The sequence below is a fragment of the Ictalurus furcatus genome, chromosome 14 (assembly GCF_023375685.1).
Source record: "Ictalurus furcatus strain D&B chromosome 14, Billie_1.0, whole genome shotgun sequence".
NCBI classification, from domain to species: Eukaryota; Metazoa; Chordata; class Actinopteri; order Siluriformes; family Ictaluridae; genus Ictalurus; species Ictalurus furcatus.
Window position 1 is genome coordinate 11,596,082 of NC_071268.1, and position 144,179 is coordinate 11,740,260.

General features: G+C 38.7%; 5 protein-coding genes across 11 annotated transcripts in view; 3 read left to right on the top strand and 2 right to left on the bottom strand.

Annotated features, from left to right (window-relative positions):
* The first annotated feature begins 18,248 nt into the window (after positions 1 to 18,248).
* On the top strand, positions 18,249 to 26,226 carry LOC128618622 (T-cell leukemia homeobox protein 3-like). Its single transcript, XM_053642328.1, has 3 exons — positions 18,249 to 18,984; positions 23,764 to 23,998; positions 25,223 to 26,226. The coding sequence occupies exons 1-3, from the start codon at positions 18,606 to 18,608 to the stop codon at positions 25,434 to 25,436; spliced, it is 828 nt and encodes a 275-aa protein (XP_053498303.1). The 5' UTR covers positions 18,249 to 18,605; the 3' UTR covers positions 25,437 to 26,226.
* LOC128618623 (claudin-23-like) lies at positions 21,438 to 22,648 on the bottom strand. Its single transcript, XM_053642329.1, has one exon. It carries the CDS (start codon positions 22,559 to 22,561, stop codon positions 21,845 to 21,847), a length of 717 nt encoding a protein of 238 aa, XP_053498304.1. The 5' UTR covers positions 22,562 to 22,648; the 3' UTR covers positions 21,438 to 21,844.
* Positions 26,227 to 29,932: 3,706 nt separating the features above from the next.
* LOC128618179 (Kv channel-interacting protein 1-like) lies at positions 29,933 to 92,176 on the bottom strand. Of its 2 annotated transcripts, none has more exons than XM_053641671.1 (8): positions 91,434 to 92,176; positions 37,294 to 37,418; positions 36,184 to 36,253; positions 36,010 to 36,080; positions 33,952 to 34,059; positions 33,723 to 33,827; positions 33,475 to 33,537; positions 29,933 to 32,220 (listed from the first exon to the last, which is right to left on the bottom strand). In XM_053641671.1, the coding sequence occupies exons 1-8, from the start codon at positions 91,519 to 91,521 to the stop codon at positions 32,173 to 32,175; spliced, it is 678 nt and encodes a 225-aa protein (XP_053497646.1). In that variant the 5' UTR covers positions 91,522 to 92,176; the 3' UTR covers positions 29,933 to 32,172. The 2 variants fall into 2 exon arrangements, with proteins under 2 accessions (XP_053497646.1, XP_053497647.1); XM_053641672.1 differs by lacking the exon at positions 91,434 to 92,176 and adding an exon at positions 46,095 to 46,932.
* Positions 92,177 to 110,178: 18,002 nt separating this feature from the next.
* On the top strand, positions 110,179 to 133,702 carry pmt (phosphoethanolamine methyltransferase). Of its 3 annotated transcripts, none has more exons than XM_053641767.1 (12): positions 110,179 to 110,339; positions 118,525 to 118,696; positions 121,364 to 121,519; positions 122,115 to 122,251; positions 124,598 to 124,755; positions 126,241 to 126,435; positions 128,170 to 128,259; positions 129,271 to 129,360; positions 129,491 to 129,613; positions 131,805 to 131,936; positions 133,042 to 133,158; positions 133,371 to 133,702. In XM_053641767.1, the coding sequence occupies exons 2-12, from the start codon at positions 118,536 to 118,538 to the stop codon at positions 133,479 to 133,481; spliced, it is 1,470 nt and encodes a 489-aa protein (XP_053497742.1). In that variant the 5' UTR covers positions 110,179 to 110,339; positions 118,525 to 118,535; the 3' UTR covers positions 133,482 to 133,702. The 3 variants fall into 3 exon arrangements, with proteins under 3 accessions (XP_053497742.1, XP_053497743.1, XP_053497741.1); XM_053641768.1 differs by lacking the exon at positions 110,179 to 110,339 and adding an exon at positions 110,380 to 110,450; XM_053641766.1 differs by lacking the exon at positions 110,179 to 110,339 and adding an exon at positions 113,623 to 113,811.
* A 3,597-nt stretch (positions 133,703 to 137,299) lies between these two features.
* The window catches only part of zgc:152774 (uncharacterized protein LOC553526 homolog), a 26,320-nt gene continuing 19,440 nt past the window's right edge, over positions 137,300 to 144,179 (top strand). Inside the window, exons 1-3 of one of the 4 annotated variants that reach the window (XM_053641074.1) lie at positions 137,302 to 137,587; positions 137,683 to 137,755; positions 141,204 to 141,336. In XM_053641074.1, coding sequence (XP_053497049.1) covers positions 137,549 to 137,587; positions 137,683 to 137,755; positions 141,204 to 141,336 — 245 coding nt within the window. In that variant the 5' untranslated portion in view covers positions 137,302 to 137,548. Of the gene's footprint in view, positions 137,756 to 141,203; positions 141,337 to 144,179 lie in introns of all 4 variants that reach the window. The other 3 variants (XM_053641076.1, XM_053641075.1, XM_053641073.1) reach the window with 3 other exon arrangements.

The following is a 144,179-nucleotide window of genomic DNA, read 5'->3' on the forward strand; positions in this document are numbered from 1 at the left end:
TTTAACAAACACAGTCCCCTAACCCTCACACTCTTGAGTTTCCTCTGTGAAGGACAATCTGCTCTACATTTGTCCCTGCCATCTTGCACCTCTCTGCATGAGTGTCAGTAGCCTGTGTGTGTGTATATTCTATATGTGTTACTCGACTACATTTCAGTTCACCCTAACAACATGAATGTATATGGGAATGTGTATGTGTAAAGTTAGACCTTCAGGTGTAGTCTGTGGTCCTGAGTAAATGTGTAAAGAAAATTAAATATCAAAATTTTTCTTTATCCATTTTTCATGTTGAGAGAGTGAGAGATGGGCAGCTGTTGAGTCCTCTCCCGGCCCATAGGGGGCCTCACACCAATCAGCAGAGCGCAGTGGGAATCAATTATCACCAGAGGAAGGGGGCAGGAAACACCCCCAAAAACATATGACACATTGTCTAATAGAATAACAATCACACCTTAACACACACACACGCAGTGATCACCTAATGGCCTTGCACCTTTTGTTGAATTGAATTTTCATTAGTTTAAGATAAAAACACTGCTGTTCAACCCTGAACACACACCAGAGCGCACTTGTCTAGTGACACTGTAAAAAAAAATAACTTTAACACTAATGTTAACCATTTAAGGGAAATTTGGTGAGGAAAACAATGTAAATAATACCATTATATCCATTATATTAATATATACCAGCAGTGTTGAATGCTTGATTCTGATTGGCCTGAAGATATTGATTAACTTTCTATAACATCAACCCTGATAATATTGCTGGCTATAATTCAAATCATGGGTTTATAGCTTATTAATAAGCTTGTACTAATACATTATTGTTTTTAAAGTAACAATTTATACAGGTAACCCTGTCTAACTGTTGATATGTTGAAGTTGTCTGTGAGGAGACATTTGTTTCACACTTTTCTAAGGAGTCTCCAGTGTCAGTGTTTTGTAACAGCCAGAGGTAAAGCTGTTGGTAAAGTCTTCAGGAAAGAGGGATTTCTCAGTAACACAACAAACTGCATTTTATTTTTGTCTCATTAACTTCAAGAGATGAAAATAATGTATATGATAACAAGAACTATCTTGTTTCAAAGGCATTTCACAACATATAACTATAAACTGAAAAAATGTACGAAATGTCATTTTTTAATAAACAAGAGTGTATTTTTCTTTAAATACAAATTTCTGTGATGTAGGATGGCTAAAACATTTACTTTTGACATGCTTTTCTGGAAAATAATCAACTTTTGGTGTGGTAACGGTACATTCCCTTCACATCAGGCCATATCTCACCACCCTGTCGTTGATTATTTTCCTATAACAGTATGCCCGGTTGTCTATTATTCCTTATTATTTACTGTATGTTTACATTTAGTGATTTAGCAGATGCTGATCCAGAGAGATTTACAGGAGTGACTTACAAATACAAAAACACAGGGATACAGAAGAGTTGGAGATTCTATAAGGATTAATAACCTGAAATATTAAAAATGTGTGCTGGTTTGTACAAGTGTTAGACTGAATTAGAATTATTCTAGATATTGTTTAAAGACTATTGTGAAAGAAGCAGAGATGCCAGGGGAAATATATTGAGAACCAGAAAAAAAGGGCCACAGTGGTCTTGTTGTTTTTTCTGATTTTTTTTCTTCTCGCACTTATTGGTCTTCACAAATGAATCAATCGCTGTGTCTAAAATTATGTCTATTCACTATTCACTACAAAGTGTATTATTTTCAGGGTCTAACATTTTGTAGTGGGAAACGTCCGAAAACATAGTGCAGAATATCTGGTGCACCATAGTCTATCCCACAGTGCACTGTAATGCCCTGGAAGCTATGGAATACCCCGCACTATGGCCATGCACCTTTAATAAGGAAGACCGCAAGCTGTGTTGGAAATACCCTTCAGACTTCTCCTCAGATTTCTACAACTATGAGGAGCAGATTGTTTTATGAAGTCCTTTCTAATTGATACTTAAATCTGAGTTATAGTCAGCTTGGTTACTTTATTGTCTTTGGGGCAAATAATTATGTATATAGCGAGCTAGCTACCATTGAGCATGTTAATGTGAAAGAATGTGACTAGTGTTGCAGAATGATTAGAAAACACATCTAATGTAGTGTTTAAAATATAAATACTTCAGTCACATATTGTATTGCTGTTGTAGGGTTTGTCAAGCTCCCAATTTTCCAAAGAAGAGAATAATGACTAGGGGACCATTTTGAATGCACTGAGCACGTCAACACACACACAAACAATAACAATCTACATATTCCATATTTTTCGATGTTTGCTCAGACATATAACACACACACACACACACACACACACACACACACACACACACACACACACACACACATACATGCGAAAAATATTAATCTGAGAGAAGGTGGATGTTGTCTTATGCTTCTTTCATTTTCCTCAGTCTTTTTCTCTGTCTTGATTCATAAGCTTTACTTTACAATCCATGACAGGTTTAGAAAAACAACTGATTCAACACATGTGACAAATCTAGATTGCACTTCCAACTCACAAAAACAAACGAATGCTGTTTCAGCAGTCTACACTGGAGCAAAGAGGAAAATGAAAGTGCTTCTCATACTTACATACTTTGGTAGTATTTTAAAATCCAGTTCCATAATACATACTTATTAGCCTAGCAGGCAGTACTTAAAAGTTTGCATATTAGTGCTTAATGAATTATTCAGCATTATAATAAGCTATTATATTGAAAATAATAAAATGGTTTAGTAACAAATCTTAAACAACTGACATAAGCAAATGTTTGCTTGATAGCTCCTTAATTAATATTAACTTATACTGTAAGCAATCAAGAGTTATTCAATTCAATACAATTCAGTTTTATTTGTATAACGCTTTTTACAATTGGCATTGTCATAAAGCAGCTTTACAGAAATATATACATTTCCAATCTAAATTGATACATTGATACATTTGTCCCTGATGAGCAACCCAGAGGTAAGGACGACAGTGGTAAGGAAAAACCCATTGAGATGATATGAGGAAGAAACCTTGAGAGGAACCAAACTCAAAAGGGAACCCATCCTCATCTGGGTAACAATGGATAGTGTAATTATGAATGAATCCCTTCTATAACTGTGTGCTACATGATAAAACAAAAGTGCAGCTGTGTAATCAGGAGATTCACCAGAGTCTCAATATGAAGTCTATTCTGCTGAACTCATGCACTGTCCACTGATGGAGACCCGGGCGCAAAAAGACACTGCACCAAAACTGCCTGCATCAGTTGCAGTCCAATACCCTCTCCATGGCATCCAAGTGTCCCTAGGCTGTCCATATTGGGCCATCCACAGCAACAGTGACTGGCCTCCAAGTGGTGAGAACTCCAGAAGCAGGGAAAGAGGACGGTTCAGGCCCAATGTTATCCCAGGAGCAACACTTGTAGAGTGTTGGTATCATCCAAAGTCTTCACAGGCGTTGGCGTCATCTGGAATCTTCGTAAAGGCTGGCTCTGAGCTGCAGCTGGCACATTCACTGATTACCTCGGGATGTGTATCCCGATGTAGGAACAGGAAACAAATGGAGAAGGATTAGCGTGGCTGCTGTTCATTGAATTTCAGGCAGAGATAACCATGCGCAATTGTTATCGTTTTATCAGAGATGACTGCATAACAAGGTTATGAGATGCGTTATATGAATGTTAGGTTAAAGAAATGTTTTTAATCTGGATTTAAACTGAGAGAGTGTGTCTGAACCCCAAACATTATCAGGAAGGCTATTCTAGAGTTTTGGAGCTAAATGTGAAAAAGCTCTACCTCCTTTGGTGAACTTTGATATCCTCAGTATTATCAAAAGTCCAGAGTTTTGAGACCTTAAAGAGCGTGAAGGATTGTAAAGTGATAGAAGACTGGTTAAATATAAAGGAGCTTGGCCATTTAGGGCTTTATAGGTGAGTAGCCATATTTTATAATCGAAACGGAACTGAACAGGTAACCAGTGTAGAGATGATATAATTGGGGTAATTTGTTCATATTTCTGTGATGTGGTAAGAACTCTAGCAGCTGCATTTTGGACTAACTGTAGCTTATTTATTAAGGATTACAATAATCTAGTCTTGAGGTCATGAACGTATTAACTAGCTTTTCTGCATCAGAAACATATAAGATGTTATGTAGCTTGGCAATGTTTCTATGGTGGAAGAAAGCTGTTTTTGTTACCAGGGAAATATGATTTTCAAATGACAGGCTGCTGTCTAATATAACACCCAGGTCTTTAACTGTAGTAGATGAAGTGACCATACATACTTCTAAATATAGCTTGTATTCTAAGAGCTTTTGTGTACAGATTTTTGGTCCAATTAGCAATATCTCTGTTTTAGCAGAATTTAGCAAAAGAACAGTATCGGCCATCTAGTTTTTAATATCTTTAACACATTCTCTTAACGTGGAAAATTGACTAATTTCATCTGGTCTTGTACAAATATAGAGAGGAGTATCATCAGCATAAAATTGGAAATTAATCCCATGTTTTCTCATAATATTTCCAAGGGGCAGCATGTATAAAGAAAACAGCAGGGGGCCTAACACCGATCCTTACGGCACACCACACTTTACTGCTGTTACTTTAGAAAGTTCATCATTTAAACAAACAAATTGATAGCAGTCAGACAGGTAGTATCATTTTAATGCCTGTTTCTGAATACCAATGTAGTTTTGAAATCTATCTAAGAGTATGCCTATCTATCTATCTATGGTGTCGAACGCAGCACTAAGATCAAGTAGAACAAGCAGTGAAATGCAGCCTTGGTCAGACGCTAGAAGTAAGTCATTTGTAATTTTGACAAGTGCAGTCTCTGTGCTGTGATGGTGCCTGAAACCTAATTGAAATTCATAGTAATATAATAAATGTTTGTCATTCTTAGTGCTCTCAAAAGAAAAGTGAAAAAACAAAGACAACTCCACTATTTCATATTACATATTACATATTACTGTAATATTAGCTTGAACATGTATGGATGTTGTATAGTTTTAGATATTTATTTATTTTAATAAAGTTGTAGTACACTTGAAGTCAGATCTTAGACTTTTGCTCCATGCAGAACATTTCCTGCTCTGTTATATATATATACGTAGACATGCATGTGGACTTGCTTCTTCAGTTCTGCCCGAAGCTTTCCAACCGAGATCAAATATAGAGACTGAGATGATCATTGAAAAACCTTGATTTTGTGTTCCTGCAACCATCTGTGATGATTTGGATGATTTGTTTTAATACAATCCTCCCACCCCCACCCCATTTTATTTCGAAGGGTGCCAATATTTCTGGAGTTGACAATCTTTTGTATTTATTACTTTTTTTTAAGGAACGTCATGGTACAAATCGCTTCTCGATGCTCTTCAGCACATACACAATGCTATATAAGAAATGTAGTGAAGGCATTCAGACATACAGTACGCATGCTTTAGCTCTATTTATTTAAATGCTGAAACATATTTATTTAATCTTCTTTAGACCTGGTGTTATATAGTTCACATAGAATAGAGATGATATAATAATCTGTATTTGTATATGTATGTGGGTGAGTGGGTGGGGTTGTGGAGATGCGTATGAGCGTGTGTGACAGGTGGATCTTCAGCAGGAGGGGTAAGCCTGGGTCACCCCCATCTGGGGACCACAAACTCAAAGTTCCACATACACACAAACACACACACACACACACACACACACACACACACACACACACACACACATGCACAGGAGAACTGTGAGAGCAGCTGCCCTGGTCCACCCCCACAATCCACAGACAGAGAGACAGAGAATAAAGAGATGAAAATGAGAGATGGGGAGTACGACACATAAGGCGAGGGACTGAGAGAAAGAGGGAAAGAACGAGAGATGAGAGTGAAAGTGTGTGTGCGTCTGTGCTTGTGTGTGTATGTGTGTGTATGTAATTAATGTTTCAGGGTGATGGTCAAATTGAGTTGTGTGAAGAGAGCAGGCCGCAGGGCTTTCACAATTATACAGCCAAAGCACTGAACATGACAAATGACCGTCATTCATATGGAGCACAGAGCACACACACACACAGACCTAAATACACACACACACACGCACACACACACAAATACACATGTCTCAAAGGTAATAGACACAGCATCAGGGAAATATTGCACTAAAATAAGTGGAAAATTTGACAAGAAAGTGTTGGTGTGTGAATGTTTGAGGTATAAGAATCCACTGTCATTTTCACCAATCCAATAATCCTTCCTTTCTTCATTTAATCCTGTTTTTTTCCAACTTCAACTTTTTTCCCTTCCCATTTCTTTGTTGTTTGGGTTCTTTCTTTCTCTTATCTGTGTATTTTCCCTGTCTTTCTCATCACTCCATCTGAATTCTTCTCTCTCTCTCTCCATGATGAGTCCTATGGGATGTGCTCTACTAATAGGGAATCAATGGAGAACCTGCTCACCTTATACACTACAGACTAATCCTATTTCCACACACACACACACACACACACACACACACACACACACACACACACCCTGCAGCCTGCCCTCTTATCCGGTTTGCCTAATAAATGTTCTGATGAGTGTGTGTGTGTGTGTGTGTGTTCTAGCCTGAGGGAAGACAGGTGGAGTTTGGTTGCTTGGGTTGTTAGGATGCGCAGACAGCCCCAGGTCTGGGGCCCAGCAGGCCGGATGAAGCGGGGTCTTACACTGAGCGAGTGGATGCCAGGGCCAGACACAGTGAGTCTGGTGCCAGCTGGTGCCATCTCCCCCTCCTCTGACCCCCACCCCGCTGTCAGCCTACAGGAGGGGTGAGGAGGTTAACAGCTAACGGAGACACAAACTGGATAATCGCCTTTTATTAAGTGACCTATGGTCCACGGAGAGAGGGAGAGACACACAAGTGAGTGAGTGAGCGACACACACTGTATCATCATCACACACACACATACAAGCACACAGGGGTAACAGAGCTGATTAGAGCACAGTAGAACCCTCCCTCTTGTAGTGGTGAAAGTAGAAATCTACATACTATAGGCCAGTTGCTATCTAGTTCTGTCTATGTGCTATCTAGTTCTCACATGCGCACACACACACACACACACACACACACACACACACACACATATATATATATATATATATATATATATATATATATATATACAGCTACACACATCCTTCCTATCCTCCTGGTCTTCATTTTCCATTGCGTTCTCCTCTGTAGGATTTCAGTCATTTGCATTCATTCTCTTACATCCGTCTCGTTTTGTCCATTCATGGCTCGGCAGTTTCTGACCAGCCCTCTTTGTTCACAAGCATGTGAACCAGCCGTGCATTCAACCATCAAACAACAGATCCTCACTCTACCTCTCTCTCTCACTCTCCCCCTCTCTCTCTCCCCCTCTCTCTCTCCCCCTCTCTCTCTCCCTCTCTCTCAATTCGCAATTCAATCAATCCACTGCCCTCAAGGTGTTTGGAAAAACAGTGCAAAGCCAATTACACTGTTAAATTGCAAAAAATCAGGTTCTATGGTAAATTCTTTTTTCCTCTAAGGACTCATATCACCTTATACTGCTCAATTTCTTCATTGTTCGAACACTTTCCTAGAAAATGTTTTTTAAGAAACACAAGGAAATGTATTTGTGTGTACTCTGCTGTGAGAAATAAACCTACTGTACAGGTACATTTTTGTTCCTCAAGGTACAATATACCCTTTAAGGTGCAACCCAGATGTAGAAGTCTGAATATGTATCTTAATAATCTTACTCTATTATTATTTTCATCTACCTACTAAACATAACCCTCATCCTGTAAACACCTACTTAGTACTAATTTTGTCTATAGCATCAGTGGTATCTCAATAATAGTAAATACAAATATTACTTTTATTAAGTCTAGTCTTTATTTAGCATGGTTATTATGGTACAATTTCACAAAACAACTCGTCTCATTCTCTTCATTTCATTGTACAGGTTTTTCACAAGGGTCTTTAGCTCAACTGTCTTTCATTCTTTCTTTTCTTTATTAGTGTTATTGAATTCTCAATTAGACTGGCAAATAACAGGTTTATATTAATGTGTGTGTTCTTAAGCTGTGTTGTTTCTATAGTAACAGCTTATTAATAGGGACAGGGCATATGCTCCAGATAATCTAAGAAAGATAATGAAAAGATTAATAAAATGGGCTGTTATTTAACAAAGAAAAATATGCAGATATTGATATGGTGAAATTATCTTTAAAGTGACTTTTATATGACATTTTCTGGAAGGAGGTTCCAGTCGCAATGCTTTTGTAACCATAAAGGTAAAAACTGTTGCCACATTGCATATTGCAGTTTCTTGGCAACACGCTGTATCTTTGTCTTATTAACTTCAAAAGAAAGTGAGTGAGCAACTATTTATAGCTGCTATAGCATACAGTCATTTAATAAAACAAGTACACCCCATGAAAATTGTTGGCTTTTTTGACCTATTTGGACAAGCAAACATTTGATCATCTTTGAAACAGTGCGTATTAATAAAGTTGATATACTTGAATTCATAGTTGAATCAATAAATGCAAGCTGCCCAGTCCCTGAGGCAGTGAAGTAACCCCAAACTGTAACATTTCCACCACTGTGCTTCACAGTTGGTATGAGGTGCTTCTCCTGAAAAGCTGTCTTTGGTCTGCGCTAAACATGTCTGCTGTTACTGTAGCCAAACAACTCTATCTTTGATTCATCTGTCCAGAGCACATTATTCCAAAAGGCCTGGTCTTTGCCTATATGCTCACTGCAAAGTAAAGGCTTTTTCCTGGCACGTCTCCCATGCAGGTAAAATATGTGCAATCTCTTTCTGATTGTAGAAGCATGCACTTTGACAACAACAGTTGCAAGACTTACTAGCAGATCCTGTGATCAAATGTTGAGGTTCTTGGAGACTTCTTTTTGCATCAGACAGTCTGCTCTCTGCTGAATTTACTGGGATCGCCAGTCCTGGACAAATTGGCAGTCATTTGAAATCTGTGCCATTTGTAGATCATTTTTCTTACAGTGGAATGATGTATTTCAAATAATTTGGAGATCTTTTTAAATCCCTTGCCAGACTCATAGGCATCCACAACCTTTTTTCTGAAGGCCTTACAGAACTCTTTAGATCTTGGCATGGTGACACCACACGCCTCAATAGCAAAGGGAACACCAGACACTAGATATGAGAGGGGTATAAATAAGACAGGTTCCACCTGCACGCCCTAAGCAGGTTCTAATCATCTGTCACCCAATCTTAAACACCTGATTTTAATTTTAAGGATTTTGAAGTGGTGATAAATGTAGGCAAGCATACGGATCTGAGCGACTTTGATAAGGGCCAAATTGTGATGGCTAGACAATTGGGCCAGAGCATCTCCAAAACAGCAGGTGTTGTGGGATGTTCCATGTATGCAGTGGTTAGTACTACCAAAAGTGGTCCAAGGAAGGACAGTCGGTGAAGTGATGACAGGGTCATGGGCAGCAAAGGCTCACTGATGGGAAGTGAAGGCTAGCCAGTCGGATCCAATCCCACAGAAGAGCCCCTGCAACACTGCAAAAATTGTTGAGGAATGGTTTGAAGAACATGGCAACGAGTTCAAGGTGTTGAGTTGGCCTCCAAATTCCCCAGATCTCAGTCTGATTGAACATGTGTGGGATGCCCTGGACAAACAAGTCTGATGGAGGCCCCACATCACATCTTAAAAGACTTAAAGGATCTGCTGCTAACGTCTTGGTGCCAGATATCACATCACACCTTCAGAGGTCTTGAGGAGTCCATGCGTGAACAGGTCAGAGCTGTGTTGGTGGTACAAGGGGGGACTACACAATATTAGGCAGGAGGTTTTAATGTTATGACTGATTATCAGGAGTCTAGTCACAAACGTCGCAAATCAAATGGTAATTTTTTTTTTATAATATTGCTGCTGCTTATTAACAGCTTTGAGTTATTAACAGCTTTGTCTGCTATTATTTCACTGTTTTGAAAAGGTAATTATGTCAGATCACAAAAAGCTAGCTTTACTTCGGAAGCCTACAGTGATAATTTGATCACTTGGCTTTCACTTGGCTTTTTGGTGTCGCTTAACAAAGCTTTACTTGAACGGATCTAATAGAACATCTCTTAAGATTGTGGTCAGGATTCCCCCAAGGGAAAATGGCAGTTGGAAGTCAATAGGCAATGAAACCCCGTACTGGTAAACCACATATGCTTACATTTGAGGTTTGATGATAGTAACCCAGTCGAATAAGTCATTGGAAAAAGGCTAATATATTATTATATCGTTTTGGAGTTGTGATCATGCCATGAACCACTAAACAGACAGTATATAATTATTGGTTGAATTTTGTGTCTCAATATCCAGTGAAGTTTAGCTCTTTCTCAGGCCTGCTCACTTTTTGTATCTTCTTAATTATTGCCATTTTAGTGGCGTTAAAATTCTTCTTAGCACAAAGTACAATGTTTTTCAAGGCAACAGTTATGCTCAATAAGGCAATGTGTTGGGTAAGTTTCTCAAAAAGGTAATCCACTACAGATTACTAATTACTACTTTAAAATTGTAATTTGATTAAGTTACTGATTACTGCATGTAAAAATCTCTACAAAGTGAAACTCATAGTGCTTTCAGTAATTTTAGCACGTCAATGTACAACATCATCAGAAAAAGTTGGATTTGTCATAAAACTTGCCTCGGGTGCCTCACTGTTTGTAGAACTACCAGACGGATAAAATATAAAACTTTTCTAACTAGGCTAGTTTAGTGTCGCTAGCCAAGGAGAGGCAGAACTAAGCTCTCATTGTATAGGTTTAACTGCTACAGTGCTATGCAAAGTACATTACGCTTCCTTATGCTCTGCTCATATCATTTTAAATTGGAACTCATATAGACATTTACACACCTTGTTTTCCTGCTCAGCATCAGAGGATGTTACTGTTTCAGTTTCAACCCCTTTACTGATTTTTTAAAAATCGGCTTATATCCATTTTTCTTCACATGGACTGTGAGCTAGTGTTTGGCAGAACTGAGACTCAGTCAATAAGACACAAGTGTTTCCACATATTTTCCTGTAAACCCTGTCTGATTGGCCTTGCCTCCATTCACTGAAGATATTCAATTACAGGCGGTCTTCTTTTACTGACGTCCAGTTACGTAGTGACAAACCGCTCCAAGTGGAGAATTGTTCGGGGCTAATGAAAAAAGCAAAAAAGCAAAACGAGATTTATTTTAAAAATGCATTTTACTTAATATTGTTTTCTTAACAATACATTTGTAATGCAAGTGACGTAATTATATTGACATCAGTAACTGTAATCAAATTAAATAAATTTAAAATGTAATGCATTACAGTAACGCATAATCAGAAATAGTTATTAGAATACAGCAACGAGTTACTTTGTTACTTTGTAATGCGTTACACCCAACTCTGGCTATGACTTACACAACTGTGCAATTGTTACATTAAATCTTACTTTACATTACATTTACTTAGTTTACTTTATTTTGGCAAGCAGGTCCATTTTACTAGTTAGAAAGAATACAATCAAATAATACATTAAAATCCACAGGTAAGCAGGGTTAAGGCCCAGTAGACCTCTTTTTTTATTTATACAAGCAAACTGATGGCATCAGTGAAAATCTGGAGGCAAAAAGCTTACTGATCTGCTATGGCCTGCAACAGACAAAGGAAGGGAAATAACCTATTCAAAGATTTTGTACCCACCACTGTCAGAGTATGCTTTGCAACTGCAGATGAAGGATTGTGCTGACCACTTAAAAAGAAAAAATTATGTTAAGTAATGGGTATAAAATATCCAGTCGTTCAAATTAGCCAGTGATCAGAGATTACATACTTGACTAGGTATGTATACAGCAGAAAATTACAGATTTTTAAAATGCATATAACTATGTTGTGTTTTCAATTTATTTCATTTGCCCAGTTAGAGCCTTTCATGGCCTCAAAGAAAATTTGTGAGTCTCATTTTCGGGATGGTGTTTGATGAAAACTAAGGTGTCATTGCTCAGATTTTGATGACAATATCAAGCCCACAGTCTAAATAAATGCTGCTGGTTAGATTGATGATGGTGTCTGTTTTATGGGAAATTTCTAAAATGCCATAGAGATGTGGTCTCACCTGTTCATTTAAATTTACCTCCAAAATGTTTTGCCTTCAGGTGTGTGTGCAGACACATCATGTGACCCTGGGAAGTGGTGTTTTTTGGACATCCAGGAATTAAGAATTATAGGATCACAGGCACTACATTAACCCATGAGATAACACAACCACAGTTAATATTTGCACATCTTTAAGGCCTGTTTATGAACAGTAATGGCGCAATATGGGAAAAATATGGCACAAAGCAGTGAGGTAAAAAAGAAAAAAGGATCAGTTTTGTAAACCATAAAGAATGTATTTCTTCCTAACCACTAGTGGCAGTATTGTACCAAAACCTTTCAAATACAATATCCAATCAGTGAAAATAGCCAGTGATCAGAGATTACATACTTGACTATATGTGTACAGATATGTATACAGCAGAAAATTACAGATTTTAAAATGCATATAAGTATGTTGGGTTTTCAATTAGGAAAATATATATGTGTATCTGATATCACATTTCATTTCATTTGATTTTGAGACTTACTCAGCTTCATATACTGTAGCCCATAGATTTTACAGTATATTATGTCTGGCTATAGCTGTAGACATTAAACCAGTGTTTACGCAGAAAACACGAGTATACACAAATGTCTTTTATCCCAATGGAATCAGACCACTATATGAATCTCAGTCTATCAGATGAAACTGTAATATCATTTGCTTTTGTAAATTTTCCAAATTGTAAAGGTCTCTATTGATTCGTTTGTTACCAGCTCAAAATAATAAAAACAAAAGAATGCTCTATGCAGACAGAACTGAATCATCTGGGCGAAATTAAAAATGAAAGAGACCTTAAAAAACAGAAAGAGTAATGCTGAGGTATACACATCACAAGAAAATCTGTTGTATTCAAGTTTAATCAGAACTCACAGGCTTTTACAAAATTCAGCAATATGATGCAGGTGCAGTGTAAATGCATGCTCTGTGTTGTGGCTATTGCTCGCTCTGTCTCTCTCTCTCTCTCACACACACACACACACACACACACAGACTCCCTAAGTGAGAATAACTATGACACTCAATTACTGGTCTCTTCTCTAGTTCTTGTTCTCTCTCTCTCTCTCTCTCTCTCTCTCTCTGTCTCTCTCTCTCTCTCTCTCTCACACACACACACACACACACCCACACACACACACACACACCCACACACACACACACACACACACACAAGAAAATGTGTATAACAATATACACACTCCACAATAATGTAAGCTTCACTGAAATCTTTTGAGGTCCCTTAAATGCACAGGTAGAGGAAATATCAAACAATTTTATTAGACTTTTTTTTCCCCCAACTCTTGAATTTTTATCTATGGAGGATTTCAATGAGTCCCCCAGAGAAAGCATGTTATTAATATCAAAGAGCATCTGAATATCATAACATAGGCTATAAGTTTATTAGACTATATCAGTATAGACTTAATTGAGTTCCTTAGTTCACTGATGGAATCAGTTATGAAAATATTCATTTTAAAACACCCCCTTTGGCTTTTTTTCCTCCATATTCCTAGTTTTGAGTGTAATCTCAAATTTAAGAAATTGAGCAGCATGATGTGACTGTTACTATCACTGCTCACAGACAATGTACTGTAGATTTCAGTTAATCAGGTTTACCAAAGAAAGCTTTTTAGCACTCTATTCATAGTTTATATGTGTGATCCACTTATATGGCTTGTGATGGAGCAGGAATAGCTACTGTTAATGATTTGCAAAGGATTTGACAAGTTAGAGCCCACCATGAGCCATTGTTTGTGTTCGATACGTAATTTGATGCTAAATGTGTCCAAAAGAAAAAAAAATTGTGTTGTTTAAAAAATAATAATAAATAAATAAATAAATAAAAACTCGGTTTATCATATTCTCAAGCACTTAGGTTTTACAGACATAAGACCGTGGCAGGAAATACCTTGGAGAGCACAGATTGAGGTGTCACGTGATTATTATTATTATTCGACTCTATAGTTTTTTGTTCTATAAAATAAACCGCATTGAGAAAAGAATTTGCGTCTAATAGTTTGCCTTCTGTATTGTCTTTGTTTTCTCGCGGTTTCCTCAGCCAGAGCTTCTCAGTCATCTAGGCTTCATTAAACTCTACATCTTCATAATAAACAGGTGGTTATATGCGCTTTTACTTACCATGTTTAATTCATAGTCTGCCTTCAGTGTTGTTTAGAAGGTAGGCGTCTAAAACCTTATATGATAAGAGCCTTAATATTTAATTCTGCATCTCCCCCGTCTCTCAGTGTAGCCTATATCTCTTTCTTTTCCTCTCTGGATGTTAGTGTGTTCTTTGAATTTCACGCAGCTCTTTAGTAAACTTGGAGAAATTGATAACACGCAATAAAAACGGCGCCCGCGGCCCACCACCCGCAAACCCCCATTATGTAAATCCGGGGGGTCATTTCCGAGACAAATCGTTCACTTTTATTCCTTTATTTTTTTTTTCTTCCCTTTTATACGTCTCCTTTTCTCCGGAGAATAGAGCATTTAATGTGTCTGCGCAGTGATTGATATAATCTTGAATAATTTGCCGACGCTTAAGACTCTTAGGACACCAGGCGCGGATTTTTCCCCCGATTAACTTCTCTTTACGCAAATTGTGAAAAATATCGCTAATACAAAAAAATAAGGCTTTAGCGCAAAGCCGTTATTAATAGGGGTCTAGCACAGATATTAAAACAGCCATTATGGTGCAGCTTGCATGTCTGAAAATAAAGCAGTGCCCTTCGGGTGAGATTTAGCCTATGAAAGCATCTCGTTTCACCTACTTACAAATATCACACAAACACATTGTGGTCATTTAGAAGTGTGTGTGTGTGTGTGTGTGTGTGTGTGTGTAGGTACATTTCCTGTCATGATGTGACCAATAGACAGGCGTAGCCTATTTAGAACCTAAACAATACTTTATGAATAGCCTATAATAAATATGATATAATAAATACATACATAAATAAATGAAGTAAAACAAAACATTTTCGTTTTATGCCGTGCATCAAATATAGTACAGTGCATCTATAGTACATCTATAGTACAGTAAAAAATAATAATAATAATAATAACTCATCAGACAAAAAATATATATAATAACAGAAAACACCAGTTCACACAAATCTCAACAACCCTCGCGTTTCTCACTAGGAGGGAAAGGCATATGGCAGAGAAATCAGCCAAGAGAGCTTGTCGGGGAGTCGGGCCGCCCTGCCAGAGAGTCTGCTGGATCACCGCTCATGTGCTGCTCTCCAAAAATCATCCACGGCTCAGACCCGCTCAATACCAAGCCACAGAAATACATGTGAGAGGTCAGACACACAGTGACACTGACCCATGAAACGGATACGCGTTACACGGCAAGGGATTTTCATTTTATCATACAGTTTGTAAAATATATACAATATTTTGTCATATTATAGGCTAGGACTAAAACGAATGACTTATGATTGACTTCGTTATTTATTTACTACATTTATTCAAATTGTCAATACTTATTTTTCGTTTAATTTTTCAAAAGAATTCATTTCATTTATTTAATTTCTAAGAAAAAAAAAAAAGGTCTATAACAAATTTGTACAACTGTACTGGCTGTCACGAGCTTAGGAGCTCATTGTGTAGCAAAATTAGGACAAAATTATAATACCCGCAAGTAAAATATTAGCTATTTACAATCTAAACTACAATAACACATATGTGTGTTTTTTATTTTGTAAATTTTTTGGTACATTTGGCTCAATATTAAATCCTTCGCTGTCTTAATTGTCTTACATTTACATTAACATGCATTGCATTTTGCAGAGCCTCTGATCCAGAGACACTAACAGAAGTGCTTAGTAGTTTCTATTAATAAACACATCCTCATGCTAGTTCAGTAGGTCAGGGACTAAGAGTATAGTATGAAAAATAAAAACCTATAACTTGGTCAGGTGGTATTTGGGAATGAGTTTTAACCCTTAACCATGGCCACTCAAACATTTGGACCAAGTACCAGCTGAAACCCCAGCTTGGGCATGAAACTGAAATAGTAACTACCATACATTTTCTGTAATATCATGTATTTTATTAACTAAGTATCATTACCTTAATTGTAGCCACTTCCCAAACAAACGCTCATCTAACTACCTAACTTTCATAAACCAAAACACTGATTTCTATTCTTATTTTAAAGACTAGTAAAACATTCATATCTGATTAGCATGGTTCATGCCAAAGCTGATGTAGCCCCAGCATTGTTCTGCAACTGTTCCTGGGCTGTTCTATGTACACAGTAAAATCCCCAATGTTGAATTAACACATAGAATGTTTATTTAACTCTGTCAGTGTTCATTTGTGTCCATTTGGACATATATAGGCTAAGCACTGAAGATGTTAATTCAACACTGGGGATTTTGCTGTGAAGAACGCTACCACAGAGCCACAGGTCTCCACAAAGAACCACTTTATAAAGTGAAGCACCATTAACCATCAAAAGTAATGGAGTAAACATTTTTTTAAAATTTTTTTTACAAGAATGTAGGGTTTGTTCTATGCTTTTGCAATAGAAAAAAACTTGTAGCATGCTATGTGGTTGTATTCCCTGAAAAACTGTTAACAGTAATATTATTATCTGTTAACTGTTAATTGTTCTGCATCCATAATCAAAGCAAATTAGCCTATAAATTGCCAACCACATTTTTAATTAACAGTGCTTTAACAGTATTTTTAATTAACTAGTGCTACAATTCCAAGGATATCTATTGCTGAGTCAAAAATCGTGTCATTGTTTATTGATTGGGTGTGGATAAGGGACAGAAAGGGACTTAACTCTAAGTTCCAATTGGCCAATAGACAATTCAGGTGTGTATTCTTTTATATTTACATTTATTAATTTAGCAGACACTTTTATCCAAAGCCACTTACGAATGAGGAAATACAAGCAAAGTATTCTAAGATCCACCCACCTTGAAAATGTATGTGTCCTCACAATATGCTAAAATAAACTGAAAGGGAAATAAGTAAAAATATTGACAGTGGAGTAAGCTAAAGGACAGTATTTGGGGTATATTAATTTCATTATTATTATTTGTATTTGCAACAACTATCTTATTTATAATGTTTGATCATTCATATTTTGCTTGTGGATCTTGTAATGTTATTTAATGCTTTTGTCACAAATGTTATTAAATACTTGAAAGTTTGTTTGACTCACCTCTCACATAAAACTCTATTAAGGATTCTCTTAACTCTTAAGGATTCTCCTAAGGATTCTTCTGTTGTCCCTCTGGGCGAACCTTCTACACAGAACCCAGAAAAGTACATATAAATTACTTAAAGGCTCTGTGAAGAGTGTTTCCCTATGGGTGCCAAGCCACCTAGGGAGAACTCTTGTTGGAAATTAAGATCCCATGAAAAAAATTGTAAGAGTGTACTAAATGGAAGATTTAATGCAGACTGTCTAAATGAGTGTCCATATATGGTGCATGTCCTCCTCCTTCTCCTTTTCTGGGGAAAATGGGCCTACGACCAAACCTGCAAAACATTATAATAAAATGTTGCTTGCATTTTAAGGGGTTCTAACATATCTTCCTATTGAACAACGCTGGCCCACACATGCAGCCTTCCCTGGTGATGATGTGCTGAAATGGACTGTTTCAATGTGCGAACAGAATAAGCAAGTATCTGTCAAAGAAACACTAGGATATTTGTCAAATGTGATATGAAACGATTGTTTGAGTACATTAAGCTACATTTATAGATAACTAACATAAAGATCAGGGCTAATAGTTTCTACATGAGAATCAATCAATGCGTAATGGGTCATTTACCAAAAGGAGAGAAGTGATTCATTTAAACTGGCAGTTAAGTGCGCTCTATAGGACCATGTATTCGGCACAATATTACAGAGACCTGAGATCTAAGGTCGGAAAAACAGATGGGAAAGTCTGGAAAATGAAAAGTTAATTAATTATGTGTTTTGGTGAGAAAATTCCAATAGACAGATATGTCAGATTAATTCGCTTTAAGTACGACAAATGTGCAAAAATGTGCCGCAAATGTACAAAATATGACAGTAAATTATATGATATTGTACATTTATATAGGAGAGCATTAATGTTCTATATAGGACACTGTTTGACACCTTCGCGCTCAGCTCTACTGGGACATACATCTATTTTTGTCAGCTGATGTTAACCAATAGAGGGCCGAGGGTTTGACGTATTCGACCAATGAAAACACTACTTTGTGACTTTGGCATAATGCGAGAGGAAAATGCGACAGTTTGACAGGAATAAGCCCAGCCGAGGAGGGTTCAGGATAGATGTGACGGAATATGTCGGAATTTCAGAAACAGAACCGAAAGAAAAGCACAAGGGAGAAGAAAATGGACAGACAGACTCTGAAATTGATCTCAATTATGTTGCGTTTTGCGTGATTTGGTTTTATTTCCTCAACCCACGCTCGGGTTGTAAACGTGGAATATGGAAAGCGCCCAAAGTCCGAGACCGGAGCAATCATCTAAACCAAGCCATGAGCCCATCCGTTTCGGTATAGACCGGATCCTCGGTTCCTCTGACCGACAGCATGGCTCTGAGAGCAGTACGGACAGCCAGACCGGGACCACCACTACATTCACTGCACTGCTCGCCCCACTCTCTGCTTTTCCTGGCTCTTTGGAGGACCCGAGCGAGTTCGTGCCGAACAGGACTCTGGGACACCGCGGGGTGATCCGGGTCCCGGCGCACAGACCGCTTGGAGCCGCCATAGCTCCGTCTGTGGTGAGCGCAGCTCCGGGTTTCGGGCCGCTTTGCTTCCCCTGGGTGGATAATCACCGCAGATTCACCAAAGACAGACTGCCAGGTAAAGTGAAACCAATAGGCAGGTGTTCGATGAAATAGCAGCCCTGTCTTTAAAGCGCAAAGGTGTACATCATTCAGGGCAAAAGGTTTTTGTTTTATTAGCCTACTTTTAATATTCAAGAATGGAATAGAATTTAAATAAAGTATTTAAATAGTAATTTAAATTAAATTTAAACAAAAATTAAATAGCTAAATTGTAAATGAATAAAAAAAAAACTAACAAAGGATGTTAAAGGCAATTAACAAAATCTCCGTGGAAATAATCGTAAAACAGCCTAAAATATGTATGAAACATGAGAGGATGTTTATCTTTTTGAAAGGTTAGACTACTGATTCCCGCAGCCAGATAAAGTTAAAATATGTATCTTTTTTTTTTTTTTTAAGAAAAATCACACAATGATCACCACAATCACAATTCTTCTTCTTCTTCTTTTTCTTCTAATAATAATAATAATAAAATAATAATAATAATTTTTATTGCATTATTATTATTATTATTATTATTATTATTATTATTATTATTATTATATAATTAGTAGTAGTAATAGTTCTTTTTTATTTTTATTATTATTATTATTATTATTATTATTATAATTTGGGGATTTTTCCATGATAGTCGGAAGCAACAGTGAAAATGGAGGCTAAAAAATATTTACTCTCCGTTTCCAAACGCTGTAGGCCTATGAGTGATTAATCTTAATTTTGTATTGTTTACAATCTCCTTTTAAATAGAGCGTTAAATGTCACTTTGCTTGCTTATATTCATTTAATTTTACTATTTTCAGTCTGGTTGAGCGGACTGAAAAATCCATTTGCTGCTTTTGTTTTGTTGTTGTTGTTTGTTTGTTTTTTAATTATAAAAAGCAGTAGTCTGGTAATGCCGTTATGCTAAAATGATTCTGCTTTCTATTAAATCAGTTAGCCAGATTAAAAATGTTCGAGGGAAGTCCTTTTTTTCTGTTGCCATATATTAAAATACATCAAAAAGGCTATCAACTTAGATTTGTTATGAGCTGGATAAACTCACCTAGGAAATAAAACTCTGTCCCATACACTCTTAGAAAATCCTTAAGGTTCTTCTGTTCTTCCTCTGGGGGAACCCTTAAAGTTTCTATGTTGAACCCTCCAACAGTATGTCTCTATATATACTGTTGTGTATAACAGTATCACCAAGTACCTAGATAGTTTAGCTAAATTTAAAATGCCTGACAGGTTGTAGGTATTATATATATATATATATATATATATATATATATATATATATATATATATATATATATAATTTTGTACCACACACGTACATACCCACACTCAGTTAATCCTTACGCTATTAAAAAGGGTTCTTCAAGGGATGTTTAAATTTCCAACAAAAGGTTCTACTTGGAGCCCTTTCTGATAGAAGATTTTATTTTAGGGTTCTACCTAAACGTGCCCCCAAAGGGACAGACAAAGAACCCTTAAATTTTTTACTTTTTAAGCGTGTATAGGAGCATGTTCATACCACAATTTGTGCATGAGGAAGGTGACAACGTTTATAAGACTCGCTTTATTGATTCGATTCTTTTGAACAACGTGTTTAAATGACTCGAACAATGTGGATTTGATTCGTGTGATTTACCACAAACGGTGCTATTGAATCGTTTAAGAGCAATTCGCTCATGAATCGTCCATCAAGAGTACAAAGGGCAACGAGCCTTTTGAGTAGGTCCAGTTAAACCACTGTGGAGTTATGAATACGGCTTCCTGTACATTCTGATACCTCACATTTAACTCAAAGTTACACCCAGTGTATAAAAACCTGAAAGCTGGCTTGTGGACTAGAATAGAGGAAGAGTGTGAATGTGATTTTTAATTATGTACCATTACAATAATTTACCATTATATACTTGTTCATCACAAAAATAAAAGCAGGCTTGTGTCAGGTTAAAGAAAATTATTTGAGCTTTTGAGAGTAGCAGTGTTTAATCTTTCTTTCTCAAAATCGCAGAAATATGGTCATAAGAACTGATATGAACACTACTCTGTTTGTATATACAGTAAATCCTTATGTGATTGGTGAGCCTAGAAGGAGTTGTCCGTCTGCACTGTCAGATATAAAAGTCCTTTATTATGTATCTTTTACCTGAGAAGGTACATATGGTGGCATTCAGAGAAGTCCTTATGGTCAAATTATGTACCTTCAATTATAATTTTTATTATTCAGATTTCCTAATGAAAGATACATAGCCTACTAAAGGTACTAGTAACATATTGGAATGGTGCCTTTAATTCTGAGAGTGTGAGATGCGTGTGATGCCAAATCTGAAAGTAAAAGATAACATTCATATTCCCCAAAATTGTTCATGATAAGAAAATGTGACTGATGCATTTCAACACAACGAAGACATAGTATTGTCAAAATTATGAGGATAAAAAAAGTTTCTTGTTAATTAAACCTGATCACAGATATAGCCCTCAACATTCCTGTCATTTCTAAGAATATGCCTACTTGTATTATTCTGTTGGCTTAGAGAAGTAGGACAAAGTAGGAGTAATAATAATAAGAAAGAAAGAAAGAAAGAAAGAAAGAAAGAAAAGGCCACGCTTTAAGTTACAGTCTATTACAAAAGCTATAGAACATCACATGGATTTACCAGACTGAAGGGCCCAAGTGGCCTTTCTTATTTTCCCCTCCCTGGCGACAAGTGACACAGCGTTGTCTGTCTTAATGGTAGACACTTCACTCATCTAAGGATGCTTTCAGAAATTCTTGTACTAAATAACTAACTTACTCAGTAACTAAATTAGTAAATAACTAAACGACTAAACAACCCTCGTATTTTATGTCAAAAACCAAAAACCAGCTGAGTTGAAGACTACTTCTACAGGGTCAGTGATATATTGTTTGGTCTGTTGTCTCGCCGGAAGTTGATGTCTTGTTTCTCAATGTGCGATGGGACGCTGCTCGCGCGGCTCCGGGTCACACTGGTGCTCGGCGCGGTGGTCATGTCCTTCGGTTCAATATTTAACTCGGGTCTCTCTCCCAGATTTCTTCCTCCAGAACATCGGTATAACAAAATAAATATCACAAATCCGTCGAGAAACTCCGTTAGTCCTCCTATGTAGCCCAGTATGATGCAGTATCCAGTACTGATGTCGGTCGATGGAGAGTTGATGTCCTTCAGGATGTGGTTGTACCATGCGATAGGGATGATTGCCAGAACCCCGGAACATAAGATGAGAAAACCACCGAGACCAGCCAGCTTTATTCTCGGTTTGTCGGTCCAGCAGGTGGTTCCGACTGTCATCAAGCCAAGACCGATTAGAGTCACGATCAGAGATGCCACCATCATCCTGCGCGCGACCTCGATGATCTGATTATTAAAGTATTCGCTGTCCTCGTGGTTGCACAGGACGTCCCTGGATCCTGTAAAGGACCTGCAGATATCCCAGATGCCCTGGTGTAACATTAAATCCGAGGGCTGTCCAGTGATGTTGTGGACGGTTCGCCAGTTTGGTGCCACTGTACTCGTCAGGGTCAGGATCCAGCCGCAAGGCGCGGAAACTAAACCGAATATTATAATGCTCAGGGCTCGCATGGTCTTATACAGTACAGTATGTACACACTGTAGGCTATACAGTAATATATAGTCTAACCACTCACTCGTAAAAAACAAAGATCGAGTCTTTATGGACCATCACCTGATCCTGGACAGGGGTGTACCCTGCAAACTCCCACACGTCTGAATTTATCACGTGGTCAGCTATTCAGTGGGAATCAAAAGCCCTCAGGTTTCTATGGCGTTATATTACAGTCTACGATAAATGAATAGTGGCTACAAAAACGAAGCATTAAATGTCGTACAGCGTCTAAATGTCAGCCCATGTGAACTTGCTGGCTGAGGTTTGTTTGTTTTTTTTCTTTCATAAGTATGAACTCTATCAATAACCCTGTAAATTTCTTTCGTAAGAGTTACTCTGAGTCTTTTTCCTGAAAACTCCTGGACCTGGCAGCTTGTCATTCATGTAGCTGCGTGGTTTCATTTCATTCCCTGTGTGTGGAATGGGTACACTTTGTTCACTTCCTGGAGGACAGATTATTCACATCCACATCCTTAAGCGAGGCCTCTGAGGGCATCTTTAATGCCACTGAAATGGGCTTCATAGTAGACTGTACAGTTTTATGAATAGGCGTCTGAAGTAGTTTATTATATATATATATATATATATATATATATATATATATATATATATATATATATATATATATATATATATATATATAAAGATTCATGTGGCTGGAAGGCTGATCAATGTTAATATAATTTGGTTAGTGGATCTTAAATAGTTCTACCAGTTTAATTTAACTATATCCCAATGCTGAACTAACAAGAGGTGGAATAGAATTAACTTTTAGTATTGATTTTTTACTATTTAGCCTAATAGGCCTTCTATTTATGAGACAACTGCATCTTGTGGACAGTACTCTTGTCCATATTATGCAGCTACAAAGTCCTGCTGTTTCCATGTGTTTATATTGCACAGGCTTTGCACATTTATTTGTTCTGTTTCATAGCTTTATACCCAACTCTTGCACAGGAATGCTACCCAATACATCCTCACGATGCTCCTCTGTATAATTGTCTTGAAAATGTTGTTATTTTCTGTTCATTCATATTTGTCATTCGTTTTAATTATTATTATTTATTATTATTATTATTATTCCAGCACTCTTCTTTCACTATCACCCACTATCACGTGTATCGAATTTCCCTTGACTTTCACTCTCTTTTTTTTCCAGCTCTACTAGCGTTGCCCATAACTCGACGCATTGGTCACCCCTACCAGAACCGCACCCCCCCCAAGCGGAAGAAGCCGCGCACGTCATTTTCCCGCGTGCAGATCTGCGAGCTCGAGAAGCGCTTTCACCGGCAGAAGTATTTGGCCAGTGCTGAGCGCGCGGCCCTCGCCAAGACTCTTAAAATGACGGACGCTCAGGTCAAAACGTGGTTCCAGAACCGAAGAACCAAATGGAGGTAAGTCCGCCTTTTAGAAACGGATGTCATTGAACATATTTAATATAGCTTCCTGAGGCATATCTAATGATGCACTTTATGATATGCATATATTGATGCGTATCATAATGAATAGGCCGCACTAATCTTCAGCAGGAAATACTGACGCGTACATTAAGAGATTATTAATAGCCATTAATAATGGTAACAGTTCATTATTCAATATTAACCTCTTGTTAACTCATTCTGTTAATTAATACCATGACTTCCGATATGAATCCTTCATTTAGGCTATTACCAGTCTTTCTGTGCACTATGTAGGTTAACCAAAACTGTGTAACTTGGGACAATTCTCAACTCGAAGCCAGCAACACTAATTTTGAGTTGTTTTGAGACACAATGATATAAATCAACCCACTTTATCAGTGTGATATTTACTTTAAAATACAAAGGGCACGTATAATGATGATTATTCAAACACAGTAAGGACTGTGGCATTTGCTAATAAAAATAGAGATCTGTACACTTTAAAGAATTTCTGTAATTTCTACAATAAAATACTGTTCAAACCAGTATGATACTTTAAATGCATTTTACACATTTACAGCCCTGGTATTCTTGGAAATGATTTACAGTACTTCAGATTATACTGTATTAAAAGACTTTACTATATAGCTACTGTACCTTTGCTGTGATTATATTGTAAATGTTTAATTTTCCATTTTTTTTCATGTGTTTGTGAACCTAACTAAAATGATGGCTTTCCCTTACAGAAAAAATCATATACACTTCCCATGTGATCACATTTTTTCACATGTGATTATGTGGGTAATATGTGCACATACATGATTATATACACGTGCAGTCTGCGTGACTTTTCAGTAAAGGTTAATAAACGCATTTTATCAAAATGTTTAGTTAGGATTTTAACCCTTTTTAAAGCTATAATATATTAATATATATATATATATATATATATATATATATATATATATATATATATATACACAATATACAATATACTATATCCTTTAATGTACAATTATACAGTATATTTTTTAATAAAGATAATTGTATTGTGTATAGTCTATTTTAAATATATCAAAATGTGCCATTCCTGTAAAGAAACATTACAGTAGATGTAAATATTGATTACAGTAACTGCCTGGCAACTTTGCTGCCAGTAAGATACCTGTAAATGTACAAGGCAGTGTTTACATTGTATAACCCTTAATACTTCTCTAGGCGACAGACGGCCGAGGAGAGGGAGGCCGAGCGCCAGCAGGCGAATCGGATGCTACTGCAGCTGCAGGCTGATGCCCTCCAGAAGTCCATCAGTGAGTCAGTGCCTGTAGATCCTCTGTGCGTGCACAACTCTTCACTGTATGCCCTGCAGAACCTGCAGCCATGGGCTCAAGACAAAGCAGGCAAAATGGCCACCACTACTTCACTGGCCTAAATGAATACTGGTGAAATACTAAGCGCATGAGGCGTGACTGTGATTGTGCAAAATTAGACAACTGGGAATGTGTTACAGTAAGATAGGCTTTATGCAGTGATCTACATATCATATTGTACGTACATGACCTTGGAAAGAAATAATTTGATGAACAGCAAATATAAGAAAATCTGTAGATTTTTTGAGGACATATTCATACACAACATCAACATCCTGGGAGGAAAACACTACTGATCAATATCATACCAAATATGCATCAGTAGAATTTCCTACACTCCCAATGCTATATTAAATATAGAGGCTCATCCACGGTCTTTGAGTTCATTCTTCAAAACTCAATACTCACATATGTGCAATCTGAAAGGTTGCTTATTTGTGTGAACAAAAGGTATACTCCCCAGTAACCTCCCAGGCGTCAGACAAGAAATAACACAGCAGTGGGAATTGTGAATGTAAAATAACACAGTCAAGGTTTATGATTATGAGAAGTTTTTACTTCTTTTACAACATGTTTTCTTTTCGTGATGGACAGAAAGGAAAATCTGTGGCTGCAAATCCAAACGTTATTCGAAACAAACAAAAGGTAATATCTAAATACAGAGGCACAAACACATTATTTTTGTCCATCATAATTTTTTTCTCCTTTTTCTAAGTCCTGTCCCAGCTGATGTTCCAGTGTTGTTGGCACAAATATAGACTGTGAATATCTGATTATATGTTTGACTTTTTATATAATTGAGTATAGTGTACATTTCTACTCATCGCCAGTGACTGTGTTGTTGAAAATGAAGTTTACTATTCTTCTGAATTTCCTATGTTTACTTGCTTATAGTACTGAACTGTGTCTTGGGCTTCTACATAGTGTTTTGGGCCAAACTACAGCCTATATCTTGGCCCTGTTTCATTGCCACTACAAGACAGAAAGTTGCCATGTTGTAATCCTGGATTTAAAGCCCAGTAATTAACATGGTCCTTGTAAATCAAAAATACTTCGCATAGGAATATGCTTGAGACAAAGGAAACACTCCAGTGTTTTCACTCTCTATGTGCTGCATCTGTAGCATATGTGTGACTACCACTGACAAGAATTTGGGCACGTTTCCCTGTACTGTGAAAATAACAAAAACTTTTAAAACTCTAAGTCTAAGTGTTTTTATTAGGGCAACAATAAACATTAGTATTTATATTCATTTTTATGAATGAATGTGGAAATTATTAATGAGTTGCTTTAAATGAAATAATTTACAATGAATCATACATAATTATGCATGTATACCAAAACCGAAAATACCTTTTAATGTATTGCTTCAGTGTAGTTTTGAATTTGCATTACTGTAAAAGTTTACTGACTGAAATGAACAACTGACTTACATTATAACTGAGGTTTAGTTCACCATTAACTTTAGTTCTTTATTAACTGCAGAGTAACACATCCAAATCATTTTCTGTGGTAATCACATATACACTACAAATCCAGTGGATAGAGATTAGGTTGATAAGCGTGTCTTACTTTATATTAAATGTCTTTAATATCTGTGAAGCTATATATAAACTCCACAGGCAACTATATAACTAGTAAGAACGTCTGCACTGTTACAAATAGCTTACAGATCCATCCATCCATCCATTTTCTATACCGCTTATCCTTCAGGGTCATGGGGAAGCCTATCCCAGGAAGCATTGGGCACAAGGCGGGGTACACAAGGTGCCAGTCCATCATAGGGCACAATCACATACACATTCACACACCCATTCATACACTACGGACACTTTGGACATGCCAATCAGCCTACCATGCATGTCTTTGGACTAGAGGAGGAAACATGCAAACTCCACACACACAGGGAGGTGGCAGGAATCGAAATGATATAAAAGTTCAAGTTGAACTTTTGTCAAGATGCATATTTACATAAGATTTACTTCTGTAATCCATCAGTAACAGCACATACATTCAAGTAGTTACATTATAGTTGTCTGTATTATTATTAGACACATTAATATAGGCACTTAATATAAAGTGGGAGCAAATATGCTGGAACATTCCTTTATATACAAACACTTTGTATTTGTTTTCTTAATGAAGGGCAAAAGCCTTTATGTTGGTACATTTCCTGTCATAGACTAAGCCTGGTCTTAGACTAAATATCAGTGTTATGTAAAACCTTTTTAGCCCTAGATTAGGATTACTCTATATCTGAAACACTAGGGCTATATTCTAATTCTTTCTAAACATGAGTGGAAAATGTCTATAATAAAATATACAAAACTTTGTTATGTAAATAATATTGATCATTATAAACTATGAAGATGTTTTGACACGTTTGTCCTTCTTAAAATGTTTATAATTTAAGGTAAATGGGTGTATAAATATATATAAAACAATCAATATTATTGTTTGAAAATTTTTTATTGTTAAATATCATTTTATACAGCAACAAGAAAGTGTTTCCTGTGACTGTCTGCCTGCTTCTCTGTCTGTCTGTCTGTACATCTGTCTGTTTGCTTCAGCTTGCTGCACAATGAAAAATATGGTTTCAGAAAAACAGCTAAGCCCAGCAACTGTTTGTTGCATCATTTGTGCATAAATTATAATCCACAATACTGAATATGAAAAGAATTCATGGAGAGGTGCATATGGTGCATGGTGTAAGAGGTGCTTCCTCTTCCTCTCGCTGCTGATTCTCATCACAGTGAGTAGAGATACATATGGCTGCATGAGTACTGTGCAGTTTTTTTCTCAAAGAAAACATCTTTAGCATCACATCATAATACATCACGTTTTGGTAGTTGCCAGTTTGGTTGCCTCAAGACAGCCTAGACACAATGTCTGGACTGGGTACAATTTCACTGCGGAATTGAGGAGATCATTTTACAGATTATGAAATGTTCGATTAAAGTAAAACTGAGATTAAATTCTGACAAAAGTCCACAAATGTGTAGAGCAGGTTTTGTAATGAGATATTTCAGTCCGTACATCACTAATTGCATATCAGAGTATTTTGCAAATTAAACTTAAAAAAAATAAAAAATAAAAAAAACAACCCTGCAAAAGACCACTAGGGGGCATTTGGTCATGAGAGTCCAGCAGCCATACTCGGAGAGGTCTCTAATAAAACCTGCTAATACACGTTACAAACCACTTTTTATAAGTGTGATCACGAGGTCATTGTTCCGAACAGATTTTAATGCTTTCAATGACATTCGAGTAGGAATGCCAATCTCCAATTACAAAAAAAAGCTTGCAAGTAGAACTCACAATTACAAATCAAAAATTACAGTTAGAAAATCGGTGTTACATTTGTGGAGGTTTGTCATACATTTAGTTCCACAGAAAATCATGGCTTGCAAAAGTCATTTGAAAATGAATAGGTTGAGTTTGAAACATTCTTTCCTGAACCTAATTAGGCAGCTATATACATTTTCCACCCTTACACTTTCACTTTTCGCTAATAATCTAGTCTTTTAGTGCTTGTCAAAGTGATTGACTTTGGATATATAATCCAGTATTAGTAATAAAATAGGGTATTAAATACCAGTAATAAGTACCGAACCATAAGTTTAGACCTACCCATTTGTTTAGAACTAGCCTGATGTAGCATACACACTCACCACTTTATGAAGAACACCTCTACTCTTGCCCATTCATGCAATTATCCAATTAGCTAATCATGTGGGAGCAGCACAATGCATAAATACATGCAGACACAGGTCAACAGAGTCAGTTAATGTTCACATCAAACATCAGAATGGGGAAAAAGTGTGATCAAAGTGTGGCTTTGACAACGGCATGGTTGTTGGTGCCAGATGGGCTGGTTTGAGTATTTTGGAAAATATCTGATCTCATGGCATTTTCACACACATCAGTCTCTAGAGTTTCAAAGAATGGTGGAAAAAAAAACATAACATCCAATGAGAAGCAGTTCTGTTGGCAGAAATGTCTTGTTGATGAGTAGAGGAGAATGCCCAGACCGGTTCAAGCTGACAGGAAGGCTACGGTAACTCAAACACCCATTCTTTACAACTGTGGTGAGCAGAAAAGCATCTCAGAACACACAATATGTCAAATCCTGAGGCAGATGGGCTACAATAACAAAAGCCCACATCAGGTTCCACTCCTGCCAGCCAAAACCAGGAATCTGAGGTTACAGTGTGCACCAAACTGGATAATTGACCATTGGAAAAAGATCAGGTAATGCCTTTTCAATCTTCATCTGTTCATTTTCAGTGAGCCTGTCCTGCCACATGATTGGCTGATTGGATAATTGCATGAATGAGTAGGTGTACAGATGTTCTTATTAAAGTGGACAGCGAGTGTATGTTACCTACTGATTCAATCATACTGAAAACCTCCAACCATGCAGTAATTAATTATAGGCACATTTTTATTTATACTTCAGTAAATTATATTTTTACTAAATCGTATATATATATATATATATATATATATATATATATATATATATATATATATATAACTACCTATTGAATGATGCGTTTATGAAATTCAACAGGTTTGAACAGAAAAAATGGCTTACTCATCCCAACAAGTAACCATGTATTAGCTGTTGAAGATTCTCTCTCTCTCGCTCGCTCTCTCGCTCTCTCTCTGCTCTTCCATATCACAGTGTGTGGATAAATGGTTATATGGCTATATGCTTATTGAACAGTACCAACCTTTGGTAATTCACAGCTTTCTCGCAATAAAACAACATATACAATGAGCACAACCAATAGAGTGTAGTGATGGCAAACAGTGTAAAAAGCACACAGTGATGCAAAACCTGTCTGTCAAATACCCCATAACACCTCATTACATGTCCTCCCCTCATGCTGATAACATCAAACACAATGACAGATAGATAGATAGACAGACAGATAGCCAGACCAATCTGGAGAAAAATGGGTCTGGACAAATTATCAAGCACCAGCGCATAAATAACACAGCCACACTGCAGCACAAATACACACAGATAAAGATCACACACACTGACCAGGTTCAGCATTTTCAAGCAAGGAGCAGTACATCGCAAAAACATCGCAGCAATCCGCTTTTTCACAAGACTCACAAGAGTTGACTTTGCGATGGTATAGAATAGGGAGGAACATCCAAGAACACTCCGACTGCTGACATAACACGTGCCAAGCTGATAACACCTGCTCGGTACAGAGGAAAACGCTGAATAGCAGTCACAAACAATGATGATAGACTATATAAGTTATAAGCAGTTATACCAGGCCTATAATTTACTCTATTCTTTTTCAAATTTGATTTAAAAAACTGATGGTAAAGCTTGGTATTAAGCTTTAACGCTATAATAATTATATTTGTCTCTTTGATTTCTTTAAGGGACTTTGGATAATTACCTCATCATTTTCTGAATGGAAACTCTCTCTGATATAGAAACTTTTGTTAGTTTAAGCAATCACTGTGCTGTAAAGTATTAAAATATTAAGATTCATAACAATCCTTCATACTAACTCTTTCATAATCCTTCACAATAACTTTAATCTAGCCTGTACATTTGGTTGTGTAGGCTGGTTCAATGTGGATGAGTATCGAGCAACAATTATAATAATAATAATTTCACACGTTCCTATAACCATTTTACAAGCACTGATGCCTTAGTCATCTTCTGGCTGAGCTTCACTAATTAATTCATCTCCTTGTTTTCTAGCAACATTAGTAAATAGGTCGGCCATTACACTGTGCTTTAAAACAGTGTAATATTCACAAACATCGGAGAACAATTACAGATCCTGTATATAAATAAAACGAACAAAGCACTCCATTTTACAACCCCAATTCCAAAAAACTTGGGACGCTGTGTAAAATGTAAAGTTGTTGCACAGCATATGCTTCCATCCAGATTCTATCCCATCTTTACTTCTGAGAGACTCTGCCTCTATAAGATACTCTTTTTATTCCCAATCATGTTACTGACCTGTTGCCAATTACCCTAATTAGTTACAAAATGTTCCTCCAGCTGTTTCTTTTTAGCAACAATTACTTTTCCAGCCTTTTGTTGCCCCTGTCCCAACTTTTTAGAGACCTGTTTCTGCCTTCAAATTTAAATTACCTTATTTTTTCCTTAAAATGGTACATTTCCTCAGTTTAAACATTTGATATGTTTTCTATGTTCTATTGTGAATAACATATGGGCTTGTGAGATTTGCAAATCACTGTTTTTATTTACATTTTACACAGCATCCCAACTTTTCTGGAATTGGGGTTGTAAGTGTTAACTGATCAGCTGTAAAGCGCATGAGCCTGATCTCAAAATATTAGGACAGTCTGGTTCTATTTATAAGGAAAAACCAAAGTTGTATGAAAAGCTACGTAAATTAACCTAAACCTAACTTTAACCTTTGTAACTTTTCATACAAATTGGTAAACGTTACAAATTTGCAAGCATGATACATGTTGAGCAAATGTGGCTATGAACAGGAACAAGAACAAGGCTGGTTTCAAAAGGTCATAGATCAATTTTGCTGGATAACAATCAAAAAAAAAAAAAAAGACCATGCTAAGCACATAGTGTTGCTATGCACATAGCGGTGTAGCACATGTCGAGCTACAGGAAGCTACAGATTTCCATGGATTTATGAAGGGCACGAGATGGTGTAACTTCTTCTCACTCTCATTCTTGAACACAGTAGCTGTAAACTTTCCTGAAAAAAATCTGTCTTCTTTGCTTTGCTTTCCGTCTGTGTCTCCTCCTTCACTCCTGTGCTCCTTTTATATCACATTCTCAAAGAGCTGCAAAGATCTCATGATGTTGTCATCCTATCAAAAAATAAATAAATTAAAAAAACAGAGAGAGACACAAACTTCTGTCAATTATCTTATCCGTCTCTCTATTGGAGGTTGTCAGGTCAACACTAATCATGGTATTTCTGGAAAATAGCTAGCTATACTGTAAAAGAGCAGGTTTTCCACATAAAGTATTATATGAAGGAATATTTTAAACTAAGCCTTACAAACAGTGTGGACGGACTTAAACTATGTTAGCTATGTTGGCTACTTAATAAACACTCAGCTACCATGCTTAGCTTAGCCGCACAGCAATAGCTAGCTGATATCATGTAGGTTGGGTAAATAGCAAACAGCATAAAATTAGCTAAATAAGTAAATTGCTGTTTTGTGTAATTTAAGGCAACATTTGATGTAATATTATTTAACATTTTCAAAATGAAAATGCTTCATTTTGCATTTCCCCTTACAACTCAGAGGAGGTTTCACCAGTGTTTGAGTTCCTACTTGTAGCATGGAGCAGATTTTTTTCAGTATGAATGCACTTAACTTTGAGCATTAATATGTAGTTGAACTTGGTGAATAAAGGAACAAAGTTTGTTACATGCCATTTGAACATACAGTAGCTACAGTAATGATAAAATTGTGACTAAATGCATGCTTTAACATGCATTTATTGCCAGCATCAGTAAGCTAGTAATAACAGGTCATTCACATTTCTAGCATTGTTTGTTGATCTAAATAAAGGAAATTAAATTAGATAGAAATGTATTTGGGCTTTGTTGTGCTCTTGTCTACCCATGTTACTGCAATTGCTGTTATTTTTTCAATGTAAAGCCATTTACATAAAAAATGTAAAACCTACAAAAACATTTGATTTATCACGAATTTTGTTGGTTTCAAGGTCAAATTGAACATAGAAAAATGTCTGACATCAATAAGGATTGTGTAGGCTATTTATAGATAAGATAAGATAATACTTTATTAATCCCCAGATGGAGAAATTAGGGGCCCATTATAGCCACTGTATGTTGAACCGATCCATGGGCTCTCCAAAGGAATCATCTAAGAAACTTCAGTTGAGCTGATAAAGTTATTAATGGCAAAATGGATTCCCTAAACGAAAATAGTAACCGTTTTTTAAAAAACCTGAACAGCATGGTGGATATTTGTTGTGTTACAGTGAGCTGTGTTTGCCACTAGAGGGCAGTGCATCCAAGGAATGATAAAAAATTCAAAGAAAAGGAAGAGAAAAGTGGTCACAAGTAAGAGGTATGATGTAGATACCTCTTGACAGGATAGAATGAACTCATCAAGAGTGACGACTCCATCTCTGTTTTTGTCCATTTTCTACAGAGGAAAATAAAAATGACCATTCTACAACTGAGAACTAATACAGTTTAACAAAATATGATTTAAATAAAAATCTCAAATACGTATAATCACAGTTGCATCTTCAGCTATCTATATACACATATGTACAAACAGGAAGACCTTCTACATAATTTGATTAATAATTATAAAGAGTTTCTCACCTGAAAGAAAGCATCCACGTGCTGTTTGGTTGTGTCTGTCTTCATAGCAGGGTACGTATATTTCCCCATCATGTCATAGATAGCGCTCATAATGTCCATCATCTCCTGTACAGCGGAACACATAGTAACAAGTCAGCAGTAGATGTATGTGAATACACTGGTGGTGTTATAGTGATCCAATATGTGGAAACAACCCCACACCCACACCCACACACATACACAAACACACCTTCTTGTTAATGTACCCATCTCTGTTAATGTCGTACAGGTTGAAAGTCCACTGCAACTTCTCCTGTGTAGAACCTCTTAACAAGACGGACAGAGCGATAACAAAGTCCTGGATAGAAGCAGTGAGAGAGAGACGGAAAGATCACACTGTGAAACAACAGAATGTGGCGAGAAAGAGACCCACATTGTTGAAAAAAATTGGGCTCTATTTTTTAATGATAAATGATGCAAGTGTAAAAATAAGGCCTAAGATCATGCCATTGGTGCATGTTAACGTTAATTCATTCATTCATTCATTCATTCATTCATTCATCAACTGCTTTAGCCTGGTCAGGGATGCAGTGGCTCTGGATCACTGTGCATGAGGTGGGAATACACCTGGGACTCCAGTCCATTGCAGGGCACCATGCACATATATTCACACACTTATTCGCACCTAGGGATAATTTAGATTAGCCGATCTACCTTTGGAGAAAACCAGAGAACCCAGAAGATGCCCATGAAGATATCGAGAGAACATGCAAAACTCCACATTGACAGTAACCCAAGCTCAGGATCAAACCACAGACCCGAGAGCTGTGCGGAAGTTGAGGGGTTAAGTGATAGCCAATCCTGTGTGATTTTAATGTATTTAACTTACATATTAATTTATTTTCTAGCAGAAATATTTAGCTGCCATAACCTACATAAGCTGTCTTTTCATGCACTCACATTGTTCAAATTTGTGAGCCTTTATGGTCAAAAGTTTGTGGACATGTCCTTTTTTAACATCCCATTTCCGATTTAATCCCTCTCTTTGCTGTTATAATAACCTCCACTCTTCTGGAAAGACTTTCCAGTCTTTCTGGAGTGTGGCTGTGAGGATTAAATAATTTAGCCACAATTCATCAGTTCCAATTTATACCAAAGGTGTTCAGTGGAGTTGAGGTCAGAGCTCTGTGCTCTGTGTCCTATTCAAGTTTTTCGACTCCAACCTTGGCAAATCATGTCTTCATGGACCTCACATTGTGTACAGGGGCATAGTCGTGCTGGAACAGGTCTGGGTCTCTTAGTTCCATCCATCCATCTTCTACCGCTTAATCCTTTTCAGGGTCACAGGGGAACCTGGACCCTATCCCAGGGAGCATCAGGCACAAGGCGGGGTACACCCTGGACAGGGTGTCAGTCCATCGCAGGGCACACTCACATACACACCCATTCATACACTACGGACACTTTAGACATGCCTACCATGCATGTCTTTGGACTGGGGGAGGAAACCGGAGTACCCAGAGGAGGTGTGAGGCAAACGTGCTATCCACTCAGCCACCGTGCGCTCTTAGTTCCAGTGAAGGGAAACTGATATGCTACAGCATACAGAGACATCCTATACAAGTTTGTGCTTCCAACTTTGTGGCAACAGTTTGAGGAAGAACCTCATACAGTGTGGGTGTGGTGGATAGGGGTCCACATACTTTTGGTCAAATAGTGTAGTTTGACTACTTCCTGGCATCCCATCTGTAACTGTCCGATTTACATTTATTAGCCAAAAGCTGATTGTAAGAAATTTTAAGCCAATCAAGGTTTTGATTTATTTGATTTTTTTTAAAGAAAATCAAAACTTTGGAATTATAAGGGTTTTTTTTTGGCGACTTTTTGATATTCCATTGAACGTATGTGAGATGTTTACACCAAAATATTATTTTAAATGTTGTACCTTCTTTGAGCTTACTGGGCAATTTTTTTTATAGAAATTTTTATGGCTCTGTATCTTCTAATCAATTCTTGGGTCTTGAAATGATGTTTTAGCTTCACATTTGAGAAACAGAGGGTCATCACTTCAGCACAAGCGTTTTCATTACTGACCATGAAAATAGCAACTGAACGATAATGTGAAAAAAATTGCCATATGCCCAACTTGGCATGAAAATACATTAAATAGATGTTAGGAGAAAATAGATGTGAGTCACACTGAGAAACAACTAAAAGGACGTAACAGACTGAGTAAGAGATGAGAGAGAGACAGAGAGAGAGAGAGAGAGAGAGAGAGAGATGCACACAGAGTGAAAGAGAGGATCACCTTGAACTTGATGGAGCCGGTGTGGCCCGAGTCAAAGGCGTTAAACAGGTAATGAGCATATGTGCTGGCGTCTATAGAAAACAGCAGAGACTCTTTTAGGACAACACACATACTGTACACACACATGAACATGCACATGAAATCTCACTTTCTAGCATGCACATATAGACTTACCCCCCTGAGGAAAGAACTTTGAGTAAATCTGTATAAATGTCTCTTCATTGACAACCCCACAAGGACATTCCTAAAAAAGAAGAAAGCAAAGATCATGAACTAGAAAGAAAGGAAATACACAGAATCTGCCATGTTTAAATGAGGTTGGTAAAATTAGTAGTTAAAAAATTTACAAAGAAATTGAAATTAAAGGACCGATTTGGAATATTTAGACCACTCTAACACCTGCAAGTGTCTTGTGGCTGAGTGCAGAGCTTATATCTTGGATAGAAAAATGTCAACAGAAGCCAGAATTGATGGTTAATCAAATGTATTATATGGTAATAATGAGCCTCATTTATCAAATGAGACAAACGTGATTATTCATAAATCATTTGCAAGAACATTTATACAAGAAATGTGGTGTTCATGAAAATCCAGGGGAAAAAACGTTTCTAATCTACAAGAGCTCATATGTTTGTCTAAATTTACTATGTATAAGTAGACTCATTAATGTGAACCTCGACTGATAGGCTTCACACTGTCCAGTTTAAACAGGTTATCTATTTCAATGACACATACGAATTTAATGAATCGTTTCTTAATAATCTTATTGGTATCAGTGACTTATTAATCAAAGAATACAATCCAAAACAAATCCATGAATGAAGACAAATAAGACTAGCCAATTAATTACAGTAAAATATTTGGTGCTGTGTAACACAAGGATGAGTTTAAGTCTGTGTCCAGTGCTGCAGTGACTGAGCTGCAATCCAGCCAGAGTTGCCAGCGTTGTGGGTGTTTTTTTGGTGTTTTTTTACACCAAATTGAACTAGTTTTGGGAAAAGGTTGTGGGTGATATTTATTGTTCTACTATAAAAAATATTCCACGGTCAACAAGATCATGTTTTAACGCAAATAATCAGAATTAAATCTAATTAATTTCTGTAAACATAAAAAGTCCATTATTTTTCTAAATTGCATATAAATTAAATGAATAAATTTAAATGATTTTAAAAAATTAATATTGATTAATTAAAAAAAAAATTATTAATAATTAAAAATAAGTTTAGAAACAACTTTGATGAACAATGATTTGACTGTGTAAGTACAATAGGTGTGTGTATGTACATTTTTAAAGCCCCTGTAGAGTTCTTGCAGTTCTCTCTTGCTGAAGTTGGTCTGAGCTTCCAGCTTATCCAAACCCTCTGGACGATGACACACCATTGTTATCTCCAAATCATCATCCACCATATCTACAGATAGCGACAGACAATAACCATAATGAGAGGGGGATAAAACATAGAGATGAAGTGTATGTGTTATTAGAAGAGAGAGAACAAGGACACATTATAATTGATGTAAAGTTAACTTATGCATATCTTCCCTGCTGTTATTTTTTTATGCCTGTGCTCATCTAGACAACGTGGCTGGAGTATGGTAGTCTGGGCTGAATATTGGATGAGATGAGATAACTGAAGCTTATCTGTGCTCACATATGAAAGCTGCTCTGCTTTTAACAGCAATACTGTGGATTTATGCCTCTTTTCCCACGCTGGAGTGAGAGAAGTGAACGCACAATCTCCTGAAGTGTCCGAGTGTGTATCAGCTTGCTAAATATTCCCAATCACACAACAACTACCCAGATTGAAGGGCCAGGGCTAATCTGTGCTTCCTGTGAGATCTTAATAAACTGCTGCTCATGTAATGTCACAGTGCCTGAAGGAAGACTGACTGCTGACTCTGTATACAAGCTAATAGACTAGTGTCTTTTTGATCAATACAGAACACACACACACACACACACACACACACACACACGTAACATATTGTTCAACAGTGTTTAATAGAGGAGATTAATTTGGATGAAAAAGTTAAATGACCATGTGGCAGCAGGGGCGTGGCCGAGCATCAGCTGCAGACGGAGAGGAGGTGGGTTAAACCAGCAGGTAAAGCGTGATGATTCTCACCTGTGTGTGATCACAGCATGTTGACTTATGTGAGTTTTGTTTATGTTTCAGTGGACTGGGAACCAGAGAGAGAGAGAGAGAGAAAGCTGGTGAGGAACTTAATAATTTCACTAAGTGGAAAGAGCTCCATGACAGCATCTGGTACCCCCTCCCGGGTCTTAGCACCACTGTGAAACCCTGGCATGTATGGGTGGGAAGGAGGAGAACTCGGGAAACAGATGACTCTTAGCAAAGCTTTGTGCTCCCTTTATTTAAATGTATTTTGCGTTTGCTTATTAGCAGTTCAGCATTCACTAGCAGACACACACATGCACACACAAACACTGAGTTCCACACATCTCCATCTCTCTCTCTCTCTCTCTCTCTCTCTCTCTGCTTATTAGCATTTCAGCATTCACTAGCAGACACACACATGCACACACAAACACTGAGTTCCACACATCTCCATCTCTCTCTCTCTCTCTCTCTCTCTCTCTCTCACAGTCCCCTAAAAGACAAACAAAACACACAGGTGAGAATGATAACACATTACCTGTCGGTTCAACCCGCCTCCTCTCCATCTGCAGCTGACGTTCAGCTGTGCCCCTGCTGCCACAATCCACTGTTCTATCTAACGTTTTCAATTAAAAACAGAGAACTTTTATGTGTTTTAGCTGTTCGTTTACACGACAACGGCGTTTCAGGGCCTGAAAACGCGAACTTTTGAAAACGGGTCTCAAAGTGCCAGTCTTTTGAAAACGATGCCGTTATCGTCTCCATGTAAACGTACAAAAACCAGAATTTGGGGAAATGACGACGTCACGCGCATGCGTATTACATGTTCAGTCTATAGGTATGTGCGCGAGTACTTCAAAACAACGTGCGAGACATTCAAAGCTACAGGACTGTGTTTGTGCTGCTCAAGATATTTAGTTTATTGACACTTTTCCAGCAAAGTGTAGATTTACTGCATCACTACTACGACCAGCGGAGACGCGTTTGTTACATACATCACTTTATTAACCCGACGAAGGGTATTCAACCGTATAACCTTATAATTATCTTTGTAATAGTCTGTTTTGGAGTATATCTGTATCCTTTTATTGCTAATAAAGGATGATGATGGTCAATTATTAGTACTTAAAGCTATGCACTATTTTGATTTTTTCAGTATTTAAAAATGACTGAGCATTGTTAACAGAATTCTGACCTGGAGCACAAGAAAAGCTAAAAGATGCACATTACGTTTTATTACATTAGGGACTTCTCTGCATTTATTAACCAAGAAAAGTAATCTGAATCTATACATGACAAGCGTGAGTTTTCACAATTCCTTATGACTATGAATAATTTTCTATAAACTATCAAGTTTCAAAGTAACTGGAGACAGAACTTGTTTGTACTCCACATAGATCATAAACCATTGAAATCGTCTGAGAAATGAAATCGTTATTGTGCTTTTTATCCAGAAAAACCACAGCTCCTCCGTTTACTTGTATTTGTTTATAGGACGGTCTTGCCCGGATCAATATGGCGGACATGTTGACATGAATGCTTATGTGCGCAGGCACGTAGTGTTTCTTTACAAAGTGACATCGCCAACTACTGGACTGGCATGCACAATACAGCGTTTTTAGTCATTTTCGCAGATCCGTGTGAACGAGGATCGTTTTTGACAAAGTTGTCATCTGTACACGAAACTTTTCCAAAACGCAAAGGAAAAATGTTTCCGTTTTTAGTACACAGTTATCGTGTAAACGCTGCGCATAAGCTGTATAGTCACACACTTCTGATGATGCTCCCCTGCAGGAATAAATAAGATCTGGCAGAACAATAATGTGTTAGTCAATTGCTGTAACTGATAGATGATAGCAATGCAGTCTGGACCAGCCACAAGTACACTTGATTCTCATAAAAGCATCGCATTTTTCTTATTTTTAAAATCCCAAACAGGAATGTGCATCCAAGCAGAAACAGACCCGCTGCCAGCCAAGTTCAGTCCCAACCAGAAAAAGCTACATTAGCTGTGAGCACCACTGACAATCACATGTTAAATCACCTGTATGGGTCTGCTCAATAGAAATTGGCTTTGCTTAGAAAAAAAAAAAAAAAACAATAAGAGGGAACATCTGTCCTAATACACCATGTTAAGCTCACATGGCCTTAAAATCCCAGCAGCACTCTTTTCCCAGCCAAGATTTATCCTGCTTTGACCTTCATGCTTACCTTTCATCAAATAAGCGAGCCAGACGACTGATTTGCTGATTTAGCTGAATCACAATTAAGGAAGATGTATTTATAAATAGGACTTTCATTTATTAAATAAAATGTATAAAATGGAAAAATTCATTTAAAAGGATCTTATTGTTTTTCCTGGAGAGAATCCAAAGTCCCGAAGAACATAAATGATTTCCATTATTAAACGAATTCTCTGAGCACTGTTGCTAGTTATTATACAATAATAACATTAATCCTTCACATACAGTTCAGAAAATAAGAGGCTTATTTATACACACCTTCCAGCTCAATCTCTCTCTCTCTCTCTCTCTCTCTCCCCAGCATTACTTCCTGCATCTCAAGTGATTACTTTGCATAATCTGAATTATCATAATCGATGCATCACGCTACAGCCTTGACGCAAACAAAAGCCTCTACAATATGTTCTCAAGAATACATTCAACATTTGCTACTACTTTATTCATATTACATTCACTACTGCTATATTTAAACACACACACACACACACATACACACACACAGAGACGTAATTACCATTTGGATCACATCACGCCTGCAGAGTGAAATCAGTTACATGGGCTTTTATTGATCAGCTGCTTCACACAGCCTTTCAACTGAACATGACCTCTAAAGGAGAAAACCTAAACTGATTTTCTGAATAAAATGTTTTTTGTTTGTACTGTTCTCAAAGCTTTTGCATCCAGAGACCCCTTTCAATGTAAAAACCTACAGTATATATGTTTATTTATGTTATTGAAGTTTAGATTAAAAACCACTCGTCAGTTAGCAATCAATTAGGCTTATTATTATATAGCTAACTTCAGTAATAACCATGGTTCATTGTGAGTTCCACGTCTGTACACAACAAATAGGGGACCTCCTGTCAAGTGAAATCATACACGTTAAAGACACGTTAATGTTGGCAACACAGGAAGAGAAATGTGAGCTGACTAATATAAAACCAGTTTTACTGTGACAATAAGTCATCAACATTTTGAAAAAGTTTCTGATTATTTTACTCCATATTAAAACCTAATGAATGGTATAATTTTGTCTTCAACTGCTAGAAATGGTTTTCTGCTAATTTAATGCATGCCCTTTGGCTGTATTAATTTGCGCACAGAATTGCCGGTCGCAAATTGACTTTCTGGCTTAGTAAATCACATTGCAGGTGGAAAATGAATCTATTTGTATAAACATCGTTCTGTTTTTTCCACCTTTAGGTAGAAATGCTCCAAATTACCTACTCATTAAACTTTAGTAACTCAATGCCTAAACTGGGTGAAAAATTAATTCAAAATAAATACATTTGCAGAAATATGAAATGAATCATCCCCTACACACTGATTATATGTAGCTATTGGAAATCTAGGACACAGTCAGTAAAATGGAAATGAATTAAGAGATATTACATATCTGTAGTTAAGTTGCTTTTTATGAAATATGAAAATGGTAATTGTGTAGCAGATGGTGGAGCAAAATGCTTTATGCGTTAATGCAACTTGTTCATTAATATTTAAAGTATTGAAATAACCTGTATTTTGATTATTCTTTCTAAGCAGATTGCATCTAATACTTCAAAGTGGCTTGTGATCCTGAAACTTCAAAAGATACTTTTAAGACTCAAAGATTAAGTGTCATAATTTGATTTGAATTTGATCTTTTATATCAAAATGAATCTTTTATATCAAATAAGCTGATATCACAGAGTTTAAGTAGTGACGTAAACACTTCACACACTGACATCAACCACGTTCCTTACCCATACAGAAAGTCCTGCGTGACTCATGTTAGAAGAGGAGTAAAAGAGTGAATAAACACATCACTCCAGATAAGGCTGGTGATTGCACAGCAGCGCACGCACACACACACACACACACACACACACACACACACACACACAGTACATTACTACAACAACAAAGAGCTGCTGACCGCCCACACACAAAACCTGCTGACCGCCCACACACACACACACACACACACACAAAACCCATTATGTCCCATAAAGTTTGTCCTAAAAGACAGACTTAATAAGCACTTTCACAAAAACCAACTTGGGCTCTGAGAGTGCAAGAGCAAGTGAGGAGGAGGAATGGAAAAGATAGAACTGGAAAGGTTGAACGAGGGGAAAAGAGAGATTGTTTAAAAGGAATTTTAGCCCAAAAGTAATATAAAGACAAAAAAAAGGGGCGGGGGGTATGGAAGACAGTGGCAAGAGAATGACAGAAGAAGAAGAACTGGGAGAGTGAAAAAGAAAAAGAGCGAGGGAGATTAAGTAGCTGGAGGCAGAGAGTGGGTGTTGATTGAAGATGTGAAATATTCACCAGAGAAAAAGCCACTGCTGGATCGACCATGAACACACATGCACACAAAACCACACACACACATATTTTTTCTTCACTAATGAACAAAAGATGCAGGAAAATTATATTAACAAGCCTGAAGCAATTGACAAACCTCAAAACTTTATGCAACAACCAGATAACACACACACACACACACACACACACACACACACACACACACAAATCAAAAACACCATAACATAGCTCAAAGTGGCACACAGCAGCAAAAAAAAAGAACAGAAAAAAACCCAAAGCCCTGCAAACTGGCCACATCCATCACAGTGTGCTGACTTCACTCAAATACAAGACCATTATTTTCCCCTTGACCACATCACTGCTTTCATCTTCCTATAGCTATAGGCAAGTTTTGTTCACAATAATACCTCATGATTTCATCAGAAATGACTAGCTAGTCTTACAGACAAAGATGACATCAAGTGTAATTAGCCAAAGGCCAGCTTCTCAGTTTCAGCAGGACTTGTTGATAACACACAGGCAGTAACATGTGCTAATTAGATGAGTGATAGATGAGTGCCGTCTCGCCAACATGCCAACTACTCAATCAGTTTGAAGCCCTGCATGTATTACTGCAAACCATTTTCCAAAGTATGGATTTATTCCAGAGAATAAAGTGTCCTGATGATATATACACCACCAGTCACGTGTTCTGTACTTTTAGAGTATTTCAGAATAATAATGAATATGAATATCAAACTTCTCACTGCTTTTCTTATGTTCAAAGTGAAAACTACTAGTTTGGAAAAAGAATTCAATTTTAAGTAAAAACGTTTCTTATCAGAAAATATATTTTGTATGTATGTATATATAGTGACCTGGTAGTGTATGTGTATATATATATTATATATATATATATATATATATATATATATATATATATAGTCAGCTGGTAGTGTACATATAGTGTGTATATATATAGTGACCTGGTAGTGTACATATAGTGTGTATATATATAGTGACCTGGTAGTGTGTATATAGTGTATATAAGAGACCTTATGAGTACTTGAACCTGAATGTTTGTTTACAACATAATAAATAAATAAATAAAAGTTAAAAGTCCTAAACTTTATTTAAAATGTTTTTTTAATAATAATTAATAATTTAAAAATCAAATCCCACTGTAGTACTAGTACGTGCTCTGGATGGATCAGGCCCGGGGCACTGCTCCTTTGCCCACAAGGGTTTTAGCAGACGTATTAAATATTAACGTTTAAAACCAGTGTTCTATTTAGGTTAGCCTTATGTGTTAATTAATAGATTAACATGCACTAACATGTACTTAAGGTGGTCATTACTCACGTATGAGGTCATAAGACTCACAGCATAGTTAAGGTTAACTCTTAATTAGTTCATGATTAGTACATGCCTTACCTCATCATTCGTTCATATATAAGTAAGTAGTAATTCAGGTATTAGTGCATGATCATTCATGTAGTGTTATTGTAAAGTGTTGCTGAATTATTTATCCTACAATGTACTGACACGATTGGAGGTGGCTGTTTTCAAACATTATTGACAAGATTTAAATTTCTGGAAATTGTAAAGACTCAGGAATGAATAAGTTGGTGCTAATTTGTTCTGAAGACAAAATTGTTTGTCAGATGAATGGCACAGTAAAGGATGAGGGATGTGTCATTTGTTAGTCAATTATTGGTAAGATGTTGGTGAGCAATGGAAATTGGAAATACAAAAAATATGTGGGATTTCTATGTGGGATTTGTTCTACATCACATCATGTACTACAATGGTTAATGTAAACATCATGCATGCCAGAAAAATACAGTCTGAATGTGTGTGTGTGTGTGTGTGTGTGTGTGTGTGTGTGTGTGTGTGTTCCATGACATAAAATATACAGTATGAGCCAATCAGGTTGCAGTATGTAAATGTAGTCCCTGTTTATTTAATTTGTATATTCATATACACATATGACACATTAAGATATTTAATATTGAAAAAATAGCATGAGAATTAACTAATGAAGTAGTTAACATAAAATGAAGTAATTAAATAAATTAGTTTATTATTAAGTAGTTTGTATACATATGCACAGAATGTCTCACTGCATGTTAGTCTTCAGAGTCTTCATTCTTATGCTTGTATGAAGCTGTTTTTTTTCCATATGGAAGTTCCTGCATGTTTTTCCTGATCTGCCTGTGTGAAACTAGGCAGAAGAGCATAAGCTCAAACATAAACACCCACTCTTTAACACCAACTGCCATGACTAACACATGTCTCATTCTCTGTCTAGCCTTAATAGATAGCAGGGTGAAAAACTGTGTTGGTGAGAATATACTGTATACGTGTGTGTAACGGCTTTAGCTATTTTTTTTCACCCATGTAATACAGGCTTCACACAGAGATAGTCCATAGATAGTGAGTGATACTGTATACATTGAGCGAGAGAGAGAGAGAGAGAGAGAGAGAGAGAGAGAGAGAGAGAAGATGGAGAAGTGGAATAATAAGAAGATTAGAATAAAGAGATCAACAGTTGATTTTTCCCATCTCAGATCTTGCATTTCTTTTGTTCTCTCTCTACATCTATGAATGTGTGTATGTGTGTCTGTGTGTGTGTGTGTGTCTGACTGCATAGAAAATTCTAATTGATTTTTCATCTACATTTTTCAACACAACAGTCCAGATCCCTGACAACAACAACAACAACACACACACACACACACACAGACACACACTCTCTCTCTCTCTCTCTCTCTCTCACACACACACACACACACACACACACACACACACACACGAACATATGTGCGCGTACACCCAAACAGTGCCATATCCATGTTGCCATGACAACTGCTCTTCTGAGGTATCAAGCAGGAAGAGAGCATGTGAGTAGAGTGATAAAAAGCATGTGCACTTCAGAGATTATACAATAATACACATGTACGCACATACACACATACACACACATACACACACACACACACACATACAATATGAAGGAAAGACAGTTTCACGCCGTGCTGTTGAGAAGTGTGTGTGTCTGTGGGTGGGTGTGCAAGACTGATGGCTGTAGATTCAGCACATGGCAGATTATAGACACTGACGCTTATAGAAATCTACTTGTTGCATAAGTATGGAAAAGAAAGAAAACAGTGCGTGTGTGTGTGTGTGTGTGTGTTGGTTCTTTTCTTTGTTTCTAAGTCTGTGCATGGTTTTATATGTCCTATGAGGATAGTAGACTAAAGGTAGTGTTAATGTGCATACTTTTGTGTGCGTGTGTGCGTGTGTATGTCAGTCCTTTTCCATGTTCTCTGTGTATGCATGCTCTTGTATGTTCATGATTTTGTAGATAGTAATCTAAAAGCAGGTTCATGAGTGTGGGACACTGCTGTTTTGTGCATGTGTGTGTGTGTGCCTACCCTACCTTTGGATGGTCGCCTCTGTTTGGTCTGCATGGTCAGCGTGCCAACCACTGCTCCCATGTTGTCGCCGTGGAAACAAGCGTGTCTGAGTGGATGTCACTCCGTCACATGTGCTTCACTCACTTACTCTGTCCTTCTCTCGGTCTTTCCCTCATCCTTTCTTCCCCCTGCTTGCCGTTTCTCTTCCTCACTTTGCTCCCCACTTCTTTTCACCCCTCCCTTCAGTCCCTTCAGTCTCCCCTCCCTCCCTCGGTCTCTCTCTCTCTCCCTCGTTCTCTCTCTCGCTTTACTTCTTGTTGAGTGCTGGCGTCATGCAGTGTGAATCAGGATCAGAGAGCCACTTCATCACACACACTCGCAGCTTATATAAGCATGCCAAACTTGCTACACACACTAATATCAGAATACATATAAGGAGCCTACAACTTCTAATACCTAAGGCATAAGAAAAAAAGGCATAAGAGGCAAGAGCGTGAGAAAAGGGGGGAAAAAAGACATGTTTTAGCAAGTGTGTGCAATTGTTCAAGGTTTTATATTCCATTTAAGATTTAAAAAAAAGAAAAAGGAATTAAAAACAGGCAAAATGGAAAATTACATTCCTCAGTAGTTCCATGTAATGCGCCTTGCATTGGAATATTAATCAAATCAGACAAGTCAGAAATTTGTCTTTAGTTTGACAATATTTATTTATTTATTTATTTATTTATTTTTTTTTTACATTTTCTACAATATATCTCCATATATCTCTCAAGCCCATGTAAAGTTCCAGAATTTTAAAATCTGGGAGGATACTGTATTTAAACTCCAATGTAAGATACCAATACAGCAACTTCTATTTATTGATTTATCCATCCATTTATCCATACTGCTTATCCTACACAGGGTCGCAGGGAGCCTGGAGGTACAACTCGGGGTACAAGGCGGGGGACACCCTGGACACAGTGCCAACCCATCGCAGGGCACAATCTCACACCCGTTCACACTCTAGAGACAATTTGGACATGCCAATCAGCCTAGAACGCATGTCTTTGGACAAGGGGAAGAAACCGGAGACAATGCAAACTCCACGCATACAGGGTGGAGGCAGGATTCAAACCCCCAACCCTGGAGGTGTGAAGAAAACATGCTAACCACTCAACATCACTTTGTCCACTCTTTAATCATGGACAAAATGATTGCTGATTAATTCAGACTGATTTGCTCTGTTAGCTCAATTTCCTGTAAAATTTCAAAATGAGCATTTAAACATTTTGTCCACCTTCATCTCTTGTGTATGTAACGGGAATTTGCATTGCAGATAACTTGACAGCTGGTATTTATACCACTATAACCCCTTTAACATTGTCAAACTGAATATATTAGGCTTACATCCACTTGGCTAGGGCATGTAACTAACAACTTGATCAAAGAAGAAGGAAAGCACATTAAGGTAGCAAGCTAGCAATTAAAACATTTTAGGTACAGTAGACTATCTGTTTTTACAGCCATGTTTGTTAAACTGGCTCCTATACCCAACATGATCTCTGCAGGAAAGTATATGCAAAGTCTTTGTTCCTACAGTATTTTTCTCCCCAATTTGGTCACATGCCATTTCCCACCCAATAGCTAGCTCCCAACTTGGGAGGGTGGGACATGTGCTTTCTCTGAGACACATAAAGCTAGTCAGCCACATCTTTTTGAATCGTTGATCACACTGTGTCACAGAGCAGCATAATACATTCGGAGGAAAGTTTATCCACATACATGAGTTCATAAACATATACTATTGGCCCTCCCTCATACAGCCAATTTTGCTGTCTTGACTCCCAGCCATGGATGGCTGCCGCATAGTCAGGAATCCACAATCTCCCATCAATAGCATAGGCAAGATTAGAAAGTAAATAAAACCATTTCTACATAATTTTGCTGAAATGCATGTATGTTTTCTTAAAGTAGAGGCATCTAAGTATGTTTTAGGCAGAAAAACCCAATTTTGGCCAAATCCTTTTTTTTTTCTTCAATTCTTTTTTGTTTTGAGCTACATTGACATCCTACAGGTTTTCCCAGACCTCCACACAAATCAGTCAGTCATCCATGACAAATTTGTTTAATGAGACTAATGTAGCTAACAATTAATGAAAGCTCAGAGCTAGCAGGTTAGCTTTGTATATATGTGCAAGCCATATAAATCTGTAGTGAATTAAATATGCAAATGAAATTGGAACTATATTAACATCCAAATCACTTATAATGTACAAATCAGACTTTTAGGCAGCAGTTATTTTTTTGAAATGTCAGTAATGTAAATATGACCCTGGGACAGGGTTTGACTGTTCAGGTGTCCCTGGCTAGCCTTAATAGTCAAAAAGTATGAAATCCATTGTGTTGGTACATTACATTCACAATTAGTATCATTTTCTGATGATGCAATCTTTCCCCATCTTACGCCAGTGATCTTTTTTTTATTTTTTTTTTTAAAAAGCAGTATAGTTTTTCTTTGTCTCATGGCTTTTACATGAACATTCTAACATGCATTAGAAATACATTTGAAGATGGTTCTGTGAGCATTGTTGGCGTGGTATTTCTAGCATGGGGAGCCAAATGATCAAGTCATCAGCTGGAATTATGTTTCTAGGAAGTAAGTCCCCAGGACGCGTACCTCCTCGTGGATAATGCGTCAGTGAGCAAATCCCCTTGAAATAAATAGAGGCTAATGTTAATGACTCTCAAGTAGCGAGAGTGTTGTGTTGAGAGAGAAAGTTGACTGCTACTACTGTTTTTAGCTGGTTGACATCAATAGTCTATTTTTATACTTTAACAGCGTGTTACTATCCACATTAGCCTCATACTGCCAAATTTAAAAAAGCAGGATGATTGATTAAATTTGAGATGGGGAAATGTTGTGTACTGTTGATTTACTGCTTTGAGTGTTCCTGTAGATTAAGTCCTCAAATGAATTAAAACAGAGCACTTTCAGTCATTTCCTGTCAATACCGTGCACAATCATACACGTCACTACATGGTAATATATTAAACTAGCGCATTGAAGAACATCAATTCACATGTGTGAGTGAGCTTGCTTCATTGAGTGCAGCTAAAAAATGTATGAGTACACCTTTCAGGTTGATATATTTTATTGTGTAGCTGATTAAAACACACAATAAACGTTTCAGTTTATCGTTAGATGATTCATAAATCAGACAGAGCTTTACAATGCATGTTCGTTTTAAACATGCCCTCAATTCAGTACATCTGATACGAGATCTACCTCAGGGAACTCTGATCTCTTACTACATGAGATCTTCAGCAGATAATGTCTTCTCTGGCTCTGAAATTGCTTAGCCATGATGTACTGCTTCTACCACTCTGTTTCTGCTTGCTATGAATCTTTCCATTCCTGCACACTCCTCTGGCAATCTGACTCAGCTGAGAGAGAAAGAGTCATTTCTTTCAGATGGGGAATGAGTGTTTGAGATGTTCCCCTGAGCTGAACTGGGAGGTTTCACTACGCTGAAACTCTCATGGAATTTGAATTTAGGATGTTGTTTAATTTTATGTCTTAAACTGTATTCTATACAACAATTGATTTATTTTTGTAAGTCATCCCCCTGTGTCCCATCCAGGGTGAATTCTTGATTCTGGGATAGGCTCCATATCTATTGCAGCCATGACCAGGATAAGGCACTTACAGTACAACCACAATTCCAAAATAGTTGGGACAATGTGTAAAATGTAAATGAAAACAGAATACAATGATTTGCAAATCTCATAAACCCATATGTTATTCACAATAGAAGATAGAAAACATATCATATGTTTAAACTGAGTAAATGTACCATTTTAAGAAAAAAAATAAGGTAATTTTGAATTTCTGGCCACAACAGGTCTCAAAAAAGTTTGGACGGAGGCAACAAAAGGCTGGAAAAGTAAGTTTTACTAAAAAGAAACAGCTAGAGGAACAACTTGTAACTAATTTGGTTAATTTGCAGCAGGTCAGTAACATGACTGGGAATAAAAAGAGTCTCTTAGAGAGGCAAAGTCTCTCAGAAGTAAAGATGGGATGGAATCTGGATGGAAGAATATGTTGCTCTAAAGCTTGTATATACCTTTCTACATTGATGGTGCCTTTCCAGATGTGCAAGCTGCCCATTCCATAGGCACTAATGCACCCCCATACTATCAGAGATGCAGGCTTTTGAACTGAGGGCTGATAAAAAGCTGGATGGTCCCTCTCCTCTTTAGTCCTCTTTAGTTTAGAGGACGCGGCGTTCGTAGTTTCCAAAAAGAATTTCACATTTCGATTCGTCTGACCACAGAACAGTTTTCCACTTTGCCGCAGTCCACTTTAAATGAGCTTTGGCACAGAGAAGATGGTGGCGCTTTGGGATCATGTTCACATATGGCTTCTTCTTTGCATGATAGAGCTGTACCCAGCATTTGTGGATGGCAAGGTGAACTGTGTTCACAGACAATGAGTTCTCGAGGTGTTTCTGAGCCCATACAGTGATTTCCATTACAGAATCATGCCTGTTTTTAATGCCATGCCGCCTGAGGGCCCGAAGATCACGGGCATGCAGTATTGATTTTCTCCCGTGTCCCTTGCATACAGAGATTTCTCCAGATTCTCCAGAGTCTTTTGATGATATTATGTACTGTAGATGATGAGATATTCATAGTCTTTGCAATTTTACGTAGAGGAACATTATTCTGAAATTGTTCCACAAATTGTAGACGCAGTTTTTCGCAGATTGGTGAACCTCTGCCCATCTTTACTTCTGAAAGATTCTGCCTCACTAAGATACCCTTTTTATACCCAATCATGTTACTGACCTGTTACCAATTAACCTCCAGCTGTTTCTTTTTAATAGCACTTACATTTCCAGCCTCTTGTTGCCCCATCCCAACTTTTTTGAGACGTGTTGAGGCCATCAAATTCAAAATTACCTTATTTTTTTCTTAAAATGGTACATTTCCTCAGTTTAAACATTTTATATATTTTCTATCATCTATTGTGAATAACATATGGGTTTATGAGATTTGCAAATCACTGCATTCTGTTTTTATTTACATTTTACACAGTGTCCCAACTTTTTTGGAATTGGGGTTGTACTAATGATGAATGAATGATGGATGATGAAAGGAAGAATGTATGTCAGGCCCATCTAGCCTAATTCAGATTTTATTCTAACACTAGAAAATGTGCTGTCTGTAAACAGGACCCAGTAATTCCCCCTGAGACATACACAGACATCAATCCTGCCTGTTGGACTTTCACCTTCACCTCCATTACAAATAGCTGATTCAGAGTCTTATCACAGACCGTAGAGCAGCCAATACTTAAATCAAAAGTGTCCCAAGGCCCCAAAATTGAGAATGGAGTGATAGAAACTAGAAGCAATCAAGAGACAGAGGAGATGTGTGTGGAGCAGTGAAACAGTTACAGTCTTATTTACAAGCAGCACTGCCAAGATGAATGATAGGAAAAAAGAAAGCTATGATCTCTCAATATTTTTTTCCACAATCAGAGCAAGGGAAAGAATAAATGGAACTTGTTTTGGTGTGAGTCATACCCTTGATTAATTTTGCTGCTGTTAATCCCTCCTGGGTAAGAGTTTCCATTTTTAAAATTTTGCAATCTTTTTTTTTTTGCAATCTTCCCTACAGTCATACCTCTCTGTCTCTATCCCCCACTGTTTCACCTTGCTATGTTTCTGTGTTTCACATTGACTGTGGTGAATGTGGCAAGGTGATACTACACTGAACAGAGCTCATCAGTAAGATATATCAGCAGATAGATGGAGACACTTACAGCAAGAGCAACATACAGATCAATTATTCACAAGAAACACCCAACAACATCATTGAATTGTGCAGCAAGAAGTACACAATATCTTCATGATCCATAGAAGGCTGGGGCATGCCACTCTGTTGTTCTGTACAGACATAATTATCCTGCATGTCTAAATTCACACGTGATGAAGAAGAAGAAGAAGAAGAAGAAATCGAATAGGGACGTAGTGTACCTCTGTAGGGAGATTTTCTATACCGTTTATCCTACAGAGGGGCGCTTGGAGCATATCCTAGGGAACTCGGGGTACAAGGCGTGGGACACCTGGGATGGGGTGACAACCCATCACAGAGCACAATCACACACGTTCACACACTACAGACAATTTGGAAATGCCAATCAGCATGTGTCTCTGGACTGGAGGAGGAAACTAGAGTACCTGGAGGAAACCCCAGGAGCACAGGAGAACATGGAAATTCCACACACACCGGGATTTGAACCCCCAGCCCTGGAGGTGAAAAGCCACTGTGCCTCCCATCATAACAACTCAACAAAGAATAAAATATATATATATATATATATATATATATATATATATATATATATATATATATATATATTAAAAAACAATACAATTAATTCAAAAACAGAAGAAATAAAATCAAGGTTGGTTTACAAAAAAGTAAAAAAAAAATTCCCTTAATTTCATAATTTTGTTTTCTTTGTGATTCAGTACACAGAAATAAATTAAAAACCGCCCCTTAACTCTTAGAAACAACCTGTCTTTTACTTCCTGCCTAATAGTTTTAAACAAATTTGTAAAACTGCTAACAAGCATTTTTCTGTATGATGTTCACTTTTTCTGAACTTTTCACACACACACACACACACACACACACACTCACATCTCTGCAGAATGCTATATAAATATAAACCCTATTGGTTTTTATCTTTAATACAATTAGATGTGACAGAAAGCACATAAACTTTTGGAAATTTAGCTATACAGTATTGCAGTAGTAGAAAATTAGTGAAAACAATTAAATCTATATTTACCATCTGGTTCACATAGAGCACTGTTGTGCTAACTGTTTGGAAAAACTTGGTACTGACTCAACATACTCCTAACCGTGTGCTACAAGTGTATGTTCAGGACATAGGGGAAGCTCATAGTGAAGCTATTTAAGGTGAGTTAAGTCATTTTGAAACAGACTAAATGCAAAGCAGCTAAACCCAAGATATCCACACACTCCGATTAATAAATGCACCCAACACTCCAATATTGGAGACATAATTGTTTCAATAATCTTAACACCAATGGGACAGTTGTATTCCAGCTAACAGAAAATGGTTATAAGAAAGTCTACTCTAATAATATTGTGAAGCAAGCTATTATTAGAATATTGCTCACAGAGAATATTAGTCAACTCTTCACAGTTGGTAGCCACACTTTTTTATACTGCTTCAGGAATGATCTTATGATTAAAAAGTACAAAAAGTCTGAAGCAGAATATCATAAGGTGGCACAGAAGCATGTAGGCAAATTGGCTATTAATAAGCCAAAATCAACAGACGGGAATGAAACAGGGCACTTCAGGACAATTAAATTGAAATTAAGAGTGGAAGAACTCTCAAAGAGTGGTGCTACATGAACTGGTATAAATACACAGAAGTAAATGAGGGTCAACAGGAAACAGGTGAGTTCAACAGCAGGTGAGCAGGTGAGAGGTAAAATCTGGAATGGGTTGGACTGTGGATTTGTTGTGCCTCCTGGACTAACAGTGGATTTGGCTGCAATACAGAAAATAAAGGCCTAGAATTGCAACTAAGTGTATTGTAAAGCTGGAAAAGATCATCAATAGCATTCAACTGAGATTTTTAAACGATGCTGACTTTAATACCTTCAGGAAACTGAGTACAGTATATAGAAATAAACAGCCACAAAGATGGATGGGTGTGAAGCATAATTAAGCCCTGTGTAGCTATCGTACATATCGGTTGTAAACCAATGTGAAACATTAATTACTAAAACAATGGCTCGATATCTCAGGATAACTCAGGACAAAAAAATATGGGCAAGAAAATTTCTCCCCATCTCTCTCTTTGACAAATTCAGAGGTATGGACTTTTAATCATTGCATGACATTTTTGCTTGTGTAACACACACAAACACACACACACATAAATAAACAGAATATTGAAATTGTGATCATTCCATATCTTCCATTTCACCCACACAAATCTATTTAAGCAATCATAACATGCTGCTCATTACTTACATGATTTATAATATTATACAGCTCAGATGGAAACAATCCTCTGAAAACATCAGACATGCAAAGTAACAAACTGCATGTACTCTTGTTACAGTAGTTGAGTACATGGTTCACTATAGTAGTAAATCATAGTCCTTTAAGTTATATAAAATTAATTATGCAACTTCACTAGCTAGCTTCACCTAATTGTTCAAGAAATGTGTTCCTTTTCATATTAGCTTTAATATGAATATGAGTGTCAATAGTATTATTACTGTAGTAGCTTTACATTTACGCAAGTCAGTGTGTTTTGTATTCTTTCCAGCACTGGAAAACTTGCTATACTGTTCAAGTCTCAGACATCCTCATTTTTTCTGCATCCTAATTGTTTCTGTATTTCTTTTTTCTAACCTTGGATCTTTATTGTATGCCTTATTCATTAGTGCATCAAAAAAAAGAGCAAATTTTTGACTTGTTTTCCTTACAAACAAAATGTTACAGGGAAATTTTAGTATGGAATTAACTTATTTTAAAAAATGGTTAAAAACAGAAAAAAGCTGTTTACTTAAAACTAATTTTATTCACAGGGACAGTCAATAACTTTCTGTTCCTTTCTCAGCACAGGGAAACATTTGAAATTCATGACTATGCTAATCAGATATATTGAAGTTAGAGATTAGGTTGTGAAAATGCTGGAAAATTCCTTTAAATGGGGTGGAAGGGCAAGAACATTTCCATTTGAGGAACAGCCAAATGTCTTCTACAGATGGTACTTTGCGATTTTACTTTACATTTAGCCATAATTAGAATGATGTGACTCTCTACTGCAGTTTCAAACTGCTGCCCATTAACCTGCTTAGCACAATCCTAAAAGCTATCTATCTGACCATTCACTGTATTACCCTAATGCTGATGACTATTTACTGCAATTACAAAAAACTGATCATTAGCATTTTTAGCCCTATGCTAAAGACGTCCCCTGTAATTATATACCATATAGCCATTCTTAACTATCTTATCTTGACACTAGTGCAGCTACAGTGCCAGTAGGATTACTTATTAGCCAGTAGGATACGACGATGCAGGTCACAAACACCAATTGCTGTTGACACAATGATCTACAGCTGTTTCTATTTCATCCACAAGAGAGATAAATATAAATCACATGGGGTACACAGTTTAGAAACAGTGGAGTGAAGCAAGCGAGAACAATAAGCCAGAGAAAATAAATTCATAAATACAAGACAAAAACACCAGATTAGCATGCCGCTACCCAAAATGAAATTTTGGTAGTATTGTTGCAAGGCAATTTAAGTCAGGGCATTATTGCCATCCAATCTGGGTAGAAGAGACTGGAAAATAAATTAGAGATAGAAAATACAGCAATAAATGAAAAGGCAACAGGATACATGCAGAGATATGGCTGGATTTACACAAATATGCTTTTTGTTCTTGCGCATTTGTGATGTATTTCATAAACGATGCATGTTTCTGTAGAACACTCTGTTAGTTTTAATCTCATCTCTCCTATCTTCACACCCACTGTTATACTGACTAATGAAAAAGCATGTCATTATCACCACACACTCCCCAAAGAGGAATCACCGCTCTCTCTCTCTCTCTCTCTCTCTCTCTCTCTCTCTCTCTCTCTCTCTCTCTCTCTAGATTTGAGATTCAAGTAGCTTTATTGCCAGGGTAAAAGCATTTACATTGCCAAGCATTTGTAACATTAAATTACAGACATACACATGTACACACATTAACCCACTATCTATCTATCTATCTATACCTTGCAGTACTCTCATTCCTCCCTATCTATCTGTCTATCTATCTATCTATCTATCTCTCTCTCTCTCTTTCTATCCCACAATCTCATTAATGAACTGATTTGTTCCCTATTGCTCCCTTTGTCTCTCTGACTCTTTCTCACTGTTCTGCAGTTTGGCAGGATAGGTTAGAGCCTACAGTTTAAACAGAAAGCAAAAGAGAGAGAGAGAGAGTTCAAAAGAGCTCCCCTGCCTCAGATTTTTTTCTCCAATCTTCACGGGTATAGTCATTTGTTCATTGTTCGGATTAGTTTACAGTGTTATTCAGATGAAGAAGGTCACGTGTCTGGAGCTCAATTCTGGAAAATGTAGTCAAAAAATATATCATTTGTTTTATGGACATAATCATTTGGCCAAAACCAGCATTGCATCATATCTCACTCAAGAAGCAGTCTAGGCAGAAATGTGCTGAAGAAACTGTTCAGCTTACACTGACTAAATTCCTCAGGGATATCATAACAGACCTTATTACTGCAACATGGTTGGTTGGCCAAGCTGTGTCCAAAACAGAAAGTAGTTGGCTTGTTGGCTTTCTGCTTATGCTGTCTCATGAGTCAGTGTCTTGAAACAGCCTTTTTTGAAGGCAACATTTGTCACACAGTTGCCAAGATAGAGGCATATGCTAACAGCCACTAATCTCAAAAGTCTTTTAAGCATGATAGAATAAAGTATCACTGCAGATAATCAGTGTTGGGTAAGTTACTCAAAAAACATAAATCCACTACAGATTACTAATTACTACTTTAAAATTGTAATCTGATTATATTACTGATTACTGCATGTAATAAGTAATCAGATTACTAATTACTTTACTTTCAAGTTACTTTCAAAACCTATCAAACCTACAAAAATATGCTACAAAAAAGTTGGATTTATCATAAAACTTGCCTCGGGTGTTGTCACTGTTTGTAGGACTACCAGACCGATAAAATATAAAACTTTTCTAACTAGGCTAGCTTTGTGTCGCTAGCCAAGGGGAGACACAGCTAAGCTATGGGTTTAGCTGCTACAGTGCCATGTAAAGTACATTATCTTTCTTTATGTTCTGCTCATATCATGTTCACGTAAACTGGAACTCAGATAGACATTTACACACCTTGTTTTCCTGTTCAGCATCAGAGGATGTTACTGTTTCAATTTCAACCCCTTAACTGGTTAAAAAAATGTTTTTAAAAATCAGCGTATATCCATTTTCCCTCACAGTGACTGTGTAAGCTAGTGTTTGGCAGACTCGAGAGCTGTCAGCCAATAAGACACAAGTATTTCCACATATTTGCCAGTAAAACCTGTTTGATTGGTCTCGCCTCTGTTCACTGATGATATAAAATTACAACACCACAGTCTTCTTTTTCTTGACCCTACATTCACAATAGTGGCAAAACAACAGGCAACCATTCGTTTTCTGTGTAAATGTGTGTGACATTGAGCCACGATTTCAGTGACAGCAACATTAGGTTTGATGCAGTAAAATGACAAACCCAAAGGATTGGCTTGAATGATTCCTTGGACCAATGATGTGTGTGGTCCAACATTAATTCAATCCCCTACTCGCAACTTTAGTTTCTACCCTCAGTTAGTTCTAATTTACTGATTGACTGGCAAAAATTGGAGAAAAGTATTTAACCATGGTTTCATTTTATTCTTTCATATACTACCTCTCATATATGTGGATAGAGACATTATTATGAAGATAAATAAAGCTAAATAGAGATAAATAAAGAATGAAGTAGCAAAGATTGGTAGTGCCTCTGGTGAGTGTATATAGCTAGTACAGTTAGCCTGCTTTTCTAATTTGCAAATGAAGCTATTACAAAGCCTGCTGAATTAGTGTATTATTTAATTTGTGTTTAACTAATTACCTTCAGAAGCTATATAGCTACAACTGTTTCTCATTGGAACTCAAAAAAAGCGCACATGCGACATCACTAACAGTTGCTACACGCCCACAAGAGACAAATTACGAGTGACATGTGTGATGTGTCACCTCGTAGTGTAAGCATTTTTACATTTTAAACACCTCATATGTAAATGTTCTCACAGTAGTAACATCACAACCTTGAGCAATTCAAAACATAGGCGATGTTTGCTGCTTAGCTTTCATATATGGAAAGACAGAGACTGGGGCCGGAATGGTATGTTTTGGAAATTTTTTTATGAAAAGGGTCATGAAATTGGTCCATCTCAAGTGGTCCAATGCAGGTTGCTCGACTGTTTGAAATGTTCCTCTTGTTTTTGAGTGATTACCTCTATGTATTAGCATTGCAAAAGCACTATTTTTAAATTATTTTACTTTGTTTAACTACGACAGTCATGTTTGTGTCATGGCACACAGAAAATTTTGGTTATACAGCTTTTTATGGAAACCTCAATATCTTGGCTCAGGGTGGGCCTAGCTCCTTGCAAGAAAAACTTTTCTCTAGAGCACATTACAAGGTACATATATAAACATCTGGCACATCCTTGTTCCTCAAACTTAATAGGTTCACGTAATTTTTCTTGCCACTGTATAGTGTGCATGCAGAATATTTCAGGTTTGAGACTTCTCTTTAATTAATTTTTTTATTAATTTTTTTATGGGGCTGAAAGTGCCTTTTTTTTTTTTTTTAATTCCCCTCACTTTCAGGTTGAATATCTCTGGTGAGGGACCAGATACGAACCTAAAATTTTCACAGAAATAACATTCTGCTGTAAAACAGTTTTGCTTTTGAGATTCCACTGGTTATAGCCCTACAGCTAGGGCTAGTAGAAATCTGGGGAAAAGTATACTTTATTCATGCACTTTGAGAAATTACCAGATGAAATATAAGCATCACAAATAATAAATAAATAACATTGTAAGGCTGGTACCGAGATGTCTGAACCTAGAAAGAACTACTCACTGAGGACAAAGGACTACTAAGAGAATGAACACTCAACCTCTCTCTCACAGTATTAGCATCTCCATCTGAATTAGCACATCATGCTGAGTAGAGACTGGAAGATCCTTTTTAGACTGGTACCATGATGTCTGAACCTGGAGAGAACTACTCTTTGAGGACAAAGGACTACTACGAGAATGAATGCTCGATCTCTCGCTCGCAGAATCAGCATCTCCATCTGAATTAGCACATCATGCTGAGTGGAGAATAGGAGATCCTCACTACATTGTTTCCTTCTTCCTCTTCTCACACCCTTCTCTCTCTGTGCTGAGATCACCATAAACACACCCAAGGTCTATATGCATTACATAACATGTTTTAATGTGAATAAGATGTTGATTATACATGTTTGCTATATTATACAAAAGGTCTCAGTGTGTCTGGAAAATATGGTCTCAGTTCAAATAAAAATATTGCATGCCGTTAAAGGCATACCCTCCCAGGGTCCCTCACTCAAATTACCTCCTGTATGTAAATAAGGTACATCCTTCCACAAACATCAAATTATAATCACAAACAACACGATTTGGAGGACCCACAGAGCATCTGGGTATTTAGGGGAGAGCTGGCCAAAGATTCGGGGAATCTGTAGACAGATCTCCCACATGATTACTGTGTGTAGTTTTCCATACCAGGTATACAAGTTTTGACTTTCTTATGTTGTATTATTATGTTTTGAATTTGATTGGTAATGTAATGCTGAATGGAATTCTTTCTACTTATTATTAGTAGTAGTAGTATTGGATTTGGATGTGTTCACACCTGGTTAAATAAATTATTAGACTTGATTATATTCTGACTCATTCTGGAATTATTGTCTCCAGTAGATTATGTTAAGTCCTTGTTACCGCAAATATGCGACCAGGTTAGTACAGGCTAAAATCCAGGTTTAGATGGAGCATTGGGGCACGCCAAATGAGATTTTAGAGTCCAGGCTAACAACCTGGCGTTAAGTTAAGTGTACTTAGAGTGTACAGGCTCAATATGAAATTCCCGTTTAGGACAAAATAAAGTTGATCAACCATGTCTAAATAGGGTGAAAGTCTAAACCTCTGGTTATTGTAATATTTTTCTAGTTAATGTGTACATAAGAAACTATGGCATGATTATATAAAGTTCATTTTAACTCAGATATTATTGGTCTATCTCTGTACATTTTAGTGGTCATGACCTCTGGCTAGAAATAATGTTACAATAATTAAATATTACTGTCTAAGGGGACTAAACAAAGTACTTTTTAAAAAAGGGCAAGCATCTAAATAGTATTAGTCAATCAAGACTAGCGAGTTTGTGACCGTGAGATCCACGTACACGGCCGGCTCGAGACTCTGAGCGACATGGAATCCGAACAAACTAGTATAATTTAAAGTATAGAATTAACTAGAATTAATCAAATGTAAAAGATCAAAAGTATAAAAATAAAAATAACTAGGAAACAAATAACATTGAGGTTTTTACAGTTGGAGCCAGATTTAATTTAAGAGAGAGTCAAACAGAATTGGAATAACAAATTTAATAATCTAAATGTATTCACCTCGCTTCAAAAAGACAGAACTAAGTGGGAATCCTTCTACCACATCATTGGATACCGTCGTTGGACCAGTGAGTGGACCCCTAAAACAGTATTTTATAGTTATTGTGTTTATGATTGACATTCAATAGCTTATGCTTGTCAATGTCTATATTGCCAACAGTGAACAGGGTTTTTCAAATCTGTAGATCACCTGCCTGCAATTTTCTAGTAATCCTGAAGACCTTGGTTAGCTTGTTCAGTTGTGTTGGATTAGGGTTGGAGCTAAATTCTGCAGGACCTCGAGGGCCAAATTTGAAGAACCTTTTACATATAATTTTTAAAAATTGCTTCATTTGTGGAATTTAAGGTCAGGAACTGTTGTAGATAAGCATTACCTTATTTATTTCAGTATTACTTTTCAGCTACAGTGGCACACCACTCATTGATTCAGTGACCTGATTTAAAAATAAAATGAACACTTGATACCGCAGCCCTGCATTCTGAAAGTACACTCTTGGTGCATGATTTAATTTCTGTCTTGTCTGGATGTGTGAACTGGTGAGGAATGCCATTGTTTTGTTTGCTGACAGAAGCTCCAGTCTCATTTTCTATTGGCTGTTTGATTTCACCATAACTTCCTGCCCTCTCAATGGTACTACCTCATCCTAACATGTTAAATAAAAATGACATATGTTTAAAAATTTATTATACCTAGGATATGAAATGAGAAGTGTTGTCCATTTGTTTAGAAATATCCTGTACGGCTAGATAGTCAAACATAACACTGGAGAGTGAGCAAAGAGCAAAAAAATGGAAATTGTTGACTTTTTTGACATATTTGGACCATCAAACACTTGATCACCTTTGATACAGTACCTATTAATGAAGGTGATATACTTGAATACAACCACAAGGAAAATTAGCTTTTTCAATCATTTATTCAACAGACATATCAATAGATGTGATATTCTTCTGTGGAAAAAGTAAGTACACCTTTGGACTCAGAAGCTAGTATTGCCCCCTTTAGCAGAAATAAGTTCTTGTAGGCATTTTGCATAACTGTCCACCAGGCTTGCTGGAATTGTTGCCCACTCTTCCATGTAATATTCTTTCAGTTGCAAGATGTTTGAGGGTTTTCTTGCATGTACTGCCTGTTCAAATCCCCCCAACACATTTCAATGGGATTCAAATCCGGGCTTTGACTAGGCCATAGCATAAACCTCAGTTTTTTCATTTTGAGCCATTCCTTGGTGGATTTGATAATATGCTTAGGATCAGTGTCCTGCCTATATGCTCAGTGGCAAACTAGTCTTGCAAAGGCTTTTTCCTGGCACAACTCCCATGCAGGTCAGGTTTGTGCAATCTCTTTCTGATTGTAGAAGCATGCACTTTGACGCCAACAGTTGCAAGACTTACTAGCAGATCCGGTGATTAAATTTTGAGGTTCTTGGAGACTTCTTTTCACATCAGACGGTTTGTTCTTGGGCTGAATTTGCTGGTACGGCCAGTCCTGGACAAATTGGCAGTCGTTTGAAACCTGCACCATTTGTAGATTATTTTCCTTACAGTGGAATGTTGTATTTCAAATAATTTGCAGATATTTTTAAATCCCTTACCAGACTCAGAAACATCCATAACCTTTTTGAATTCCTTACAGAACTTGGCATGATGACACCACACACCTCAATAGCAAAGGGAACACCAGACACTAGATATGAGAGGGGTATAAATATGACAGGTTCCACCTGCACTTGCTAGCAGGTTCTAATCACTGGCACCCAATCCTGAACACCTGATTGTAATATTATAGATTTGAAGGCATAATAAAAGTAGGTGTGCACTTACTTTTTCAATGTGACTGTTTTTTGTTAGTTTAAATTGTTAAAATTACTACAAAATGTCAATTTTATTTGCGTGTATCACCTTTTTAATAGGCAATGTTTCAAAGAGGATCAAATGTTTGCTTGTCCAAATATGTAAAATAAATAAATAAATAAATAAATAAATAAATAAATAAATAAAAAGGAACAAAATAAAAAGAATAAGAATGATAAAAAATCAAAAGCCAACCATTTCCATGGGGTGTACTTATTTTTTCACATGATTGTATATGTATAATATTTTTTTATTTCTATTATTTAAAATGTTACACAAATATGTGAATATGTGTGGGAAAATGGTTGAACAGAGCCTATTGTGTTCTTCCTTTTATCTTTTATTTTTAATGCACTATTTTTTCCTTACATGTAATCAAATGGTGCTTTCTGATTAGCTGTTAAATGTACATTACTTTCTCTCACATTTTTCATTTTTTTTCTTAATTTCTATACATGACATGCTTAGAACTTATACCAACATTTCTAAACAGAGGAAACAGAAAAAAAATATGTACAGTAACCATGTTGTTCTCCAAAGTAGCAGGTGTGGTTGTGTGTATAAAACTATATAAACTAAACTAAATAGTGATTAAATCTTTATTATTATTATTTTATTTAAATAATAAAAACATATATTCTGATAAACAACACCTGGTGCATCGTATGATGAATGCAAGGATTAATATGTACTATAAATATATAAATATAATACTATAAGTATGTATAGTTATTGTGTGTATGTAAACAGGGCTGCCATACTAAAAAGCTTTTGTGTGATTTCCCCAGTAAAGTAAACCTAACAGACACAAATATAAAAGCACATTTAGGACTGTACACACATACACACAATGTGATGAGAGGTGATTTAGTATAGGGTTACTTTAGGATACAAAGGATGTAATCTTTTACACACACACAGAGACAGAGTGGGTGATTTAGCATTGGGTAGCACAGGAGTAGAATACCATTGCCTTTTATAGAGTGGCAGCTCATTGTGTATTTACACAAAGCATCTGTGAGACAAGATTCATTGTGAATGAACATGGCTTGCTCACATACTCTCTCTCTCTCACACACACACACACACTCTCTCTCTGTGTCAAACACACACATAATGATATAATTAGCCGCAACTCTTATGTCTGTGAGAAACCTTATAGGCATTCCTATATTCAATTCAATTCCATTTTATTTGTATAGCGCTTTTAACAATAGCCATTGACAGAAAGCGGCTTTACAGAAATCTGCTGACAGTGTCAAGGAAGAACTCCCTGAGATTACAATATGGTACAATATAACTTAGTAACTCAACAATAACTCAAATAACTCAGCTTGCACAATCACATGTATAGAGTTATAATAGGATACTCTCATAGAGGCATGTACTCATGGTGGTCAAGGCTGTATTCTTACAGGCATCTCACACACACACACACACACACACACGCATGCACGCACACATACTCCAAAGCCATGCTTACACACAGGAGTTAAACTTGGAGGATAAGCAAAGCCAATCTTACCTTTGAGATAGTCCACTAGTCTGCTGTGTGTCAAAAAAGTCCCAATAACAAGCCCCATTCCTGATGAAAGTGTGTGTGTGTGTGTGTGTGTGTGTGTGTGTGTGTGTGTTCGCTTATTTCCAGGAACAACCTCAGATTCCCCTTATCCTCTAACTACGTCTAATGTTCTTTCTGTATGCTATTCAGCAAACAGCTTCACATCCTACCTCACCTGTCTTCTTTTCTCTCTTCCACTCCTCTCTTTCGCCTTTTTATCCCCATTCACCACCCTCCTTTTCATTTGCCAGTGTCTCTCTGTTCTATCCACTCCCTCTTAACCATGTTCTTCTATGCATATAAATCAATGTCACTCAAGATCTCACTCTTATTAAGAGAGATCACACTGAAGAAGATTCAGAAACATCCACAGACTGACCAAGAGTTGAAATAAAGATAATGTGAGTCGTTATACTTTTCTTTTGATTCACAGGAAGATTTTTTGTCTTCACAGCAATATAAAGAACAGAAAGGAAAGAAGGTAAAAGAGATGATGTAGTAACAAAGCTGTTGTAAAAAAAAAAAAAAAAAAAAAAAAAGCCTGTTATTGTCAAAAGACAATGCATTCATTTTAATTGTGCATGTTTGCAAATAAGCAATAAGAAACTACTGGAACCGCAAGGCCAATTCATTTGTTTTTGCTGTAGACTGAAGACATTTGGGTTTGAGATCAAAAGATGAATATGAGAAGAGAGTTTAGAATTTAAAATTTTATTTCCTGGTATTTATATGTAGATGAGTTCAATTACATAAAACATCAGACCACCCAACAATATTGTGACATGTAACTGAGAGCTGTTTCTTTTTACCCAGGTGTGTCATATCAGATTGATTGTTTAAACAATAAAAAGCACTGAACATCTACTCCTGTTTTTAGCCTTAATTTTCACCTGTGAAGACTGAATTTTTTGTTAAAAAGGATAAACCAACATGAAGATCAGAGAGCTGTCTATGGGAGAAAAGAAAGCCATTCTGAAGCTGAGAAGAGAGGGAAAATCTATCAGAGCCATTGCACAAATATTGGGCATAGCCAATACAGCAATTTGGAGTCTCCTGAAAAAGAAAGAAACCACTGGTGTACTAACAACTAATCATGGAACAGATCAGCCAAGGAAAACAACAACAGCAGTTGATGACAAAGATTGTGAGAGCTGTGAATGAAAACCCCAAAACAATAGTGAGTGACATCACCAACAACCTCCACAAGGCAGCGGTGAAGGTATCACAATCTCTCATCTGAAGAAGACTTTGAGAGCAGAAATACAGAGGCCACAAGGTGCAAACCACTCATAAGCAGTAAGAATCGGAAAGCCAGATTGGAATTCACAAAGAAATACAGAGAAAGAGCTACAAAAGTTATGGAACCAAAATTAATCTCTACCAAAATGATGGACATGTCCAAAGTGTGGAGAAAGACCCATGATCCAAAACATACAAGCTCACCTGTGAAACATGGTGGAGGTAGTGTCATGGCTTGGGCTTGCATGGCTGCGTCTAGAACAGGCTCACTAACCTTTAGTGATTTGCCAGAGCCATATCACCCTGCAGCTCTTGCCTGGTTTCCCACTGAAGCTAAGCAGGGTTGAGCCTAGCCAGTACCTGGATAGGAGACCTCCTAGCCAAAACTAAGGTTGCTGCTGGAAGTGGTATTACGTAGTGGTATTAAGAGGACAGCAGGAGGTGTTCACCCTGTGGTCTGTGTGGGTCCTAATGTCCCAGTATAGGGACGGGGAGACCATACTGTAAAAACAGCACCGTCTTTCGGATGAGACAATACACCGAGGTCCTGACTCTCTGTGCTCACTAAAAATTCCCATTGGGCGAAATGCCTCCATTGGCCCTTATCTATCATGGCCCTCTAATAATCTCCATCCCTTAATTGGCTACATCATTCTTCTCTCCTCTCCACCAATAACTGGTGTGTGGTGGGAGTTCTGGCGCACTATGGCTACCGTCACATCATCCAGGTGGATGCTACACACTAGTGGTGGTTGAGGAGATTTCCCGCCATACAATGTAAAGCGCTTTGAATGCCTAGAAAAGCGCTATATAAATCTAAGGAAATATTATTAATTATTATTGTGTAACTCATGATATTAGCAGCAGAATGAATTCAGAAGTTTACAGGAACATTTTGTCTGGCAACTTACAGAGAAATGCATCCAAATTGATTGGGAGGAACTTTATCACGCAGCAAGACAATGATCCAAAACACACTGCTAACTCAACAGAGGACTTTATCAGGGGAAAAGTGGAAGGTTTTGGACTGGACAAGTCGATCACCAGACTTTAACCCAATTTAGCAGTATTTCCAAACCCCCCCCCCCCCCCCCCCCCCCCCAAAAAACAAACAAGAACTGAAAGAGCCTGCAGTAAAAGCCTGGAAGAGCTTCACAAAAGAAGTAACCAACAGTTTGGTGATGTCAGTGGGTTGCAGGCTCAATGCAGTTATTGTAAGCAAGGGATATGCAACCAAATATTAAGTGTTATTTATTTTAATTTACTTCAAGACTTCTCTGTTCCTTTACTTTTGCTTACCTAAAAATTGGGTGGTCTGATTCAAAAAGTTCTATGTTTTATATTGGGTAACACATCTAGATGTAAATACCAGGAAATAAAAGCTGAAATTCTAAACTCTTGTCACATATCCATCTATCCCAGGGAGCATTGGGCACAAGGCAGGGTACACCCTGGACAGGGGGCCAATCCATCACAGGGCACAATCACATACACATTCACACACCCATTCATACACCACATACACTCTGGACATGCCAATCAGCCTAGCATGCATGTCTTTGGATTTGGGGAGGAAACCGGAGTACCTGGAGGAAACCCCCACAGTATGGGAAGAACATACAAACTCTGTACACACAATTGAACCCCCAACCCAAATGTCTTTGCACAAACAAATGAATTAGCCTTGATGTTCCAATAGTTTTGGAGGGGACTGTACATATTGTGAAGTCTGCAAGAAAGAAGCTTGACCAGGAAGCATTGCAAAAACAATGCAGTTAATCTTTTAATCAGTTACAGCACAAACACGGGCTTGGTGGTTAGCTGCAGAACTAACTCAATGAGGTTAGCTGCAGAACTAACTCAATGAAAAACTGGCCTGGGTGACAAAACGATGAACAGTAACAAACATAAACCAATGTGTCAGTATAAATGGTATTGGCATAGACAGCCACACAAAACATTCCCATAACAATAAATAATCTAATAAAACAAAGACATTAAAAATCACATTATTGGGCAGCCCAGAGGCTCATGGGTATGCAGAATAGTGCTTTACAAAGACGCAGTTACACTACAATATATTGTCATTCATAAATCTAGTATTGGCTAGTCTGCTTTATAAACAATCTGTATACTGTCATGAATCAGCCTATCAAATAATTCTAAACAGCATGTCCAATAATGCTTAATGTTTTTGAAGAAAATGTCATAAAATATCTCAACAGAATTCACATGAATTTGAAATGGTGTTAGGACTAAAGATGAGCTGATCTAATATTGATCTAAGATGAGCCTAAGATTATCTAGTAATCATCAAGAGCTACACTGGACTATTCAAATAAAGAAACCAAATGGAAGAAGCTGTCTGGGTTGTATTAAGCGCAGCTGGAGAAGAAAACAGTATCCTATTGGAAGTAACATTAGTTGATAAAACCATGTTACCTTTTTTAGATACATCATAAGATTCTAAATTGTGACCGGGTCACTATAAAAAAAAACACAGTGAAAAGAAAAAAGATGAATGCAAAGATGAGCCTTTTTTTTGGTCTGTGAAAAATGTAGATTGTTTCACTAACTAGCTTATAGCTAGCAATGATACTGTCAGTACTGTATGTAACAGAGCTAAACAGTGAGATGCAATCAAATCTTGTTCAGCATCACCTTTGTAGAGTTCAACATGTGAGAAGTTAATCTTGCAAGAATTGTCATGTAATGGAGGATGGGGATGGATGCAAGTGCAGACAAGAGCTTAGTTAGAGGAGATATAGGCAGACAAATCCAAATCGAAAGGCAAAAGCGTGGTAATCAAAAAAGCGAGAGGTCAGGCGATCGGCAAACAACATGAACTAGATTGATTCAAGACTGAAGAAACTGGTTACTTATAAATAAGATAAAAACCATGAAACGAAACACAAGGAACAAAGGCTTGGTATATTGTAGACACACATTATACTTTGTAACAAACAATGAGACATGAGGGGTGTAAATACTAAACAAAATCAGTAGGATAACACACAACAGCTGAGAACAATGATGACACATAAGGGAAACAACTAATGACAATACAGGGGCGGAGACAGGACAGAAATCATAACAGAACACACATGTCAACAGGTAAACAAAGTCAATGTCAACTGCAAATCCGGAATTGTGCCATCGCGCTTCGGCTTTCAGAGTGCACTGCGTGCTCCAGCACTTTGCACGAGGAAAAATCCTGACAGAGCCACCCCCCCAAAAGGACGCTATTCCCGGAGTGCCAGAAGACACTCCCTAACCCGTCGGTCACTGCCCTCTGGGCAAAATGTTCACACAGACCCTCAGGTCCCGAGGAAGGCATTGTCCAACAGGTAGCAGGTTCCTTGAGGAGCCAAGGAGCAGACATGAGGTTGGGGCAGGTTTGCCAGGATCATTAGGCAAGGCCCAGGCTTGGGAAGCTGTGTTGTCAACTACAGACAGGGGGCTTGACTTGGTAGGCCATCCTGTCAGCCTTTCTTCAGTGCAGAGCACCATCTTCAATGGAGCATGGATGCAGAACCAGATCCTTAGTGGAACAGGATGGAAGAGCGACATCCTCAGCCAAGCAGGAAGGTGGAGTGATGTCCACAGTGCGGCAGGAAGGCGGAGCAACGTCCTCTGTGAAGCATGTGAGCAGAAAAACTGCCTCAGTGGAACAGGAAGGTCGAGCTACGTCCTAAGCTGAGTAGGAAGGCTGAGCATCATTCTCCATCGACTCTGCAGACTGAACTTGGTTGGCCATGTCAGCAGCATCAGATCTACTCAGAGCTTGTGTGGCCATGTCGTCAGTGTAAGGCATGAGCATAACTAGGTTGGTTATCACATCAGTCTCAGGCATGAAAGAGCTCGGTTGTCCATGTCAGCAAACTCAGGTGTACTCAGAACTTGGTTGCCCACCTTGTTGACCTCAGATAGGAACATGACCTGGGAGACTGTGTTGTTGACCTCCAACTGGAACCTGGTGTGGGAGTTCACCTCATCAAACTCAGACAGGAATGTGGCTTGAGAGGCCTTCTCATTGACCTCAGACAGGAACATGGCTTGGGAGGCTGTCTTGTCGGCCTTCGACAGGAACATGGGAGGTCGCCTCTTTGACCTCCGACTGGGGCTCTGGAGTGGAGGTCGCCTCTCTGACCGCATGCTTGAACTCCGGAGATGAGACCCCCTCGTGGGTCTCATGCTGGAGCGCCACTGGGGAGGAGGCCATCATGTTGACATCCGACTGGAACTTAGAGGGTGAGACCTCCTTGTGTGTCTCTAGCTGGAGCTCTGGAGATGAGGTCACCACGTTGACCGCGGGCTGGGGCTCTGCAGGTGAAACCACCTTGTGGGTCTCAGGCTGTAGCTCTGGTGGATGAGATCACCTTGTTGACCTCTGGCTGGAGCTTTGGGGAGGAGGTCACTACATTGACCTCCAAGGGGAACTCAGCAGTTGTAACCACCTCATAGGTCTCAGGCTGTGGCACTGCAAATGAGACCACCTTGTAGACCTCAGGTGATAGCTCTGGAGGTGAGGTCGTCACGTTGACCTCTGGCTGAAGCCCGGCAGGTGAGATCACCTCTTGGGTCTCAGGCTGTAGCTCTGGAGCCGGATTCATCCAGGTTGAAGTTCTGCCCTGGATTCCCAAACTCATTTAGAAATAGTTCCGCAAACTGAATTATATTGTTGAGTGTACTTCATAATGTACTGGCCAGATGCTCCACCCACTTTTGGGCCAGGCCATAAAACTGGGACACAATGAACCCGAGCCGCTGCCTCTTGTCCAGCTTGGGGTTCACCAGGCTCAAAAAGTATAATTGGCAGTGGAACAAGAACTGCCTAGGGTAGCCAAACAATCCATAATTCGGATCCAGGAGGTCTATGGCAGTCCACTGGGGAAACTGGACTGACATGAATGTTGGCCAGACATTCCTTGGTACGCTGGCATGACGCTCTCCTCGCTCTCCTGCTGCATCCATGGTATTCTGTCACATGATGGAGGATGAGGATAGATGAAAGTACAGACAAGAGCTTTATTAGAGGAGAAATATACAGACAAATCCAAATCGAAAGGCAAAAGCATGATAAGTAAACAAGGTAGGTCAGGTGATTGGCAAACAAAATGAACTAGATTGATACAAGACTCAAGAAACGCTAGGCTATTAAACAAGATAAAAATTAAATGAAATGAAACACGAGGAACAAAGGCTTGGTATAGTGTAGACACACGTTATACTTCACGACAGGATTTAAATACTAAACAAAATCAGTCTGCTAGTCAGGTAGCTAGCATGCTAGTTTAAATATGTCACCTTTTTAACATGTTAGTTTGGCATCAAGCCTAACAACACAAAACAGAACTAGAAAGTCATTTCACACACCCACACACACACACACACACACACACAATCCTGGTGGTGTTTATTGGCCATTACTATTCCTCACATGGCTTTATTTAAGACTGCACGCCTCACTTCTAGATGATGCATCTCTAGGGACCAATATGGCAGCCATTACAGATTCAGTTTACCCTTTAGCAGCTAATCGATTTGGCTACAGTATAGAGAGAGAGAGAGAGAGAGAGAGAGAGAGAAAGAAAGAAAGAGGGGGTAAGAAGGAAAAAAAGGAAAAGCAGACGAGGAAAAACTGATGTAATTGGGTGTAAAGTAAAAGACAGAATGGTGGTGGATGGATAATATGTACAGTATGTTTAAAATTGATTTTAAAATTTGATAACAGGCAATTTGGTTAATTAAAAAGAAATTAAAAAGGTAGCCTTAAACTCAGGAAAATAACTCTTCTTTCTTTTCCATCTTCTCTGACTTGCTTCTAATAGTGAATTTTAATGAAATCGGGTTTAATGCATTAACCATCAAGATGCAGACTGATTGCATCTCCCCTGTTATATTACTTTCACATTACTTGGTGGTTTGTGAGGCTGACTTGCTGCAGCTTGCTGTTGTTTGAAGTGCATGTTAAGCAGGGCTTTATTATTTCAGTAATAAACCTCTCTTCATACAGTAAGTACCCCAGCAAGTGTATGAAGAGACACAGCCCCAATTCACCAAACGCTTGCTAAAGGTAAATTAATAGTTGCAAAAACCTCATACCAAAATATGAGTATTTAATCAAATGGATTTTAGTGTCAACCTGTAATTTGTAAATGGGAATCAGATTGCTCACCATGGATCTTCATCAGCTCATTCTGTTAAGTAATTGGCATATTTTCTTTAAAAAAAATTCTAATTCAGCTTCACCGAAATGCATCTTTTTCTTCTTCATTTGCTTATTTAATCAGATCTTCCTCATCTTTCTCTTCTTCATTTGCTTGTTTCATCAAATCTTCTTTGACTCTTGTTAGCCTGGAGAATGCTTTCCTTTTGTTGCATAATTTTTGGTAATGCATGCATAAATTAGATGTTCTGTATATGAGAGTGAATTGGGGTGTACCATATGAATATGACATGTAAATAAAGGAATAATGGGAGGAGCTTGCTTCCACACAGCTGAAATTGATTCATCATTCGTTGACTCAAAGTGATGTCATATGACTGTTCTATGAATCTGACACAAATTCGCTCATATATGTCATTCAGTGCACTGAAATTTTCACGTGTTGCTGTGCAACTTTGATGACTATAAACCTGTTAGAATAAGGAGCAGTGGCATTTCTAGCAAGGGTCTACGAAGGCTAGTGCCTCTGTGACACCCAGGTCTGAATAGTTAAACTGATTAGGGCTTAGGGCTGTTTTATCAGTGGACTAAACTCGTTGAAATGAATTCCTGCTGATGACAACAAGCACATTGTTTTTTCTACAATTTAAACCTGAAGTTTGTGACTTTTCTTATTAACAACTATCAACTACCAAAAAGTTATCAATTCCATGAAGTTTGTATGAGGCAAAGATGCACACACTTTCCTGTTTGTGTAATTACAGCCATGTAGGAGTGAAAATGGCAAAGTAATTCATCACTGAACTTTGAACTTTACTAAACAGTTTATCCTGGCCCTTAATTATGCACAGCCTGTAACATTCACGCAGAGAATAATCATATGTCCTGATGGTTTTAAAAATGTTGCTTTTGTTTCATTTTAGAAGACCTGAAGCTCACACACAGGGGCATTTAACACACACACACAAACACAAAACCACACACACACACATACACACACACACACACACAGGCTGGATATAACTATTACACCAGCCATTACTGGACATTTTGTGTCTACTATAAAGTATACAATTGCATTTTTTTTTTAAAGAAAAGTGAAATCGGATCTAATTAATAACTGAACTGTATCCCATCTAATTGGTTTAATGGTTATCCGTGGTAATGTGTGCAATAATGTACTGAGATTTAAAAAAGAAAGACGAAGCTATCATTCTGTGACTTTTATTTGCAAGCAAGTGTCAAATATAAATATGTTAAACATGGCCAATTCACATACTCGTGCTCACATGTGATGAAATAGTTTATGTTCAGCAAAGCACACATGTATTTTAAGCTACTAACTAACTCTAACGGTTCATCTATTATGCATTTCTCCAGCTGCGCAACTGTACGGGGCCTTCATGGCCTTAATTTTACGCTTCATAATGCACCACACATTCTCAATCGGAGACAGGTCAGGACTGCAGGCAGGTCATACTAGCACCCACATTCTCTGCTTATGCAACCATGCACTTGTAATCCGGGCAGAATGTGGTTTGCCGTTGTCCTGCTCTGGATGGCAACATATGTTGCTCCAAAATGTGTACATATCTTTCTGCATTAATGATGCATTCACAGATGTGCAAATTACCCATGCCATGGGCACGGACACACCACCATACCATGACAGATGCTGGCTTTTGGACCTGACGCTGATAACAACTTGGATGGTCCTTTCCTTTTCCTCTTTGGCCCGGAGAACACGACGGCTGTTCTGTCCAAAAACTATTTGAAATGTCGACTCGTCGGACCACAAAACACGATTCCACTGTGCTACTGTCCATCTCAGATGAGACCGAGCCCAGAGAAGTCAGCGGTGCTTCTGGACAGTGTTGATGTATGGCTTCTGCTTTGCATAGTAAAGCCTTAACTTGCGTCTGTGGATGCAGGGGCGAATGGTGTTGACTGTGAAAGGTTTACCAAAGTATTCCCAAGACCATGTCAGGATATCCATTACAGATTCATGACTGTTTTTAAGACAGTGAAGTCTGAAGGATCGGAAATCATGCGCATTCAGAAGCCCTTTACGCACCAAGATTTTACCGGATTCCCTGAATCTTTTAATTATATTGTGCACTGTAGAAGGTGAAATGCACAAAATCCTACTGATTTGTCTTTGGGGAATGTTGTTCTCAAAATGTTGGATTATTTGCTGACGCATCTGTTGGCAGATTGGCGAGCCTCGACCCATCCTTGCACTTGAAGGACTAGGCATTTTTTGGAAGATCCTTATATACTATTATTAGACGATTACCTCACCTGTTGCACATCAACTTCTTATTTCAACTTCTCACATCACTATTAGTCCAAAGTTCCCCTGTCCCAACATTTTTGGAACATGTTGCATGCATCAATTTCAAAATAAATGTTCATGACCTTCAAAAAACTATGCAGTTGATTAGATAAAACATCTAATACCTCATCTTTAAGTTTTTTGTTTAAATACAAGTCAAAGTACATTTACAAATTACTCCTCTTTGTTTTTATTAGCATTTTCCATACTGTCCCAACTTTTTCAGAGTTGGGGTTATATGTTCTTTATGACCACAATAAAAAATAAATAAATAAAAATCAATAGTCTCTGATTCACAGCCAAAACAGTAATGTACTAATCCATAATAAGTGACTATAAACTATTGATCAAATGATTCCAGCTCTGATTAACATTGCTTCATTTGTGTAATTTGATTACATAATCCAGAATGCATGTCATCAACTGGGACTGGGAGTTATTCCCTTTTGTTTATATTTAATTTCGAATTAAATATTAACAGCTGTCTCATGAATGTTTTAAAGCGAGACTTGCTTTGCCCGTAGGGTAGGCTGGGGGTTAGGGACTGTGTGTGTGTGTGTGTGTGTGTGTGTGTGTGTGTGTGTCTGTACTACTATTTAGTCTAAAAAATGTAGGGTGAATTCAAACATATTGGGAGTTTTTGAATGTCCACCTTGTCTAAGCTTTCTTACCATTATTAAGACAAAATACCCCCGTTTTTCACTGGATTATTCCGACAAGCTAATTAAGTCACATCCCTGCATAACATGGTGTCAACACCACAATCATTTATTTTAATCATGCACACACACACACACACACACACACTTTTGAGTCAAGCAGGCTGGCTCAGTCAGATGTGGAAGCAATCTGACCCCAGTGTAGCAGCTGAATCATTAATTATGATGAATTATAATATTAATATCTGACACACAGACCGCTTTCTGGCTAATGGATAATTATGTGACAGAATTATACACAGCACACACACACAATCACACACACACACACACACACACACACACACACACACACAAAACACAAGGATAGTTTGAGAAATTGTCCAACCACCTCATCCTTCCTCTTTAATTGGAGCTAATATTAATGTTGATTCACTGAACTGACTCAGTTGACCATAGTATAACCTTAAATATATCCTTATACTGTGTGAAATACAGAATTCATTCTAGATAACATTGCTCACTGCACAATAGGATCAGGGTTTGCTTTAAAAAATGTTTTTCAAGCTTTACAGTTCTTTTTCAATTGCTAACAAGCATTGGTCAATACTGAAGCCACGTTTTCAAAACTCTTCATACAGTCTGCATTACCAATAAGCATCTCGGCCAAACAGTTAATCTCAACTCCAAAACTCACTCAAACCCCAAAACACTTCATGTCTCAAAATAAGCTCGTTCGACCATAACACTGTCAACCATTCTCACAACATTCTCGGAAAGCATACTTGTCACTCATAACACACTGACCTAAAAAACACTAACAACAGGGAGCATTACATAAATGAACTTTTCTCTTTGAAGTTTGAATACTTTTTCACATAAATCAGTATTTCATTATAGAATAAGAATAACACCTTTTCACTTTATTTACTGTACTAAAGTGTATGTAACAAGAACGAAATCAGAAATTTGCTTCAATATCCTTTATCTTTTGATATCTTTGCATATAGTGATTTACTTGTAAATTCCTGAAATTCCAGGGCTGTAATAATAATAAAAAAATTTGTAAAAACATCAACAACTGTGAGTGCAGTACTGTGAGGGTTCTAGTTCTCCCTCTCTCCTGCATTTAGCCACAAGTTCTCATCAACATCACATCTTATGTCTTCTCTGGCGATGCATCTCGGAAAATATCTTCAGGAATGTCTAATACAACCCTGGCAGTCTTCAGGAGAAGTGTCTCCACACCCCGCATTCATGGCATCCAGTAAGGACATCTGGTCATGTGGATGGTGGTCATAAACCTTTCACCTCCACGTAGAGAAAAACTCCTCTATGGGGTGTATGGAGGCAGGAATAGTAATGACATCCTGGGATGTGCAGCAGGCCAGTCTGTGTCTGCAGTAGACTGGTGGAATGCCACATTATCCCACACAACAACGAAGGTAGGGGAGTTTCCTGCCCCTCTCTCCTCTGCTGGCACAAGTCTATTATGCAGGTCATCCAGAAAAGAAATGAGCCTCTCTGTATTGTAGGTTTGTGTAACAGCAAACCATCATTGGACAGTGCTGCACACATTGTGATTTTAGCTCCTCTTCGGTTACTCTCTGTCCAATCCCATTTCTTCCCTTGCAGCCTGTTTTTGCCAGGTTGAATTCAGCTTCATCCACAAAGATGAATGCATGTGCAGTTTGCCTGGTTTCCATCTCCATTACTTTCTAAAATACTGTAAATCCACAGTTTTACAGTACTTTACATTATGCGTAGCTGTGTATATACCCTGTTTTGTTATTGAACAGACATCTTAGCTGGATATAATGATATATGGAGTTCTTTCACACATTCACCATTTCTCTCAAAGGGTACAGTGTACAACTGCTCCATCCATATTTTATGTTTCTCTAGGACTCTGGCAATTGTCGTTGTGCTGACCGTATTCACATTCCCAAAAGTGATATTGTCTACTAGCACTCTGTCCCAAATTTCCCACAGTTTTATTGCATTGTTGCCAATTACTATGTCAACAATGGTGATTTCCTGCGTATCTGATAATATTCTGTGTTGGGATGCCCTGGAATACCCTGGAATGCCTGAGCCATCCCTGTCAGGACTCCACAGCAATGTCCCCACAAGCATCCTCCATAGCTTGGAGAAGGTTGTTCTGTACATAGGGATTTCTGTCATAGACCTTCCACCGCCATGCTGAGAAGAACTCCTCTATCGGATTGAGGAAAGGGGAGTATGGTGGGAGGAACACATTTGAAGGCACCAATGATAAAACGATCAGAGTCACATTGTGCTTGAATTCCAAAATTTGAATTTAAAAGTTCAGAAACTTTTTATGTCATAATAGTTGAGCACAGAGAAAATATTGATGATACGTTCACTAGACCCATTCATAGTCTTTATGAAGACACCAAAAGTTATCAGTCATTATTGTTTACATTGTCGTAATTGAAGCATGAAAAAATGCTTGCGCGGACTCTGATCTTTCTTTCGTGGGTATTCACAGTAATACAGTGATGAACTTATACTAATTTATTCAACTGAGCATCATCAACATCACTTAAATACTGAAAACTCACAGAATATACATTATACATCAATCTCAACTTGAATATTATCCACAATTCTGTCATTTACAGGGAGTTCATCAAAAAAAGCTTGACTGAGTGGTCCACAAAACTTTTTTAGACACTGAATATCGTTGTATTTCTGCATGATTAAACTGTCTCTCTCATCCTTAGTAATTACTTCAAAACACCTAAGTCTTGAACATGTACAGTCTCCACCGGTGACGTGATTCATAACACGTTGTTTCTTGGCTTTTTCTGCCTTACTTCCATGTATCTGTCTATTCTTTGGTTTACCAGTCTGTTGAGGATACGCATCCATGTTGTTTGATCTAGTACTGAAGTTTGCTGAGAGCAATTACTAATGAGATATGTTGAAGAAATTTGACAGTAAGTTAACAATGAAATTCACTCAGCTGGGTGTCCGCCATTACTCAAAGCCTATTGGCTGATTTCGGTCATGTGACTAGACTGTGATCATTTTCTCACAGTAGGCTGTGGACTCTGATCATTTTTCCATAGCATGGCTTTATTTTAAATGGAAAATTCTGTGACCCTGATCTTTCTATCATCCAAGTACATTTATGAGATCGTTCTTCAATACTCTATCAACAGCCATGGATGCACAACTCCAAAAATACAGTTTTGTGACTCTGATCGTTTTTTCAGTGTGGTCTTCATTTGTGAATCTTGGATCATTCATGAACCAGTTCCGGACCAGGACAGCATGGTGGAAACGTATGTTGTCCCAAAAACAACATAACAAGGCTGCACTTCTCTCTGGACATGTTGGAAAGGAGCTTCCCATAGGCCATCCAGAAAAGTCAGAAGACATTGAGGGTTATATGGGCCAAGAGTATCATGGCAGTGAAGGAGTCCAGGGTTGCTACTGGCAATGTGGCAGAAAGGGTAAATAGTGTTTATAGACTGGGGTACATGGTCTTTCTGCTCGGAATTGGCAAAATGGTTTTGTGAGGATGGCTTACTCTACCAATTTTTGTGTGTTAGCAATTGAGAAAAACTGTAAATCATTCCGAAGCCGCCCTCTTTTGCCTGTTTGGTAACTAGCCTAAAAACAGGACACTTGGGTAGGCTTTCAGCTGAGATTGCAATCAGCTGTGTTTGGAATGATCAAATATTCTGCTAAGATTTTCTATATATTTCAGTCTGGCTACAGCAAAAATGCATGACATTTGCCATCATTCTGTTTTGAATGTGTTTTTAACAGTTTTGGGAACAGTGTGATAGCATTTGAAAACATGTGCTGAAAAATGTATAGTTTTGCAGGTGGTGGAGTATGAATGAGAAAAGAGTTCATGGATTTCGGAGAATGTGGTCATTGAATGCATTTTGTGTGACAGCAATGAAAAATTATTCATAGTTTGGTCCACATACACTTCTGTTTCGATGACTGTGTGAACCGTTTTGACAGTGTGACTTTAGTTTTGACCAATTCATGTTAGCAATTGAAAAACTGTAATAATAATTAAATTCTGCATTTACATTAACATTGTATTTGCTTTACTTGTGCTTATAATCACATAGTTATAGGATATGTAGTCTAAAACAAGTGTTCTGGCTTTTTGTCTTGTTTTGTCATATCTAAATTACATATGAATTATATAGAAGATCAGTGACGTTCGGTGAGGTTCGTGGCTGGGGAGGCACTGACTCTTTCAAAGTCAGATTTACAAATATATGAATTCAACAGAGTAGCATAAATTCACCATTCAACTGGCTGCTTGTACATTGACTACTGGTTATGTTTCATATCCCATATCAGCATTCTTTACACACACATAGGTACAGTAAGGTACATATTTGGCCAAAGAAGAAGGTTAAATTTATAGTGGCTCATTTGCTCTGCACCCTCCGTGTGTTCTTAATTTGCCATCACAATTCCACAATTCATACTCATTCAATACAAATGAAAGTATATACAGTCCACAACAAAGAGACAAATGTAGTTTTATACTTTAAAATAACTTAATTTTTTCTTATCTTGTTTTATATAATTTTTTTAGTTATTATTAAAAACGGCTGGCCTTTTATTTTTGTCGTGGACTGTATAGATAGCAGTGTATGCATGGTCTTACCTTTACTTGTAAAAGTAACCTTTAGTTGAAGTCCATTCGCCTATCCTTCTGGACAAACATCTCTATGACTTTGGTGTAAAAGTCCTCTTAATCTTCTTTTAGTCTGTGGCATCGGTCTTCCATTATTTATCACTTCCAGTTTTGATTGAAATTCCAAATTTGAGAAATGTTTTAGCTTATATATATATATATATATATATATATATATATATATATATATATATATATATATATATATATATTTATATATATATATAATCTTCCATTTTCGCAGTCAGGGCAAAAAATAAAAATAAATGGACTGATGCAGTGCACTTGACATTCTCTACTTGACTTTTTTTTAGCTAGCATATTACCCACAATGCCATTTGTCTGTAATACGTGAAGAAGAATAACAGCAGAACAAGCCCGTATGCTCACACACACCCCCTTCAGTGAGGCAGAGGTGCTGTCTGCCTCCCCTCCTGCTTTTTCACTGCGGCGTTATGTCAGATCAGCAAGACTAATAAGTTATACACATATGTGAAATACATGACTTAGACTATGGAATGTAAGGACATATAATAAAAGTGTGTACAAACATTACATTGGTGACATACAGAGAGATCAATTGTACGTGCTCAAATTGAGCAAAACAAAAGAGCAGCTCAATCCATTTTTGAGGGATTGCGCAATCCGAGAGGAGGCTCAGCTCGTCGCTGCCTCCCTTCACGTCTTTCCACCGTATTTAAACAGGAAAATACACAAATTCAGCGATATTGACTATAAAAATCATTGGAATGATTGTCATACAATAATTACATTTCTATCACAGATCAGTGGACAAATATTTATTTTTTCTTAATCATTATTTGTTTTTTACATTTCGTGATGACACAGGGGAGGCCGCACGTCACTGTAGGAGATTAGTTTTTAAATATAAAATGGAAATAAAAGCGTGGAAGGTGTTATAAGTGAAATGTCTCCCTCTAGTCTTAATATGAAAAATCGCAACTGAACGGAATAAGTGGTTACCAGAGGCACAAGCCTGACCTCTAGTGGTTAAAAACAACCGTTACAATTACATTGATGTTGATTTTTTTTTTTATTTGGACGACGTTTTTAACAAAGTGGCTTAAAACGTGAAGCAGAAACATTGACCAAAAAAACATAGAAGCCGAAAATGATAGAAGTTATAGAAGTGCAGCAAATCCCCAATCTAATTTTCACCAAGAAGTTCAGATAGTACACACACACACACACACACACACACACACACACACACACACACACACGCAATTCAACACAGGGGTTGTAACTACAGATGCACCGATACTAGATTTCTCAGCCGATACCAATAACCGATTATTCAGTGATATCGGCCGATCCCGATAACCGATACCGATAGTTCTGCCTTTTATGCCTTCTTTTAAATTAATAATAATTAATTCCACAATTCTGAAATAAATGCAAATAAAAACTTTATCCTCTCAATTTCAACAAGTTGTTTCACAGTAACTGGTCTCATTAACAGAAAACACATTACTCACATTAACTAAATTCTGAAGATCAAGCAGCACGGCAACAAAAAGATTTAGACTTGACGCCAAAACTCCCGCTTCACTGCTGCTCACTTCCGGTGTAAAATTTTAGCAGTGCAGAGATTACAGAGCTTTCAAACTTCTTTACACACAGCACAAAATTGATGTGTTTTCCCACCCTCTTTTGATTGACAGGTTATAATCAGCCCTGATCATCGGATGTTTCTAAACTATCGGCCGATGGCCCACAGCGTGAAAAATAGCCTTTATCGGCCGATACCGATTATCAGCCGATACATCAGTGCATCTATAGTTGTAACCAATGCTAGTCACAAAGCTATGACGGATACAGCTTTAAAAGTCTAAGATCAGTTATTAAAGAGTGCAACATGTGGACCTATGTGCAACAAGAATCACATCAACAAGTAACAACACACTATATCATGTCTGACATTTATGGATGGACTCACTTTAAACACTCATATTGCTCATATGCACAATATGATCAATAATGTCCTATAATTGTCACACAAAAAAATTGCATCATGGTGCTACAGAAGATTACTCTCAACTAATATCAATGTGTCTGTGGTTATTATTTAATTAATGATTGTAATAAATAATTACTTTAATAAAAGTAAGCCTAATTTACTGGTCACTTGAAAAGAAAGGGGCTCACCTACACCTCAGTGACTAAAAAACAAGTATACAGTAAATAATGTTAACTGTAATCTAACTGAAGTTTTATCTAACTGCAATTTTAAAATTAAATTGCTGATGTTAATATAAAGCAGTGTTTTAAATCTACATCTAGTGGGAGGTAGGTTTAGGAATAAAAAGATATAATTGGCCAAATTAATTATTACTATGGTACATACAGTATTTGAGAGCCCCTGATATAGAGAAAGAGAAAAGTAGCAGCCGTTCTTACCACAAGATGGTACTATAGGTAAATAACTTCCCTCATAATTTCCTCTGCTGATAAAACCACACTTTGTGTCTGTGCCATTTCCCTGTACTTTGATGAATCGGCAGTTTGCCGTTTGATAAAATTGCAGTAAATGGCATAAACATGATTTAGCATGATTTATTATATTATTATATCACTGACAGCTTGCAAAGTTCACAGCACACACTTAACGTTTAGACGTCGAGTTCAATAATTAGTGCTTACTGTACTTTGTGTATATATAATTAATAGCTTATGCAAAAATTTGTCTGCATGGGTAAGAGAAAAAAAAACTATATATTTACATATCTATCTAGCTATTTTAGGTGACATTTTCTCATGGATACAGTACTTACAGGCAGGTCCATAAGTATTTGTATTGTATAATTTTTTTATTATACAATTTTAAAAAAAAATTTGATTGTATAATTTGTATTGTATAATTTTGCCTCTGTACACCACCACAGTGGATTTGAAAAGAAACAATGAAGATGTGATTGACGTGTAGACTTTCCCCTTTAATTCAAGGGGTTTAACAAAAATATTGTTATTTTCTGTCCGTCCATTTAACAGGCTCAAAAATAATTGGACATGCTAACATAATCATAAATATTAGGATTATTTTTAATACTTGGATGCAAATCCTTTGCCGTCAATGATGGCCCGAAATATAGAACCCATGGACATCACCAAATGCTGAGTTTCCTCCTTTGAGATGCTTTGCCTTTACTGCAGCTGCCTTCCATTTCTGCTCGTTTGTGAGTCTTTCTGACTTCAGTTTTGTCTTCATTAAGTGAAAAGCATGCTCAGTTGAGTTGAGGTCAGGTGACTGACTCGGCCATTTAAAAACATTACGTTTCTTTGCCTAAAGAAGCTCTTGGGTTGCTTTGATGGTATGTTTTGGGTCATTATCTATCTGTACTATGAAGCACCATCCCATCAGTTTTGCAGCATTTGAATGAATCCGAGCAGAAAGTAAACACTTTAGAATTCACCCTGCTTCTTCTACTAGCAGTCACATCATCAATAAACACCAGTGACTCAGTTCCACTGGCAGCCATACATGCCCATGCCATAACACTATCTCCACATGTTTGACAGATGATATGGTATGCTTTGGATCATTCTGGATCCTTTCTTCTCCATACTCTTCTCTTCCTATCATTCTGGTACAAGTTAATCTTGGTTTCATCTGTCCAAAGATCATGATCCAGAACTGGGCAGGCTTTTTTGGATGTTTCATACTAAAGTCTAATCTGGCCCTTCTGTTGTTGAGTGTTACCAGTGGTTTGTATCTTGATGTAAACCCTCAGTTATTTACATTCATGAAGGCATCTCTTGATCATCGACTTTGACAATGATACACCTAGCTCCTTGAGAGTGTTCTTGACTTGGCTAGATGTTGTGAAGTGGTTTTTCTTCAACAAGGAAAGAATTCTGTGATCATCCACTTTACAGTAGTTGTCTTCCATGGCTTCCAGGTCTTTTAGTGTTGCTGAGCTCGCCATTGTATTCTGTCTTTTTAAGAATGTACCAAATTGTTGATTTGGCCACTCCTAAAGTTTCTGCTATCTCTCTGATAGGTCTGTTTGTTTGTTTTTTCAGACTAATGACGGCCTCCTTTACTTGCATCTATACCTCTTTGAAATGCATATTGAGAGTTCCCATGAACAGCTACCAAATGCAAATTCAACGCTTGGAACTCCAGACCTTTTATCTCCTGAATTTGTCATGAAATAGCGTGGAAACAGGCCACACATTAAATTGCTTGTCAGTCAAGTGTCCAGTTATTTTGGATCCTGTGAAAGGGACTGTGTAAAAAACGGCTGTAATTCCTAAATGATTAATGCAATATTTTTGTTAAAACCCTTGAATTAAATCTGACATTTTGATTGTTTCATTTCCTTTGTGCTTCAAATCAATTGTGGTGGTGTACAGAGGCAAGATTACAAAAATTGGGTCACTGTCCAAATACTTATGGATCCAATAGTACCTAAGGAGACAGCATGCATTCCATCCATCCATCCATTTTCTGTACCGCTTACCCTACACAGGGTCGCAGGGAGCCTGGATCCTATCCCAGGGAACTTGGCACAAGGCAGGGGGCTTTCATTATTTGTCTGTTTGTTTGATTTATTTTTTTAAAATCTTTTTTTTAAGACAAGTAAAAATGCTGTAAGACTCACTGAAAATTATGTATTAGTAATTCACATGCAATCTGATTTGGGGAAAGTTTTGTCATATCATCATTCTCCAATCTTAGAAGTATGACAAATTAGGCATTAAAAAAATAATAATAACAAAAAAAGAAACTGCCAGAGATCGCAGATATTAGCTGAAGCTAGCTGTTCCTTCAGTCTTTCCTCCAAAGCCATGCCACCAAAAACACATGCAGCTAGTTCATGTAGAAGGCCTGAATGGTACCTCTGAATGTTTTGTTATTAACACATTTATAACAAAAGATCCTCATAAAATGTCAGGTTTAAACCTGAGCGTAGACTGTGTTTAACAGTGATTTACAAAGAGCAGCAGAGAACCACAATCAACCTGTTCCCTTTCAAAGGGAACTTTGACGTTGCGTTTAGCATAACACTATGGGGAAGCGCCTCTCGCGCGCGACCGGCATCTGAAGTTTGTGTAAATTCATGCCTATTTATAGGCCTGCCATGATCAGGTGACGTGGCAATTAAGCGCGTCACGTGATATAAATATGGCACCTGTGAACTGCGCCATCAGCCTTTATTATCTTCAGCAAAAGACTGTATGTCGGTTGTTTGTGTAAAGAAACAAAAAGACGCTTCATTTCCTCGCTATCTTTTCTCAAAATCTCAGAACTTTTCTATCCCTTTAAAAAACAAATGAGAAGAAAAAAAAGGAATGAGCGAGAGAGAAAAATATGAGTGAGAGAATTCAGGAAGTGTGTTATGGCTTGCTCCCGTTTCATCATGGGCAATAGTGCACACTTTCTGGGTGAAGTGTCTAGGGATGTAGCATGCGATGGCAGCCTCGAGAGGATGCACATGGTAAAGCCTACATTAAGCAGCTCGGCTCGTCACTCGCACTGTTTGCGCAAGCCGAAGCGAGTTGGGTTTCAGAGCCTCGTGGATCTGGGCCGGCTACTAGCCGTCTCAGGTTCGGGGGATCTTTTATGGATCTGGAAGAGGAGCCGGCGACGAGCGCTGCTCTATCTCTTGCTCTGTCTTCTGGGTTCGGCTCTCCGCTGGATTTTGGAGCTCACGTCGCGACTCCTCCTTCCACTATGGAAAGCCAAAAATGGTGGGGGGGGGGGATTGGGGGACACACAAATATCCTAGTAATAATTCCTCTCTGACTCCGAGGAGCCAGAAGGATGTGCTAAAAACTGAGAGCAGCATATAAAGAGCTACTTGAAGTGATTACTAAGGCTGGATGAGCCTTTTTTTCCCCCCAGTGAAAGTAAATCCCTCACACTGCAGAAACTCCCCTTTCTTTCAGAAGTGCATGACAAAATATCAGGCTTCTGGGGGAAAACTATGCATAAGCCATATTTATAACCCCACAATGTTGGATTATTCGGCCATTGTGGGGAATGAACGGCATGGCTATTTAGCCATGGTGAAGGTGGAGGAGGTGCTTGTGAGCTACCTCTCTCCATCGATGGCAGGTAATCAGGGGGGCCGGCTTTGCCATCCAAGCCACCGTGTAAGGCCACCGTGGCATTGGTGGGCAAGGCCTATGCAGTAGTAGTCTGGCTTGTGGGTCACTGCAGACAATGACAGTGTTGCAGGCCTACCAAGCAGACCTGCTGAGTGAGCTTGACATATGGTGGCATTCAGCCAGTTCCTTCCCTGTTGTCTCAAGTTCACCCGAGCATCCACGAGTGGAGCCCAGGCCAGCACTAGTGCAAGGGAGACCCAGAAGGCAAGTATGGCAGCCTGCAAACCCCCGCAGACAGCCAGGGGAACCGGGCGGCCACAGTTGCGGCCTGCTATTAGGCCTGATCTGAGAATGGTCATAAAGGCCAAGCAGGCAAAGAAGAGCGGTCCTGAGGGGCCGTGGAGGGACGTATCAGGGGACATGAGGTTGTTAGGGCAGTTCTCCCCCAGTGCTACTGTAGGGCCTCCCCTAGCCAAGGCAGTCCCAAGTTTTCAGTGTTCTCTGGTCAGCGAGCTGTCACAGGGCAATGAAAATCTGATGCTTTCTCTCCAATAGAATGTGGAATAGTTAACGTCACTAAAAGACCATCTGGCAGCATGGAAACTACTGCCAAATGTGTCTCCATGGGTTCTGTCTACCGTAGAAAAGAGTAACCGGGTCCAGTTTATAGCTCGACTGCCCCAGTTCAGAGGTGTGCTCACCACAGTAGTCAGCACAGACCAGAGCCCGACGTTAGCACAGGAAGTAAGATCCCTCTTGGACAAAGGGGTCATAGAACATGTACCCCGTTCCCTGAGGGAGGGAGGTTTTCAAAGCCATTATTTTCTGGTCCGCAAAAAATAGGAGTATGCGGCCAATTTTAGATCTGCGTCATCTGAACTGTACTCTTCGGACATACAGGTTCAAGATGCTGACGCCCAAACTTAATGTTCCACAGATTCAGTTTGAGGACTGGTTTGTGATGATAGATCTAAAAGGTGCATATTTCCACAGAAATATCGCTAGCTTTATCACCTCGCACCTTCACAAAGTGCATGGATGTCACTCTGGCGCCATTGTGACTCCAGGGCATCCGTGTACTAAACTACCTGGATGACTGGTTAATTCTAGCACGATCCAGGGAACTGGCGGTTCAACATCGAGATGTTGTTCTCGCCCACATGAAGAGCTTGGGGTTCAGGTTGAACCTCAGAAAAGTATGCTTTCCCCAGTGCAGTGGACAACTTTTCTAGGGGTTATAAGGATTCTACTACGATAAGGGCGTTTCTATCCCCAACATGCATAGGGTCAATCCTGTACACTTTCCCCCCATCGCTCTGCACCCACAAGTTCTAGCGAGAGTTCGCCAAGAGAGTCTATGTCTACTGCTAGTAGCACCTTATTGGCCTGCTCGAATATGGTTCTCAGAGATAATATCCCTGCTAGATGGCACTCCTTGGGAGATTCCCATCCGCAGGGATCCACTGTAGACCCAGTGAACTGCGCAATAGCTACAGTCCTGGAGTTTTTACAAGAACGTTTCTCAGCGGGGTGGGCTCCTTCTACAATCAGGGTTTACGTGGCCGCCATTTCGGCCAGCCATGCCCCTGTTGATGGGGCCTCTGTTGGGCAACATCCTCTAACTTCGAGGTTCATGCGTGGTGTCAGGCGGCTGAGACCGGTCTGCAGGCCATGCATACCTTCCTGGGACCTTTCTGTCATCCTGGAAGGTCTGTCAGGGGCCCCATTTGAGCCCTTAGAGTCAGCCTCTGAGAAGCTTCTGATTCTAAAGGTAGCTCTTCTGCTGGCCCTTACATCTCTCAAGTGAGTAGGAGATCTACAAGCTCTCTCTGTTGCCCCTTCCTGCCTTGACTTTGCCCCTGGATTAGCCAAGGCCTTCCTGTATCCTATGCTGGATTACATTCCTAAGGTTCCTACATCGGCTGCCCACCCTGTGGTGTTGCAGGCTTTCTGCCCTCCTCCATTCCCTACACCAGAACAAGAGGGAATGCACCTGCTGTGTCCAGTAAGGGCTCTCTGTACTTACGTCCACCGCTCCGGCCAGTGGCGTAAGTTGGAGCAGCTGCTGGTCTGCTTTGGCGGCGACAGTAGAGGTGATGCTGTGTTAAAGCAGCGCATCTCTAATTGGAATATGGAAGCAATCTCTATTGCTTATGAGGTGTGCGGTCTCGCTATGCCTCTGGGCATGAGGGCTCATTCCACTAGGGCGGTCGCCTCCACGAAGGCTTTGTCCAAAGGGGTATCCTTACAGGATGTGTGTGCTGCTGGAGGGTGGTCTTCGCCACACACATTCATTTGTTATTACAGCCTGGATATTCATTCCACCCCGGGCTTGAGTGTCTTGCAGTGACCCTCGGGCTTGGGTCTTTTTGAACAGGCCGTACCCTCAGTATGACGGAGTGGGTATTCTCGTTCCCATAGTGTTATGCTAAACGCAACGTCGAAGTTCCCTTTGAAAGGGAACGTCTGGGTTACGCATGTAACCCTGTTCCCTGAGAAGGGAACGAGACGTTGTGTAGGTTTGTCATACCAGGGCAGGCCTGTGAATTGCGTCTTCGCTTCAGATAATAGAGGCTGATGGCGCAGTTCACAGGTGCCATATTTATATCACGCGACGCGCTTAATTGCCATGTCACCTGATCATGGCAGGCCTATAAATAGGCATGATTTTACACAAGCTTCAGATGCCGGTTGTGCGCGAGAGGTGCTCCCCCATAGTGTTATGCTAAATGCAACGTCTCGTACCCTTCTCAGGGAACAGGGTTACATGCGTAACCCAGAAGTTTTTTGCCCTGTATCCTGAAATGTTGAATTGTTTTGTTGCCACTGACGCAGAAACTCCTTTATTGTGGATTACTTTATTTAGATGTGATCATAAATAAAGATCTTTGTGGAAGTGGAATATCATCATTGTTGACAGGTCATAAGTCTTTGGCTGGTATTCGTATGCGAGATGACTGCTGTGCATATCCTGCATTCATTTGGTTGATTTATTGATTGTGCAATGCTAATGTAAAAGACGTGAGCAGTATGTGAAACAACACAAAGGTGCTTCTTGTTGTCAGCAGGGTGAGAAACAGGGCCGGTCCTTCTAATAGGCGTCATAGGCAGCCACCTAGGGCGTCACCATATTTGGGGCGCCGCCCCCACGCCATCCTACCGAATTCGAAACAGTACCAAACCACATTTAACTCTCCTCATGTCTTTTATTACCTCAGAAAAGTTTGTTTGGTCAAACTGGTTTGTTGGCGCCCCCAATATAAATAAGCGGCAGTGTGTCCAGGGCTGTATAGCATGGTGAGGGGTGACGTCATTTTGTACCGGATCCCGGAAGTTAGCATCACACTGGTTCCTTCGACAAAAACCCAATAGGATTTTCCCATAGGCTTTTGGATTATCGCAGAAAATAAGCTCTGTGATCAAGAAATGTTTACAATACTAACATGTTTTGTCCATCAAGATAATTTTCACACATGAACACAACTTTTAAGTTTGAAGCCTAAATACAATTACCAGAAATAAACAGCTAACCGTATATTATAAATAAACTATACCACAGTCGCGTGACTTAAGTCAACTAATCAAATAATAATATAATCAAATAATATGGATTTATTCACATTTTTTTTGCTCACGTTGCACTTTTTTTTAAAAAACATTCCATGTGTTTATACAGGCATCTCTTTTGGATAATTTTTATTTGGGGAATAAATAAGTTTTATTTTGATCTAGTTTTTATGAACTTTTTTTTTTTTTTTAAATACGTATGTTTGATAATTGTGCCTCTAAAGCTTATTATTATCATATTTGTTTAAATGATTGTATACTCTGGGAAAACAAAAAAAAACATTGTCTAACTACAATAGAAACTGACAAAAACTATTAAAATATTTCAATATTTTGAGCTTGTGTTCACCACAGACCGTATTTCAGGCTTTTAACCAAAATCGCATTCAAAAAGCCCATGGACTTCGGGACGATGGAAACTGAAGGGCTAAAATGCTTACTCGTTTCTGGGTTTTGGCGTGCAAAATGACGTCATCCCTGCGCAACATGACACTCATCACCGGTGGGTTATTTTGTTTTTTTATAAATAAAATGAAAAAGTAGGTTACATTATACTTATTAGTCATCACCGTTGGTGTATATGTGATTTCAGTATCAGTGATTTAGCTTTTTTACAGCATTATGGACAATAATGATCATGGCATAATTTTTATGCCAATACTGCTTACATAAAAAAATCTTAGCACTTGCTTGTATTGAACATACAATAAGGTAAATTTGTGTTTATATTCTTTTTGTGGTTGTGCCTATCCACAATGGCTATTTATTTTTTAAAATTTGTTTTTTTTAATTATTATTTTTATTATTGAAGTAAATAATATATTATTGAGTATGAGAAATGAGTGCTGTATATTTTGTGTGTGTGTGTGTGTGTGTGTGTGTTTTTTGTTTGTTTGTTTGTTTTGGGGGGGGGGGGGGGGTGATGATGAATCTCAGCCTAGGGCAACAAATGGGCTAGGACCTGCACTGGCAAGAAAACTCTACTTTCCTTTGGCATTATGAGATTGGTTTAATGGCCTGATATACCAAACACTTTCTCAACGTACACATTATCAGAGCCTCCACAGGTCCAGATGCTTCTGGATTGATCTTGGTGTGCAAAATTAGAGGATGTGGTTAAAGAAGCTCTGCCAGTTTCAGTGATGACATGTCCCCCTAGTGGACAGAGTTTTTAATCCTGCAGATGTACAAAAGCTATCCATTCAAGTATAAGAATAATGCTACTTTCATAGCTGCTGTGTCTGCATGCATACATGTAGTCATGTGTCAGGGGTGCCAATAGTAATGGTGCAGATTAACACCCCACCCCAGGGAGTTTTTATTCTAGGGGTCCCTGGAATTGACCCTATATTCTTATCCCTTTTACAGTGCCACTTAAAACTCTAAAATTACTAAAGCTATCAATCCTTACTTGATGATAGCACGTGTGTATACACACACATACACACACACACAGCTGTGGTTCTGTTTAGTCTCATGTCTCCTAAGGGAACAGAGATTGTAGCATCTGCATCTGGGTACATCAGATTATGCCTCACACACACACACGCACACACACACATATACACAGAGAGAGAAAGAGAGAGAGAGAGAGAGAAAGAGAGAGAGAGAGAGAGAGAAACTTTCTAAGGCAAATTAAATTTGTCCTGTAGTCTAACAAGAGGAACATGGGATAGTCGACAACCACTGCTCCTGTAATGCACTACATTCACAGATTCAAGTCCTCCTTTTACAAAAGCTCTTACTTCTGCAATACAGTTTGTTCCAAACATGTTTATCTTGGTACATCTAAGCTTTGTTTTGCCCAATGAAGTGTCCTGACGTTAATGTTCTCACAAGTGGATGAACCGAATGTGATTTGTAACACAGTGCTTTATCAGGCTGAACCATGTGCTGGCCTGTTCCATACATCTGCCACAACAAAGGATGTACAAACCTACTAAATGCATAAAGGTACAATCTGTTTTGGACATGACTCTTAGTGGCCTGGCCAGTCAGGCAAACAGAAACTGATAAGCAGAACCAGAGTTTCACACTATAACATTTATTTTTAAAGGTTAGGGTTAGTTGAAACTTTAAGAGGTTAAGTAATGTACATATTTTTGAGAATGTCCAATAATCTGCAGTCACACAGCTACAGTATATATATATATATATATATATATATATATATATATATATATATATATATATATATATATATATATATATATATATATCCTCATTTGTAAGTCGCTTTGGATAAAAGCATCTGCTAAATGAATAAATGTAAATGTAATTGTTAATATATATTTTTCATTATCTTTGTACATTATCTTTGTACATTATACATGTAATATTATCAAATAACATCATTATATAAATTAGATAACTATAATACACAACTACATAGAGAGAAATATGTCATATTTAACAACTATAGACAATAATAATAAATTACCTCTATAAAATATTAAACTAAATATATGTAAATATAAAAATATATTTTTTAAACTAATTATATAAATATATGCTTACATAGTTGTAGATAACTGTGTAAATAATCACCTACATGAGCTTTATATAATTTTACAAATACAGTACAATACAATGTACAAATAACTATACAAATACATAAACTATATTACATGTTATATACATTATACTACAGTATATGAACTATAAATGATCTCCTGATGCCTACGTGATGATGTAATTATGCGTAATGTGTATATCTTTGCGTGCAGAAAGTAATGCCTGGAACTCCTCGGACTCTAGGCACTAGTCATGTCATCTTTTTGACAGTTCAGCTCCATTGTTACATTAACACATCCCTAACAGTGTGTGTGTGTGTTTGTGTGTGTGCGTGTGTGTGTGTGCGCGTGTGTGTGTGTTTGTTCCTACCTTTGTTGAGCGTCCCCGTCACCAGTTTGTGCACGGATACAGCGAACTTCACCAGTCCATGTTTACAATGCTTAGCACAGGCAGACATCTTCACCTACACACAGGGTCAACAAGGGTCAAAAGTCAAGGCTAGGGTCAGGAGCAGTGCAGTAGAAGATTAATTTAGTCCAAAAGTGAAGAGTAACATTGACCTAATCAGCAAAGTCAGGGAATAGGGAAACACAATGGCAGTCAGGAGTGTGAATATAAAAAGATCAAGAAATACTGGAAGAAAAATGACAGAGAGGAAAAAAGTCTAAACTGAAGAAAAAGAATTAGAAAAAAGTGTGAAAAAGAAGAAAGAGAAGAGTTCTGCTGTACCAGAGTCAATCTTCCAGTGTATCTCTGGTGAAAAGACAAAAAAGACAAAATTTCTCTATTTGTTTCTTGATGCCGAGGCAAGAAGGAAAGAGTGAAGAGGAGAAAGTCCAACTTTTTTTCAGTCAAAAGTGCAAATGGTAATAAATAAATGTGGGAATTCCAGAGAAGAAAAGGAAAGGGAAATATCCAACAGGATATTTTAATATAGATTTCTTCTCTCTTTGTCTGTTCTTCGTCCCTGATCTCTTTCTCTCTCTCTGTGCCGCAGTGTTCCAATTTCAGTACTGCTGTGTGTGTCGACAGCTCCCTCTGAGGAAAGACAGCCCATTACTGATGCTCCTGCCTCCTGATATATGCTCTCTGTCTCTCTCTCTCTCTCTCTCTCTCTCTCTCTCTCTCTCTCTCTCTCGTGCTTCTCTGCTTCCTTTTCATTGTCACCTCTTTATCATTCAAGTTTATAGCCATACACACAGGAATTTTTTAATACCTAACACACACACACACCATTACATTCTCTCACTGTCTCGTGCAGTCACGGATGTGTCTCACTTTATTTCTAATATAATCTCCCTGGTTTTTTGCTCTTCCCCTCTCTTTTTAGTGCTCTGTATTTTACTACCACTTGTGCGGGCTGCAATTCGTTTCTCCTCTGCGCTCACAGTATTCAAATATATCTTGAAAGAGCAATCTCATCAGACACACAAAATGTAATACAGCAAAAACCAAAGGTGTTAAAGCAATGAAGACTGATCCTGAACAAAGCTGCTTAGCCTGTTGTTTGAATCAAATATGTATGTCTAAGGAAATGTAAATGCTGGAAAGCATTGTCAGCAAACAGGTATGCAGCTAAGGACTGGTACAAATATTGTATGAAATGTTTGATCCTAGGTTCCACGTCCATCATGAAATAAATTCAGTTCTCTATGAAGTGTCTGTGGCTTATTTCCCTAGGCACAATAACTATGTGGAACACTTATTTATATGTGGAGTCCAGTGTATATATTTAGAGGAGATCACAGATTCTCGTTTGAATGACAGTTTTGTCTGTTCACAGCCAGCTAACCTTTGATTTCCTTTGAATAGGACAACAGAAAGAAATTCTGTTAGACTGAATCACATTTACTGAGATATTATTCCAATTTTCCAGATACATACAGTATACACTGGCCACGTTATTACGAGCAACGGTACACCTGCTCATTCATGCAATTATCCAATTAAGCAATCATGAGGCAGCAGTACAAAGCAAAAAAGCATGCAGATGCAGATCAAGAGTTTCAGTTAATGTACACATCAAACATCAGAACCAGGAGGAACATGTGATCTCAGTGACTGTGACGTGGTTGTTGCTGCCAGAGGGGCTGGTTGGAGTATTTCAGAAACTGATGATCTCCTGGAATTCACACACAGTCTCTAGAACTTACACAAAATGGAAAAAGAATAAAGAAAAAACATCCAGTTTAACCTGTGGTTAACAATGCTTTGTTGAAGAGAGAGGTCAGAAGAGAATGGCCAGACTGGTTTGAGCTGACAGGAAAGTGCCAATAATGCAAATATCCACTCTTTACAAATGTGGTAAGCAGGAAAGCATCTTAGAATATACAACATGTCGAACCTTGAGGTAGCTGGGCTTTAAAAGCAGAAGACCATTCCTGTCAGCCAAGTACAGAAATCTGAGGTTCACCAAATCTGGACACAAATGGCTTTTTTCTAATCTTTTAGAATGGCTTCTTCCAGCGTGATAATGTCCAAAAAAACACTCAAATAGTTACTTCACTGTGTCTAAATCCAAACATGACTTTCACTTGAAAATTACCACAGATGTAGTACACCATGCCAAAATATTTAGCCATTTTTACCTTGTCTTTTTTTGTGAGCTCTTTTCTATTACACTGGTTAGTGCTGATTAACCATGTGAAATTCTGTAACTTGCAGACATTTAGATTTTAAAAATAGCTTGAGTGGGATTTGTTCAAATCGTGGCTCAGTGGTTAAAGTTTTGAGTTCAGAAGCACTAGGCTGCTACTGGTGGCTTCTTGAGCAAGACCCTTAACCCTCTACTGTTAAACTTTATCCTGTTACAGTGGTAAGTGAGGAGCAGTGAGGGGGATGAGGACACCAGAGAAGGCTTTAGAGAAGGCAATACTTTCATTTGTTGGTTTGTTCATGGTTATGCTCACTGTAAACTTTATCTCACGGGTCAATACAACACAAACAGCATGTACATACACATCTTTAGAAATACACACAGGTGTTACCACTCAATCACTACGAGCTCATTCTCTTTGACTCCTCCTATCATTCACATCCGGCACTTGACTGTGCCCTTGCTGCCACAATTTCATAAAAAAATGTCAAACCAATGTGACATTCTATAATAGGAAATTAACTAACAATAAATATGTGACTTCTAGACCACAGTACTATTATTATTTAATATTATTATTAATTATTATGGGGCTTAGTGGTTAGCATGTTTGCCTCGCACCTCTGGGGTTGGTGGTTTGAATCCTGCCTCTGGATAGGCTCCAGGCTCCCCCATGACCCTGTGTAGGATAAGTGGTATGGAAAATGGGTGGATGGATTAATTATTATAATTACAGGCCCAGCAGAGATTTAAATCTCAGTACATTCCAGCTGAACATTATGTATCTCTTAAGACAAGACACTGTACTTTCTTTACCAGTTTATGAACATAACTTTATGAATTCAGTCCCAGGATTACTTTGCTTTGCAGTGGTGCTTGTGTTCACTGTCACATATATATATATATATATATATATATATATATATATATATATATATATATATATATATATATATATATATATATATATATATATTTAAATAATTGTGGATACAGGAGAACATAAGAAAGTGAATCAGAATGTCATGGGAGCATGCTAATCTTTATGTGAACAGACATAATGTGTCCAAGACCGTAAAATGACAATCATCCAGTTCAGCTTTGATTATCCTGTGTTAGGGTGTTTTCACAACTGCCTGCTCATGTCTTACTGTATATGTAATTCTATCAAAAGCCATAGGCTGGAATGCAGCCACATTTAAATGTTGTTGCACCAACTGCCATAGCTGAGTTTCCAAGATTTCAGAAAGTTGCTGAGTTTTATCAAGCGCTTGTTTTACCTCCCAACCGGTCACAGCTCTGGGTGCAAGTGAGAATAACAAACCACCAAAGCTTCAACAATGGCAAACAGCATCCTCATGCTAATCTTTATTAATGATAATTAATTTGAATAGCAACCTAGGATAGTTAGTTAGCCAATACTATACTAGCACTAAGTGTTCAGTTCAGTTGTTATGGTTCATAGTGTACAGTGTTGTGCGTTGCAAGAGCTGTTTGTTTTTCATATGAAAAGTGCACAGGTCTGTGCTTTTTCTATTTAAAAAATCAGCAAGTGTGAAAGTAGCTTTATACGGAAACCATCTGTCCAAACTAGACTTCATACATTGCCGTGTGCTGTATCAGGTACTGCATGCAGGTGTGTTCTTTCCCAGGATACTGTACTGTATCAGGTTGGAACTGTGCCAATAGACAAAACAAAAACAATAATGACTGTTTCTGTCTGTTTGTGAACAGTGTCCACCTATTGTGAGGACTCAATTTGTAAGTTACAAAAGAAGGTTCAATTTCGAACTACTGGGAGGTTTTTCTATTGTAAAGAGAATGAGATGAGAAGAAAAGGGATGAATTAAGTAAGCACAGGAGAGAGCGAGAGCCCTGCTGGGTGGTAAACAACTTCTCTCACTGAAAACACGTTTCTGCTTTGCTGTTGCTTGTGTTTATTTGATTGGAACAGTCAGCCTGATCAATCTCCAAGCACAGAAACCCAGCCAGGTAATCACAGGAAAGGATATCGCTATCACACACACAGGATGAGGGGCCTCTGGGTAATGCTTTAAATTACAGTTCACTTAACTAGCATTATTGAATGCATTAATTAACATTAACAAACAATGAACATTAGCATAAATAAAATGATAGTTAATGTTGAAGTAATAAAGTCAGTTAACACATGTAGTAATTGATGTTTGTTAAAATGTTAATAATAATAATAATAATAATAATAATAATTAAAGCTGCAAGCAGCGTTTAAAGGGGCCAAGCACCAAAGGCGCAGCACGCGCAATGCGGAGCCTGAAGAACATGAAGAGGAGAAATAGAAGGTACGTGAATGAATAAAAGATTCAGGTTCAAAAGCACAGCTGAGAATAAGATTGAACAGGAAATGAACAGAACAGAGGAATTTATTTGCATGTCAAGAGGTTGAAAGGTTACTGCAGTGCTGAGCCACAAAAGAAAGGAACTGAAAGACAAAACATTACACAAACATTTAAGAACTTGGGAACACCACAAGGGAATCAAACCCAGGACCTTTAGATTTAATGCTTCTTGTTTATCACAGTGCAACACACATGTAACACCACCAAAAAATATATTTTGGACAATGTTTTTAAAAGCTAGGTTTTTATAAAAATAAATAGACGAGAAACTCTGTACTCTTTCATCTGTGGCGTCGAACTACGACGAATTCATTAAAATCGTCCAAACCGTGTCATGTCAAACCATACCGAGAGGCTGCCGCACATACCACGTCCCTGGGCTTAGCACACATGCATCAGGCCTTCTTAAAACTTACAAGGCCTTGGACACGAGTGACCCCTTCTCCAAGGAAACCATACAGACCGGCGCCGAGCTGATGCAAGAGCTGTCCACAAGCCGTAGGAAAAAAATGGGAAGACACAGTCGCAAACATCGACATGACACACAACAGCAAAAAAGCCTGGTCCTCCCTCCATAGGCTAACCGGCGACCCCCCCTGCAGCTACGAACCCTGGACAAGTCACCGCTAATCAGGTCGTGAGCCAGTTGCTGCTCAGCAGTAAACCACCACACCGACTACCTAGAGTTGCACGAGTAGCGGAAGCACAGGAAGACAGCAGCGAAATAAGTAAACCGTTCACACTGTCTGAAGTTTCCACTTCAGTGAAATTTCTGAAAAATGGAAAGGCAGCCGGTGTTCATGATCTTACCATAGGGCAGATCAAGAGCCTTGGTCCAGTGGCAACAACGTGGCTCCTGGCACTTTTCAGTGACTGCCTAACAAAGCTTAGAATACCAAGAGCTTGGAGAAAATCAAAGATCGTTGCATTACTGAAGCCAGGGAAATGCCCCACCGACGGCAAAAGCTACCAACCAATATCCCTTCTCTGCCACACCTATAAGCTGTTCGAGCACCTCTTGCTCAACAGGCTGGCACCCGTAGTCGAGCCCCAACTCATACCAGAACAGGCTGCTTTCCGACCCGGGAAGTCCTGCACAAGCCAGACACTGAAGCTGACGCAGTTTATTGAGGATGGCTTTGAACTCGATATGATTACGGGCGTGGCATTTGTCGATCTATCTGCTGCCTATGACACGGTCAACATCAAGGGACTGCTTACGAAAGTTCCAAATATTACCAAGGACAGAGGTTTCATGAAAATTCTCAACGAGCTGTTCCACAACCGCAGATTCCAAGTCCATCTCTACACAGGGCAGAGTTGCTGGAGATGTCAGAAAAATGGTCTTCTACAGGGTAGCGTCGTGGCCCCGACTCTGTTCAATACCTACACGAATGACCAACCCAGCCTGGCCCAGACACAACGATTCGTGTATGCAGAAGACCTGGCCTTAGCAGCGCAGAGCAGTTCTTTTGAAGAGGTAGAGTCGACCTTTCTGAGGCCTTGAAACATCTAGGACAGTACTATGAGGCCAAATGCCTCAGGCCTAACCCCTCTAAGACGCAGACTTGTGCATTTTACCTGCGCAACCACCAAGTGAGGAGAGCCCTGAGTGTCACCTGGAATGGTGTAGAGATCGAGCACTGTCCTCACCCAAAATATCTGGGGATCACACTAGACAGGGCGCTCACGTACAAAGCTCATTGCATTAACACCCGACAAAAGGTCAATTCATGCAACAACCTGTTGCTGACGTCAACCAGCTGGGGCACAATGGCTCACACTGTGCACACCACTGGCTTGGCGCTGTGCTTCTCCGCAGGTGAGTTCACATGCCCGGTCTGGCACCACTCCGCGCACGCCGCACAGGTGACCACCGCACTGAACGACACCTGTCGCATCGTAACCAGATGCCTCAGGCCAACCCCACTCAACAAGCTGTACCCGCTAGCTGGAGTCACTCCCCCAGAGATCCGGAGAGAGGTTGCCTGTGCCATCGAGAAGCGGAAACAGGAGCAAGACCCGCGACATCTGCTGCACGAACACCGCTTGTTGCCTGCTCACCTAAGGAGCCGCAAGAGCTTCATGAGGTGCATGAGCCCTCTGTCGGGTGATCCATCCAAGGCACGCTGCTCGCTCTGGCGGGAAAAGTGCCCTGGCCCGACCCCTATGTGCGACCCACAGAACACCTGCCACCTGGGCACAAACAACTGTGGCCAATATGGATGGCGCTAAACAGACTAAGAACACAAGTTGGCCGCTGCAGGGAGAATATGGCCAGATAGGGACTGCTTCCTGGCCAGTCGACTCATCGCACCACCTGCGGATTAATGCCACAAACCATGGCACACCTGTTGGAGTGCCCTGCGTGTTCACATTCTTGCACGGCACGTGACCTGTGCGATGTGACGGACAGGGCTATCGAGACCGCCGCCTACTGGGCGAAACTAATATGAAGTAGAACTTTGGCATGAAAAAAAGAAGTTGTCAGTTAAGGAAGCCATAATGTGAAGCATTGCTGGCCTATAATACGTTGCAAGGTGTGCGTATTGCAAGATGGAGGGAAAAAGAGAAAGAGAGACAGAAGAGTGTCAGAGGAGGCTGGCAATAGTAAACAATGAGGAGAGAGGTGTCTCTAAATTGATCCCACAGTCAGATGGACAGATAAAAAGAGGATAAAACCTTGCAGGGAAGTAAGGCACAATGGAAGAAAAGAAAACAAAAACAATCACATTACTAACAAGTAGGAGATAAGAGAGCAAGATGAAATGATAGGGACATGGAGGAAAAGATTGGCTTTTTAATGGCCACTCTTTACAGAGATTGAAAGAAACCAGAAGTAAAAGAAAATGGGATCCATGGGCATCTCTGGCTATTCAATTCAGTTATTCACTGATATCCTCTCTTTGGTGCATCTCCTCTCTCTTGATTCTTTTTTTGTTTATTCTCCATTTTACCCCTCCCCATTTTAATCACTGCAGAGGAAGCAGGCTAATCATCCACATCCACAAAGTAGCCAATAAATGCACCAAAATTTGACTACATATATGAACAAATCTGTGTCTGATTCATAAAACTAAAAATAAAATTCACATGACATCAAAAAAGCAGTGATTTTAGCTTTAGCTGAAACAGGCTCAGCCCACTAGTACCTTATTTACATGTTACATGCATATGGCATACCTCAATTTACTTTCAATGTAAGGAAGAATGTAAACACGGGGGGGGGATACATTTTAGTTTATTTGGGCCAGCTTATGATGCATTGCATATTGCTTTTATTGTTTCATTTGTTTATATTTTGAGACCTAATATTGCAGGCAGGTACAAACAAAAATAATACTGGTCATGATTTTTCAAGAGTGTTAATAGGAAAAGGATTGATTAGAGTTCTTTCAAGAGCAGGAGCAGGATCAAAAAAGAAGTCTCCTGTGCACACATGTTAAGTAGAGTGTTCTCCTAATATCCTACAATGATCTACAACAGGCTCGTGTCCAAAACAATGAAGGGTGTGTCTCAATCATCTACCTAGTTCAGTAGGCAGGGCACTGATCGGGGAGTCGACCATTTTAAAGGCTGTCTCAATCGTAAAATCCTTCCAGTGCACTGGAACATTCGCTCCCTAAAAAAATCCCACAATGCACTGCAAAAATCAGGAAGTATCGAAATTCACAATTGTTCCCTTACTAGAAATGACAGCGTATTTTCTGAAGCCTCTCAGCTTGACAAGTAATGATCATTACTTTCATATCATACTTCTCAGTAAGAATGAAAGTCAGTCTTGTGCAACCTTCCAGAGCTAACAGTCTCAAAAGTGACTAAATCACCACTCAAAAAAGATAGTGGATGAAAATTGATCGATATTCAACACTGCTAGAGCAAGTGATGTGGCAGGCAGAACAACAAATTCTCCATCTTACCTACAAAATTATGGCAATTTGATGAGTAAGGAAGTGGTCCACCATAACAAACTAGGACTCATTATTTAGCCCAATATCTTTAGTTTCACTGGATCTCTATTAGTCTAAGAGAAATGAAGCAGCAATGCTTCTGTCGCAATCAAATATGAGATAAGAGAAGAGCCTGTGAGGTTACAGTACCTTGCACTTTGCACTATACCTACTCACAGCAACACCTGTCCACCTGTACAGTTCACCTGTGGATCCTGCTCTATTGCAAACCAAACATGAACTTGAGAAAAAGAGGTCAAGAGAGAGAGAGAGACAGTATCACTGAAATCATCAACCTTAAGAACTTGTTCACTTAATGAGCTCATAACACATTACACCCCCTAACACACACACACACACACACACACACAATAACACACTAAGCACTGTCATAGAAATGATCCCAGGGGGACAAACATGGCACACAAAAATTTGTTTCATCCATTTGGTTTCTCCATGCCACCTCCACACACACACACACACACACACACACATGCAGAGGAGCCTTCTGGATGCATCTGTTTGCGTCATTCATCTGACAGCTATAAAATCCCCACTAAAGCTTACTCACTCACTCTCTCACTCTATCTCTCTCTCACACACACACACACACACACTCTAACAAACTAAATGGGGCTGTTCTGCTGTCCATAGAGTGTAATACAGGCAAACACACTGGCAGATGTGGAGAGTTCCTCTGGCACAGTGCTTCTTGCTGTGAAATATTTTATTATATCACAGTAAAAGTCACGTGTAATTAATGAGTGTGTGTGTATGTGTGTGTGTGTGTGTGTGTGAGAGAGAGAGAGAGAGAGAGAGAGAGAGAGCGAGAGAGAGAGAGAGAGAAGGAGGAGGGATCCGGCTTCCAAAAGTCAAATGAACTCATGCACATCTACTTGCAGTATATTGACTAATGAAGAGACGGCATACTGTAACAGAGTCAGTCCATCTTTTTCTCTCTCTTCTCTCATCTAGCCCATCTCCATTCACAATCATTTAACATAATAAGCCCTCACATCCCTGACTTCATTATTATTAACTTCATTATTATCAGCACTGCTCTTAGTTACAGAAATACATCAGCATTTGCCAACTTATTGTTTATCCATGCTGCACAAAAATGACATCAAGTGGAAACAGCTTGAATACAGTCAAATGTATCTGATATTTCCTATTATACCTACTGTAAGATTACAATAAAACCAAATATAAGATTATTAAACCTATTTCAAGCCATTTGTGCTCATTTCAAGCTTGAAATAGTCTTGTTCTATTGGTAGATAATTTCACTCATTTTAAGCATTTATTTCTAAAACTATATATATATATATATAGAATAAAATAAAAAAAATAAGCAAAATTATCTGTCAATAGAATATGTCATATATCAAGGACGTAACTCTGGACTTCAGTTCCCATCAGCCACTGCACTGTACTACATGTCACATGACCACCTGCACCTGAATCACGTTTCTGTTAATGAGCACACTTATATATAGCCATTGTTTGCACTGCTTCTCTGTCCTTCGTTTGTCTTAGACCACCGTGTTCTATGGTACCATGTTTATTGAGCTTGTTAGTTCATGTTTAGTTTTTGCCACAGTATTATGCCAAGTTGTCTTAGTGTCTTTGTCTTGTCTGATTGTTTAATTGTTTAATAAACTGTTAGAAAATCTGTGATTGCTTCCACCTCAACCTTGAAAAGTGACAGAATGAAAGACCTGTAATGAAAGCAGCAGATCATTATGAAGTACCTGGGTGTCACTATGCCACCTATGTTCGCGGAGTACTTTGCTACACTACACCAGCAGGAGGAGGAGTCTGGGTACAAGTGGAAGTCTGTGGTCGGGGCTAGTACCATCTCAAACCATCCCTCCCCTATAATGGATCTAGCTTAGCAAACAGAGTTAGCGGAGAACGAAGGTCAGCTTCCCCGCTCATCTGAGGATGCCGCTCAGCTTTTCGGGTCAGCTGAGGATGTCGCTCTGCGTTCCTGCTCCGCCGAGGACTTCTCTCTGCGTTCCTGCTTCGCCGAATACGGCGCTCTGCGTTCCTGCTCCGCCGAGGACGGCGCTCTGTTTGCCTGTTCCGCCGAGGACGGCGCCCTGTTTGCCTGTGCCGCCGAGGACGGCCCTCTGTTTGCCTGTGCCGCCGAGGACCTTGCTCCGCTTTCCTGCTCGGCCGAGGACCTTGCTCTGCCGTCCTGCTCGGCCGAGGTCGTCGCTCTGCCGTCCTGCTTCGCTGGGGACATCACTCTGCCTCCATGTTCCGCTGAAGACGTCATTCCTCTTCTTTGCTGCGCGCCGTGTGTCACTCCACCTTCCTGCTCCACGGAGGACATCGTTCCCCCCTCATGCTCCGCGGAGAGCATCGTTCCTCCCTTTGGCCTCACGGAGAACCTCGCTCCTCCCTTTGGCCTCACGGAGAACCTCACTCCTCTCCCTGACCTCACGGAGAACATCGCTCCCCGCTCCTGTCCTGCAGAGGAAGTTGTCCCGCTGTCCTGCCATGCAGACGGCGCTCTGCGCTCCAGCCCCGCCGGGGACGGCGCTCTGCGCTCCAGCCCCGCCGGGGACAGCGCTCTGCGCTCCAGCCCCGCCGGGGACGGCGCTCTGAGCTCCAGCCCCGCCGGGGACGGCGCTCTGAGCTCCAGCCCCGCCGAGGACGGCGCTCTGCTTTCTTGCTCCGCTGAGGATGCTGCTCAGTCTCCTAGTACTGCTGGGGACATTTTGCCCAAGGGGCCAGGACCACCAGATGGAAGGAGTGCATTTTTGGGCGCTCCAGGAGAGGCGCCCTTTGGGGGGGGGGGGTTCTGTCATATATCAAGGAGGTAACTCTGGACTTCAGTTCCCATCAGCCACTGCACTGTACTACATGTCACATGACCACCTGCACCTGAATCACGTTTCTGTTAATGAGCACACTTATATATAGCCATTGTTTGCACTGCTTCTGTCTTTCGTTTGTCTTAGACCCCAGTGTTCTGTTACCATGTTTATTGATCTTGTTTGTTTAGTTTTTGCCACAGTATCATGCCAAGTTGTCTTAGTGTCTTTGTTTTGTTTGATTGCTTAATAAACTGTTAGAAAATCTGCAATTGCTTCCGCCTCAACCTTGAAACATGACAGAATACGAAAACTACAAGCTTGAAATGAGTAATAATGTCCAGAAATAGGCTTAATGGTCTTATATTTGGTTTATTGTAGTCTCAAATAAGAAATACCAGATACATTTGACTATATTCAAGATATTTTCACGTGCTAAGATTACATGTTTTGCGGTGTACTACTTGTAATGGAAATCAACATTTTGCAGAGCATTTTCAGAAATTGAGAAATTCTGAAATGTTTTAATTTTTTTTACAGGGAAAACTTTGTAGTTATGAGTTACCAATAGTTGTGTTGGTCTAATGGCATATGGACATTCTTAGTAACTTTACTTTTTACTGTAATTACTCAAGATAAAAGGAAATGACAACTTCTCAATGGAAAAGCATGATTATTAGAGTGCAAAAGTTTGTTGATTTAACAACTGACCTTAGAAGTTTAACTGAATTATGGTTGAGTTTGAAGGCAATATATTTTCTGTTCTTTTCTCAGTACAGTGACATGTGCTGAAATTAGTGCCAGTGGACACATACATAAAACACATGTGGTGGATAGAGATTAGGTTGAAAAATACTGGAGTATTCCTATAATGTATTGGGGAATCTACGATTTACATTACATTTACTCATTTACCAGAAGCTTTTAACCAAATGAGGAAATACAAGCAAGGTGATATATCAAGCATAGAATAATACAAGTATTGCTACCGTACAAGATCTTTAATTGAGTTCTGGAAAGCAAAGTGGCAGAGTAGGGTTTTGTTTTTGTTTTTTTAATGATAATGTAGGGGTTGGCATTTTAGCGGTTAGTTAGGTGTTCACAGAAGAGGTGGGTCTTTAGCTGTTTTTTGAAGATAGTGACAGATTCTGCTGTTCGGATTGAGGTTGGAAGTTCATACCACCACTGAGGGACAGTTAGTTATAGCCTTAATTATATAGCCTAACTTAGTTATAGCCTACCAGAGAGCATTCATTACATTGTTTACTGTGTTAATTTCACTGGAGCCTTAGTAAAATAAAAAGCAAAGTATTTTGAGTGCAGTTCACCAAAATAAAATGTAACAATCAAGAGTTCATTAGTGTTTTAATGGGTTGTCTGTCTGTGAATAAAGAAACGACCCAAACCACACTGCACTGTTCTTTTTATTTATAGAAGCACATTAACCTAACAGCAGCCTCTCTCTTCTGTGCTTTAATTGCTGAGTAACACATTCACAGACCTGACATCATGGTAGCCAAGATACTACAAATGCCAGTGCAGACTCCAATGTCACCTCAAGTTCACTTCTCTTATTTCTATCTTGTTCTCTTGCAATCCCTCCCACTCGTTTTCTCTCTGTTCTGTAATTTGCGGCAGAGCTCAGTGTGTGCTCTGGCCTGTAACAAACTAATATTCTGGGCACAGATATAAAACAGTGAAAGAGGCTTAAATCAGAGAGAGAGCAGATTGCAGAGGAGAGCAAACCACAGAGAAATTGAAAAGATGCATAAAAAGAACAGAGAATCAAGAAATCAAAAAGAAAGCCTGTCTGGCCTTGAAGCAGAAAAGGAAAATATATTATGACAGAAACTGAAAATTAATTTAAAAGAAAATATGAGGTGAAAGTAATCTGTGCCCAATGGTCTCTAACACTGAAGTCTTTAGAGAGCTGTAGGCCAAAGTCTATAAAAGCAGTTTCCTTGTGTATACACCCACCCACATAGACCCACATGCATGGATACACATACACAGAGCGATGACAAGCGAGGAAGGTGGTGCTGGGACATATTTCAGCAGAATGAATTGTTTATGGAGATGTGACGAAGCTGCTCTGCATGAATAAGAAATAGGATTAACGAGTCAAGAGATATCCTCTAAACAATTAGCATAATAAAGCTTTCAACATCATTCAAAATGAGGAAAACAGCAACTTAAATATCATTGGAACGTGACTTTAAATACGTTATCCATCATTTTACTGTTTTGTCGTTTTTGTCCTTTATTCTGTTTTTATCATTTTTCCACTGTCATTTCTTAGCTAATCTGAAGACTTGTCAAGACTTGATGGGAAACAGCAGACATTTTGGCATATCGCCATCACCAATGAGGAAGCTACTAAACAAGATAGTTGACCCTGTTTGAGAAAAGAACAAAATTGTTGAGAGAAGGTGCGAGAAGCTCTCAGAGCAGATATATACTTCCTCCATTTATCCAGCAGATATTGCTATTTGTCTTTGGGTCAGGCTATAATCAATACAAAATTTACATTTACAGTATTTGGCAGATGTCCCAGTAAAAACAGATCAGGGTCTAAGAATGCAATCAAGCTAAATCCCTGGTCCAGAGGAGTAGTTTTCCAATCTCCTGCTGTTTTGGGTTCTTTTTCCATTTTCACATTCTCTTTGGAGGTGACATGACACATATCTTTGTACACCTCACCTCCACAAGCTACAATACAGGGCCCTGCCATGACCACACAGGAATGAGCATGTGCACACGCTGAATACTAGAAGTGCACAGTAATACAGTGGTATGTTAACATAACATTTTTTAAATAGGATTTTCTGTGAATTTTTAAAAGAGCATAATAGTTCACTCATTAAGTACCACACAGAGGCATCCTAAATATTCTTTAGAATTCTGATAAAACCACACCAATAGTTCTTCACTGCCTTGAAACATTGGCACTGTGGTGTGCGATGGATTGGAACCCTATCCTCGATGACCCCTGCCATGTGCCCAAAGTCCCCTGGGATAGGCTTCAGGCTCCCCCACGACCATGTGTAGGATAAGCGGTTCCGAAAATGGATGGATAAATAGATGGATCGATGGATAGATGGATGGACGGATGGATGGATGGACGGATGGATGGATGGATGGATAAACAAACAGATGGATGGACGGATGGATGGATGGACGGGTGGATTGATGGATGGATGGCTAAATCAAATAGTGGTTTTACTGGTGTGTTGCATTAACTAAAGTGGGTTGTGTAGTTTTATTAGAGATCAGGAAGTTGTTTGGGATGCTCATTAGAAATCTACTGTATATTCTGTGTATGCTTTGTGACAATGCTGATTTTGTATTGTGTTAAAACTTCCAAACAAATGTAATTTTACTCCCTAAGCCTGTTTACAACACAATTTACAATTGTGGGTGCACTTTTCAGGCCTCTGTGATCTGAAATCAGTGCTCTTGCAATTAAAAACCATACTGCCATCTAGTGCAATTCAAATAAACCATCAAAATAACCTAAAAAACAAGAACCTATCTTGACTGTCACCCTAGATACAAGCATAAATTTAACCCTCCTGTTGTATTCTGGTAAATTTGGACAATTTGTTATTGTATTCATAACTATGGTTTCTCTCTTAATGTCTTTGTTTGAATATGGGCATTCTCTCTCTCTCTCTCTCTCTCTCTCTCTCTTTCACTGGAAATAATGCTTTACAGCACAACAAGCCAATGTCAAGCCTCTCCAATTCAGAATAATGAGTGTCTATAAATTTTTTGGGACATCACACACACACACACACACACACACACACACACACAGGGAAAGAGGGAAAGGAAGGGCTATGGAGTGTCCATACTAGGTGATGACAAAAGGGCCTATTGCAAACACTGCAAAAATAATAAATAAATAAAAAATGTGTGCCTCACAGTGAACTTCTTTCCCACTAGAAGACGTAACCCTCACCATTTTCAAGGCTTGGGACCGGCACTGAGAGTGCATTGGCTTGTGCAACCCCTCCAGTGGCTGGGGTTGGTTACCTTTTAACCTTATTACATTTGTAATGCTTAAAGAGCAAAAATCTTGGCTAAGCTTTGACATAGCAGTCAAGCTAAGTTTTTTTTCTGGTCTCTGGTCTACAGTACCCTCAAGTAAAATATAAACTGGGCTTATTTTGCTCAAAAACTAGTTTCATAATTTCATGTAATTGAGGATTATTTACCATAAATTGCAAAAAGGAATGTAAATTTTATGATGTGATGACTAGAAAAAAGCAACAACATGTGATAATAAATATTTAACAAATGTTTCATAAAATGTTTTAAGAGGCCCTGTCAGTTTTTACTAAAAACACCAAAGATGGAAGAATGACTCAAACACAAGCATAGCATTCCAAGGAAACTGTATTTTGTTCCTAAAATTACATCTCTCTGCAATTAGAGGTGACTCATTAGGAATTGTATGATTAAGCTAAATGCTGATGAATGTCATATCAGTGGCTTCTAATGTACGAGTTCAACTGAAAAATGACGCCCCCGGCCTCCTTCTCAGTCGTCTTGTCATCTCAGAAGCCTTGCTTTTAATCAGTACTTAAAAGTACAGTGAAAAAAGGGAAAACACAAAAAAGAAACATGTTTCATCTGAGGCCCTGTTGTCAAACATCTTCCAGTGAGTCCGTTTTTGTCATGCATAAGATTCTCTTGTTTGTCCCTTCCCCTGTAGTGGTTATTAGTGTGTTTTATTGCATCATTTAGCTGAAGGAAAAAGGGAGGGAGATATTATAAAACCTTAGGTCATCCAGACACAGGACTTTGGAATCGTGGTGTTGGAAACATGTCAACGGTTAAACTGTGTTATCAGTTTGGTCCACGTTGTACATTTGCACTTCCATCAAGGTTACTGTGTCCCACCAGGAACATCACCTGGTCAGTGACTACCTCAGAGCATGCAGCTGATAAGTAGACTGTCGTGTTCATATGGGGTTGGTTTACACTGTAAGACCACTTCTTACATCAGAATTAAACTCTGGCTACTATTAGGCAACACACAGTACGTCTTACCATCCTCACCTGGTGATTAATAGGCCAGTTTATTGTAAATATGTGCCTTGTAAGCTATATAATTCTTGTAACTATAATATGAAATTGTCCATGTAAGTCTAAAAGAAACAAACAATGCATAATATTTGCATGCAGATGTCAGTTATCAATGTCATTATTCATCAGAATTATCAGGTGAATCCACATTACATAACCTTATAAATCATCATAGGAATTGGCTTTATGGTATCCATTATGTATTTCTCAACAGATTTTAGTATTAAATAAATCTGACTTTAATGTTTCCTACTGGTTCATGGAAGTTTCTATCTATTAGACAGAATTTTATTTAAGTTAGATATAAGAAGTGAGATAAAGTAATGGTTAATTAAATGAATATTACAATAAACATTATATCCTCAAATTTTCATTGTAAATAAGGCAAGCAATCAGGATGCTTTGGTTTCTGCTGATTTATAGTTATTTTTACAGTTTCAATTGACATTTCAGCTAAATCTAGATTCAATGGCTGGTAACTGTATTATGAATAGTACCAGGTTGCATTTACAGAATATCTGAATGTCCAAATAATAATATTACGGTATCTTACTGTTTTAGATTCATATTTGCTCTGAAGTTAATACTCAGTGGAGTTTGTCTGAATATCCAAAACTGTACAATGATTCGAGTCAACACAACAGCATATGATTCATTAAGTATGTATGAAATGTACTGGAGTAAAAGATCTCTCAGGGACCAATTGTACTTGGTTAGAGGAGGGATGACGATCAGGTTGGCAGGATGACTTCAAAATGTACAGCTGCCACCTGCGTTACCCATGGGAAAATTATGGGAATTTGCTTATTAGTTTCTATTAGGCATTATCGAACAGATTCCAGTATTACTGATGAATGGCATAATAAGCAGATAGTCTCTGTGATAGAGATAAGAGGAAAAAAGGAGGAAAAAGCCAAGAATCCTCTGGAAATCCTAAATAGTTTCATATCAAATAGTCTTTATATCAGAGATACCTTTTTAAGGAAAAACAAATGTGGGTTTTGATCTTATAACAGCTGAACGACTTTCAACCAGTGCCTTCTCATTCTTTATAGCAGGCTATTTTTAGTAAATGTGAAAAATGTCATAATCCTTTAAAGCGCACCTATTATGGTTTTGAAACATGCCTAATTTTGTTTTAAAGGTCTCATACAATAGATTTACATACATACAAGGTCAAAAAACACTTTAATATGCTCATAATTTGAACTGCAGCATTTTCCCCCAGTGTCAAAAACGACTCGTTAAATGATCTGTTCTAAAGGATTCATTCTAAAGCTCCTCCTTTCAGAGAGCATATTCTGCTCTGATTCATCAGATGTCCCAGTCTGTTGTGATTGATCTACCTGTCAGCGGGTTTCAAAAAGGAAACACCCACTACCATAACGAGTTTCAGCTCCATCTGTCAGCAAGCAGCCGATGAAGACCAGAGGCGGGGCTTTTTGTTACAAACCTACGTAGGTTAGTACAGGAAGTAAAGTCTGGCATTACTAACAACTCGTTTCAGCTGTTCTGAATCACTTCCTTGTTTTAGGGGTCAATAACGCTTTGATTTTTTGAAACTTTGCAGACTTTTTACATTCACAAACAGCTCTATAACACATTACATGAAAGGTAATATTAGAAAAACCATAATAGGTTCACTTTAATGCAGTAACAGCAGGACTGGATGATGAAATATTAGGCTCCATTTACATCAGCTGTTTTGGGTTTTTTTTTTTTAACTGTATTACTGTATTAATAGGTTACATACTGTTAAATTCTGTTGAAATAATTAATATACTAACTAATTATAATATTAACTATAATAATTAATTGCTTATTTTCCGTGACCAACGGTTAAAAAAAGTTATTATTTGACAGATCGACAACTGATTTTTTCGCATTCCTACAGATTTTGCACAATCTACATGTACGGAGTTACACGTAGCTCACAAACGGGAACTGCCTCAAGCGGAAGGGGAGTCACACACTGCCCCCTGCTCCATACTCGGGGGAGGCGGAGCGGACAGAACAGTTATGACTGGGTTGCCAGATTGGGTTTGTTTTAAGGAAACTCTGATTCCTCCAAGATTGTGTATTATAGTAAATCATCTGAATTCAATCTAATACATTTCTAATACAAAGTTAAAGTATAAATGCATACAGTGTGTATATATGCTATACAGAACCATTTCTATTATAAAATGTATTGCAAAGATCTGAAGAGAAAAAGGGGGATTATGGAGTGGATAATATCCTTGCATCAGAAATACGTCCGAAATAGTTGTTTCCCTACGCAAAGGCTGAGATAAAGAAGGATAATGTCTTCCTTTTGCATTACCCAATTTTCTAGGCTAGTGTCAGCTCTTTTGTGTGGTTGTTGAAGTGTAGTTGGGCTGGATAATTTGCTGAAACCTGTCAATCCTGATAAACACGAACACAGTTGAAATAAGGTATGTCTGAAACTGCTCAAAACGAGCTGCTGGACTGGATGAGTGTAGTCTATGTTGAAGACTCTCAGCTGTCTATTACAGGTTTACTCTCAAACCTCACGCGCCTATAACGTAAGTCAGGTGTTACAGCCTCGCGAATTAATTTTGTATGAGACTGTGTCGTTATTAATGTCGTGCTCACGAGCCGTTCAGGCTGGGTTGTTTATTTTATTACTGTTTTCTTTTTCTGACAACACTGAGACACACTGTGCTACAGTTACACGTCTGTCTTGGGGTCTGTATTTCATCAATTTATAGTCATCTTCTGTGGGCAAACAGAGAGAGGGGTGAAAGTTGAGCGAGATTTTCCTCTGTAACACAGCACACTGACACACAGCGGATGAATACGTCATGACACGTGACAGGCCGCCGGTGATGCGGTTTATTGTTTTCTTAGGTTTTTCTAAGTTACTCAGGTGTTATTCGGGTTATAGGACAGCGATTTTTAACGATTACAGGTTTTTAACTTATTAATAAACTACACATCGCGCTTTTTATCTGTTTATATTTACATTTAATTCATTTAATTAAGCTAGTTCTTGTTATCACTTAGCAATGTAGCAGTTATAAACAGCTGCACCCGCACCTCTCTCTCTCTCTCTCTCTCTCTCTCTCTCTCTCTGAGTTAATAAGACAAAATAACAATAAATCAAACAAATAAAAACGCATGTTGTCAAGTCACCGAGGACCGCAGTCTTCGGGAAAATTATTAGCTCAGACAACAGAGACTCCTTATATAAATATTAAAGAAACGCTCTTACACATAGAGAAACTTCACTACATCAACTTTTATACGTTTTTCTTTGTTTAAAAAAACAACAACCTGGGTTATTCAACATGTTTATTATTAGTCTTGGATTATGTGGAGCGTCACCGTGAATGAGTTGTTGCTATAGAAACATCACTTATTTCAGTGCGGTTATACTTCAAATTAGTTCACACCTACGGACCAATCAGATTTGAGAATTCAGCCACGCTGTCGTCTACGTTTCTTTACAGCAGGCCCGGATTGGCTGTGAGGAGATTCCAGGTGGTCTGTCCTGTCATGCGACTCCTAACCCTATGTAATTCATGCGACACCTAACCCTATGTAATTAAGCTGTATTAACGGCAGTAAGGGTAGAAGGAGGGCAGTGATGCAGTGGGTGGTGTTGCTGCATCACACCTCCGAGGCAGTGATGGGAAGTTCGGATCATTTTACTTACTCGTATCTTTGAATCTCGTTCAGGAAAACGAACGAATCTTTTTCCGAGTCATTTCGTTCATTTCGGCAGAATATAATTAAAATGTTACATGTTAAATTCCCCAACACATCTAGTACTTAATATACTATCAAATAAACTATAGGCTAATGCAACCAAGGCTGAATTATGAGAAATTATTAATTAATAGCTTAGCTGGTCTTCAGGCTATGCAGTCTTTTAGTTCACTTCACCTCCGGATCTGAGTCATTCATTTTATTTGTCATGTCACATTTGTCACGTCTGTCCCCCGGAAACAGAAATGATTAGTTCACGTCTCGAGCCTTTGGGTTCGAGTAGTTCGTTCATCCCGTTTCCTGTATTGCATGGTGCATTGCCTATGGGGCGGTCACCGGAAGAACGAACGACTCGAACCCAAAGACTCGAGACGTGCACTAATCATTTCTGTTTCCGGTATTGCACGGTGCATTGCCTAAGGAGCGGTCACCGGAAAAACAGACGACTCGAACCCGAAGACTCGAGACATGCACTAATCATTTCTGTTTCCTATACAAAACCTATATTGGGATGTTGCAGCGCATGTGCGTTAAAAAATGAACGAATCACTCTCTGAGAAAACTCGTTGTTCCCGAGTCATATTAAAGATCTGTTCAAAATGAACGAATCGTTCATGAACGACACATCACTACTCCGGGGTCCCTGGTTCGACTCAGAACCATTCTCCTTGTGTGCATGTGGACTTCCTCTAATCTCCCGAAAACAATGCCAATAATGATTCTGAACAGCTGAAACGAGTCGTTAGTAATTCCAGACTTACTTCCTTTACCAATCTACATAGGTTTGTAACAAAAAGCCCCACCTCTGGTCTGCATCGGCTGCTCACTGACAGTGGTAGACCAATCACAACAGACTGGGACATCTGACCAATCAGAGCAGAGTATGCTCTCTGAAAGGAGGAGTTTAGTTTAGTGTGAACACTTTAGAATGAATAATTTAGAACGGATCATTTAACGAGTTGTTTGTGACACTGCGGGAAAACAAGGTAATACTGCAGTTTAAATTATAAGTACATTAAAGTGTTTTTTGACCTTTGATGCATGTAAAGCTGTTGTATGAGACCTTTAAAGCAAAATTAGGCATGTTTCAAAATCATAATAGGTGCGCTTTAAAAAATGCCATGATTTGATGTAGTATTGTAGCCTATGGCCTTATTTGAAGAAAGAGATCAATTCATTGAGAGCTGAGATAAATACAAAGTAGTAGTTCCTGTTAGAAATGAACGCAAAAGAAGAGAGATATTACTTTCCCAACATTTGTTTTATTATTGTTAAAGGTAATGTAACTCATGCTTTTCTTTTGAGATACACACACCATACAAATTATTAGGCTCTTAAAACTGTGCATTCTGAGATGCTTTTCTGCTCACAACTATTGTACAGAGTGGTAGTTTGAGTTAAGTATTTGTAGCCTTCCTGTCAGCCTGAACCAGTCTATCAATTTTCCTCCGAACTCTATCATTAACAAGGTGTTTCCACTACTGTTTAATGCTCACTGGGTGGGTTTTTTTCCATTTCTTTATTATCCATGAAAATCCGCAGTTTCTTAATTATTCAAACCAGTCTGTCCGAGACCAGCAATGAGGCCAATGTCAAAATCACCCAGATCACTTTTTCCCCCATATTCGGATGTTGAAGCTTAACATTAACTGAAGCTCTTGACCCATGCCTTCACGATTTTATACATTGAGCTGCTGCCTCATGCCAGGGTAATTATATATTTGATCGAATGACCAGATGTACAGGTGTTCCTAATAAATTGGTCACTGAGTGTACATTACAGTAGATGGTCAGTGGGCTCAAAAATTGTTGTAGGTGTACTGGGTAGCCTGAGTTGGTGTAAGACTCTCAGCCTGATTTTTGTCGCAGTTCAACTTTGCTTTACAGCGTTATTCATTTACACACACAAGCACACAAAGATTAATTCTCTCTCTCTCTCTCTCTCTCTCTCTCTCTCTGTGTGTGGTTGTGTGCATATGCATTTACAACTGGGAAGTGGCAGTCAGTATTTAAAAGGGGGGTGAACGGATGACTGTCAGTCTGACAGTTTGACTATCAGATTATTACTACTTACTAATGTTTGAATAGACTTTTCAAACAATATAGCCTACTGTGTATTTTCAATCTTGTATAGTAGCACAAGTTCAAACTTTTTTTCACAAATTATGGACAAAGGTAAGAGCGCAAGAATATTTCACAAAGTGACTAACTTTACGTATAAATTTAGATTCATTTGCTTTTAAAGTTGTGGTTTGAATGACTTATAGGCAATGCGCACATGTGCGTTATGTGAGTGCATGATTTGACTGACCGCTGTGCTTTTCAATGGTTTACCATGATTCATCAGTACTTCAGCAGCTACTGTGTTTGTGTGTGACAATGGTGGTAAAATGTGTTTACTTAGCAAACTAATGTTTTTTTTTTGTGTGTGAGAGAGAGCGTAAAAGAGAGAGCATGTATGTACCCCTCACTATGTGAAATAAAAAGTTAAGTGAATTGGAGACTCTGTAAAGCATTAATTGCATTATAATTATACTAGTGCAAACTGCCAGATGCCTGTAAACAATAGCAACAATCAGATTGACTTTTGCTCTTGTGTAATAAAATTAATTGTGTAAGAGCAGTATTTGGGCCCATGAAACACTTACTACACTACATATCAGGCTATATCAGCAGTAAACATTTGTATTTGGTTTGTTGTAATTCTTTCTCATTTATCCTGTGATAATTCATGGCAGTTATAAAGCACTCTGGTGCACGTTTTGGAGAGGTTATGTTGGTTTACCTTATATTCTGGAGAAAAGGCTTTGTATTAGACACAGAAAGACTCTTTAAAGGATTCTTCTTAAAGGATTGCCAATAGCAGCACCTTATCTAGAAGATTAATTATTCACAGTATATAATTACTGGGATTAAAAAACAGCACGCCGGGGAACATATAATGGGCATGATATCAAATCAGTACTATGGTTGTGGCTGACAAATGTGTTCATGCAACTGCATAATTGTCCAAACTGTACATCATCTTGATTCAAGTGTGCTTTATTACAACCCTGGCCTGTGAATCAAATATAAATACAGTGACCTTAGTCTTAGCTGGGGCAGGATAATATTAAAAACAACACAGCGAACAACAAGCGAAACTAAGTCAATTAAGCAGTTAATAATCATGCTAGACTTATAATATAGGCTACTATCTAGTGAATTTTAGAGTAACGCTGTAATAGGACATTGAGAGTTGACAATACCTGAATGAACTTGAACAAAAAAAAAAAGGGTTTTTTTCTGATGCACAAATTTGTCAATCATGACTTTATTTAAATCAGATCTTATAATTTTATACGCACTTGCCACAATTATGATGGTTTCTGGTAGCTGATAACTGTGCACCAAAGACAAATTAACAACCTAGCCAGTTGCTTAGCTAGCTATATAACTATGTAGATTAAATTTGCTCATGACCTCCTTTATAATTAGGGAAAGGACTGTTGTTTTTTTTGTTTTTTTGTTTTTTTTTTAAAGATGGCACTGTTCATTTTGATAATTTACATTAAAATAGATTTTTATAAAAAGAAATTAAACTCTGGTTGAGGTAGCCGGTGTGTTTCCTGTTGCGATTGTCACAGTGTTCTAGATGAACACAGAAGAGGTAATATTCAATTCAGTCAAATTAAATTTTACTTATATAGCACATTTAACAATGTACATTGTCACAGAGCAGCTTAACAGAAATTTGGCTATAGACTCGATCCCTAATGAGCAAAGCAAAGTTGACAGTGTCAAAGAAAATCTCCCTGAGAAAATATGAGGAAGAAGCCTTGTGAGAAACCAGACTCAGAGGGGGAGCATATCCTCTACTTGTTGACACTGGACACTTGATTATGAGTCATTACTCTTTCCCAATTATGCCATAAAGTCAAACAATAGTGTTCTTAAAGGGTCCTCATTATGAGCATTTTGGAACTTTTTTTATTTCAGAGAGTTTAACTTTAAATCTGTAGTATACAAGTGAAGTTATCGACCGAAGAACGGATGAGACTTGTGCATAAATTGTTTTCAGTAAGTGCAATCTTTAGGCTAAGTGAGACCATCCACAGGAATCTTTAGGGCATCCATGTGGTACCATCCATAGCAGTCTTAAATGTGTCCATGTGGTACCATCCACAGCAATCCTCAGGGTGTCCATGTGATACAGCATTAAAACTTTCCAGTTTACCAGAACTCCCTGTGCCCATGAATTCCCCAGATGTGTGACTTTACCTAAGAGAAAAGCTATCTTTAAAAAAAACTTGACTAACCAAATGGATTTTCAACCTAGACTTATAGATTGAGGCTGTCTTTGAGTCCTAAACACTAATTGGAAGGCCATTTCATTGGTGGGGGGCTTTGTAGATAAAAGCTCTGCCCCCTGCTGTAGTTGTCATTATTCTAGGTACTAATAAAGAGACTGCCTCTTTGTCGACACATGAGGGTTATAATAGACCAAAAGTTTGCTCAGGTACTGTAGAGTGAGACCATCCAGTGCTTTATATATCATTTGTAGTATTTTAAAATCAATGTGACATTTTACTGGGAGCCAATGCAGTGTGGATAAGCCAGGGATAATGTGATCAAATCTTCTGGTTCTACTAAGGACATAGCTGCTGCATTCTGGACTAACAGGAGCTTGTTTATGCACCTACTGGATCATCCAGACAGCAAGGTGTTACAATGGTCCAACCTAGAGGTAGCAAACTAGTTTTTCTGCATCATGTAGTGACATTATATTTCTTTTTATTTTTTATTTTTTAAATATTTTTGAGATGAAAAAAAAAAGACCTTCCTAGTAGTAATATCTACACAAGATTCAAATGAGAGACTGGAGTCAATAATCATACTAAGGTCTTTCACTTCTAGCTGCGTGTGACCATAGCATAAGTTTTTCTGTCTTGTCTGAAATAAGGAGGAAGTTACTCAACATCCAGTGAACTTTATACATGCCAAAACTTTACAAAGCTGGTGTATATCATCTGACTTTGCTGAAACATATTCAGTAGCTGTGCGTCATTAGCATAGCAGTGAAAGCTAATACCATGTTTATGAATAACTGTAATAATCTAGGCCCACTGCTCATGTCTCTATATGTGATACTTCTGGGTGGACCTAGAACAGAACCACGTGGAACACCCAATTTTAGTTTTGTATGCTTGGGAATTCACCATTTACGTCTTCAAACTGATAACGATCGGTCAAATAAGACCTGAGCCAGGAAAGAGGCATCTCCAGCAACACTTTCTAATATGTTTATAAGAATATTGTGATCTATGTTATCAAAAGCTGCACTTAGATCAAGGAACACAAGCAAGGAGACACAGATCAGATTCCACTTTAATCAGTGCTGTCTCAATATTGTGATGAGGCATAATTCCTGACTGAACGATTTTATGAATTTGATTCCTATACAGTTATGAGCCTAACTGCTGTGTTACAACCTTGATAAAGGGAAGTTTTGATATTGGCCTACAGTTAGACAGCTGACGAGGGTGAAAGTTGGAATTTTTAAACAGTGGTTTGATAACAGCTAGTTTAAATGATTTAGGTACATAGTCTGCACTAAGGGAGGAGTAGATTATTTTTAATAGAGGTTTGATTGCTTTTGGCATGTGATAACATGATATTCTTTTATGATAGTGATAGTGTTTTTTTTACACTAAATTGTTCGAATTTGCACTGAATTTTCGAACAATATTCTTGTTTGTTCACTGAAAAAAAAGTCAACACTACTACATATTGTTGGTATTTATGAATATGTGTTGGTCTTGTTTCTAATTTGCTTTGCTATGGTATAAGATAACAACCAAAGATTATTATTGTTATCTTCTATTAGGGTGGAAAAATATGCTGATCTCGCAGCAGTAAGAGCCTTTCTAAGAATTAAGGCTCTCCTACCATCCCATTTGGAATATTACCAATTTAGCTTGACGGCATTTGTGTTCTAACTTTCAAGTGGCTGCCTTAAAGGTGTTAATGTGATGACTATACCAGAGTCCTATTTTTTTTTCTCTAATTATTTTTCTTTTAAGTCTAGAGTGTAGCAGAACTTGGACTCTAAACATTCAGTCACCTGATCAGGTTCTATGGGGTTAGATGATGAGCCAGTCAATAAATCTGGGAGTAGAATTCCTGTACTGTAGGTCTGTAAATATTAATGACTGGAAACATGACTTTTTTAATAAAATTTTTGTGGCTATGTTTATATTTGTAAAAGTACATATGAGTTATCCACGGTCAAGGGCAATGTACAGTACCTGTATCAATGATTGTTAGCTTCAGTTACAACATACTCATTAGGTCTAATCTTTGTTTCTGTTAAACGATGTACATTTAATCCTTGTTCGGTTACAGTTTCTTTTACAATAAATGTTTTAGATATGAGATCTAATATCATTGACTAGTATCACTAATTGTCCTGTCTGCTGCATCCCCTGCACTCATGAGTAAAATAATCATAGTCTGAGCTTGGAGCAGATTGATTCTTGTTCCAATGGGCCACTATTAGTGTTTGTTGTATTTTTGACCACTAGGCGCAATAATAACTCCCTGGAACTGAGCATGCTGCCCCACAATGGCACAGGTGACCAAAGTACACCGGCTTATCTGTCAAATAGCAAAATTTTGTATAAGTCATTGGTCACTTAAAAGAGGTATTTGAACAGAATTTAAAATGTATAGAGTTGTGAATGAAGATTAGCATGAAGAATGAATGAAGAGTAATTTTGAGTATATATTTGTTTAATAACAAAATCACCTAAGGGATTTTGTCACTTTAAATTAAGCCACATTTCATTTGTATTCAAATCTGTATGCAAAATTTCTAAAATATGTTCAATTCTGTCTCCCTGGGAAAAGAACGTACCACTATGATCGCATTCTGGAAGGAGCATTCTCAGCAGGCCACAGTGGAGGAGATGATGCTGGACTCCAACGCACAGCAGCTGACCAAGTATGAGCTGCCTGAGATTTTGGAGATGTTGCCCAGCCTGGATGGCATTGATGTATTGGAACTAGGTGCTGGCATTGGGTTAGTAACCTCATTGTATTATTACTGACAGAAACAGAACTCAATTTTCATAGACCACATGTGTCAAATCAAGGCCAGCAGAAACACATTGGGTGTTGGCAGTGCCGTAACCAGGAATTACTTTTGATGTGATGAGGAAATATACAAAATAATATGTTGATTATTTCATAATCTGTAGAATTATATTGATAAGTGCAGTAGGAGTAGTGATGACACAGATTTGTTAGGGTAAAGGGGACCTATTGTGCAAAATTCACTTTTACATAGTACATACACACAAGTGTGTGTACACAACTACCCTACAATGGTAAAAATCCACCAACTCCTTTTTTTTATATATTCCCCTTAAACCAGAAACAGTCTCAAAGTGAGTCATTTTCTCTCCTAAGTGATGTCATGTTGGAACAGGCCCCGCCCAATACTGGTGACAGACTCTGCCCTATTAGCATAGATCCTCCCCTGAGTGAGCTGCACACAATCCGTCGTGTTCTGCACGCTGGCGCAGTTATAGTGATAAGAAGAATGTCTCAGCTTCGTAAGTGTTGTAAGTGTTCTGTTGGCTATAAGAATGGACATAAGAGTCTTCGTGTACTCCCGGCATCAGAGCCACTGAAGACGCAGTGGAGTAGTTTTATTTTTGAAGGAAATGTGTGCCAAAAAATAGATAAATTCATGTATGCTTGTGCGAATCAGTTTACACCAGACTGCTTTGTGAACGAGGGTCAATACAGAGCATGATTTACAAAAAATTTTATTCTCAAGCATGGATCAGTACGAACTGTTCGTGATCCAACTTTATATCCAGAAGACGTAAGTATCGCGCTTTATATTTAGTGAATGATTGCAAATCGCCTTTTCGAATGTGCTCGTTAGCAGATTCCACAGCTAATGCAGCTAAAGTGACTAGAGCTATGTCGTCATGTTTATTTTTAACCCGAAAACTCTTTAGTTTAATTCATAACTGCACCTTTATTACACACAATACAGTAAGGTGGTTGTCTTTTTGAAAACTGGATACATTTTGTGTGAATCATTTTACACCAGACTGCTTTGGGAATGAGCTTGTTAGCACAATCTACCATCACCATATTAATGAAATTGTCATAAAATACCCGTATGCCAGTTCCAAATGATTAAAATAACATATTAGTAATAAAGGGAAATTACTCATTATCCTATCAATTCTGATCCACTTTTCTTTTCCTCTTACTGCAATAAACCTCTAGCAGGCTACTTCATCAAGATTTACCTTCATATCTATAATATACTATCTGGTTAGTTCTTTCATTTGAATCAGTATAATAAATGTTATCACCTATAGTTTCTGTTAGCCCCTCTTTTTTCTAGAAATGTCCTTATGGCCCTTCAGGTTCTCACAAAAATTCTGATGTGGCAGAATTTAACACCCCTGCTCTAAACTTACACAATGTAATATAGCTACTGCAAACACAATCCATGAATCTATACTTACTGTCTATATTCTGTCCAAAAGCACTATTTAAATTACTACCAGAAACTGGAGCTACACCAAACAAATGTTTCCATTATTTTTCCACAAGCATGTCAAGGGCTTTTATGTATCTGTTTCCATAAACATGCTTCATATTGCTATAATCCATGAGATAAAGCCATGTTTCATGTTTTGCTGTAAAAAATAAAATGATAGGCCAAGGTCAATGAGACATCCTTTGATAAGTAGTGAAAAAAAACAGGAGTTAATGTAGGAGTTTTCTGCATTTTTATTTAAAGGTTTTTTTTCTTTAAAAAAAAAACTCTTTTTTTTTTTTAAAGAACATGAGCTGCAGAGTAAATTTCATTATCTGTTTTTGGTCCTTGGGTATATCTTGTAAATAATTTCCTAAGTTTCGTTTTTTTTTTTGCATGTCTGTGGGAAGTTTGAGTGAGAAGGAAAGTTTGGGACATAGATATGCATAGTTTTGTCTTTCAGGAAGTATACTGACTTTACACTGACTTTGTGACATCCAAATTAGAGATCTGTTTTTAAAAATGTAGAACATGCTCTACGATCAGTGAAAGTAAAATTCACAAGTTAATCTAATAACTCCTGTCATATCATATCATATTTACATTATATGACTTTTTAATGTATTTTTAGAGCAGTGCTTACTGTTTGTCTTTATTACATCAATCATTGTTTTCAGAGGGATGATGCTGATAAAGCTAATTGATGAGAATATTTAGTTACACATTAATACACATGGACATGGCCTTTAACATCTGTAAGAAAACATCCAAATAGGTAATCCATCCAGAATGTTGGTAGTATATTAACACATTTGGCATACTGCAAATATGGGTAAGAAGTAAATGCAAGCAAAACAGAGTTTTTCAAGACAGTCATTGGAATAAAATGCAATGCATTTATTTTGTAAGAATTAAAATATTTCAATTCTTTAGGAACAAAACCTGTAGAGGTTTAAAATCTCAGACTAATACTGATGACACTGTTAAAGTAAGGGAAGTAAGAAATTAAAACGGCTTTAAAAAGGCAGAAAATAGCCATATTAAAAGTCTTATAATCAATGGATTTTTTGTAGATTGCTGTATAGAACATAGTTATGACAATGACAATGATTAATTACTCAAGAGCTGTTCTGCTGGTTTGTTTACCTTTATTAAAAAAAATGTGACCTTTGATCTTTCCAGACGATACACAAGTCATCTCATTGGCAAGGCACGTCATGTGACGGCCGTGGACTTTATGGAGAACTTTGTGGAAAAAAACAAGGAGAAGAACAGTCACCTTGGAAATGCAGAGTTTATCCAAGCAGATGTCACACAGTTGGAGTTTCCTGAAAAGAGGTGGGAATAGGAATGAAGTTGTGGAAAGTACAGTGCTATTTTCTCATGTATTCTCATGAATTAATGGAGAGAGTAAGTGGGTGAATGAGAGAATAAACCACAAATGAATGAATGAACTCTGTGTGGCACAGCCATGGTGTGACAATCCACAGATATTAATTGACTAATTTAAGCCACATAACGAGCAACATTGTAGGAATTGTATTACAAAGCATCACGTTATTTTGCCATTCATCCAAAATGCTTCATCATGAAATAAACATCCAGTTACCTTGACTCGCTGTTACCAGGAGAGTAGTAATGCAGGTTCATCTGGGGTCTGTGAATGAGTTTTCTGGGGTAGGTCATGGCCTTGGTCCAAACCACCGAGATCTTAATTAGATTTTAAACTGTGTTTTCACTAGTGAAGAATTTCTGCTGAATGATGTTATTGAGGGTGCTGAACTGGGTCGAGCACAGTCAGTGTAACATTTGGTACAGCACTAAAAGAATGCTGTAAATGAAGTCATGGTTGGATGGTCAAGTAGGTAAATGAGTCTTGATGCATGAATGGAATCATAGGTCTGTTCAACATTGTTTGGTTTCCTTACCACAGTTTTGACCTGATCTTTTCTAACTGGCTGCTCATGTATCTGAGTGACGAGGAGCTGTGCTCACTGGCAGAGAAGATGCTGGCCTGGCTTCGTCCAAACGGTTACCTCTTCTTCAGAGAATCCTGTTTCCACCAATCAGGTTAAATTTGAAAATACACTACACAAATTCATTTAGTGGTTGGTGAGCTTTAGTCCCCTTGTCCCCTTTTCCTTGTTAATTGGGGAAACTGGTCTTGCAGTGTTATAGAGATGACACTCAGATCATGCCAGTAGTAGGTCAATTATAGGTCTGCCATGCATATCACTTAAAGCCTGTATTCATGGTATAAAAAATTATGGATGAACACTAACTTTTTTTAATTAAGTCCTGACAAAACTGGATTTGACAGTACCTCAAATCTGCTATTATACGTTTCGATTCAATTTAGTAGCTTCCAATAAATATGTGACTAGCATTGTTCAGAATCTGGGCCTACCATTAATTCATAAATGATGATGATGTAGGTATTAAGTATTAGAGTTATGTCCCTCTATTGGCGAACAGTCCAATCTAGGCAAGGCAGAGAGATAAGGTCGTAGGACAGTGTGAACTGGAAGCGTGAGAAGAATAATGACCAGCAGGCTTGACGAGGTGTCAGATGCGTGGCTGTATGTAGGTATTCAAGGTTCTTGTGGTCTGTGCAAATGATGAAGTGTGTTGCTCCTTCCAGCCAATGTCGCCATTCCTCCAGGGCTAGTTTGACCGCAAAGAGTTCTCAGTTTCCCACATCATAGTTTTGTTCTGCTCAAGACAATTTCTTGGAGAAGAAGGCCACAGGGTGAAGCTTTGGCTCATCCCCGAACCTCTGTCAGAGGATATGTCCCACTCCTGTCTCCAAGGCATCTACCTCCATGACAAAAGGCCTGGAAGGGTCAGGGTGCTTTAGGATGGGAGCTGTGTTGAATGCTTCCTTGAGTTGACTTGGGTGGCTGGATTCCAGGGTAATCGTTTCAGCTTGCCTCTCAGCAGGGACGTTAAGGGGTATGCAATGGAGCTGAATCCTCTGATAAAACATTGATAGTAGTTGGCGAAGCCCAAAAATCATTGTAATTCCTTGACCGCTTGTAGAGTAGACCAATCTGTCACCACTTTACCTTGCTTTGGTCCATGGTGACTCCCTCAGGGCTGATGATGTAGCCCAAGAATGAGATGGTGTGCTGGTGGAATTCACATTTCTCTACTTTGACGTAGAGCTGGTGTTGAAGGAGTCTTTGTAACACTTTACGTGCGTGGAGGACATGTTCTTCAGGGGAACCGGAATATATCAAGATTTTGTCAATGCATGTGATGACACTTCTCCCCAACAGGTCCCTAGGACGTTGTTGATGAGAGACTTGAACACTGAGAGGGTGCTAGAGAGCCCACATGGCATGACCAAGTACTCATAGTGGCCTGAGGTGGTACTGAAGGCCGTTTTCCACTCATCTCCATGCCTGCATAGCTGGCGAAGATCAACGTGCATTGCAGGAGAAAACCTTTGCATCGCGCCATTCACCTGCATACGTCTCCGGCACTGGTATCGGAGGAAACGGGGTGCGAGTCTGCATGACTGTCGGCGTGCTCTGGAAAAGACGAGTGATCTGTTCCATCATATAGGCAGCTGTTGGTGGTGATCTACCATGAGCTGTCTGTGGGGATCAACGGCTTGTTAGCAAACCTGCTGCTTCCATGTTATGGCAAAGTATTCCGTCACGTAATGGGGTCACAGACGGAAGCAAGTGCAGGTATGGCAGTTTAATAAAACAACAAATCCAAAGGATTAGGCAGAAATCAATAAACATACTGTAGACAGGTAGAGGTCAGGCGATTAGGCGAACAGTCCAAACTAGGCTAGGCAGAGAGACAAGATCATAAACATGAACAAAGTCAAAACCAGCAGCTGGCAGCAGGTGTGTCTAATTAGAATGTGTCTGTGTGTGTGTGTTTGGGAGTTGTAGTTGTCTTTGGCCATGTTTGTAGTTCGTGGTGCATTCTGAGAAATGGAGTCGCTGGTTTGCTGTGATATGACACCTGTGTTCATTACAACCTTTAGATATTTCCATCGATGGTGTCACTGTTAGACCCTCTCGCTGTGATTGTTCACTATTCTTTTGATCCAAGACATTGCCTAATTTCCACCCTGGTATAGTTTCTGTAATTGATTAGTTGTAAAGTACATTGTGTATTATGTAGTTTAGTCTGGGTTTTATAAAGCTTAGAGTCTGACACATAGTTACAAATATTTATGAACCATTTTCTGTCATTTATAGCAGAATTACTGATACATACCATATTCCATACAAAATACCAAATATATTCATGTATTTTATTACTTTGTTGTTGTTAGTGAAATATTTTGACAGTTGCAGTTTATATAATCTGTGTTAATTATATGCTGTACCGTTTGGTCTCTTTAACAGACCTTAGATTTAAAAATGAACAATTACTGTTTTTTATCCTTCACAGGAGACAGTAAGAGAGATTTTAACCCCACTCACTACCGTAGTCCTGCCCATTATAACCATCTGATGACATCAGTTACTTGGGTCGAGTCAGGGGAGAAGGGTAAACAGTCCTATGGGTTTGATATCATCCTGAGCAGAACTGTACAGACCTACATTAAGGTATAAATCATTCAGTTTCTTTTGTTAGGGAGAAATATCATATACAATATTAACATTTACCTCTAGTTGCATATTTAAATCACTTCAGTGTGGGGCATAATGATAACATCTGCTGATGCGCTGAGCTCTGTGCTGGTTATGTGTAGTTATCAAACATGACTTTTGATCTTTCTAAATGTGCACAAATCAGATCACTGGCATCCGTGGATGAATGTATTTATCATCATACTTGTTTTATATCTTCTAATATGATGTAGGTGCAGTGTATACAGAGTGTTGAGTCTTAAGGCATGCTAAAAGTATTTTTATGGTAGCATGCTGTGATAATACGTAAACAGTACCACTACAGGCACTAGTTTAAATGCTCTTTATCAGGTATACACTGATAGATGCACTGTAAACAAAATAGTTTACAGCCCATGTTTTGTGTATTTACAAAACCCCCATGTTTTGTGTATTGACTGTCTTGTATATCTATTGTTCTGTTTTGTGTATTTATTGTCCTGCACTCGTCTCACACTGCTGTGTATTTGCACTTTATTTAGTCTTGTGTACCGTTCTGTGTTGCACCATGGTCCTGGAGAAACGACATTTTGTTCTGATGTATACTAGCTATCAGAGTTGGGTATAACTCTGATAGAGCCGTAATCTAATTACTTTTTCTGATAACGCAGTAATGTAATGCATTACATTTTAAATTTATGTAATTTGATTACAGTTACTCATGCCAATAAAATTGTTACTTGCGTTTTTTATTCAATGTGATATTTAATAATGACTGAGGTGAGACCAATCAGACAGAAAAATACATGGAAATACTAGTGTCTTATTGGCTTATAGCTCTCAGTTCTGCCAAGCGCTAGCTTATAGTCAGTGTGAGGTAAAATGGAAATATACGGCAATTTTTTTTAAACCAGTAAAGGGGTTAAAACTGAAACAGTAACATCCCCTGATGCTGAACAGGAAAACAAGGTGTGTAAATGTCTATATCAGTTCCAGTTTATGTGAACATGATATGAGCAGAGCATAAGGAAGGGTAATGTACTTTGCATGGCACTGTAGCAGCTAAACCCATACAATGATAGCTTAGCTCTGCCTCCCCTTGGCTAGCGACACCAAACTAGCCTAGTTAGAAAAGTTTTATATTTTATCGGTCTGGTAGTTCTACAAACAGTGAGACACCCGAGGCAAGCAAGTTTTATGATAAATCAATAGGTTTGATATTAACTTAAAAGTAAAGTAATTAGTAATCTGACTATTTTTTACATGGAGTAATCAGTAATGTAATCATATTACAATTTTAAAATAGTAATTAGTAATCTGTAGTGGATGAATTTTTTTTGAGTAACTTACCCAACACTGCTAACAATGACAATAAAAAATAATTGACTTGAATTGATAGAATACTAGTAAGTAATGGCAACAGCATTAGTGCATGTGAATTAACTGATCACTTCTCTCTCTCTCTCTCTCTCTCTCTCTCAGATGAAGAAGAACCAGAATCAAATGTGCTGGCTGATGCAGAAAGCTTGTCGGGACTTGGTCCAGCAGCACCAAGGAGGCTTCAGCACCTTCCAGCAGTTCCTGGATAACCAGCAGTATACACACAGGGGAATTCTGCGATATGAGAAGATATTTGGCTATGGCTATGTCAGTACTGGTGGACAAAGCACCACCAAGGTAAGGGGGTAAGAAGAGGCAGCCTAGATGAGGGAAAGGGCCAAGAGTTAAAACACCTTTTATGAGTAAAGCTCATAAATAAAATGTATGTAATGTATTTTCCATTTGGTGGCAGTAGTACTCCAAAATATTTGAAAATAAACACAAATGTTTTGTTGGGATGCATTCAGTAGGAAGAACTGAAGCATAATGTACAGCTTTTAATCAATGTATATTAAACTATATAGCTATTAAAAAAGCACATATAAAGACTGCTAAACATATTGTATTTTCTTGGACCATTGCCTGTGTGTGCCTCGAGCAGACGCTTTTATTAGCCATCAACCAGATTCTGGCAGAATTCTGGTTGGATATTTGACCACTCTTCTTGGCAGAATTGATAAAGTTCACTGACATTTGTTGATTTCCTGGCCCTGACTCGACTTTTAAGCACAGTAAACAAATTTTTGATAAGGTTGAGATCAGGACTTTGGGAAGGCCATTCCAAAAGCTTAATGTTAGCCTGCTTTATCCATTCCACAACCAGCTTTGATGTGTGTTTGGGGTCATTGTCCTGCTGGAACACCCAACTGTGTCCAAGTTTCAACCGTCTGTCTGATGGTTTGAGATCATGCTGAATAATTCTAATGTAGTCCTCCTTCTTCATTATTCCATCCACTTTGTGCAAAGCACCAGTTCCACTGGAAGCAGAACAGCCCCAGAGCATAATGCTACCACCACCATGCTTAACAGTTCTTTACTCCTCCAAACATACCTCTGGTCATTGTGGCCAAACAACTTCATCTTTATCTCATCTAACCATAAAACTTTCCTCCAGAAGCCTTTTTCTTTGTTCATATGGTCAGCAGCAAACTTTACATGGACAATTTTGGAGCAGGGCTTCTTTCTTGAACAGCAGCCTTTCAGTCCATGGCGATGTAAAACTCGCTTGACTGTAAACAGTGACACTGATGTTCCAGCAGCTTCCAGTTCATGGCAGGCCTGTGCCTTGGTGGTTCCTTGGTTTTTCCTGGCCATCCAAACCAATTTCCTCTCAGCTGAGAGTGACAGTTTGGGTCTTCTTCCAGACCTTGGGAAAGTGGCTACACTTCCCAATAACTTGTACTTACATACAATTGTTTGGACTGATGAGCCTGGAATCTGCAATTGTTTAGAAATGGCTCCAAGAGACATTCCTGACTTGTGTAAATCCATCATCCTCTTTTTCAGATCTGCACTGTGCTTCGTGGACTTTCCCATAGTACTGTGTGTTGGTCAATCCAATGAGTGCTGTCACTCAAAGCCCAATATTCCCATGACATTCATGTCCATGATGAGTGTTTGGAAACTTCCGACCGCAACTGTATACTGTATATGCAAGTGTCTTCAACTAAAAATACTCTTAAAATACAAAAATACACTTACCGACTATGTAATGAGGAACATATGTAGTCCTGCTAAGTCATGCAATTATCCAATCAGCCAATCATGGGGCAGCAGCATAACGCATAAAATCATATAGATATAGGTCATATCTGTCACTCATGTCATATAGGTCACTCATGTCTTAGTATTGTGTTAGTAAGGAAGTCCTCACTTTTTGTTTATGAAAATATTACACGAGTTTCTGGATATTTTATTTTCTGCTGATATTTACACTGAATTAAGTATAGTTTTGGTGCCTTAGGCAAATGTTCACTGTGTTTATGAGTTTTTTTCCCTGAATTTGTGATATTTTTCTCTTGACCCCTTCAGGAGTTTGTTGACCTGCTGAACCTTAAGCCAGGACAAAAAGTCCTTGATGTGGGCTGTGGCATTGGGGGAGGGGATTTCTACATGGCCAAGGTGAGCCGCATGGTCGCTGACTGACTGGTCAATTTAACAGCATCAGGGTGGTAGGAGGGTTATACAGTGCATCTGGAAAGTATTCACAGCACTCCACTTTTTCCACATTTTGTTATGTTACAGCATTATTCCAAAATGGATTAAATTAAATATTTTTCTCAAAATTCTACAAACAATACCCCATTATGACAACATGAAAGAAGTTTGTTTGAAATCTTTGCAAATTTATTAAAAATAAACAACAAAAAAAGCACATTTACATAAGTATTCACAGCCTTTGCTCGATACTTTGTTGAAGCACCTTTGGCACCAATTACAGCCTCCAGTCTTTTTGAGTATGATGCTACAAGCTTGGCACACATATTTTTGTTAACTTTGTTAACTGTGAGACCTTATATAGACAGGTGTGTGCCTTTCCAAATCATGTCCAGTCAACTGAATTTACCACAGGTGGACTCCAATCAAGTTGTAGAAACATCTCAAGGATGATCACTGGAAACAGGATGCACCTGAGCTTAATTTTGAGTGTCATGGCAAAGGCTGTGAATACTTATGTACACGTGCCATGTACATAATGTATTTTTAATAAATTTGCAAAGATTTCAAACAAACTTCTTTCATGTTGTCATTATGCGGTATTGTTTGTAGAATTTTGAGGAAAATAATGAATTTAATCCATTTTGGAATAAGGCTGTAACATAACAAAATGTGGAAAAAGTGAAGCGCTGTGAATACTTTCCAGATGCACTGTACTGTCAACGGCCTGAGTTTTCCTTTGTCTCATTGCATTACTGTGTAAAATTGTTTGGTGGTCTTATCTGGATGGTTTCCTTTCCTTGCACACTTGGTTTCCTGTCTTTGTGTGGTACTTTTCCCAGAATACATAGGGTTTTTCACTATTCTGTTTTTAATGATTCACTTTTAACTTGGCTAATGCTCAGTGAAGGCAGAGGTACAAAGCCATTTCATGAGTTTCTCAGTGACCTCACTGGCTGTTTGTTTGATTGACAGACCTTTGGGGTGGATGTTTTGGGAATGGACTTGTCGTCAAACATGGTGGAGATCGCTATGGAGAGGGCTGTGGCTGAGAAACTGCCATCTGTGAGTGACACTCATTTGGATTAATATACATTGAACAATCAAAGGCCATAGGATGGATTTTTTACAGTGAAGTCATTACACTTCTTTTAGACTTAAAGAAAGTGACAACTAAATGTCCACTCTGCTTCAGGTGCAGTTTGAGATGTCAGACGCCACTAAGAGAACATTTCCAGATAGCACGTTTGATGTGGTGTACAGCAGAGACAGCATTCTGCACATCAAAGATAAACTTGGACTCTTCAGAAAATTTCATGTGAGTGTGTGTGTGTGTGTGTGTGTGTTAGTGCTGGTCGATTGCTGCATTCAACTAAAACTCATAACTCTGAATTTCCGACCTCCGACTCTGAAAAAACAAAGAAAACACTCGCTCAATTTGGAATTCCTACTCGGAAACCTCAACCCTCCTGAGTTCAGCAAGTGACGTTGAATCAACATGGCTGCAGACATGGCAACAGAAGCAGTAGTAAACAAAGTAGCACTTCTTTATTCTTTAAATGAGTTATGCTGTATACAGAAGTGCTTGCTTTAGATCAGCCACCATACAGACATTAGGTTGTTAAAGCTATAAATGTATATATACAGTTTTCAGTTATGAGGAGATAAACATACATCGCTCATCACAGTTAGTTGGCTAGATTGTTGCTAACAAAAGATGAACATTCAATTCAATTCAGTTTGATTTGTTTAGCACTTTTAACAATAGACATTGTCCCAAAGCAGCTTTTCAGAAATATGTAAATTAGGGATAAAACGGTTACCGGCTTCACGATAAACTACGATAAAATTCCCCGACGGTTAGTGGTACCGTGTCACATTTAACCATCATTAAAACCATGCGCAATTATCGTGATTCATAAAACTCGTGGTAAATGCTGTCCACACACACCCAGCATGAGTCTAACGCAAATCCAAAGTTTGGTCACATTTTGGATTTTATAAAAATACAGAGGGAAACTTTATAGAAGATGGTAACCCTGTGTCTGTAGAGCTTTCCAGAAGAAAGTTGCTGCGAAAGGGGGCTTTGGTGCTTTTTCCTCTTTTCCCCCTCGCTTTTAAATCGTTTATGTGCAGCCCTGTCCATTTCACGTTCGCTTTTGAATTAGCAGCAGTTCGGGGGCAGCAATTGCTTTAATGGTGGGTTCATTTAAGGGACGTGCAGAAGGGGGGTTGGAGGGGGTGGGTATGCCCTGGGGGCTCGAGCCCCTGCCCTTTTTCTAAATTATTTAAAAGTGCCCCCTCAACATTAATTAATAAACAGTTATATTACATAAAAAGGATTGACTCAGATATAACAAACATATTTCGAGTATTCACTGCACCATGAGCTCGCTACTACCTGTTACCCAACGTGCAGTGCTTGCGACAACACGTCACAATAAGAGTCCTCATATATAAATATATATAAAAATGGAAGGAAAAATTTAACTTTTACAGAATATTAAACAATTATGAAAATATAAAGTTTATAAATGCAAATATCCATAATAAACTATACACAGTCTCAAATAGAGGCAGAACTAAAGTGTTACAGTAATCCAACCTAGAGGTGACAAAAGCATCATGTTCCTGCATCATGTAGTGACATTATATTTTATATCTTAGCAATATTTCTGAGATGAAAGAAGGCTATCCTAGTAATATTATCTACATGAGCATCAAATGAAAGACTGGAGTCAATAATCACACCAAGGTCTTTTACTGAACATGATGAAACAGAAAGACCATCCAGAGTTACTATGTAATTAGAATGCTTACTTCTAGCTGCATGTGGTCCTAGTAGATGTACTTCTGTCTTGTCAGAATTAAGTAAGAGGAAGTTAATAAGCATCCAGTGTCTAATGTCCTTTACACATTCCTCAACTTTAATAAGCTGGTGTCTCTCATCTGGCTTCGCTGAAACATACAACTCTGTGTTATCAGCATAACAGTGGAAGTAAATTCCATTTGACCCAGGGGTAGCGGATATAAAGAAAAAAACAGTGGCCCTAAAACAGAACCTTGTGGAACATCAAACACCTCAGTGCATAGAGAAATCACCATTTACATATAAGAGCCAGGAGAGGACCGTTCTCATAATGCAAATAACGTTTTCTAGTCTATCAAGGAGAATAGTATGATCAATTGTATCAAAAGCTGCACTAAGGTCAAGCAACACAAGCAAGGAGACACAACCCTGATCAGAGGCCAGTAGTAGGTCATTTACTACTTTAACCAGCGCTGTCTCTGTGCTATGATGAGGCCTAACGGAGTTGCCAATGTTCCCCCCCCCCCACCCCACCCCACTTTAGTTCGACAGCACAGAGGTCGAAAACAAAATAAAAAATCTTGCTCCGATCTCTTAAATATCACTGCCCTCTACTGGTCATGTAGTTTATTTTAGGCAATAAGCTTAAGTATCAGTTGTCAGTGTTGCCTGTCTCATTCTGTTTTGTGTTTGTGTGTAGTCATGGTTGAAGCCTGGTGGACAGGTACTAATCAGTGATTACTGCTGTGGAGAGAAGCCGTGGACTCCTGCCTTTCAGGAATATGTTAACCAGAGAGGTTACATCCTTTATACACCACAGAGATATGGCAAGGTGAGCCACCATAAGCTAGAATAATTGCACTTAACTCACATGGGACAAAAGTACTGACCTCAGATCAGGTCTGCTTTATATATTATTATAAAATATGGTCCAGTAGATATCAGTGTTGTCAAGCGTGGACAGGCTTCGGATCCAGGCAAACCGAAATCAAGCCAATAGACAGGCTTGTATCAGGTGAAGTATCAGGTGATCAGCAGACTGGTTTAACTAGACTACGAAGAACTCGATAAATAGAACAGACAAGGTCACTACCGGAAAACTTAAGGACTCGAGTACTAACTCAGTGGTGAACACTTCCTCCAAGTCATCATATGTAAGAGTGATATGAAATGTCTATGAAGGCTGAACACACACACATTATATGTCAAAATGTATCCGTAACATATTCATGTCAGAAGCTCTTCATTTTTTAAGTCACACTGACAGCAAACTGTCAAGAACAAGATCGTCTGTATCTTGGAGGCTGGTCCATTAATTTGTTGACTTTTAAAAGAGTGGAGTGTATATCAAATGGAGTTTAATGCTAACTTCTAGCTCACCTACACACACACACTCCAACTGTAATCAGTTTTCTGTGATAAAGCATATAGGGCATTGAACTGTCATCCTGCAGCATTGAAGGCTGTTCACTGAGGTAGCTTATTAATTCTCAGTATGTCAGTATGTTTTTAGCTATATATAATATAGGAAGAGAAGGAAGAGAGACAAATGCAAAACAAGTACGCTTAAAGAAAGCTAGAGAAGCAGCGTTGTTCATCATCTATGGAAAAAAAAGATAGAAACTGTCATTTGAATGAAACAGATTTCCTGTCACTATGTTTAGACAGTCATATGATGATGTGCTTCAGATCTTAGCTGAAAAAATAGTCACTAAAACACTATATTCTAAAATAGCATCGTTTAGACTTAATGGAACACAGATCTGTATCAAACAGAGAGGAAGTAATCTCACAGTCTATCTAAATAGCAGTACTGTTTTATGTTATAAATAACTTGTTGGGTTTGACAGTTGCGATAATCATTCCTAATGACAGTGTGTGGGTGTGTGTGGGTGTGTGTGTGTGTGTGTGTGTGCGTGTGTGCGGCTGTCTTTTAGTACTTGGAAGAAGCAGGGTTCACTAATGTAAGAGCAGACGACAGAACTGCCCAGTTCATTCAGGTGATAAAGAGTGAGCTTAAGAGAGCAGAGGAGATTAAAGTGGAATTTATACAGGTAAAAGATCTTACTCACACACACACACACACACACACACACACACACACACACACACAGAGAATGTATTTAAATAACACATACAAATGCTCATTTGTAGAATGTCACAAAATAATTGCCTATGCTTCACAGTATGAGAGTTTACAAATAGATCATAAACATGATGTAAACATGTTATGAATGGGTTATAACAATGCTCTGCCTCCATGCAGGAGTTTACCCAGGAGGACTATGATGCTATTGTAAATGGCTGGACAGAAAAGTTGCAGCGCTGTGAAGCTGGAGATCAACGCTGGGGTCTGTTCTGTGCCACAAGAGACTGAGAGAAGTAGAGAGAGAGCTCCTGTATGTTCTATAGGTGCAATAAGAGAAAGCGCACAGCTGATGAAAATTTTACTTCAAATGCCCTAAGTTGCATAATTGTACAAAATACAGTATATTTGGGTTCTGCAAATGAAACAGGCCAGTGCGGCATGGTGTTAATATTTAGGAATTTTTAAGCATTGTAATATTACTTAAATAAAAAAGAAATATTTTTCCCTTGTTCTTGTTGTGCTTATTTTGTGTGGCGTATTCTAGGCAGATAATTAACAAGGCTATATATTTGGAAGATTATGGGTCCACTCCAAGAAGGCGGCTATCGTGAATCCAGAGTTGAATCTGTGGATTTGTCACTTCCAAGGAAAAAAAAAGATTACAGTTAATGAACTCGACCCCAGATAGGTCGAATTGGACATGAATTAGGTTTTGTTTTTCCCCTGATGTTTTCTAGCTTGTGTTTTGAATGGTTACCTCTGCTGCTTCTAAGCCATAAAGCCATCATGGGCAACTAGAAACTGGGTAATGTTGCTTTCTCTGTTGCTTCAGCATCATGCTCAGGATCATTGTCCTGCTGAGAGGTGAAATTTCTCCCAGGTTTTAGTTTCTTAGCAAACTGAATCATGTTTTGAGCATTTCCCTGTATTTTGGTTCTAGTTATCCTTCAGTCTTAAGATGCGCCATCCCCTCTGATAAAAGCATCCCCACAGCATGACTGACACCATCATACTTTACAGGAGAGATGGTATTTCTCAATAGATTGGTAGCATTCGGTTTGCACCACACTACATTTTGGCCCAAATACTCTAGATTGGTCGCTTCTGACCACAAAACATTTTGAAACTTGGTTCATATGGTTTCTATTAAATAATAGCTTTTTTCTTGCCAGCATCTCATACAGGACAGTTTTATGTGGATATGGACCAGTGCACCTTCACCCAAATTGTATGAAATTTGTAGGTGATTATTGTTCTTCTATCTCTTAAAGTAACAGCATTTAATAGTTGAAATTTAGGGATGTTCAACATGCTTTCACCCATTCTGACAGAGTAACAGTTCTGTACATCATAGACACACTGTCTGCACTTACACTTTGCCGTTTTGCAGAACGTTTTTAGATTTAATTGATATTATTTGCTATAAAAAAAACTCTAGCAGCCACAGAGTATTAGTAAACTAGCCCAATCTGGCAAACCTTTTAATACTACAGCCTGGTCCGCTTCTCCTCCCCCGAGCATGGAGCAGTGTGAATCCTGCTCCAATGGACCTCTGTTGGATCTTGTAGTAGTTCCCATTTTTGACCACGAGGTGAAATAATAACTCTGTAGAAGGTTATCAATGGAACATCGGTTTGTATCTGTCAAATAGCAACATTTTAAAAATAATTGGTCACTCAGAAGAGGGAATTGGTATTTCATTTACAGCATTTGGCAGACACCTTTATCAAGAGCAACTTATAGTTATCTCATTTATACAACTGAGCAGTTGAGGGTTAAGAGCCTTGTTCAACACCCAGCAGTGGCAGCTTGGTGGTGCTTGGAATTGAAATCATGAGGTCCAATGTTCAATGAACAGCTGATATAAACAGCAGGGATCTGCCCCAATGTACGCTATCTGTCCCACCTGCCCCCTGTATGATCCACCACAGAACAATATTGAAGACTTTCTAAACCCTATTTTTGCTGTTATTGCTTAATTACATAATGTTACTTCTTACTATGTAGTCAGTTTTACAGAGTCTACTGTGTTCATATGATATTTGACTATATTGATGATGAATTTGGTGAAGATTTTCTTACGTCCTGTTATTGTAATCTGATTGAATGATGCCATGAATAAGTATGCTACAAATAAATCACTTTTTAAACAAATCACTGAGGATGATGAAAGTAAGGGTCATGCTTTTGAATATGATAAACATTTTCATTCACATATACACAATCACCACCTTGAGGATTTTAGACATGTATCATGTGTTTTCCTTTTTTTCATTTTTTAAATCATTGGCACGAATGTTCCAATAATTCCCTCTGGAATTATTGGAACGGCAAGGCCAATCCAATTGTTTGAGATTATAATGTGAATATGAGACGATAGATCAGATTTCAGCTTTCATTTCCTGATATTTATATCTAGATGTGTTAAACAACTTAGAACATGGCACGTTTTGTTTGAACCCACCAATTTTTCAAGTGATCAAAAATACTGGAACACATGACTGACAGATGTTTGTTGTTGCCCAGCTAATTAATCCTGTTAGATTAATTACAATTAATAGCTCTGAATGTCTACTCTTGGTTTGAGCCCTGGGTTTCACCTGTAAAGACGGCATTTGTTGTTAAAAAGGATAGACCTAAAACATAAAGACCAGACAGCTATCTATAGGAAAAGGCAAGCAATTTTGAACCTGAGAAAAGAGGGAAAATCGTTGGGCACAAACATTGGGCATAGCCAACACAACAATTTGGAATGTCCTGAAAAAGAAAGAAACCACTGATGTACTAACAACCAGACATGGAACAGGTCAGACAAAGTAAACATCAGCAGCTGATGACAGAAACACTGTGAGAGCTCTGAAGAAAAACCCCAAACAACAGTTCGGGACATCACCAACAACCTCCACAAGGTACCTCAATCCACTGTTCAAAGAAGATCTTGAGAACAGAAATATAGAGGCCAAGGCACAAGATGCAAACCATTCATCAGCAGTAAGAATCAGAAAGCGAGATTGTAATTTGCAAAGAAATATACAGATAAGCCACAAATGTTCTACAACCAAGATGAACCTCTACCAAAGTGACAGACAGGCCAAAGTGTAGAGAAAGAAAGCATCTGCTCATGACCCAGAACATACAAGCTCATCGGTCAAGTACGGTGGAGGTAGCTTCCCGGCTTGGGCTTGCATGACTGCTTCTGGAACAGACTCCATCCATCTTCTATCGCTTACTCCTTTTCAGGGTCACGGGGAACCTGGAGCCTATCCCAGGGAGCATCGGGCACAAGGCGGGGTACAGCCTGGACAGGGGGAACAGACTCACTAATCTTTATTGACGATGTAACTCACGATGGTAGCATCAGAATGAATTCAGAAGTCTTCAAAAACAATCTGTCTTCCAACTGACAGAGTTGGAAGGCATCCAAATTAACTGGGAGGAACTTTATTATGCAGCAACAGCAAAACAATGATCCAAAAAGCCCTGACAACACAACAACTAACTTTAGACATGAACCCTGAAGGAAGAACACTGACAACAACCGAACGAAGCTGTGGTACAGTGTTATTTAGGCCAGGGGTTCCGAACTTTTCCAGGGGAAGGCCCCCCAAATGGAATAAACATTTGACTGAGGCCCCCCTTTTGCAAGTTGTCTTTAAAACACATTAAAAATACAGACTTCTGAATATATCCCCCCTTTTTTATTATTATTATTAATTATTACCTCTTTCATCTTTACATTACATGAGGAATTGATTATGTGTGTGTGTGGTTGTCTGAGAGTGAGAATCATGTATTTATTTATTTTTCACACCAAATTGTTGAGGACCCCCCGGGCGCCCCCTGGCGGCCCCAAAGGGGGCCCCAACTTTGAAAACCACTGATTTAGGCTACTTTAAGACTATCTGTTCCAATACTTTTGCTCAGCTAAAAATTGGGTTCCCTGCCACCAAATGTGTCATGTTCTAAGCTGTTTAACACATCTAGCTGTACATATCAGGAAATGAAGGTTGAAATTCTGGTCTATCATCTCATATCTCAAACAAAAGAACTGACCTTGCTGTTCCAATACTTTCGTAGGGGACTGTAAGCTAACTCGGCTAAAAGAAACTGAAACACCGCCTTCCAGGTGAGGTAAGCAGCTCTAGGAGATAATGTTGGTGTCCAATCTGGCAACCCTGCACAAGTTGCACTCCACCAGCGCGCAGACAGCACGGCGCACTTTTCCGCCGCAGCAGTGTCACAGAAGTGAAAGAGGAAGGAAGAGTGCGTGCTCTGTAGAAGGAGGAAGATTGCGAGTTTTGTAATACAAGCTTTTTTATTTTTATATTTTATTTTGTTTGGCTGGACTGGAAGAAATGGCGAGGCTGAGCGAGCACGGGATCCGTCTCAGCTCTGTGCGTATTCTTAATGCACGTCTGTAGTCTTGCGAATGCATATTACAGTGTGCTGTGTTACACGTTTTTCTTGTTCGTGTTTTGTGTGCTTGCAGATGAGCCCATCGTACCTGGACAGCAACTCCACCAGTCACACGTGGCCGTTCAGTGCCGTCGCAGAGTTAATAGGTAAGTCGTCATGATGTTTCTTTTTTCCCTCATAAACTTAAATGTGAACTTTTCTTGCGAGAGTGATGTTTGAGTTCAGATCGACACTCGCATGAAGGAGGGGTATTTTCCTGCACTCTCATAACTGCAGTACAGTACTACTCGATATACTGTCTAGTGCATCATCAGGGGGAATGATGGAGACCTGCTAGCCTGGTGGTGTTGTCTGGTGTGCGGTTTGGGACAGAACCTGGCATCCGCGCGGCGGAAACTGAGCACCTGTTACACATCCGGTCGGTCGATGACCTGCATGTTTTAAACACAACCAAACACAGCAGCCCTTCTGCTTTTAAAACCATAAAGCAACAGTGAACTCGCACTAATTGTAAAGTAATAAGAGAGTCTCTCTCTCTCTCTCTCTCTCTCTCTCTCTCCTCTTTTCTATCTTTTAAATTTTATATATTTCTTGTGCCAGGGTTTGCAAGGGCTTAAGCATGACTGCATATTTTAGTACGTATAAATAAGCCAGTATTATTTGACATCTTCGTGGGAGTTTCATCCGAGTTCTCTGGTTTCCACCCACTGTCCCAAAACATACACGTAGCCACGTCGATTGGGTTTGTGTGTGTGAATTTTTCAACCCTCAGTTGACACCACATATAATCCTAGATATATGGATATATGCGGGGGTTTCCTCCGGGTACTCCGGTTTCCTCCCCGGAGGAAACCGTATGTGATTGCGCCCTGCGATGGATTGGCACCCTGTCCAGGGTGTACCCCGCCTTGTGCCCGATGCTCCCTGGGATAGGCTCCAGGTTTCCCCGTGACCCTGCAAAAGGATAAAGCGGTATAGAAGATGGATGGATGGATATTATATTTTCCCTTAGCCTCCTTTTTCTCATCATTTTTTTTTGTTTTGCTCTATTCCTGACATTTTGCCTTTTCCCCTGTTTATCCTTTTCCATCATTTTCTTTGTACACTATTTTGCCCTATATCTTTCTCACCACCTGTCCTTTTCTCGGTTTATAATTTTCTCAGCTTGCTTAAATTTAAGGTTTCTCTTCTCTAACACATATATCCCTTTCTTATCCTTGCATCTCCTATTGTAGAATTGGGCAATCTGATGTTATAACGTCGATATTGTGATAATGCCACTTTTCCGAGATATCGCAGGTATCGTCAGACATTTTAGAACTTTGTTTGGACACAGCTGATTATGTGTTAAAATTTTGTGCTGAATCTTTAAAGCTACTGGATGTCAGGTTTTGGAATGTCACCCACTCTGGTAGAAAAATGCAATTGCATTTTTTTTTTTTTTAAATACAGAAAAATACAGGGAAACTCATCAATACTAATTCTGTTAGTCACTAGCCGGTTATCATAAGTTTTCTAGCCAAAAAAACAAAACAAACAAAATTAATTCTCAACTGCATTACCATGCTAATTCCACAAGGAAAGTAAATCGTCTGACTACCATCTTTTGTTGACTAGTTTCCCACCAAATTAGAGAACAAATAAATGCCTTACCTATACCTTACCTAGAAAAACCCAATCAGTTTTACTCACGCTCTCTGACTGTCTGTTTCTCCTGTGTGGCTGCCGGCTAAGGTTAGAGTGAGATGAAACATAGTTGTCACAATTAGACCTGCATGCTTACAGTTTAAACAACAGCTAATGTCAAAAGCACATCCTTACAAGAGGTGTGCATCAGTACCCATGGGGCCCAGCAATAACGTTGCAGGAACAGACCGTGACATGAAGGCCACGTCCATTAACATGGGACGATGCTGGACAGGGCTACACTCATTTATCTTCAGTAAATGCTTTATGCAGTTTAGGGTCTCTGTGGTTTAACTCACTAATAACCAAATAACCAAACCAAATGAATTCTTGAACGTGTGTGTGGGAGCAGGCAGAACTGGTAAGAATTCCTTCAGGAGCAGGTGAGTGTGTGATGAAAAACACACTCCTTATCTTCTGTAAAGATGATCTTGGTAATCCATCCATCCATCCATCTTCTATACCACTTATCCTCTTCAGGGTCATGGGGAAACCTGGAGCCTATCCCAGGGAGCATCGGCCACAAGGCACCCTGCCAGTCCATCGCAGGGCACAATCACATACACATTCACACACTACGGACACTTTAGACATGCCAATCAGCCTACCATGCATGTCTTTGGACTGGGGGAAGAAACCCCCGCAGCACAGGGAGAACATGCAAACTCCGCACACAAGGGCCACGTGGGAATCGAACCCCCGACCCTGGAGGTATGAGGCAAACCATTAAGCCACCGTGCGCGATCTTGGTAATACAGCTGTTATTTTAGTAATCCATGCCAAGCAAGAGCAACCAGATTCTTAGATCTGCTGATGTAGATTCATGATTTTACAACATTTTCCATCACATACACATTCACATACCCATTCATATACTACGGACACTTCAGACATGCCAATCAGCCTACCATGCATGTCTTTGGACTGGGGGAGGAAACCGGAGTACCCTGAGGAAACCCCTGCAGAAACGGGGAGAACATGCAAACTCCGCCCACACGTCTCCGGCAGGACTCAAACCCTGGACCCTGGAGGTGTGAGATGAACATGCTAACAACTACTCCACCATGCGCTGTTATTTTAGTAATCCATGCCAAGCAAGAGCAGCCATATTCTCAGATCTGCTGATGAAGGTTCATGATTTTACAACATTTTCTAACAATATAAACAACAAAAAAATATAAACGGTCCTGTAACGACTGGACTATTTTTAGTAACGGTCTTAGTAGATATAAGCAAGCTTAACTAATAGCATTTTTTTGGTAGCCTGAACATTGCAGTGGTTCTTGAGATTCAGTGAAATTATTTTAAATCTTCATTAGTTAACAGGTTGCTGTTGTCCATTAGCATAATGGAGACAACAAACGCACAAAAAAAAAACATAGCACATAGGCCTACACGTGACCCAGTGGAGAAGCCTGATACAGAATACTGTAACAAACAGAAGAATTCATGAGAGTTATTTTTGTTACAATACTGTATATGCTTGTAAAAAAAAAAAAAAAAAAAGGGTATTCGAATTTTCAACCAACAGCACAAGGTAGATGCCATTGGACACGTGGACCTGTTTGAGTGATTCATTACTGAAAAGCAGGTCAGCAGGACAACAGAAAAATAGCCTTTTGGTTAACTGTTTATTATAGATTTGTTTCAGTTGGAACATTTAAACTCATTGCCATATGACTCACAGACTGTGCAAATAAACCTCCTGTGACTCACAGTTATTTATTTCTACTTATGTATTTCAGAGTGATATGTGTGGCCCACTAGTTTAGACACGTTTATTTACTCTGATCTTGTAGCATACATCTGTGTGTTTGACATGAGAAATCGTCTGATGGGTTACATAATTTATCGATAAGTGTTTGTAATAAGAGTCGGCCACTAACTTGCTGTCTCTCTGTGTGGTAGATAACGCGTCTGATCCCGGGGTCACAGCCAAGCAGATCTGGATTGATGCGGTCACTGTAAAAGAGGAGTTGTGTCTTAGCTTTATCGATAATGGCAGTGGGATGACACCAAGTAAACTGCACAAGATGCTCAGGTGAGTCAGGAATAGACTTTAAACACATCCCAAAACTCTTTCTTTAAATACTGGTGAGAGGAATATATTCATATCATTTGACATTCCATTTGACCAAAGAATATGTAGTCCAAATTGGTCCTGTAGAAGTAGCAGAATTCCTAGTTTCCTAATATCAGACTAATATCCTTGATAAGCATGATAAATGCTTTATTTCTTATCAATTATATATCCATATTTGTTACATGCTGTATCCATCAGTTCTGTTATCAACCTTTATTATTAATTTGTGACGTAAAAATAATAAATAGCAGAATATGTCCATGGTGAACTGAGAAGATGTACTTTTTTAATTGGAGTGTACTTTTTAATGAAAATTTCTCATGTTTAAGCTAACTGACAACAAACAGTAGAAGAACAGATAAACATGATGGAGCAAATACTGCTAAAAAATACAAGTCATGAAGAGTTGAAGAAGGCTAACTTGCAATAAAATAATAAGAATGATACTAAACATCCAGTGGCAAGGGACATAAGCCATTAATCATTAGTCATTAATCAGAGGAAAGGTGCTGATTGTAATGTAATGGAGGCACAGACAGAAGCAGATGCAGGTATGGCAGTTTAATAAAAGAACAATTCCAAAGGATCAGGAAGAAATCACTAAAAATAGACAGGCAGAGGTCAGGCGATCAGGCAAGCAGTCCAAACAAGGCAAGGCAGAGAGACGAGGTCGTAATATGAGAACAAAGTCAAAAACCAGAATAAACAAACATGGTATCGAGGCTTGGTAATGGCAGAGACAAGATGCAACTGAGCGTATACTTCGCAACTCTTAAAAGGAGTAGAGCGAGTGTGTGTATGTTATTGGGATCAGGTGTCTCTAATTCGAACTCCACGGACGGTGAACGTGTCATTGTGTGTATTTGGGAAGTGTCATTGTCGTCTGCCATGTTTGTAGTTTGTGGTGCATTGGAGTTGCTGGTTTGCGGTGGAAAGGGAGTTGCGTCAGGTGGCAAGTCCATGGCTAAGGGACTGGGGTTTACTGGTTTAAGTCGGGAAACATGGAAAGAGGGTGTGATGCGGCAGTGACGTGGTAATTCCAACTTGTATGTGACCTCGTTGATCTGTTTAATTCAAGAGGTTTGATCTTGAATGGCTCGATGTATCGTGAACTGAGATTCTTACAGGAATGTGGTTGTCTGAGGTCCTTAGTTGAGAGCCAGACTCTGTCACCTGGCTGGTAACGTGTATGCTCGCTGCGATGATGTTCAGCTTTCTGCTTGTAGATACTGCTTGTGTTAAGCGTTGCTGAGTGGTTTCCCAGATCTGCTCGCGCCACTGGAACTAGTGGTCGACTGCTGGGGAATCTGTGGTGTTGGCGTTCCACGGGAACAGAGATGGCTCGTAGCCAAAGACACACTGGAACGGGGTGAGTTGTGTAGCTGAGTGATGTATGGAGTTCTGGGCGTATTCGGCTCAGGGGATGAATCTGGACCAGTCCTCTGCGTTAGCTGCACAGAATGTTTGGAGGAACCGCCCGATCTCTTGCTTCGCACATTCTACTTGGCCGTTGGCTTGTGGATGGTACCCTGAGGTTAGATTGTTCAAGGAACCTTGGACTGGGCACAGGTGGAACATGACGAGACCACTCTAAGCACATCCCTCAGCATGTTGGCCACCAGTATGTCTAACGTATTAGATGGTAGGTGCACTGTGTACCTGGGTAGCCTGTGATGACCGGCATGTGGGCCCATGAGATGAGTTCCAGCCGGTGCTCTTTAGGCACATATTATTTACTAGGGGGAGATGCAGCTTGGGATTCTGGCCAGGGTCTGATCTAACTCCCAATCGATGGAGCTGAAGATACATGTGGCTGGAATAATAAACTCATGGGGCTTTCTTGTACCTCTGGGCCATGTACCTGGGAGAGTGCATCAGCTTTAGTATTCTTAGATCCTGGTCGATAGGATAGCGTGAACTGGAAACGAGAGAAGAACAAAGACCAGCGGGCTTGAAGAGGTGTCAAACGTTTAGCAGTGCGGAGATATTTGAGGTTTTTATGGACTGTGAAGATGATGAAGGGGTGCATGGTCCCCTCTAACCAGTGTCACCATTCCTCCAGGGCTAATTTTACAACCAAGAGTTCTCTGTTCCCCACATCATAGTTCCTTTTCTGCTGCGGACAACTTCTTGGAGAAGAAGGCAACTGGGTGAAGCTTGGGTTTGTCCCCGAACCTCTGAGACAGCACACCGCCGACTCCAGTCACTGAAGCATCTACCTCCACAATGAAGGGTTTAGTAGGATCTGGGTGCTTGTGAAGGGGAGGTGTGGTGAACGCCTGTTTTAGTCGGTCAAATGTCGTTTCGGCGGCTGGGTTCCACGGCAGATGCTTAGGTTTTCCTTTCAGCAGGGACGTCAAGGGGTGTGCTGAATCCTCTTATGAAACGCCTGTAGAAGTTGGCAAAACCCAGGAATCATTACAACTCTTTGACTGTGTGAGGAATGGGCCAATCCACCACCGCTTTCATCTTGTCTTGGTCCATGGCAACTCCCCCAGGGCTAATGATGTAGCCCAGAAACGATATGGTGTGTTGGTGGAATTCACATTTCTCTGCTTTGACATAGAGTTGATGCTGGAGAAGCTTCTTTAACACCTGGTGTATGTGGAGGATGTGTTCTTCAAGAGAACTGGAATATACTAATATGTTGTCGATATATGTGATGACACTCCTCCCCAACATGTCCGTCAGGACGTCATTGATTAGGCACTGGAACACCGAGGGGGCGCTAGAGAGCCCATACAGCATGAATAAGTACTCATAGTGGCCTGAAGTGGTACTGAAGGCTGTTTTCCACTCAT

Excerpts from the sequence above, each read along its gene's own strand:
- LOC128618623 (XM_053642329.1), bottom strand. The coding sequence starts at position 22,561 with ATGCGAGCCCTGAGCATTATAATATTCGGTTTAGTTTCCGCGCCTTGC.
- pmt (XM_053641766.1), top strand. Across the intron at positions 121,520-122,114 it reads TTGGAGTTTCCTGAAAAGAG|TTTTGACCTGATCTTTTCTA; the intron begins GTGGGAATAGGA and ends TCCTTACCACAG. Across the intron at positions 131,937-133,041 it reads CACCACAGAGATATGGCAAG|TACTTGGAAGAAGCAGGGTT; the intron begins GTGAGCCACCAT and ends GCTGTCTTTTAG.
- LOC128618622 (XM_053642328.1), top strand. The coding sequence starts at position 18,606 with ATGGAAAGCGCCCAAAGTCCGAGACCGGAGCAATCATCTAAACCAAGC. Across the intron at positions 18,985-23,763 it reads CACCAAAGACAGACTGCCAG|CTCTACTAGCGTTGCCCATA; the intron begins GTAAAGTGAAAC and ends TTTTTTTTCCAG. Across the intron at positions 23,999-25,222 it reads AACCGAAGAACCAAATGGAG|GCGACAGACGGCCGAGGAGA; the intron begins GTAAGTCCGCCT and ends ATACTTCTCTAG.
- LOC128618179 (XM_053641671.1), bottom strand. The coding sequence starts at position 91,521 with ATGTCTGCCTGTGCTAAGCATTGTAAACATGGACTGGTGAAGTTCGCT. Across the intron at positions 37,419-91,433 it reads GACGGGGACGCTCAACAAAG|ATATGGTGGATGATGATTTG; the intron begins GTAGGAACAAAC and ends CGCTATCTGTAG. Across the intron at positions 33,828-33,951 it reads ATGGGTACATTAACAAGAAG|GAGATGATGGACATTATGAG; the intron begins GTGTGTTTGTGT and ends TCCGCTGTACAG.